The 144,179-nt window shown below is 35.7% G+C and overlaps 1 protein-coding gene across 1 annotated transcript; it reads right to left on the bottom strand.

The window, feature by feature from the left end:
• Nucleotides 1-34,108: 34,108 nt before the first annotated feature.
• On the bottom strand, nucleotides 34,109-130,627 carry Spred1 (sprouty related EVH1 domain containing 1). The gene is made up of 7 exons (XM_076850536.1): nucleotides 130,012-130,627; nucleotides 90,547-90,721; nucleotides 66,162-66,330; nucleotides 64,890-64,936; nucleotides 52,454-52,612; nucleotides 42,178-42,279; nucleotides 34,109-39,181 (listed from the first exon to the last, which is right to left on the bottom strand). The coding sequence occupies exons 1-7, from the start codon at nucleotides 130,041-130,043 to the stop codon at nucleotides 38,528-38,530; spliced, it is 1,338 nt and encodes a 445-aa protein (XP_076706651.1). The 5' UTR covers nucleotides 130,044-130,627; the 3' UTR covers nucleotides 34,109-38,527.
• Nucleotides 130,628-144,179: the final 13,552 nt, after the last annotated feature.

Below are 144,179 nucleotides of genomic sequence, written 5' to 3'. Positions count from 1 at the left end.
CAAAAGGCCTTTATAAGATCATCGAGGAAATATAAATATTGACTACAAATTGATATTAGAAAATTGTTATAACTTATTTAGTTGTAACAATAATGTTGCAACCTTGGATTAAGCAACTGTTTCTTAAATATGATACCAAAAACACCACAAAAGAAAAAATAAATTAGACTTCATCAACATTAAAACTTTTGTGCATCAAAACACCATTATGAAAGTGAAAAGAAAATCCACAGAATGGGAGAAAATACTCTTCAAGTCATATATCTGACAGGGTTGAGGATCAAAAATATATAGAGAACTCTTAAATGTGACAACAAAAAGACAAACAACTAAATTAAAAATTGGTAACAAACTTGAAAAGACATTTCTCAAAAAATACCTATATACACGGCCAATAAACACACGAAAAGATGCTCAATATCATTAGTTATTAGGGAAATGCAAATTAAAACCACAAAAACATGTCAGCTCATACCATCTAGAATGGTTATAATAAAAAAGGATGGATAAATAACAAGTGTTAGCAAGAATGTGGAGAAATCAAAACCACATATGTTGCTGGTGGGAATGTTAAATGACGCAGCCACTTTGGAAAGCAATTTGGTAATTCCTCAGAAAGCTAAATGCAGAATTACCATATGATCCAGTAATTCCACTCCTAGGTATAATCTTGTGTTAGTCAGGATTTTGTTTCTGTGACCCAGATACCTGACAAGAACAATTTACAGGAGGAAAAGCTTATTTGGGGCTTATGGGTTCAGAGGTTTAGTCCATGGTCAGCTGATTACATTGCTCTAGGCCCAAATGGGGCAGAACAACATGGCAGAAGGATGTGGCAGAGGACTGCTGCTCAGTTCATGGCATCCAGGAAGCAGAGAGGAAGCAAGAAAGAGAAGGGGCACACAGAGAACAGGAGGCAAAATAAAATCCTTGAAGACACATCTCCACTGAGCCACCTACTCTAGCCACATGCCACCTGCTTACAGTTACCACCCAATAATTCATTCAAATTATTAATCTATCAAATTGATTAATCTGCTGACTAGGTTACAGCTCACATAATCTAATCATTCTATCTCTGAAAATTCCTGCATTGACATATGAGCTTCTAGGGGACATCTTTTATCCAAACTATAATGATACCCAACAGAAAGGAAAACTTATGCCTTCATAAAAAAATATACACAAATCCTCATTGCATCATTAACCACAATAGCCAAGAAGTGGAGATAACAACCCAACTGCACATCAACTGATGAATGATGAATCAAATGTGATATATGCATACAATAGCATGGTATTCAGCTGTAAGAAGGAATAAAGTACTGATAACTTGATTCAAAATTGATGAATTTTGAAAATAGTATGCTAAGTGTAAGAAGCCAAAAGAGCCTCTCATAGTGTGATTCTATTGATATGCAATATCCAGAAAATCAGAAAGTAGATAAGTGGTTGGGAGGATGAAGGGAGAAGGGAATGGAAGTGACTACTATTGGGTAAGGGATTTCTTTTGGGGGGTGACTAAAGTGTACTGAAATTTCCAGTTTCCCATGCTCACTGTGGTGAAGGGTGGATTTGCCAGTGGTGAAGAACAACATTGTAAACATGCATAAAACCACTGAACTGTGTATTTTAAAATGGTGAATTTTATGTTACATGAATTTTATCTTGATAAAAAATGTTTAAAATAGTATAGTGACATTTTAAAAAGAGCCTTTATTGCCTGTAGATGTATACTTTATTTATGGATGACATGATGATGTCTAGGATTTGCTTCTATAAAATCTAATGGGATGGAGGTAGGTAATATGGGAAGGGATAGATGAAATGAGAATGGCCATGAGCTTATACTCATTAAAGTCGGGTGATGAGTCCCTGAGGATTTGTTATACTATTCTCTCTACTTTCAAATGTGTTTGAAATTCCTCTTAAGTAAAAGTTTATGATCAACCGGTGGTGCTGTCAGGTCACACATGGGGCTTTAACAATAGTGACAGAACCATAGCATATTGGGCACTAACAGGACCTTATAGATCATTTAATTGAGCTATTTGTTTTTATATAAAGGCGAAAACTAACATACCCACATGGGGTGGGGAAAACTATTTTCCCAAAGAGGTAGGTCTAGAATAAGGACCCATAACATAAAATTGCTTTCCTCTGCTCTCCTATATTCTTTGATTGAGCTATGAATTAAATGATGAATAGGAAAAACTCATATTTAGTTATATATGTATGCATGGGAGTCCCACAAAATATACAAGAAGGGTCAGATGGCTGAAGCTCCTTTAGCACCCTGAGCTATAGAAAGGCACAGGGCTTTGGGCTTCTGGGGGTGGTGAGTTATGAGAAGGTGAAGAGAAAAAAAGGTGTAGTGGTTAAAGGTGTCTTGTTATGCAGAAAAATCTCTCTGGTAATTGAGTTTCTTGGAATAGTCCTCATAAGTATAGGTGATTGGACGTGGTCTCTCCTTTCTGATGAGTTTTCTGTGGAGGAGATTCATGACTGATTCCTTTCAGAGGATCTGTCTTTAGGCAGATCAAGGTGGCCCAGGGAAATCTTCTTTCCCATTTCCCCAAGGACCCTCAGTTTGAAGTAACCATCACACCAAGTGATATATTTTGGGGTGTTATTTCCTAAAGTCTTTCAGCAGTTTTAGGTTAACAGTAAAATTGAGAGGAATATACAGAGCTACCCCATATGCCCCTTCCCCTATACATATAGAACCTCCCCCATTATCAATATCTCCCACCAGAGTGGTATATTTGTTCAACTGATGAACTTACATTGACACATCTCTTATCACCCAAAGTCCAAATTTACATTAGGGATTGTATATTCTAGTGTGGACAAGTGCATAATGACATGTACCTACTGTTACAGTACCCAACAGGGTATTTTTACTGTCCTAAAAACCCCATGCACCCTATAGGATGTGCATGTATGACAGTAGAGGGTATATGAAATATCTCTTTACATCCCTCTCAATTTTTCTGGGAACAAACTTAGACTGCTCTAAAAATTTAAACTTAAAAAAAAAATGTCCTCTGTGCATTTTTTGCTCTTTTCTTCCCCCAATCTCTGGGAACCTGTTTTGTTGTTGTTGTTTTGTTTTGTTTCTACTATCTCCATAGTTTTGCATTATCCATTATATCATATACTTGGAATCATAAGGTATGTGGCCTTTTCAGTCTTTTTTCATTTAGTAATATGTAATTAAATTCTCTGTGTCTTTTCATGATTAATTTTTGATAATTTGATTAATTGATTTTGTCACTAGGGATTGGACCCAGGGGCATTTTACTACTAAGTTATATCTCCAGCATTTGTTTACTTTGAGATAGAGTCTGTATGAGTTCCTGAAGCTGACCTTGAACTTGTGATCTTCCTGCCCCAGCCTCATGGAGTAACTAGGATTACAGGTGTGCACCACCATGCCCAGTTTATTTCATCTATGTTCAGCTCTAAATAATCTTCCATGGTTTGAAGGTACCACAGTTAATTTACCCATTTCACCAATAAGGGCTATCTTGGTTGCTTCCAAGTTTGGGCAATTATGAACAGAGCTGCTATTAACATTTGTTTGCACATTTTTACCTCTGGATTACTGTTTTGTATAGTAAGAATGATTTTCATTTAATTTTGTTAGAAACTAACAAACTGCCTTTCGAAGTATCTGTACTATTCTGCATTCCCGCTAACAAGAAATGAGAGTTCCTATTGTTCCACATCCTCACTAGCATTTGGTGTTGCCAGGGTTCTGGATTTTAACTGTTCTGAATATGTGTGTAGTAGTATCTCATTGTCATTTTAATTCGTATTTCTCTGATGACAAATGACTTAGGGCAAATGTCCTTATTTGCCAATTAACTATCTTCGTTGGTGAGATAACTGTAAGGTCTTTGGCCTATTTTAAAAATTGTGTTGTTTTCTTACTGTTGAGTTTTAAGAATTCTTTGTATATTTTGCAAACATTTTTCTCCCAGATTGTGGCTTATCTTTTCTTTCTCTTGACAGTGTTTTCCACAGAGCAGAATTTTAAAAATTTCAATGCAGTCTAGCTTATCAATTCCTTCTTTCACAGATCAGACCTCTGGTATTGCATCAAAAGAAGTCATCACCAAAACTCAAGGCCATCTGCATTTCCTCTCTGTTACCTTCTTGGAGTTTATAATTTTGCATTTTATGTTTGGTTTTGTGATCTATTTGCAGCGATTTTTTTTTCATAAGGAGTATAACATCTGTATCTAGGTTCAACTTTTTGTTTTGCATTTGGGTATCCAGTTATTTTATTGTTTGGCTTTGCTCCTTTGTCAAAAAGTCAGTTGGTGATATTTTTGTGGGTCTGTTTCTGGGCAATCTGGCCTGCTCTGTGGTGTTTGTTCTTTCACCCACACCACACTAGCTTTCCTTGTCTTGAGGTTGGGTCATGCCAGTCCTTCTTCAGTTTTGTGCAACTCATCTCTTCTAGCGTCATATTGGCTATGCTGGGTTTTTTGCTTCTCCATATAAACATTAGAATCAGTTTGTTGTTATACACAAAATGACATGCTAGGCTTTTGCACTGAATCTGTAAATCAAGTTGGGAGGAATTGACATCTTGACAATATTGAGTCTTCCTCATCGTGAACATGGAATCTCTCTCCATTTATCTTGTGCTTTGATTTCTTTCATCATAGTTTTGTAGCTTTCTTCATGTAGATATTGGACTTTTTTTTACATTTTTATACCTACATAATTTCATTGTGGGGGATACTACTATTAAGTGGCAACTTTTAAATTTCAAATTCCATTTTTTTATTTCTGGAATATTGGAAAGTGATTTTTTTAGACATTAACTTTGTATTCTCCAACAATGCTATCACTTGTTAGGAACAGGAGGTTTTCTGTTGTTTTGGATTTTCAACACAAACATTTTCTGTAAAGAATTTTCTTTAAAGGATTTTCTGTAAAGAATCATGTAGTGGTAAATATTTTAGGGTTAGCAGTCTAGCTTCTCTTACATAACTCTACATATATATAATATGTAAAGAAATGAGTATGCCTGTGTTCCCAAAAATACTTCATTTACTAATTACAATATTTATTACATTGTTACTTTATATATGCCTGTGTGTATTTCCAGGTGCTGGGTGGACTGAGTTGTCTGGTTCATGAATTGTAGTTTGCCAACCCCTGGTCTAGAAGAACCAAATTCTTCAGACTCTACTTCGTATTCTCTTTTCACTGGTCTGAATTATGAAGAAAACAAAAACTCTGGTAATCTTCATACTAATTGCTTTGAGCTTATAAATGAGGACTCAGAAAAAAAGAAAAACAGCATCCCTGAACCAGAGCTTCCCTGTCCCATCCATTCCTAACATCCCAATTTGATCTACAAATGATAGGGCTCTGGTGCACCTTGAAATTAGTTTTTCTCGTAGCATAAATACTATTTGAAAATAGAATATCCTAACTTTAATTAACCTGAGCTCTAAATCACGTTGAAAGTAAGGAGGGGAGGAGAAATGTTTCAGGGAAATCTTTTCCAGAGATGGCAATATCAAACACAGTCCTGGGCATAATTGTTTATAAGAAGAAATATGATGTTAATAAATTCATCTGGTAATGGAAGATAATAGTATCTAATATTTAATGATTTTGCAGTTTGTATTAGGCATTCTGACACATGGTATCAATATCACCTTGTGTCTTTGCAAAAACTCAGGGAGTTTCCCAGTAAATGCAACTATAAATCCTGGACTGAGTGTATAAAGCAAGTATCTGATGACTCTGGAAGTTAAATGGAAGAGGGAAGAATTAAGAACACCAGAATTCAAAGTGGTGATGCTTATCAATATTTTCCTTGCAGGCATCCCTCAGCCTGAACGTAATGCAGTCTTTAACAACTGGAGTGTGGGCATTAAAGTGACTAGATAGAAGAGAAACCCTCTAGTTTTGGCTTTAGTGGAGAAGATAATGCTAAGTGAAGTCTGCCAATCCCCAAACTGAGAGGATGCAGAAATCTCCCTCCCTTTCCTCCTCCTTTCCATTTTCTATATACCCTGCAACTCTATGGAAACAGAGAGAGAGGTTATAATTCAACTGAAGCCAAAACTGTGGGAGAAAGGATTCTTCCTCCTCAGTGCAAGGAGCTGTGACCCTGCTCCTACTCTCCTCTGTCCTCTGTCCTCTATCCTCTCACCTCGGTCCTCTGTCCTCCACACCCCGCTTCAGTGTTATACCAGCTGGTTCCATGGATGGTTGAATGGGGTGACTAAAACCTCTGCATTCTGTCAGAGGATGAAAAAGGAGACTCTGAGAACTAAAAAGTTGTAGACAGAAATGAACTCTGAAAAGGGACCCCAGAAAGTTGTTTATGAACTACTAGGCTCACTCCCTAGTTGAACATTCATGATCTGATCCTAATTTTGAGAACTGAACAAACAATAGATCTGTACCCTGGATTCAGTCTGACTATTGTTTGGTGCACATGAGGGTAAGTCGGCAGGAGGCAGTTTGCCAGATAAGAACCTGTTCTGTATCCTGATGGTGGTGGTGCATGAATGCACATAGGTGAATTTGGCTGCACGTCAACAACAACAACAAAAAGTATTTGCACTATTTCTGTATGGTCATTTTTAAAATAAAATGAACAACAGTTAAATCACAGGAAGATAGCATGTCTGTCAAGATCCTTGGAGACAAGCATCGGGAGTGATTCCAGTTAATTAGTTAATTTAGTCAGAAAAGAGTTTATTTGAATACTCTTCGTTGACTCACAGAACTGACAAGGACAAAGAATTAGGACTGGGAAGGTGATATTCCAGTAATGCCCTGGCTAGGATCCTTCACTTTCCTTGTTAATACCGAGCAATCAGTTCCACCATGGCCACTGGTGCTGTGTGTGTCAAGGTGCAGAAAAGATTGCATGCTTTGGCTTCCACAGAGATTCCCAAAGTGGCCAGGAGTACAAATATAGACTGGAGGGTTCCTAGCTGGCAGAAATAAATAAGCAAAATGTGGCTACTATTAGCCCATCCTACAGATGAGAAAACCGGGTGTGTGAGACGTATATAACTCTTGAATAGAAGTGGTGAAAAAGGGTATCCCTGTCTTGTTCCAGTTTTTAAAGGGAATGCCTTCAATTTTTCTCCGTTTAGAATGATATTGGCCTAACGCTTAGCATAGAGAGCCTTTACGATGTTGACATATGTTCCTGTTATCCCTAGTTTTTCTAGTGTTTTGAACATAAAGGGGTGCTGTATTTTGTCAAATGCTTTTTCTGTGTCTATTGAGATGATCATATGATTTTTATCTTTAAGTCTATTGATTTGATGAATTACATCTATTGATTTCCATATTTTGAACCAAACTTGCATCCCTTGGATGAATCCCACTTGATCATGGTGCACAATCTTTTTGATATGTTTTTGTATTCGATTTGCCAGAATTTTATTGAGAATTTTTGCATCTATGTTCATTAGAGATATTGGTCTGAAGTTTTCTTTCTTTGATGTGTCTTTGCCTGATTTTGGGATCAGGGAGATATTGGCCTCATAGAATCAGTTTGGGATTACTGCCTCTTTTTCTATTTCCTGAAACAAATTGAAGAATATTAGTATTAGTTCTTCTTTAAAGGTCTTGTAGAACTTGGCTGTGTATCCATCCAGTCCTGGGCTTTTCTTGGTTGGTAAGCTTCTGATGGCATCTTCTATTTCCTCACTTGATATTGGTCGGTTTAAATTGTGTATATCTTCCTGACTCAATCTGGGCAAATCATATGACTTAAGAAATTTGTCGATGCCTTCAATATCTTCTTTTTTATTGTAGTGGAGAAGATAATGCTAAGTGAAGTCTGCCAATCCCCAAAAAACAAATGCCGAATGTTTTCTCTGATATAAGGAGGCTGACTCATAGTGGGGTAGGGAGTGGGGAGCATGGGAGGATTAGATGAATTCTAGATATCGAGGTGGTGGAAGGGAAAGGGAGGGGCAGGGGATTAGCAAGGATGGTGGAATGTGATGGACATTATTTTCCAAAGTACAGTATGAAGACTCGAATTGGGTGTCAACATACTTTATATATAAACAGAGATATTAAAAAAAAATGTGGTCTATGTGTAATCAGAATTGTAATGCAAAAAAAAAAACCTAAAAAGTACATGTATAAAGGCATGAATTGGTGTGAACATACTCTAAATACAAAGATATAAAAAATTATACTTTATATGTGTAATAAGAATTGTAATATATTCCATTGTCGTGTATTTAAAAAAATAAAATCAATAATAATAATAAAAAAGAAATGTATATAACTCTCCTGAGTTCACACAACTTCACCAGAACTCAAAACTATTGCTTCTAGCTACCATGGGATGGCTAAGTCTCTAGCCTCCAGAGAGCTTTTTGGAAACCCTGTGCCATGTCTAAAAACAAAGAAAAGTAATTTGAAGCAGAAACTCAACTTCCGCCTGGCTCTGCAACTCAAAGGAATGCTAACCCAGTTATTTTTTGTCTTTGTTGTTTTTGTTGTTGTTTTAAGCAGTTTGAATGTTTTGTCTTTGAAATACAAACATTGGGGTTCTTTTCTTTCTTTCTTTCTTTTTAAATTTTTTTTTTATACGCTGACTCTTGATATAGTCCCTAGAAAAGTAGCATTCACATTCTTGGATCACATACTCATCATCAAATATTTCTAAGCATTACTCCTTATATATGTAAGTTTGTTTGTAAATGATATGTATATTATAATACTTATACATTGCATGCTAATTAACATCTAAAAAGTAAAGAATGATAAAATATTTTTAAAATAACGTGTTAAAATAGTACAAAATCAATTTCATTAAAGAATTGTTAATGTAAGTTAACTGAATATGCTTAAAGTGTCTGGTTCTAAATTTAGCTTATTTTTATACTTGATGTTAAATGGCTACTATAATTAGAAAAAAATTCACAAAGATATGTAAACCCAAATGAAAGAAGTTCATCACTGGCTATGTTTATTAAACAACAGTTCTTATTATTTTTAATCCCAACTATCAGTTATGCAAAGGATTTTAGGAGAGGGGACCATAGAAGGCAGAATTTAGAATTTAATAAATTTCCATTTTTGTTGCTGTTAGACAAATAATTAGATGATGTTACATTTTTGTACTTTTAGCAAATGACTTCAAGACTCACTGAATTTTTTTTCTGTTAGAAAAATGTAAATAGGTTAGCAAATTATGATTCTTACTTTTCAACTGTTATGTAGATGGGAGAATTTAAAAGGGCTGAACTATCATCATTTTCAACAATGACATGTTAAATGATGGAAATGTTTTAAAAATGCTTCTTTGCAAATTTCTCTCTAGCACATTTATTTTTTCAAGTGGTTCCTGCCTGGGTGTGGTGTTGCACACCTGTAATCCCCACTATTCAAGAGACCAAGATGGGAAGACTGCTAGTTCAAGGCCAGCCTGAACAGCATGATAAGTCCCCTTCCCAAAACAACAACAACAACAAAACAAAACAAACAACAAACAAAAAAAACCCTATACTCTTAAAAAGCGCTATCTGTCTTACTTAACTGTGAAGTCAGGCTTGGTACTACATACCTGTAACCCCAGGGACTCAGGAGGCTGAGGAAGGAGGATCATAAGCTCAAGGCCACCCTAGGCAACTTAGTGAGACTCTGTCTCAAAATTTAAAAATAAAATTAAAAAGGCCTGGGATGTATTTTAGTGGTAAAAGACCCCTGGGTTCAATTCCCACTATTAAAAACAAGAAGAAAGAGGACAAGGAAGAGAAAGCATAGATCAAGAAAGTTTATTTAAAAATAAACTACAAGGGTGTATACTATCAATAACTACATGGCATCAGAGGAAACAGTAAATTTGGTATATTTGATCCTTTGTAAAATGAAAGCTCATACCTCTTTCCCTTTCAAGGAATTTTGCTTCCAGCTTTGGTGGGCTACGTTGTTTCAGAAGTATTTTCTTATTTAAGACTTCTGTAAAAATTTAACAACAACAACAAAAAAATCTTTTTAAATCTGAAGGTATTAGAGAGCTGTAAACGTGGTGAGGAATTGTAAGGGTCCGGTGAACGTCAGAGGAAGAGACCACCAAGTGACCAACTCATGCAATAGCAAAAGGGGTTTATTGAGGATCCAATCCAGCGCGCAGGGGCTCCGTGCTCACTCAAGAAGGGAGAGCAGCCCAGAGCCCCGGGCAGGGCTTGAGCAGTGTTTAAGTACACTTTTTGGGGAGGGCGGGGGCTTTGCATACAGCACAGTCTCCTTTAACAAATCATCATACACCACAGGAAAATCAAACAACAATTCTTAGACATGATTAGTACATTCATTGGCGGGAACAGGTTGGGCGGGGGTGATTGGTCACTCCTAAGCGGGGTACACATTCAAACTGATTGGTTTTGGGCCCTGAATGCCTACGTGCCAGGCTACACAGGGTCCTAGGTTATTAAACAACCAGAGAGTCAGGGGGAATATTTACTGGGCAGTTCTGGGTATTGTCCTAACAGCTACAGGAATTTTAGGTTTGGGGGGTAGCAGAGGAACTTAACAATACCTGGTCCTTTACTTTTTAACTCAGGCCTTCAGCTTAAAAACTTTACAATGCCCAGTCTTTTACACTTTAATTTCAATTTCTTTTACTCTTACAGAATCTCCTGGAGAGCAGGGAAGCCCAGGGAGGTAAGCGTGGCAGTTAGAGCTGCTTGTCCCGTCCAGGCAATTGATAGTCTTCATAGGGCTGAAAGCCTACAGCAGCTTTCAACAGTCACTGGACTGGGTAATGAGAATCAGAGAAGGGCCTTGGTGAATACTGCAGGGACTAAACCCTTAGGGTAAGGTGTGTTAGAAATTAATCATCCTTCTCAAGGACTAAAGCCCAGCTGCACATCATTTCAGTCCCTACTTCAATTAAGATGATCTGTAATTGATATTACTCCTTACTTACACATCTGCTTTAGAAAACAGGTAATTTCTTATTGAGGAGGATAACATAATCTAGAGCTTTACAATATTTCTTTGATGTCAAGATCTCAATTTAAAAAATTATCAGGTAAAGAGAAGCATAATTGAAAATCAAGAGAAAGAAAACACACAGGATAGACAACAAATAACCAAGGGATCTGGGCAATGAAGCTATTAGGTATGAACTTAAAATATATATGATTAATACGTTTAATTAAAAGACAAGTCTTAAGAATGTTGGCAGGGAATTGGGAGGTATAAAAAATAATCAAATAAAACTAAAAAACAAATTGGACTTCCATGGATGGATTTAAAAGCAAATTAGGCACACATTTAAAATTTTTGTAAGTAGATCAGAAGAAAATATTTAGACTGAAGCACAGAGAGATTTTATACACACACACACACACACACACACACACATACACACTATATATTATGTGTGGTAAAAATGGGGGTAGGGATCTATAATTAGAGTAACAGAAAGAAAGCATAGAGAAAATTGGGGCTAAAGAAACATTTGAAGAGATAATGACTGAGAATTTTCCATACTTGCTGATAGACTGGAAAGTACAGTCAGGTACTTTTGTACAGGTAGGTGACAAAAATTTTTGAGGCACAAATAATCACAAATAGTTTTGTTTATATATTTACCTTATTGATCACATCTGGTAGCTCTCTGTAAATTCCTAGCCTCACCCATTTTTGAAGCAATAGGTTGCCTATGAATCATGTGGAGAATGAGTTTTCTATGGTGCTATATTTGTAACTCCAGACTCCTTTATTTATTTGGGTCAAAGCAGCCACTCCTTTCAGTGGTTCCATGGACACAAACCTCCAATGCACATTGGTGTTTGTCAACTTAATTACTACTGAAATTATATAGTTTCTAACACACTTTTACATAGAGATGCATGCAAAAAGACTTTTGCATATTTCATCATTAAAACATTTCAGGAAATAAAATATAGGGCCATTTTCTTTTCATCTTACTCTGCAGACATTTCTATAAAAGGCTAGATAGTAAATATTTGAGCCTTGCAGTCCACTTGTGCCCTGTGTCATAATTACTGATTTTGCCACCGTAGGACGGGAAGTAACCACAGACAGCACGTGAGCAAGTGAGTGTGGCTGTGTTCCAGCGACACTGTATTTACAGAAATCAGTGACAGCCCAGTTTCACAAAATGGGCCACAGTTCACCCATCCTTGATCTGACTGGCTGGCAAACGTTCGCTCTACATAAGTTTTTCTTATTTTTATATCTGCATTTTATCAGCAATGATTTCTGTGTCTTCCAACAGAATCTTCTAACATCAGAGTGCAGTTTACATCATGGCCAGGTCAGTTCCTATGCATCATTTCAGTCATTTTAACCCAGAAAATGTTTCCCAATGATAATTTAAAAAACTCTTTATTTAATAGCATAGAAAAGAATCTTCTAAACTCCTATGATTGAGTTTAGAAAAGGCATATATGGTACTGGACTGAGTATTACAGTACATAAATTTAAACACTCCTGGGGAAAATATAGAGGTTTGACTTCACATTTGGATCATCGGTTTCTTTCTTTCTTTCTTTCTTCTTTCTTTCTTTCTTTCTTTTTTTTAAAATTTATTGAATGCTTGCTGGCTAATGTTTTAAATAACAATAAGAGTCAGTATTGAGGGTAGGGGATAGAAATTCACACAAGAAAGGGCGTTTTTGACATCCTTTGATTCTCTGGTCGGACTTTAAGGCGTCATTGTTTGAGTCTCATGTTGCTGTCACAGAGCTTCTACTGTACCAAGGTTTGCTGTGTGTAAGCATGTGCTTATACTAACAGTGTTATCTGAAATCCCAAGTTTCTTTGCAATAATCTGCAAAAAATCTTTTTCCTCTATTTCAACATGGTTTCTTTGTTTGAAACGAAAGAATATCATCTCTTCGTTCCTTTAACTAGTTATATAAAAACAGCAGCTCATTGCCAACAGGACAGCCCTCTGAAATGGTGAGTTTCTAGGCTTGTCTCACTTCACCTTGGTTAGCATCTGTGTAGCATGATGGACTAACATAAAGATTTCGGTGCATAGTATTTGTACAACTTAATTTCTTTCAAATTTTTGAATTAAAAATAAATATGTGAAGAAGTTTTATCATTTTTTTTCCATATCACATCAAATCATTACCTACTACCTTACTACAGCCAAACTGTGTGATTTTCTACTGACCAAAGATAGGACAATTTGAACATTAATAAAGATTTTTTTCTGTAATGTATTGAAACACATCAAAGCTCCTCAAATCTCTTTGGCTGCTTTTGAAGGACTGTAGAGAACCTCACTACATGGTTACTACTTTAACCATGGCTCGAAAAATTAAAGAACATCTGAAACTATAATACCCTACTTTTTAAAAATTCAGATGGCTTGATATAAGATTTTTCTTCTTGATTTCCCATGGTGTGATATAAGATTTTTTAATTTTACGTTGTTGTGAAATCAAAATGTGTTCCATAGAAACAGTACTTTGAGTCCTCAAAAAACCATTCTGTGCTTCACTTTCAATACAAAATTCAGTAAATTACAAGAGCTATTTTCAATGCTTTATTTTAAAGTAGGCTTTGTGAAGATGAATTTGCCTAGGTGTAGGCTAATAAGTGTCCTGAGCACATTTAAGGTAGGCTGAGCCAGGTAGGTTCAGTAGATAGAAGTTGCATTAACAATTTGAGATATTTTCCACTTACAATGAATTTATCCCTATCACAAGTTGGGAAGCATCTGTACTTTCCTCATCTGAGAACTCTGAAACACTTAACTATGTTGCCACAAGCTATGTAAGTGAGAGCTCTTGGCCATTTTCATGGATTCTTTGGAGAGTTTGATTATTTCTATAGAATCCTTCTTGAAAAAAAAAAAAAAAAGAAGAACACTAATCCTTCCTTCATTCCTTCATTTCTGTATTTGCCTAATCTTTCCTCCCTCCATCACATCACCTTTTCTCCCTCTCTTCCTTTCTAGTTCAGTTCAAAAATTTTTGAAGGCCAGGGAGTTGAATAAAATGTGTCTGGTATTCCTGAGGTTGCTGGACACTCATGCAAGGAAGTTAAGACAGTGACAGTAGCATCTCAGTGGCGGGTACAGGGCCCACACAGGAATATGTGCTATGTAGGGTGGAGAAAGAATGAACAAATAAGGACATATGGAGGATAACAAGTTTCTCATTCTTGAAGAATACACTTACAAACATGAGAAGGGAGAAGACTAGGATGAACCCTGTGGTATTGGATTGGAAGAAGAGACATCAGAGATGGACAGAGATGTAAATGTGCGAATGCCACCACACGTGACTAAATCAGTTGGGGTCACTCCAGGTGAATTGGGCTGGCACTAAATAATCACACAGACACAGAAAGTACCATTTTCTTAGGGTTCAGTGACAGCTCTTCTGCCCCAGCTCCCACAAGAGAGGTAAAAGAGGCAGACAAAAGAGAGAGAGAAGCATGCCTGAGACTATTATATTTATTGTGAAAGTTCAACCCAAATAAGGCAAGGGGTTGGATTTCAGGGGGTTGCTTGGTGATGTCTTGCATTCAACAGATTGACTGACATCTTGGAAAGCCACAGCTACTCAGGTGCTATGTGGGATCAAAGGCAGAGCGAGAGAAAAGGACACATATTTGCCCAGCCCAGTTAGAGCAGCAATGTCAGCCAAGTCCCCTTATGTGCTCAAATGCGCATAACACACACACAGCCCATGGCTGCCTCGCGACATGGGCATATGTATTATGTATACATTTATTCCTGGATCTGTCCATTGAGAAGTTCTGGCAGAAGTAACACCTCACAACAGCCAAGCACCTAGTGCCTAGATCTTGATTCCTGAATGCTTTCCTTCACTAGAGCTCACTGGAGAAATGGCTGGTCTCAGGACTGGGACAGGAATGTCCAAAATGAGACCGGAACATCTGTGATTCCAGAAAGTAAGAAGACCCTCAAAGAACAATGGGCAGACGAGAGAAGCCATTGGAAGGGAATCACACAGGCCAAATATTATTTTATTATTATTACTATTATTTATTTATCAAATAAATAATAGTAATAATAATAATAATAATAGTAATAATAATAATATGCTCTAACCTTTTGAGAATATGAGTCCACACTTATAAAATAAAATAAATAATAAATGTTTTAAAAGGAAAGCTTTGCTTTATAGTAGAATAACAACAATATATGTAGAAATATATGTTAAAATGAACAGGAGAAGGTTTGAAGACTGATGAACGAATAAATAAATGAAAGTAGAGCAGCAGCAGTAGTAATAACACAGGGACAATCCTGGGGAAGCCAAACCATATGAGTTTCTACTGATCAAAGATAGGACAATTTGAACATTAATAAAGGTAATATCTGTAAGATATTGAAACACATCAAACCCCTCAAATCTCCCTGGCTGCTTTTGAAGGACTGTAGGGAACCACCTCACTATTTTGAAAACTGGCATCTGAAGGGAAAGAATGGAAGGCTTATCCTGACTTTCTTGTATTTCTTAAACTTCAGGGCAACTTAACAGCTTTTGAGAGCTTTCTCTTTATGGAAGCATCTCAGTTCATTCCACCTACTCTGTATAGATTTGAATTTTTTTCCACAATAGAACATTAAAAAAAAAATGAGCATCTGATCTCACACAAGGCTACCACATATGGTGTTCACAGGGCATCCACCAAGTTGAGGGGATATGAAGGGGCAGAAGCCCAGCCCTGACTTCTCTTGCCAAGCCATTTGCCTTGTTGGGCAGTGGTGTCAGCAGGAAGAAGGGACATGTTTTTTTTTTTTTTTTCTCCCAAATGGTCCATTCGGAGCAGTCATCTATTTCCTATTTCTGAGAAATAGCCTTTACAATTTTTGCCTAAGATGACGCAGGGGCTCTAAACAGCAGTGGCATTCAAAAACCAGTCTCATTAAGAAAACCTCTTCTCTAATTCAGAAAACTGCCAAAGAACTGTGTCAGTGGTGGAGACATCATCAGCAGAAGTGAGGGGAGAGCCCGGGAGGGAGAACAAAACAAGCCTAGTTCTTCAAGGAGCAGCAGAACAACAGCACAGAGAGGAAGGGACCAGGACAGAGCAAAGTTATGGCCACCAGGAGGTGCATTAGACTCACGGTGGCCTCCGTGACAGGTGGGATGAAAAGGCATTCTGATTTTAAGAAGTGCTTTGAACAGTGCTCAAAGAGTCTATCTGGCAATTTTGTGCCAGCTCTTGTCCCTAAGGTGGGAGTAGCTTTAGGAAACAGGCTATGTAACACATGCCCACATACCATCCTGCTCCAAAGCATTCATATATCCTCAGTACCCTCAGGATGCTGGTGAATATTCTGCAAGTGGCCATTCATGGATTCTAGCTAGTTGTGAACCTGGGTATTCCCAGTGCAAGTCCAGGTTATTAGGCAAATGTACATCAGGAGCCTGGTTTTCACCTAATGCATTTCCAAATGGTGATTGACTTTGCCTCAGGTTACTATTATTTCAGAATATTAAAATGTATTTAAATTACTGTCACTATTATTTCAAAATGGCTAAAAAATATATTTGAATTGTTGCTAAGACTCTGGCTTCTGGCAGGCAGGCAGCTGATTGGAAGTGGATCTTGCCACACAGCCCACACTTGAAGCCCGGACTTACACTCAAGGGCAGATGCACAGCCTCCCACACATTCCCACGATGTGTGTGCACTGACTGAGAAGGAAATGCCTGTTCTCAGACTTGCTGCACGGGGAGCCTGGCTTCTCCGTTTCCTCCCTGGTGACTTCCCCACTTGGCTTCTGTAGGAAGCAGATCTGCTTTTCTCCCAAAGGAGGCCAAATGTCATAATAGAGAAAAAGGCTGCTAAGCAGCAAGGGGAGAGCAGGAGAGAGAGAGCAGTAGAAAAGCTGGACCTAAGATCCTGAACAGATCATTTTACTGGATTGGAGAGAGAGAAATGAAGGTCTTTCTAAAACTGATTCAACCAACCAGAACATTTATGCCTTCCTGCATGAGGCTCCTGCATGTCTCCCTGGATTCTGTCCCCACCCTGTACAGCCCCTCATTGCTAGTTCTGGAAGTCAGTGAGTGATAGGTTAGCATGGTGCTCATCCCATGGTGTCACCTAGCAACGCGATGTTCATAAATAGCCACAATCATCTCTTCTCCAAAAATGGTTAAAACTTCTTTTAAAGACATCAGGAAAAATGCTTAGCTCCTTCAGAGCTAATGTGAAATATTCCCTTTTCTCAGTCCTCCCATTCCCAGCCTTCCTCTTCCTCTTCTCAATTTGACCTCCCAGCATGTTTATTATTTATACTTTGCCCCCTCTTTTTTTTTCTTCAATGCACATTTCCTTCTACCGGGTCACATAACAGATGTGCATGTAAAAGTCTCCCAGTAGTTTTGCAAACTTCATTCAGTTGAAAAACATCTCAAAAGCCAAAAAGATTCCTACTTAATCTTCATGTCCTGCACTTTAGAAGAAATCAAACTAAGAGTCATAGAATATTAAGACTAACAAAGAATTATCTCCATGCAAGTTAAGATCATACAAAATGTATAGCATATCAGATAAAAGATTTATCCTTTATTAAAAGTTCAAATGCATGAGAACAAAAAGGGTTCCAATAACTAGAACATTACCTAACAAATCTTAACTCATAAACCCAACATACACTTTGGGGGCTTCTACTGTATTTCAAATTCTGAGCTACATAATGATACAAAGATGAATAAGGTTATGCTATTGAGAATTCAAAGTGTGGTAAGAAATGCTAGGAAATCCTTTTTGCACATGGACAAAACAGCATTCAGAACAAGTCCCAATCTTCTAATTATACATTGTTATTGGTACAAATGGAGAGTCACAGATAAATAGATCTGTCTAAAAATGCTGAGAACCCAGAAAAATTATATTTTATAATAAAATTGAGTCTTAATTTTTTAGCTGGAACAAGAGATACACGCTGGTGCTTATTGTGATAATGAGGACTGGATGCTGTAGGAAGGAGATAGGTTTTATTTGGCCATATTGAATTTGAGGGATCTTGTAGGTCAGGATAAAGCAAGAACCGGATGTATTCTCAAACTAGAAAATCAACAAGAGTTAAATAAAGGAACTGATACAAGAAATATGGACAAAGAAATCAACAAGGGGGTGGTGAAGTGCTCTGGCACAAGTCATAGCACATAATGATTACTACCTCTAGCTTTTAGGGACAATGGGAGAAAAGGTTGGACTGACCAGAAACCAGTAAGTAGCTGTTGCTGCTGAGGGTTGACTTCAGTAGAGGAAAATACCTAACCCATGGTGAGTAGGCAACAGGGAAGACAAGGAGATGCATACCCTCCCCTCACTCTTCTCCTGCCTTCTCTGGGATAGCTAGCACCTCCCGTGGGGCAAACTCAACTGGCAGCAACAGGTCCAGAGAGCCTGGTTGCAGCACACAGGCTAGCCTCCCAGGGCACAGGATAGGAAGGAGATGGCCGGAGATTTAATCTGGAGGGTAAATGGAAACATCCACTACCACACTAATGCAGATGGTAAAAAGGGTTTTTGGGTTATACAAGCCTGAGAGTCAGGGAAGAGGCATAAGTGAAGATTTTGGGAGCTATTCCGTTAATAAGTGGTACTTAAAGCCATGTTTCAGGATGAAAACACTCAGATTATAGAGTGTTTAATTAACCAGATTAAAGAATTGAGGAATAGCTAGCTGCTTGTTGGAGGAGGAGGAGCTAGCAAAGGTATCAAATGATCTCATTGGCTTCTTGATGGTTATTGCCACTGAAGAAAACAGACCTTGGGTTTGGGCTGGGGCTCAGCAGTAGAGCACGCGCCTAGCACATGTGAGGCCCTGGGTTCAATCCTCAGCACCACATAAAAATAAATAAGTAAGTAAATAAATAAATAAATAAAGGTAATGTGTCCCACTACAACTCAAAAATAAATATTAAAAAAAAGAAAATAGACCTGATAACTGGGGACTTCTCACTCTAGGGTAATTGTGCCTTAAGAGAAGTTGAGGGAAAGAGGAAAATGCCTAACACTATTCATTCCTTCAAAAATGTTGAGCTCCTAGACTGCTGGGTGCTGATGAATGAACAAAAAAAAAAAAAAAGAAGAAAGAAAGAAACATGACACCTGGTCTCATGGGAATTGCAGTTTATTGCATGTAAGACAGTCACACAAATAAATGTCAAGTGTGGTCATGGAAGTGTGAGAAAGGCATAACTGTTTGGGATTCCAGAAGTACTTTCCTGATGAAATGATGCTAGGGCTGCTTGAAAGGTTCAGAGGTTGGTTAGAAGAGGAGTATGGTGGGAGCTGCCAGGGTGAAGCTTGCGAAAGTGAAGGCCCTGTGGTTGGAGGGAGAATGGACTGAAAGACTGAAAGAAGGACAAGGGGGCTGTGGAGTTCATACAGCAGTAATAAGGCCAAACGGAAACTGGAAGGGATCCCAGCCTATTTGAAGTATAGGGAAGGGGAGTTGAAGGAGGTGGGTGGAGTACCTATGGATGTAGGTGAAACAGACTAATGCAAAAGTCTGATGGCAGCTTGGACTAGGGGGCTGGTGCTGAGCAGTGGCCAAGGCACAGGAATGCAGGAGAGGGTGGGTCCAGAAGGACTCTGGGTTTCTAGTTTGTAGACTGGTCAGATGGTGATGGACAGTGACGAAAACCACCCATTCACAGAGCAAAGGGGCAGAAGGAGCCTCTGTCTCTTAAAAGAACTTGTTTTCAGCTCTTTTCTCTTCTTTGGACTCCCATTAGTACAAAATAACCACCCTCATATTGGAGGGTGAAACTATGGAATGTGGTACTTGACTCTTCAGTATGGGTGGGACCTTGCATAAAATACATAAACATTTTCAAAGCATGTTCACATCCAGCCTTTTACTTTAGCCTCACCAAAATTTCATCACTTCTCCTACCCGTCCTTATTGAAAGATCAGTGCATTCACAATCTTGGTCCAATTATGATGTGTATTTCTGGGCACATCATCAAAAACCTGCAGCTGCTAAATCCATTATGAAATCTTAGACTCTCTGAGGTTTAAGGGAACATTAGCTCTCAGTTACTACCAAACCACTTATTTTTCTGAGGCCCAAAGAGATAGCCAGAGGAAGAACCAGGATTGTAGTCAAATAAAACAAGTACACATCCAATTAACACTCACAATCTCTGATAGTTGATATATTATTTTCATGTAGGGTTTTTAAAGAAATGAATGTGCTAAAAGAACAACCCAGATCTGTTGACAAGCAGTCCCATCAATCAGCAAATGGCCTGTGGCTCCATGCAGTGATGTTGTTGGCACTGGTAAATGGAAAAGCCTTACTCATCTCTGCCCCTCCTAGGAAGGGACTGATCCACACCAGACATTTTCTTCAATGGCCTTCTCTCCAAAGCTGCACTCAGCAACTCCCAAAGGGTTTAAGTGAGCAGGTGATTCATAAATGTCTCCTCTGGCAGGAAGCTAGGGCAATTCTTTGAAGGTGTACTACAATATTGCAAATTGGCTGCCTGAAATTTAATGGTTGTGGAATTTGGTTGTGGAAATGGTGAGGACAAGAAGACTCTTAAATAGGCTGGGAGTGTAGCTCAGTGGAGAGTGAGTGCTTATCTAGCTTATCCCTGGGTTGGATCCCCAGCAATGGAAAAAAAAAAAAAGATTGTTAAAAGGAGAGGAGTAGATGACAGAATGAATAATTGTGCTTAAACAAACAGAGCAAGCTTTATATACAAAAAAATCAACCTAGAACTCCTAAGACCAAAATGATGTTTGAGACAAAATTTTTTGTGACTCCTTTATCATTAAAGCTTGTGCTTGAAATTTACTTCAATTTGATTTGTTCTGTAGGAGATAAGAAATGTTGGAGATAAGAAATGTTCTAAACAGGATTTAGCCCAAACTTAAATCCTATCTCTCACCACTAGGACTCCTTCTATTTGGACCATTTGTTCAAATAACGTTCCTTGAGAAGTTTTCAGTGCCAGGCCTTGTGCTAGGACTGGGGCACGTGATGCAAACATGCAAAGACACTCTATCTGCAAAGGAGTCTAGCAGGGAGTCTAGCAGGGCACTTGGACTGGTGAGCAAATATCACTAATAAAGACAGGTGTTCATTGGCATGTAAACAAATGCTGGAGAAGGTACTAGGAGTCTGTTAGGGGCCACTGGAGGAGACTTCAAAAAGGAGATGATACTTCAGTGAAGTTTTGAAGAATACATATAATTTGGTAGGCAGTCAAGAACATTCTAGGAAGAGGGAGTAGTGTGTTCAAAGGGCATACGAACATGGAACTGCTGGGAAGAGATGGTCAGGTTATGGCAGGAGATGAGAGATCAGATCAGTAGTGAGTAGTGTGCTCTATTTCTGCCCAGGGTTTTGGCACAGTATAAGCTGATTTTGCACAGTACAAGCACCATTGTGCTGAGGAACAAATGACTTCAAAATCTCAGCATTTGCAAAAACAAATGTTATTTATCATTCATGTCACATGTCATCAATAGATCTGGTCAGGTTCAGCAGCTCTGTGATTCTGAGGTTCTGCTCTAGGTGGCAAGTGGATTGCGTGCCAGCCCTGCGTGGATGCTCATTCTAGGGCCTCAGGTTAAGGAGCAGCCCTTCTCTGAGGTGCTCCCTTCTCACGCAGAAGGCAAGAAGGGAACTTCCCATAATGCATCTGCTTGGAAGTCACTCACATGTCCATTGGGCTAAGCAAGCTACATGGCTACACCAAGGGGAACAGAACATACATCCAAGGGATGGCAAGGATGAATACGTAAAATGCTCTTTCAGAGGTGGGAACAGATGATTGGAAATGACAACACAATATAGTACAGATGGCTTTAGGAGGAATGAGCAAAAAGCTGTCGTCATGGCCCAGAAAAAAGTATGGCAGCATTCTTGTTGCCTGTTGTGGCATAACAAATCACTCCCAAAGTGATTCAAAACAACAGCAATTTTATTGTTGCTAATGGTTTCTGTGGGCCTAGAGTGCAGGGAGGGCTCAGCTGAGCAGCTCTGGCTTGGGAGTCCACACTGAACTTGCGATGTGATCGGGGGATCTGGGCAGGGGACAGGAGCAGCTCTCTCTTGGATAGTCTCAGGGACTCTGCAGGTCAGCTGTGGATCATTCTTACAATACGGTGAGCCCAGGGCGTCAGGCTATTTCTGTGGAGACTGAAGGCTTCAAAGTTGAGCATTCCAGTTGGCAAGGCAGGAATTCCGTCACCTTTTATGGTCTAGTCTTGGAAATCACAAAGCATCACTCCAGTTGTACTCTAGAGTGGGGCAATATTTTTTTTTTTTCCTGTAAAAATCCAGCTAGTGCATGTCCTAGACTTTGTAGGCTATAAGGACTCTGTCACAACTACTCAATTCCACCACTATTTAGTCAGCTTTTTCACTGCTGTGACCAAAGACCTGACAAGAACAATTTTAGAGGAGGGAGAGTTTTTTGGGGGGGCTCATGGTTTCAGAGGTCTCAGTGGCCAAAGGTCAGTTTCATTCCTTGGGGCTAAAGATGAGACAGAACATCATGGTGGAAAAGTGTGACAGAGGAAAGTGGCTCAGGACATGATCGTAAAGGAGAGAGAGAGAGAGAGAGAGAGAGAGAGAGAGAGAGAGAGAGAGAGAGAAAGAGAGACTGACTCCACTTACCAGATACAAAAATAAATACCCCAAAAGACAGGCCAGCAATAATAGGCCTCTTCCAGCCATACCCTACCTGCCTTAAATTACCACCCAGTTAATTCCTATCAGGGGATTAATTCACTGATTGGGTTAAGACTCTCATAACCCAATTATTTTACCTCAGGCTTTCTTGCATTGTCTCACATATGAGCTTTTGGAAGACATCTCACATCCAAACATAACAACCACTAAAACACAAAAGCAGCCCCAGTCAATACAGAGTAGTAAGGCTGTGTGTGTGTGTGTGTGTGTGTGTGTGTGTGTGTGTTTTGTTGTTATTTGTCTGTTTTTAGTACTGGGGCTTGAACTCAGGGGCACTTTACCACTGAGCTACATCTTCAGCCCTTTTTAAATTTGGAGACAGGGTCTCACTGAATTGCTGAGGCTGGCCTCTAACTTGCAGACCTCCTGCCTCAGCCTCCTGAGTGTCACCTTTTTTTCAAACACTTAAAGGTGTAAAACCCATTCTTAGATTATTACAGGTGGCAGGCCCAGCTTAGTCCCCAGGCTATAGTTTTCCAAGTCCTGCTCTACTGCAAAGTTAATTGGAACTTTAGTTTTACACAGTTGAGAAATATCTGAGCTAACATCGTAGAGGCAGGTGTCACTGGCATTTGGTTGGTGTTTGAATCCCCTAAAGCCAGTGGAATTTCCCCAGCAGTAGGCATTGATTGGAAGCAAAGGATCCTGGAATGGAATCTTAGGTGCTCCAGCAGCTAGAGATGAGGAGCTAGTGAAGAGAGGTTAGAGGAACCACAATCCAGCCCTCCTCCACCAGCCTTCCCCACTTGAAACCTCAACCTCTTGTCCCTACTTTCATTCCTGCCAACTTTCCACATCCCAGGTACTATTTCCAAAGTTACAGGTAGAGGTAAAGGCATGCAACTCTGAAATGTGGAACTCTTCACACTCCTTTCTGTCCAATTCTTTCATACAAAAACTATGATAACTTTGTCAAATCTCATGTTAATTAAATACCAGGTGGCATTATTGCATATAAAGAGTTTCTTAAGGAGTGCTGGCATAATTAATATTAATAAGACATGATAATTTAGCAAAGGGAGAAAGAGACTAATAAATCAAACTCTATGAATTAGTATTTGCAAACATCATTATTTGTACTTTCCTGGGAAGGAAAATAAACTTTTCTAGAGATGGCATTAATAGAAGTCTTTTAGAAAGAGACTGAGAGTTGTGTTAACTCTATTTCCTCTAACTCTTAAGTTTTCAAAAGACTCTTAACACTGGATACAGAATGTAGAGAATAAATGCAGTTTATTTAGTGTTGGGAGTGGAAAATGATTGCTCTTTTGGTCCATAAAAGGTCATTGCAAAACAAGCTGATGACCAAGCTAATTAGAAGTGTGTACAGGTGATCTTGTGACTTGAGGCCAGGATAATCATGGCAAAAGCACAGAAGTAGTGCAGTGTCATGATGCAGTTCAAAAGGATGGCAAGAACAGTCCCATCACTGACACATTCTCAGCACATAGACACTGAAGTGCAGGGACCTCCCATCTCTAAAATCCCCTCCCATCTCTAGGATTCATTTCTTCTCCTTCCTCATGGGCTTGCATAGCCTGTAGCCAGTCATTCCTTTATTCTGCAAATATTTGGTGAACTTCTAAGAAAAGGAACAAATCAAAATGAAGAGCACCCTATAGTACTGAAAGATTAAAAAAAAAAAAAAAAGACATTTAAATAACATTTGGTCCCTGCCCAAGGGAAAATTGTATTTTTTTTTAAACAGAAGATTTGATATGTACATAAAAAGGCATCTGTTGTGTGGACTGGAAATTTTTCTATTGCACTCCTTCCTTTTATCAAAACTTGTGTAGATAGAAGCCCTGCCTAAGAAAACTTATCATTTCAAAGTCTGGTTTGCTTATATTGATGATAGCCAATGATCAGGAGTGAGACTAGCATCTCTGTTTCAGAAAACACCTTAATGAGTGGTGTGTGTGTGTGTGTGCGCGCGTGTGCGTGTGTACGTGTGCGGGTGTGTATTTATGTGTAATACAAAATTAGGTCTTGAGATCCACGAGGAGAGCCAAGTCTTCCCATTCTAATAATGTCAGAGGCTCTCTCCGGTAGACAGAGGAAATCTTTGCATAGCTCTGTTTTGCTATTGTGGTGATTCCTTCAGAGTTTCTAGTATAAACATTTAACAATCTATCTTCAAGTGATGGCATAATGTTTCACATCTAGACAGAGCTCAATGATGCCGCTTCTCCCCTCCTAGCCTTTGTGCAATTGTCAAATGTTTTCTACATTAAAGATCATTCTATATTGGTTTTATTTGTGGTTAAATAGCCAATATTCTCCTTAAAAGAAGTAAATATGAATGAAGTCTTTATGTGATCAGGAGGCTCCTCCCTCTGGCACTCTCACTGTGAAGGTCTAGATTTCATCTGGTGTCGCCTCACTCTGGCTGAAAGGCCTCCTTTTACACTTTGTGCACATGGGTCTGGTGGTGAGGGATCCATCCAGCTTTTGTATATCTGAACAAGTCTTTCTTTCACCTTTGTTTCTGAAATATATTTTGGTGGATATAAAATCCTGATCTTGTTTATTTGTCCCTTGGTTATTTGACCAATCTTGCCAGAGGTTTATCACCTTTATCAGTCTTTTCAAAAACCACCTTTTGGCTCTGTTGATCTGTACTCTATGCTTATTTTCTAGTTTATTAAGTTCTAATCTTATATATTTCCTGCCTTCCATTACTTTCTTGGACCTTATTGAGCTCCTCCTTTTCCGACTTCTTAAACTCTTTAGTAACTCATTAAGACGTCCTTCTTTTTTAAAAATTAAAATTTAATTTATATCTATAAATTTCTCTCTAAGTACTGCTTTGGCCACAGCTTACATGTTTTGATATTTGATACTGGTTTCTATTGTTCTGGTTTAAATTATATTAAATTCTTATCATAGATCCCTCTTTGAACTAAGAATTTTTTTCTCAGTATTTTTCTAATGTTCCAGATTTGCAACCAAAGATTATTCTCTTCCACTGGGCATAGTGGAACAACTTGGAAGTCTGAGGCAGGAGGATGGTGACTTCAAAGCCAGCCTCAGAAACTTAGTGAGGCCCTAAGCAACTTAGCAAGACCCTGTCTCAAAATAAAACACAGAAAGGACTGGGGATATGGCTCAGTTGGGTAAGCACACAAAACAAAAAGCAAAAAGCTTCTTTCATTGATTCCCTCCTCCTACCCCATTTAATCCATTAGGAAATCTTGTTGGTGCTATCATTAAAACATATGTAGTATCTGCCTATTTCTTTTCAACTTTACAACTGCTACCCTGGTCCAAACAAAAATAACTCTCATTCAGACCACTATAATAGCTTCTAATTGGTCTTCTTGCATTCTCTTTTCCTCCTTCTTCCTCAATCAGTTCTCCATAGAGTTCTCAGAATAGTCCATTATAATGATAAAGTGCCACTTTCCATGTAAAACCCTTCAATTATTTCCTCATACTTGGAATAAAATCAAAACTTCTTACCTTGGTTTAGGAAGCCTATAGAATCTGACTTCTCTCTCTCCCTTGCTCACTCAGTTCCTGTTCTGTTCTCTCTCTTGTAACCCATAAAGCTCACTCTCACCTCAGGGCCTGTATTACAATAGGTTAGGTCAAACTAGCAGACTCCAGTGAAGTTCAGGCTGCTTTCCTCCACTTTGTAGCTACAGCAAAGGACACATAACCTCCAAGATCACTGTAGCTAAGCAAAAGAGACAAAAGCACAAAGTTCTTAACTGCCCTGCCCTGCATGTGACTCATGTCACACGTCCCTTAATTTAAATTAGGTTAGCCTCAACCTATCTCTCTTATAAACTTGAAGAGATAGAAAAGCAAATGGAAAAACACTAACTCTGTCTTAATCAGGCCATCAGTTATTCCTCTGACCCTTTCTATGCACTGAGAAAGATTCTCCGAATGACTGGAGTGTAGCTTGTGAGCCCACTGCTTGACCAGGTTCCAAATTTGGGCTCTCTCCTCAGCTCACTAAGTAAAATTCTAGCAAGAATCCTGCTGGGTCAGTTTAGTGACAGTCCCCACCCCTATTCTTTATATTGGATCCAAGTCCTCACCCACCCCTCTTGATATCACTCTAGCTTGCCTTCAGAAAGGATATTGTTAAGTTCATTTAGGAAAAATCCCCCTTAACCTATCCTATTTCCTCTTAGTAATTTACATCAACTGGTACCTACTCTTCTCCTTAACTATTAATCCTCACTTGTCCTTATTGTATTCAATTGAGAACAATCTTTCTTCCTGACTGCAAAACCTCCAATTGCTGTAGTCCCCACATCTATCACAATAGTCCTGAATAAAGTCTGCCCTTTTGTTCTTCTGTTTTAATGATCAACTGGATGATTATCTTTAAATCCAAAGAACACACTCAATCCTTTCTTGCGGTTGATGATGTAAAGTTCCGTCTTCTTGTTGCATCTAGCTGTCCTGGATCTCCAGGTGATCTGTGCATTCTCTTTTTTATGGTTCTTCTCCATAGGTTTATGAACCAGGAATCAAAGTAGTTGCTTATTTCTCCAACACATGCAGTATATAAGAAGCAAGAACAGGATAATTGCAATAAACATTCTCATTTGAAAAGAATGGGAATATTAAATATAAATCAATAGCCCATAGCAACTCTAAGATCTCACTCAGGAGGATCTAGAATGGTCTCCTGCCTTAAAAATAAATTCCTTTTGAGTCCCTGATTCTTCTGATAAAAACAAAACAAAACAAAACAAAGAAAAACAAAAAACACTATTCTCTGTGATCTGATGCTTTTGGAAAGTGTATTAGTTTTCCATGACTGTTATAAGAAATCACATTTTTAAGTTACTACAATTCCAGATGCCATTGTTTTGAAATTAAAATTGCTGGACTGAAATAAAGCTAGTCATCTGGAGGCTCTAGGTAGGGGAGAATCTGTTCTCTGTTTATTTCAACTTTGGTTGGCCACCAGCATTTCTTACCTTGTGGCTACATCTACACAAGTGCAATCTTCACATAGCTCTGCTCTCTTTACTTCACCTTCTGAATATGTTGTTCCCTTCTCTACCTCTTTCTTATAAGGACACATTTAGCATACACCCGGATAATCTGGAAAATCTCCCCATCTCAAGATTCTTCATCACAATGTGAAGACAATTTTCCAATATAATATCTGCAGATTCTAAGGAATTAGGACCTGCTGTCTTTCAGTGTCATTATGCAGTACCTAATAGGAAGTAATTCTTTGTTTATTATCCTCTATGACTATATTTGAATAGGCCTTTTGAGGTTGTGAATTTCTCACCTGTTTCTGGCTGATAGAATTTTAGTGAAGCAAGAGTGGTCTTATGCCTTAACACCATTTTTCCAGGGTTCTTATTCTTTATTCCATTTTCTTTGATGATTTTCTGAGCCAAACAATTTCTTGAGAGACATAGAGGAGAGCAAAAATTAGATAAACCTACTGCTAATGATTTTATTTCATATTAAAAACATTATCATGTATCATTAGGTGTTATGGTTTGGATTTGAGAAATCCCCCAAAGGCTCATGTGTGAGACAATGGATTCAGAGGGGAAATGATTGCACTGTGAGAGCCTTAACGGAATCATTGAATTATACCCCGATGGGATTAATTGAGTAGTAACTGGAGGCAGGTGGGGTGTGGCTGGAGGAGGTGGTCATTGGGGGCGTGGCTTTGAGGTATATATTTTGTATCTGGTGAGTGGAGTCCCTAGCTGCCTGATAATCATATGAGCTGCTTCCCTTTGCCGCACTCTTTCTCCATGATGTCCTACCTCACTTTAAGCCCCAAGGAATGGAGCCAGCGTATGGACTTATGGACTGAGACCTCTGAAACCCGTGAGCACCTAAATAAACCTTTTTCTCCTCTACAGTTGTCCTGATTGGGTCTTTCAATCATAGCAGTGAAAAAGCTGAATATAACAGGTTCACTTTTACTAAAAATTAAGTGGAGAAAATGGAAAGCCTAAGGAAAGTATCATTCATATAGAAGAAAAAGATTTTTAAATGCAGAAGAGTAGATATTCTCTATTAAGATATACCCTGATCAAACCTGTGTCATCAGAAGTTGAGATGTCTGGGGTGGGGATGTGACTCAGTGGCAGGTAGAAAGCACACACTTGGCATGTATGAGGCTCTGAGTTCCATTCCCAGTGACAAAGGAAAAAAAAAAAAGGAAAGTGATTAATCAATTGTAGATCAAAATACAGGAAGTAATGGATAGGTGCCCACATTTGCTGAAGTACAATGGACTTAATGCTGCACCATTACCAGAGAGCAAATAAAGACCTCTTTGTTAGAATCTAGGCATTGCAGAAGCATGCTATAGAGGCTCACCCTGACCTTCTAATGAGTCATTTTCTTTCTAAAATTTCAAAGCATAGACTTAACATCTTTTCATGGCTTCACTATTCATGGGAATCGTGAAGTTAATCCCAGATTGTCTTTTGAAATTTCAGTATTACCTGACTCTCAACTGTGGGTAAGACAGGCCAGTGAGTGTGAAAGAAAATGCAGAATGAGAGAACACTGAGGCAAGAATTTGAAGGGGGAGAAAAGGAGATAATGCAGATGGAGCATTGAAATAAAATCAGGGGAGAGGTTGGAGACTTAAAGAAGGGGACAAAGGAGACGCACCCCACAGAGGCAAAATGTAAGCCAAGAAAATGTGGGAGTCAGGAACAGAAAGGTTTGGATTTCAGTTCCCCCACTTAATTAAGAATCTAGTTTAGTTTTTAAATTTCTCTATGCCCAGTTTCCTTAGCTCTGAAGTGGAAGTAATTATGCTGACTTCACAAAGTTATTGAGTATGTTCAACACAGTGCCTGGTCCCTAACAGGCAGCCAATAAACACTAAGTTATTTTTCCTCATTACAGGTGCAGGCAGAAGGAAAGGAATAGGATAAAGGGAATAACTGTCAAATCCAGAGAAAAGATAGTAATAATCCTGAAATTAATATGTAATGAACACGAGGTGATGAATCATTCTAAAAATAAAAGCACCCCCACCCCCACCCCGGGGAGAAAGAATAGAAGCAGGAAGCTGTTACAGAAATTGTAGGCTGGAGATAACTGAACCTTGTACTGAGATGGTAGTGGTGCACATGGTGAGAATTATTCAGATTTGAAATCTATTTTAAGTTGAGTCTCTTGCAGATGGTCTGGACTGGAAACATGACGCAAAAAGACTAACTCTTTAGCAACTGAGTAAATGATCGTTTTTTTAAAATGAGGCAAACTATAGGTGGAGCAGGTTTGGAGCAGAGAACCAACAAGAGTTCTATTTTGGCCTTATAAAATTGAAATGCCTGTGAGACGTCCAAGTGGAGATATCAAGAAGATCTAAAAGTGGATAACCTTAGCCTGTGTTATTTAACTATGAGAATGGATGCAATTCCACAAGAGGGGAGCATCTATTACTGTACCTGAGAAATTCCACCTTGTAGTGAGTGGAAAGAGGAGCCAGCAGAAAGGAAGAACCAATCAAAAAGGAGGAAATTTGGACAGTTTATTCTCAAGGAAGCCTAGTGAAGAATATGTCAAGAGCTGCTCAGTGAGGTGAAGGTTAAAAAACATCCACCAAGTTCAGAAATGTGGAGGTAGTAGTAGAACTTGTTGACAGCATTTCAGTTGAATAGCTAAGATAATGCCTGAGGTAATGCAATACCAGTCCAACAAGATCTGAGACCAAAAATGGGATTTATGGTTTAAAAAAAAAAAAGCTACATAGCCATAAAATTTCTCTGTTGAAAACCTTTCAGTAGATTTCTTCTACACTCAGAATAAAATCTGAACTTACCATGCCCTACAAATTCCTACAATATCTGGCACTTGCTGTGTCTGTCCTTAGCTTCTTCCCCAAGCTGTCTCATTCAGTCCCTTTAGCCATACTAGTCTTCTTGTTCCTCCTTCAATAAGCCAAGACCTTTCCTACTCAAAGTCTTTGTGTTTGCTTTTCTTTAACCAGAATGGTTCCTTTTCTCACTTATGAGTATGGCCTTCTCCTGTACCTTCACAACATTATTTAAGTAATTAGCCTTTCCTAGAGGTGTGACCTACAAAAGGGGAGGAAAGCTGCACCAGGCAAGGTGTTTTTGACCTTGCTTCAGCAAAAAATGAGTTGTAAAAAAAAAAAGCAAAGGTAAACTTCTAAAATAGGTTCACCTGGTTATGCAGCTATTGATTTACTTATAATGCTATCAACAATAAGATTCAAAAACTTTTAGTAACGGCCTCTTTCACCCAAGTTCTCAGAAAACAATAATAGATAACAAGCTTAAAATCACTTAGAAAAACTGGATTTGATATTTGTAATGTTTTGAATAACCAATAAAAAAAAAGAAAAAGAAAAACTGGATTTGAGAACAGGGACATAAATTACAGTTCATCATTTCTGTAAGTTTGCATTCTATAGTTTGGTTTGCTCTCAATTACCTCCAGGATGCTGAACTGCTCTTACAAGTCATAATGATTCAACTTAAAAACTTTTTTTGGGTACAGATAGTGAACCTTGTGGCACTTAACCACCAAGCCACATTCCTAGTTGTTTAGGGCCTTACTGTGTTGCTGAGGCTGGCTTTGAACTTGCAGTCCTCCTGCCTCAGCCTCCTGAGTCACTGGGATTATAGGTGTGTGCCGCTGTGCCAGCTCATCATAAACCATTTAAATTTTTTTTTCTTAATCTGGGAATATCTCAATTGGAAGATCATAACTTTATATCACTATTTTGTTGTATAAAATACTTTCATATTCCAATTATTTTTAAAATACAAACCATCCCTTGTTAATAAAGACACCCAGGTGATTTATTGGTTGTTTAATTTGCAGTGACAGTAGTATGATCTGACTTCTACTAGGATAGTGATACTAGGGATAGAGGAAGGTGGGACAGATTTGAGGGACATTTAGAAAATAGAACCATAGGAAATTGAGAATCAATGGTGAAAAGCAAGAAGAAAATGAGAAATTAAGTATGATGACCAGGTTTATGTCTAGAGCAATTAGCTGGGCAGTGGTGTCAATGCCATCTATCATGGCAGAGGAGAAAAAAAGAATGAACAGAGGAAATCATGAAATCTGTTTCAGCATACTGAATGTGAGGTGCTTGCAAGAGATGCACTTGGACAGCTGGGTATACAGTTTTAGTGCAGGTTGTTCTCGTGTAAGTGAAAGAGTTTGCACTAACACCTACACCTTTTGAATTTCAGTTACTACATTTATAAGGAGCATGCTATTCTAGATAATCTCTTTGGTACTTCCCAGCCTAAAACTTCAGAGAATCTGACAACTTTAGTCATTAAGTAATTTGGTTTGGTTTGGATTTCCAGTCTTATCTTAAAACTCTGGAGTACCATGCTGTCTATGAGCATTTTACTTTGATACTTGAACAAAAACTATTAACTAGCTGGGAGCTCAAGTATTCATACAACTTTGTTTTAAATTTTAAGACTGAAAGTCAAAAAGACTGACTTCCCCTACTTATTAAAGACACAAATTAAGCCTCCTGGCCTTTCTTGTGAAGAATACAGCATAGAATCAATCAATCAATTTATTGATAGAACATACACATAAATATATATTGATCTATACAAATACACACACGTATATACACAAATTCTTTTCCATGAATTCTTGCCCTCATAGACTTGGATGTTCAAAGGACATTATTTCTATAAGAGGGCAAAAGAAGAGCAGAAAATATGAAGGGCATGAAAAAGGGGTTGGATAAGCAAAATCTGTAAGGTTTCCTGTATATACTTTTAAAAAGAAAATAAACATTTAAATTGGCATCTTGCAGTGTGGCAACATAAAATTAAGAAATACCAAGTCTCCTGTCCAGACATAATTATCTCAATCATTTCAACACTGAATAGTCTGGATTCTCCTGTCTTCCTTCCTTCTGATTTAAAAATAACTTCAAATTAAATCATTTCCACATTAGCAGAATCAATAATTTTAAGTTCAAGGGAAGAGAAATGTCTTCAATCTAACATATTTAAATAGCCTGGACAATAAACACAACCCTGGTTCCAAGGACAGGATTTTTTCTGTGAAATAACTGACATGTGAATAGCTTAAAATAATCATTAGAATTTCACTTGAACAATATGATTGGTCTATGAAGTATATCCGCATCCCTATAATATAAAGGCAAAACTGCACTGGGACTTAAAAGCATGGGCTTTGAAGTCAGAATTTGGTTCAGACCCTCGTGGTCTGTCAAGTAGTCTCAAAGTCGAAATCTTCTCTTCGGTAAAATAAGGAAGATAATACCATATTACAAATTTTTCTAAGGATTAAAAGTGATTAAGGGGCTGGGATTGTGGCTCAGTGGTGGAGTGCTTGCTTGCCTAGCTTGTGTGAGGCCCTGGGTTCGATTATCAGCACTCTATATAAATAAATAAAATAAAGATCCATTGACAACAACAACAAAAAATATTTTTAAAAAAAGATGTTATGAAACAAAAATAAACATTGTTTCAATTATAATTGTTAGACTTTTATTACAAAAGGTACTTTTGGAGCCATCACTTCAAGGATCTAAAACTTCAAATCTTAAAGCAGTTAATTTAAAAATAATCGACTCCAACTTTCATTACTATTGATTTTTTTCCCCTTCAAGGAATACTGTGCATGACACTGTATTGAGAACCAAGCAGGAATCCTAGTTCCAATTCTTATATAAAAACTATTCAACTTACTTGTGCATGATATCTTGATATGAAGAATATAGAGCAAGTTCTAATGAGACTACATTTTATAATTCACAGAAGGGCGCAGTTAACTCTTGACTTTTCAGTTGACTACAACTGTAACTTAGTAAAACAAAGTTATTCTGATGTTGAGATACACTGACTTTTGAGTAGTACTGACAATAATAACTTTTCATTTTTGTTTACGAGTACAACTGTTGTGTACATCTGCCACTATCATCTAATGTTTTTAAAGTTTTTAAACCAAACTTAACTACATTATGTTTCCAGACAACTTTTTCCCCTATAATGTGGGGGAAATTGAACTTGGGGCCTTGCACATGCTAAGCAAGCACTTGATTACTGAGCTACATCCCCAACCCTTAAATTTTGAGACAGGATCTTGCCAAGTTGACGAGGCTGGCCTTGAATTTGCAATCTTTCTGCCTCTGCCTCCCAATTAGCTGGTGTTACTGGTGTGTGTAACACACCAGCACTGCAACGTATTTCCAAACCAATACACATAATGTAGTACCAGACTGGAAAAAACAAACATAACAACTGGATGCATAAACAGATGATTAACTATATGTGAACTTTCAGTTAAAAAAAGAATGAAACAATAAAATTCTGATCGAAAGTTTCCATTTACATTGTCCTCCAGTAATTGTTATCTCTTATGTGATAATTTGATAGCTCTAAAAGAGTAAGAAAAAGTCCTTTAATATTTCATGATAGGTTTAATTATGTAATTCCAAGAGGGAGGGAACCATTAAAACAAATTCTTATGATATCATCTTGTATGTCCAATTACATGAGTATCGTAACAAAAAGTTCCAAACGTATATATGCGTATTTACATTGTATACTTGAAACTATCAATCTAGTCAACTATATCTGAGAAGATAACATTATGACATGAGTTAAACAATTTTTCATTGCTCATTAGAAAAAATGCAGTCAAGCTTTTAATGGAAATAATGTACAAGTGAGGCACTTTTGAGGTCAAGAGAATAGAAAGCAAATGATACTACACACTGGAAATGTTCACAAAAATCTATGTGTATCTTTAATACAAAGGCTTTTCAACTAGATTATTCTTGAAAAATTTCAAAACAATTATGCAATTTAAGCTTTCAGTAACAATGGCTATCATTTATCAGTGTACCAAAGCATATGAAAGTTTTATAACCACCTGGCTGCTAGGCAAATAGCACTTTAAAGCCCTTTTTCTCCCTCTCTCTCCCTCTCATTTTAATATAAATCACCTCTGGTCGTGTTTCTTTTTTTAAAAAAATATTTTTCTATGTTTGACTTACTGCAAAACACCTTATGGTGCTATTAGGATTTATAGACATTTTTAAGTGCAACAATAATGCAAGTTTCTAGCACTTTCCCTTAGAAATGTGATCATGGAGGTCAAATGAAGAATGAGAATTGTATCATTGAGAAATTTGTTTTTTAGGTAACACTAAAGTTCTCTAACTTTTCTGTAGAAAAATGTGTATTTTCTTAATGCACCTTTGGGCTACAATTAAAAACCTAATCTTAAACCCAAGTTACATATTCCAAGTATAATCACAAAATCTAGAGTCAGTTTCAGTAATAACAACAGAAAAATCCTTAAAATATCTTTATACTGAATGTATGAAGTAGTATGTTTCCTGTACTCTGGATACTTACATGGATATTAGGAAATATCTTTGAGCCATTCAATTAAGGGGAAAGGAGAGAGGAAAAAGTAAAAGCATGACTTACCAAAGATATTAGATGGCACTATACACATGAATTCAAAGTGCATTTGTATAACTTCAAAAACTCATTTTAGGCACTATTGAATAACCAATGAAAATAGGTAGTTTCAAGTCTTTCCCTTTAAATTTTAATCCCTGCCCCATCTTTGTCTCAGAAACATACACACACTTTCTTTAAAGTTGTCATGATAAAATACAGGTGGTTATGTTTATCTATTTATATATAAAAAAATTCTCCCTGACTGACAGTGGGAGGGAAAAATACCATTTTGGTAATGGCTTCCAAGTTAAAGGAACTGGTTCTATAAATGCCTCAGCATATCCATTAAGTTTGATTGCCAGCTCCAAATAGCAATAAATATTTTAAAACAGGATATGTAAGAAAAAAGTGCTTAAAATCTTTTAGTGACCAACAAAATTAGAGAAAAGAATCATTTTACAGTTCCTTTGAGATATTTCTTACTCCTGGTTTCCCTGTAGGAGGTGGCCACCACTTGACTAGCCCTTTACTGGTGGTAGTGAATGAACCCTGCGGATGCCTATTGCCATCTTTTTCTCTGGTCTGGATATTATCCAGTAGGTGGTGCTGAAGTTCCACACATGGAAACAAATGATCCAGATTATCATTTGAAAACTATCAGTTCCAAACAAAACAAACTCATCAGGCCAAATTCTTTCTTATCATGCCACTTAGATGATCTCATTTTTAGTGTTTACTTTAACAGTTTTGTTGAGCCATTTGCTTATACAATCAGATAAAAAAGTTTTAGAAGAAATGCCAAATGGCAGTGCCAAATCTGTATAGAGAATGGAAACAGTTTCTGAATGTACCTATACACATTTGAGAATCAGAGACTTAAACTATCCATTTGTTTGCACATAGGAATTCTCAACTACTCCAAAGAGAAAATTTCCACATAGGGATACAGATACACTACATTATCAGTTTTTGTTTCCTAGATTGATTTGGAAACTGAGTATGTTAGTTATAAAGATCCAAGGTGAAATAAGAACCAATTTCATCACCATAGTTTTTAATGAAGAAACTTGTTTAAAACTGTAAAGGAAAAAACGGGGATGGGACGGCAAAATCTTAGCAGCAAAGTGGTTAAACAAATTGAAAATATTAATGCACAAACATTAAAATATTAAAGCATATATGTTGCATATAAAATACAGTACAGAACCAGGAGTTGCACTATACTGATTAGTGCTTAACAGAAGAAATGATTAAATTTGTTCTTCCCAGAAGTATATACACAGTTCATTTCCACAGCATTTTCCTATATAGCCAGCAAGTTATTTTCTTCAGTCATTCACACCTCGCTCAAACCTGAATTAAAAACTCAGTACTTACAAATATGAAAATTCATTCAAAAAGAGAACCATTATTTCCATTTCATCCATAAAAAGGAATTTTGAAAGTTAACAGTCTATTCTAGGAAACCAAGTTTAGCTGAAAACTTCAGGGATGAAGATCACCAGGTGTAGCAGCATTCAAATATATAAACAGTAAAAATAAGACTTAAAACTGCTGCTACAATGTCATGTTTTGGATTTAGTTCATCCAATTGATTTTTAGTACAAAACTAGAAATAACCTCTTCTTCATAACATCTACAGTTAACAATATAATTTTCTTCTTTTCAATGTGAAATAATACTTCAAGATGATCTATGTACACAATGTTGTCAGTTCAAGCTGTCATATAAATATAAATGCTTTCTTTTTATTAAAAAAAAGTATTTTACAGACAAGATAGTGTTATATACATTGTTCAGTTTGATAGGGGGCAAAAGAAGAATGCTAACACAAGCTTAAGTTTGATATGTAAAACAAATGAGATATAAATGACATTTAAAACCTGCATAGAAAATGAGTTTCAAATGGTAGTGTGATTTTAATTTCTATCACCTCTAGTACTTCGAGCCATTAATTTAAAAAAAAAAAAAAAAGGCACACGTCTCAACTTTATTCCTGTAAGGGAATGTTCTTAAAGAATTCCTCATTTGGTTAGTTTTGATGTTTAAAAAAAAAAAAAAGACCCCATAGTATTTTAAAATGGTATGTTGGAACACATATCCTACTACTTTGTAAATTAAACAGCAATAATACAATGTTCTGTAAAAGAAATAAAATTTATATCTACAAGATATTTCATTCACAATGATGTTGGATTAAATACTTTCCTGGGATACATTAGCATACATTTTAACAAAATAATTTTGTTTTCGGCCAGTTTAAATAAAAAAAAATATAGCTGAGAAAGATCAGTGTTATATGAATAGTAAGTACTGAGGAATAAGCTAAAACATTAGTAATGCAGCTGAACATATTTCGGTGTAGCAGAACAATAAATGGAGATTTCAAGAGGAAACTGTTTTACACCAACTATGCATTTACACTTTTTGCCTTGTAAAACGTTTGTTTTTGCAATATTATTTTTTGAAGGAGGAAACTCTGAAAGAAAACAACTTGCTGGTTGAATATCACAAAAAACAAAACAAAACAACCAAAACCCTTAAATTTTCTGTTTACTCAGTCTCTTTTTATATAAAAATAAGGGTTAAGTTCCCATCAGAACATTAGACAATTACATCTGTGCTTTAAAAAAATGTTGGTCACACAAGGCTATTAGAATATCTTAAAGGTTTTTAGATTACCAGAATGTACAGATATAACTCAATATAAATTGTAGCCAAAGATAAACAAGGATGAAAATATCAAATCATTCACATGGAATAAAAATGTTATTAACTAGATGAGTTAAATATTTAAAATATATGGAATGTGACAGTAGATAAATGTGTATCTACTTCAGAATTAGGAAGGGCAAGAAAGGTTTAATATGTAATAATTCGTACCTTACATTTAGTTAAATATAAACATTTTGTTATTTATACATAAAACTGCTTTCAGAAAAACAACTAATAAATGATTTAGTTGCACTTATTTTACTTCTTATAATTCCCAAGTGTTAACTTTTCTTAGATTGAAATCAACTGTCCCCTAGTGCATTTTTATTTTTAGTTCATGAATTCAAACCTTTAAATTCCCATCACCTAATGCATAAATATACAAAAATGCCAAAAATTAATCCCTTTTTGTTGGATCATATTTATGCTGACTTTTTATAGTCAATAGCCAAAAATGATTTCCTTCTGCAAATACTCTACAACCTGTAATGAAACATGCCATGCACTCAAGGAAAAAAATGCATGGCTAGCATCTGTGAAATGCCAAGAACTGACGAGTTCTGCTTCTTCCACGTGTGGCCCCAGTGATACCAGGCAAGATTCCATATTGCTTGCCAAAAGCTTCCACAAAACCAAGTTAGCTAATTCCTGGAAACAAAGATTTTAAGCTCCTTTTGGCACTGGATCATTTCATCCAGCAGCTTTATGTTTCCCACCACAGCACCCACACGCCTCACCACAGCGATGGCACATTCTCAAAGGGACGTAGCAGCACATACATGGTACAATGAAAGACAAAGCTACCAGGGCTAACCATCGTAAGCAGAACTTGTCATCACTAGTGTCACATGAACAGGGATCAGAAAAATCTCCCTCTGAGTCTGACATACAATGATACAACATGCTCTCTGCACAGAGCATACAACTAACTTGATATATGCATCTTTTAATAGGATCTGGAGCATCCTGACATTTTCCCCTGCCATTTTCTTCATGATTAAACCTTTCCTGGCAGTATACGCAGCGAGAACGTTCACCATCCTCTTTTCTTCGTTTTGACTTCTTAATTTTTAATGAGGAAGAAGGCTGTGTCTTAAATACCACAGAGTCTTTGAGTGAACTTAACTTAGTCTCATCCCCACAAGAGTAGAGATAGTCTGACTTTTTACTGTCTGGTTTAGGAAAGTGAATATTGGAGTCAGTATCATCTCTCTCCAAGTCATTTTTCCACATGTCAGGATGTCTGTAGTCTGCATACCGACGTATTAAGATATCTCGAGGGTTTATTCTGACAATCTCATCCTCATCTTGAAAGCTGACATGTCTGATTGATTTCAAAGGGACCTAAAAAATGAAAAATACAGTAAGGACTACAGCAGTTAATTTTAGGTGTCAATTTGATGGAGTGACACTGCCCAGGTATTTGTTCAAATATTGTTCTAGGTGTTTCAGTGATTTTTTGGGGGGTAAGAACAATATTTTCATTGATGGACTGTGAGCTAAGCACAGTACCCTCTATGATGTGGGTGGACCTCATCTACTCAGCTGAAGGCTTTAATAGAACAAACATTCCTTTCCCCAGACAAGAAAAACTCTGCCAGCAGGCTGCCTTTGGACTCAGATTGCAACTCTTCCTTGGGTCTTCAGCCTGACATAGTTTACCCTGAAAATTTGAGATCTGTATTTCCATGGTGGCATGAACCAATTCATTAAAACTAAATCCTACTCAATCTGTTTCTCTGGAGAACCTTATTACAGACTTTCATGCCAGGAAATGACATGCCACTATAATAAATATCTTGAAAACGTGGAAATGGTTTTGGAACTGAATAATGGGTAGAAGCTGACAAAAAATTTTTTTCTTTTTTTTTAAATTTTTTTTTCTTAAAGAGAGAGAAGGAGAGAGTCTGAGAGAGAGAGAGAGAGAGAGAGAGAGAGAGAGAGAGAGAGAGAGAGAGAATTTTAATATTTATTTTTTAGTTTTTCGGCGGACACAACATCTTTGTTTGTATGTGATGCTGAGGATTGAACCCGGGCCGCATGCATGTCAGGCAAGCGTGCTACCGCTTGAGCCACATCCCCAGCCCCAGAAGCTGACAAAATTTTAAGATGGACGTTAGAAAGAGCCTTGAAGAGACAATTGGTAGAAACATGGACTTAAAGGTCCATCTGGTAGGGTTTAAGATGGAACTGAACACATTACTGGACATTGGAAGAAAGGCAATCCTTGGTATAAAATAACAAAGAAGCTGGATGAATTGTGTTTTAGTATTTTTTGGAAGGTAGGAGAGATATACATGAACATTCAGCAGAGGAACTTTCTAAGCAAGGTGTGTTCTAAAGAGAATACTAAGGGTGTGACTGGATGATCATAGGATAAAGCAAGACGTTGCCAATTTGGATGTAAAGGGACAGAAGCAAGATGAAACAAAGAATGGCTGTATGACTTGTGGGATTCTACAGAATGTGCCAAGAGTTATGTGGCTGTGAACAAGTGTCATGTTCATGACATGTCACGTCTCAGAAGGAGGATCCTGAAGTAGGACTGTCCCCTCTGAGTTCCAGAGGGTGAAGCTAACTTCTGAGTTTTAGTGGACAGGCAGTAACAGTGCAAGGCCGTGGAGGGGAAGTTTATACCCAGGGCTGGGTGTAGGATCATCATCCCAGTGGGCCTAGAGGACAGAGAATAAAACTAAGGAGAATTAATCTCAAGTCTTAAAACCTAATGAAATTTCCCATCAGGTTTAGACTTGCTTAGGACTCATATGACAATTTTCTTCATTTCAGTTTCTCTCATTTTTTTTCTTTTTTTTTTTTTTTAAAGAGAGAGTGAGAGAGGAGAGGGAGAGAGGGGGAGGGAGGGAGAGGGAGAGAGAGAGAGAGAGAGAGAGAATTTTTTTTTTAATATTTATTTTTTAGTTATCGGCGGACACAACATCTTTGTTTTTACGTGGTGCTGAGAATCGAACCCGGGCCGCACGCATGCCGGGCGAGCGCGCTACCACTTGAGCCACATCCCCAGCCCAGTTTCTCTCATTTTGAACGGGAATGTCTACCCTATGCCTTTCCTACCACACTATACTTTAGAAGCAATAACTTGTCTAGTGTCACAGGCTGACAGGTGGCAGGGAAATCTGTCTCAAAATGAATCATACCTCAACACACCCACAACTGGCAGAGATACTATTTAGAAGAAATTTGGCAATTAGAGTAGATACTGGAATCTGTTAAGACTGTGGGGCCACAGAAATAAAGGCATGTGTATTTTGTATGTGAGAAGGCATGAACTTTGGAGCCTGTGGGAAGAATATTATGGGCTGAATCATATCCTTCCCCAATTCATATGTTGAGGCCTTAATATCAGAATATGATATTTGGAGATACGGCTTTTAAAGAGGTGACTTAAAAAAGAAAGAGAGAGAGAGAGGAGAGAGAGAGAGAGAGAGAGAGAGAGAGAGAGAGAGAGAGAGAGAGAGATATTGAGATTGAGATTCCTTAAAATAAGGAATCAGGGTAGACCTTAACCAGTCTTACTGGTGGCCTTGTAAGAGGAAATCTGGACACACAGAGAGATATAGTAGGGAAGCATGTGTAGAAGAAAAACCACATGAGATGGTAGCCATCAAAAAGTCAAAGAAAAAGGGCTTAGAAGAAACTAAACATACCAACCCCTTGACCTTGAAATTCAGCCTCAAAAACTGTGAGAAAATTAAACTACTATTTTAGCCACTTTGTCTGTGGTATTTCACCCTGGCAGCCCCCTCAAACTAATATAAGAATATACATGTTTATAGCTCAGCTATACAGAAAAATCCCTAAAAAATGACTTACACACCAACCCCATCTCTCTTTCTTTCATTTGTCTTCTCTTTGTATCTAACTCGTGGGTAGATGACTTTTGGGGGTTGGGGAACAAAACTGTCTTTTGACCCTACCCACCACCCACAAAGGAGATGGTTTTCTAGTAGTCAAATCTGTATTACCTAGTTCTAGTTCCAGGATACAAGGACTAGTGTACAAACAAGTGTCTACTCCAGTTTGGGGCAATCTTTTATTCTACAGATATTTGAAACTGGGATTAAATTCCAAGTCTGGGCTAAGGGTGGGCTGATGGGTGAAGTCCACTAAATTAACAGTATATTATTATTATTGGTCCTATCTGATATACATACAAATTCAAAAGAAAAATTTTGGATGGAATTTAAATAACAGGGTTTGTAAGTAAATATGAAGCAAATTTATACATTGAGATTATTTCAACTATATAGAGAATTCAAATGACTAGAAAACTTCACCTATATGCTAATTGCCTATATTTCATTGCAGAAGATATTACTTACCCTGTTTTGGGACTTTAAGCTTCCACATTCCTTGGGTATTTGCCGCTGTACATATTCCACACTTCTGTTCTGAATGTCTAGGCCTGGCTGTCCAAATGTTATCTAAAATACAAACAGTGTCTTATGTAAGTGATGACAGAATGAATTTCTTGCTCTTAATGAAACCATACACAGTGCACATTTTCAAAATGGTTTTATAAAAGGTATTGTAATTCCCCTCACCTTAATTTTTTTTTAAAAAAAATCCATTTTCCTATACATTTTAAAATGTATACATTACATTCACCAATTAACAAGTACTCAAAAAAGTAGAAATCACTCAAATATATCTATCAACTGATGAATGTATAAACAAAATGTGGAAATCCATATAGTGGAATATTCCTCAGCTAAAAAAGGAATAAAATATTGATATTATGTTATAATAGTGATTGATAAGGACTGAAGGAAAAGATGGAGTGGCAATGACTGCTAATTGGTACGAAATTTTGGAGGGGGATGAAAATTTCCTGGAATTCAATAGTGGTGATGGTGGCACAGTCTTATGAATTTACTAAAACCCAACAAATTGTATATTTAAAAGGATGACTTAATGATATATGAATAATATATATATAAGTGACAGGGACATTTCTTAGTTGTTTGAATTGCAAAGCCCATTTTGGAGATAGATTTTTTTTTTAATATGACAGTGGAATGCATTACAATTTTTATTACACATATAAAGCACAATTTTTCATATCTCTGGTTGTATACAAAGTATATTCACACCAATTCGTGTCTTCATACATGTACTTTGGATAATAATGATCATCACATTCTACCATCATTTCTAACCCCATGCCCCCTCCCTTCCCCTCTAACCCCTCTGTCCTATCTAGAGTTTGTCTATTCCTCCCTTGCTCCCTTATCCCACTGTGAATCAGCCTCCTTATATCAAAGAAAACATTCAGCATTTAGGTTTTTGGGATTGGAGCCAGATTTATAGCTGAAAGTTACCAAAGCTTAATTTTTAGAATTTTATAATGAAAAATTATTATAAATGAATTTCCACATCTACCATCTAGCTTCAATAATTATCAATACTGCAATAATCTTATTTTCTTATTGATTATTTTCCTGGATTATTTTGATCCAAATCCTACTATTAATAAGACTATAACCTTGAAAATAAAAAATAATACATGTAACATGGCAAATTTTTCAAACAGTATTGAAGTACATACAATAAAAATCTTCTATATTAGATGTTTGGTCCCCATTCTAGAAGTTTACTTATAAAAAACAATTTTTAGTGAATTCTTCCAGAAATTTACACACACAAACATGTACATCTTTAAAAGTCTTAAATACAAATGATTTCTTGATTTTTGATTTCTTGATTTCTTGATTTTTCTTACAGTTAGTGATACAATGCAGATACTTTTGTATACTTATAGGTAAAACATATAAGAATTCAGGAATTAATGGAAAAAAATTCACCATGGATTAAAGAGTGTAGAAAGGCTTCATGAAGGAAACTGGGCTTGAAGTAAACACAGAATGAGTTAAGTATTTGGTCAAGTACAACCACCACCACCACCACCAAAAAGAAACAATTTTTTTTCCTGATAAAAGCTAATGACTTCAACTTATATATTAAATACACATTCCTATACTTTAAGAAGCAAGGATGTCTACTTTTTCACTTATCACCTAAATTTTACTGTCTCAGAAAAAAGTCACATGTACTACTTAAACAGATTTAACTGTGAAATCTACCTGAGTCAACAGTTTATAATTATTAGGCCTCCCACATGATCCGTAAGTGAAAAGACAAATGGATGTTGTCTATACACTTATTAAACACAGATGTTGTAAGATACACCCAACTAACTATTACTTTTTAAAGCACTGAGAACCAAAACTATTTTATAGTCTTCAGAAGAATTTATCAGCTGAGATATACACAGGAGGTGCTTCTTCAAAGTTGGTCACAAAAAAAAAAAATTTAAAGGATTCCATTAAAAATGACAACAAAATGATATGAAGGAAGAAAATATTATAAAAGATAACAGATTTTTTAAAATAGGAAAATCCTCATAAAGAAAATGCAAAGTTTTATTAAGAGAGAACTAGGGTTGGGTTTGTGGCTCAGTGGTATAGTGCTTTCCTGGCATTTGTGAGGCCCTGAGTTCAATCCTCAGCACCGCAAATAAACAAATAAATGATCCATTGACAATTAAAAAAATTTTTTTTAAAAAGAGAGAGAACTAAATAGAGGGATGTATCATACTCATGGATAAAACTATAGCTTCCCTTAAGCTAATACACAAATTCAGTGTAATTTGAACATAAACCACAAAAATATTTTTCATCAAACCTGACAAACTGATTCTAAATTTTATGAAAGATCAAGCAGTCAAATAAAGACCTCAAAGAAAAAACAAAGTAAGAGCATTTGCTGTACATATATATTAAGACTTATTATAGAACTACAGCAATTGCATAGTAAAGACTAATGCAATGACAAACAGGAGGCCAACCAATCAGTTTAGAGAGACAAGAAACAGCACCAAACCTACATGGAGACTTGATACATGACAAATATGACATCGTTAATCAACAAGTAGTTACAGAGGGGACTGGATCCCTAGCATGAAAAAAATCAGTTCAAATTAGATTAAAAGACAAAGCTTAAACTAGAATGTCTGCTCACTAAAATACTGAACATAAGAGTAAAATTAACAATCACTAACTAGGAGATGCTACCCACAAATAAAACTTAAGAAGGATTTGTACTCAAAATACACAAGAAGTTGATAATGAAAATTTTATTACTTGGCAATCAGGTTAGAGTAGGTATTTAAAGTCACTTCGTAAGAAACAACCACTGTTTCCACTATCCCCTGTATACATGGCACAAATCAACTGAATAGTTAATTTATTTCCATTTTTTAAAAAATAATACATCATCAAAAGCTCACTTCCATACATCCTGAAGAAATTTCATGCACATAGACAAGAAGTTTGTACCTGCACTATGCCTAATAACAACAAAAACCTAGAAAGAGCAGGTTTATCCTCTGACAGAAGAAAACTATGTAAGTGGTGGAAATCATGAGAAAACTCAGGATTATCTTTTCAGGGATATGCATATAGTGAGACCGTTGGAATATAGTGTTCTTTCTCCCTATGAAGACAGTCTTGTTCAGTGATTAAAAAAAAAAAAAAAAAAAAAAAAGATAAATCAGGCAGTCAGGCAGTCTTATTGCCCATTAGAAATAAAATTCAAGGTAATGGTTACCTTCAGAATGAAGGAAAAGGAATAAATTGGAGATCTTCCTTTACAAGTTTTTTGATGATTTCTTAGGTATTAAATGTGTTATAAATCTTTCATTATGAGCTTACTCAAACACACTCTTATTTGTGTATAATGAAATGATCCTCAAAAACTTGAAAGTAAGAAAAATAATGGCTTTCAGCCCTATACGTTACAACTAAAACCTGCCTGTGTTACCATTTATTTTATTTTATTTTTTTCATCTTTCATACATTTGATTCAAGTGAGTTATGCACTTCCATTTTTACCCCAAATACAAATTGCAGAATCACATCAGTTACACATTCACAATGTTTACATAATGCCATATTAGTGACTGTTGTATTCTGCTGCCTTTCCTATCCCCTACTATCCCCCCTCCCCTCCCCTCCCATCTTCCCTCTCTACCTCATCTGTTGTTGTTCAGTTCTCTCCCTTCCCCGCCCCTTTCCCCTCACAACCTCATATATGTGATTTCGTATAACGATGAGGGTTTCCTTCTGTTTCCATGCAATTTTGAATCAATTTATTTATCCAAAGGATTTAAACAGTCCACAATGTATACAAAATAATCGAAGACAAAATATTGACAATGTTATTGTTTTACTAACATTACTAGAAGGAAAAACCTAAGCTAGCATTAGGTAACAATTCACCACAGGTTTCATTTCTGTAAATCTACTTACTGCACATAGGAATTGTCTGCCTTTGTTTTAGTTTATCTTTTCAAGGACATGCATATAGTGAAACCTTTGGAAGACAGTATTCCCCTATGAAGACAGGCTTGTTCAGTGATCAAAAAAACAGACAGTATCTCCTTCCACAAGGTAAATCAGGCAGTCTTATTGCCTATTAGAAAAGACTTGACTGTGTAAACATCTTCCTGAGCATCACTCTCATAGATATTGGTGGTGGTGGTGGGAAGGGTGGGGGGACCAACACAAAAATGAAGCTCATGCTATTATAGATTGTGCTATAAGTAATAAAATCCTTTGTCTCTGACCAAGGTAAAATGTTAAGACTCTTTACAGTTCAGCAAAGCCATAGTCTAGTTCTTTTGACAAGGCTGTTTCTCTTTTTTAGAAAAGGACTCATCAAACTATCCCCAAAGTACAACTAAATATTCAAGGCATATTAATTAACTCTGATGAGCATTCATACCCACCAAACTAGCTTTCAGAGATGATCTGGTACTTCATGAATATCTATTTTATGTAGAGAATGTACACACTTGTGTTCACTAGTACCTACAGTACTAGTGGTTTAAATTTTACATTCTGAGTTTTGCATATCATTTTCTTAAACTCAATTATTTAAATCTTTGAAAGATGACTTTAGTCTTGAAAAAAATGAAGCTTCTGACCAGCAAGCTGAGGGCCAGATTCTGTACAATGGAAATTCATTTTTCATGTCTTTTGGGTCACATGCAAATGGATGACTGGTATAAAATCCCAACAGTATTTGCTGAATATAAGTGTGCTTTAGTCCTGTTAAGAAATTTCTACACTATTTATTTACTTATATGTATAACTTTAAAAGAGAAAAACCATTCCATTCTAAGTCCTATTAAATTGAGATATGTGTGAACACTTAGTTTATATAATTTCACTGCTATGATTTGAATGAATACATACTACAAAGTTCATGTGTTAGAAATTAATCCCCAACACAAGCACTGAAAGATGGTACCTTTAAAAGATGAGTAGGTCACAAGGGCACTAATCTTAGAAGTGGATGAATGCCTTAATTGCAGGAGTAGGTTCCTGATTAAAAGATGAATTTGGGGGCTGGGGATGTGGCTCAAGCGGTAGCGTGCTCGCCTGGCATGCGTGCAGCCCAGGTTCGATCCTCAGCACCACATACAAACAAAGATGTTGTGTCCGCCAAAAACTAAAAAAAAATAAATATTAAAAAAAAAATTCTCTCTCTCTCTCTAAAAAAAAAGATGAATTTGGTCTCCTTCCCCTTATTCTCTCTTACCCTCTCACCTTCTTGCCTTCTGCCATGGGATGACACAGCAAGAAGGCTTTCACATGACATTGGCACCTTGATATTTAAAATTCTTTGGAACTATGAGAAATAAATTTCCTTTCTTTATAAACTACTTAGTTGGTGGTATTCTGTTATAGCAACACAAAAGGGACCAAGACAAAAACCCTTGTTTCTCTATGTCACATTAATCTGGGAGATAAGGAAAAGTATCAATTATAAGTGACTAGGAATAGTACTATTTTATTTAACAAAACACTTTTTGCTAAGTGCTTTATAAACCCATTTAATCATTGTACTTTCATAATAACTTCAGCAGATAGATACTAATATCATCACAATGTATAGGTAAAGATACAAAGATACAAAGAGATTGTGATACATACGTTCAACAAAGAACTTAGCTCTAATAATTACAAACAATGCCTATGAATCAATAATAAAAAGTCAAAAATTCAATTTAAGATGTGCTTAAAGACCCAAAAAGGTACTTTATGAGAAAGTTTCTAAGTGGTAAATAAGTATATTAACTGATTCATAATTATGAAAATATAAATATTATTATTTCATAATTTTAAATTATGAAAACATAAATAAAAATCACAATAAAATATAACTTTGCTTCTACCCAAAATAATAAAGAAGATCAAATCAGAGATGCGTGTGATATACTGGTATGTGTGTGGGGGGTGCCATACCATTTGTTTAGGGAAACCCCTACCACTTGTAGGAATGTAAACTGGAAGACTAATTTGAATTTTTGTTTTTGAGTAAAACCAACAGTCCATAAAATGTTCTTGTTTAGCCTGTGGTTTCCTGTATCTTCTTGCACATGACTGTAGACCAGGTTTGTAAAACAACCTAAATAAAGCCTAAGGTGTTTTGCACAACATAAACATCTAATTATTGGGTCCTTGTCCTTTCTGTTTTTTTTTTTTTTTTTTTTTTTTTTTTTCCTTTTTAATGCTCCATGTTGTCTTTCCACCAGATCATTCACATCTTTGATTCCCTGTTACAGACAGAAAGGGTCTCCCTAAAGTTCAGATATTAAACTTCTAATCCCCAAGGTCATGGTTGTTTGGTGACACAACTTTGAGAGAGAGATAATGAGGGCAGGGCCCTGGTCTGATGGGATCAGTGTCCTTGTAAGAAGAGCCACCAGCAGACTTGGGTTCTCTTATCCTGACAAGTAAGGACATGGCAAAAAAGCCTCACCAGAACAGAGCCATGGTAGCAACTCTGACCTTAGCCTTCTAGTTGCTAAAACTGAAAGGAAAAAAATTTTTTTTTGTTTGAGTCACCTAGTTTGTATCTTTGCAGTCCAAGCTAAAACACCCATTTATAACACTCATCCTCCACTCTTCTTGTGTCCTTTCCCATAATTTTCATTGCTAGCCCAACCCTTCAATTAGCTAATGATATATCTTATCCTTAAAAAGTTCAAGCATATCTAGAAAAGTCATCTTCTAGCATGAGTTTAATGCACTCATTCTGTACTTCCATAGCTTTATGAGCTTTCACATATTATCAGAATCTCCTTTAGATTATGGCTCATTTATCTTTGTATCCCTCAACTCTAAGCTCAGGGTCTGACAGATGCTATATACATACTGTATAACATATTTAATGGCAATAATACGTTGAACTGAATGCTTTATCATGTTGTTCATTTGATCTGTCTCATTATCTATGTAGATGCAAATTTCTTCCTTAACGAACTGCATGTCTGAATTCCTCAGATCAAAATGAAAATTATTAAGAGAGAATCAGGGAGGCTTTTAGTTGAGCAGCTCTGCCACTGGACACTAATACAGTTGACCTTTGAACAACATGGGTTTGAACTATATGGGTCCACTTTTACATAGATTTTTTTTTCTTTTTTTGAGATGTGACAATTTGAAAGAGCTTATAGATAAACTACATAGCTTTAGAAATATCAAAAAGTTAGGAAAAGTTAGGTATGTCATTATTATATAAAGTATGAAGAAGATAGTCTATTTTATCATTTACTACCATTAAGTATACACAAATCTATTACAAAAAGTCAAAATTTATAAAAACTTATATACTTACGGACTGTGCATAGCACCATTCCCAGTCAAGATAAATGTAAACAAGTTCATAGACACATCAATATTAAATCATTACTATATAAAATGACTGTAATAATACTGTACTACTGTAACAACTTCGTGGCTAACTCTTACTGCTACTGCCTTGAGAGCAAGTGTTTCAAGTATCTGCTTAACTCTCTGATACCAATCATTTCCATATAAGCAGCTCTTATCTCCAGTAAATTCTATATTTTAGTAAATAGTGGCCTCTTTGTGATTCTTACATGTTTTTCACCATATATAATACATGTAACATACAAAATGTATAAATGGCTATTCATGTTATAGGTAAGGCTTCCAGTCAAGACCATGCTATTAGCAGCTGAATTTGGGGGAAATCAAAAGTTATATCAAGAATTCTGCCAGTTGCAGGAGTGGACAGAAGACCCCAGAGAATCTGACGTAGCCTGCCACTGCTGGCACTGGCCTAGTTACATCATACCCCAGGAGGCATTGCTGCACAGTGGCGATATCAATGGCCTTAGTCATCAGCACTGCAACCATGAGCAGTAAGGCCAAGACCAAGCAGCCAGCAGGCACCACCCTCAGTGCTGGCCAAGTCCAAGTCCATCACCACGAACAGTGATGGCCCAGCTGGTTTGCTCCCAGTGCAAGAAAGTCATAGAAAGGTTTGGGGAACAGTAAGAAACAAATATGGTTTCATTAACAGAACTGATACTAAGCAAGATATAGTTATACAATCAGTCTGCCATGAAGAATACCCCAGGAACTTTCTTCATAGTTCAGGAGATATTGAGTCCGTGGAGTCTGACTTTGTCATAGAAGAAAAGGGAGTAGAGACAGCAAATGTTACAAGATCTGGTGGAGTTCCAGGTGAAGGCAGTAAACATGCAGCAGACTATAATCACTATAGTCACTATCCATGTAGTTGGAGTCTTCCATACAATTACCAGTTGAATTACCAGAAGAGTAAGAGTGGGCAATAAGAGAGACTAGAAAATGCTCTTGAGTTAGGCCTGACAATACCAGCCACACCAAACACAAAGGTTTTCATCATACTACACACAGAGACTCTATGGGTCTCCTTGTGCAGGGAGAGGTAAAGGATGACAACAACAACCAGTGAGACAATATGTATTGAGGTTATAAACTATGATTCCATAGTGCCTTTCTGCACCAATGAAAAGGATGACAATGAAGAGGGTAAGGAAAATCAAGGTGAGACCCCAGGTCAGCAGCCACCTCCATGATGGTATCACTGCAACTTCAATTACCAATGCAAACACCCAGAAAAATCTTAAATCACAAGTGGCAGAGACAAAAGCAACTGATCCCAGCCTTGGGATTAGAATTCATTTATTCCTGGGACTAAGTAGGGCAGGACATAGTAAATGTCAGTTTACCACTGTTACCATCATCTGGTGATCCAACAAGAAGAAATGAATATGAAATTCCAGAAAATGGAAGAACAAAAACCCTGAAGTTCAAGACCTTAAGCACTTCATTTTTGCCAACCGACCATATAACTAGAACTATCTGCATTTACTAAAGATCTCTCTTTTTGGTAATGGAAAACATGTTTCAAAAAGCCCAGAGAGGTGTATTGAGTTGAGACAGTAGGATCACTGGAGCCCAGAAGTTCAAGACTGGCCTAGGCAACATGACAAGAACTTGTCTCCAAACAAAAAAAAGGTATACATGGAGTTCTTTGTGTTTGTTTTTATTTTTTGGCACCAGGGATTGAACCAGGGACACTTGAACACTGAGCCACATCCCTGACCCAACCCTTTTTGTGTTTTATTTTGAGACAGGGTTTTGCTAAGTTGCTGAGGCTAGCTTTGAACTCGCAATCCTCCTACCTTAGATTCCCAAACAGCTGGGATTATAGGCATGTGACACTGTGCCAAAATATGGAGTTTTGACTGTGTAGGGGCCACTGCCTCACCCTTTGTTATTCACAGGGTCGATTGTACATCTTTTCAATATCATTATCAAGAAGAACAGATATTTTAAAATATTTTTAAAAGCACATGTAGGGGCTGGGGCTGTAGCTCAGTGGCAGAGCTTGCCTTGGATATGGGAGGCACTGGGTTCGATCCTCAGCACCACATGAAAAAAATACAAAAATAAAATAAAGGCATGCTGTTCATCTACAACTACAAAAAAATTAAAACAACAAAAACAACACATGTGACCTTTGATTTTGTACACAGATATCAGGTATAACTTAAAACCCATGAGTTCACGTAAGGTAACAGTTTCAAATGCTTATTTAACAATAACAACAATATTTGTTTATCTCACTAAGAGAATTGAAGATATTCTGATAGATTTGATATCACCTGTGAATAGCAAAAAATAGGATTATGTTCCATAACTGAGGCTTCACTTTTAGATCTAATGGTTGACTAAAATCGGATTGTATATGTAATGCCCAGTGGAAATGCTTTCATTGAACTGATTTAGAAATACATTAGCAGTTTTTGAGGTAAGCTACAAGAAGTAACCTTATGAAATGTGTCAGTGTATTTGCCACATGTATGTTTACCAATGACATTTTTTTTCAAAATAGTATGTCTGATAAGTTTCTTATAGAGAAACTTGCTTCTCAAAAGACTAGGATGCTTTTTCCTTCTGGATAATGAAAATTTCTCTGAACACTTTTCCCATTTTTACCTTTGCCACCCAAACATTTAAAACTTATGGCTTCATTTACTACATACTGACATAGGATTATATGATCTACGTTTGCTGTCACATTCTGGATTTGATTCACTGTAAATCATATTCCTGGTTTTCTTGCCTTTTTGTTTATATTAACTGGTAAAGAAAGATGGTCTTAAGATCCTTCTCTAAAACATACCATTTCTACACATATGTTATACATGCTGAAAAATATTTATTTTCTCACCTGATTGGCTTGGCTTTGCAGGTAGACTCTTCTGGCATTCAAATCTTCAAAGGGAGATGGTCTTATATTTGAGCCCCTGTAAGGGTCACTGGTAACAACTGTCTCTTGCTGGAAAAGGTGATCTTTCACTAGAGAACTGGAAGTATCCTCTTCAGTTGCCTAATGGGAACAACCCTCAACTCATTAGTTGTCAGGGGAAAAAAGATCTAACAAAAGAAGATCCTTTAAAAGATACTTTGCAAATTATTAAGTATATACCACCCTCACTGCTATAAATGGCAATTCCAAAAGTTCCTAGGTACATGATTAGGGAACCATGTTAAAATAAATAAGAAATAGGAAAAAAAAAAAAACAATAAATCAACTTTCTGAGCAAAATAAGCTTTCTTATTGAAAACAACTTAGGAAGAATTGAAGGTAACCATGTAGAAGAGCCATCTAATTAGAAGAAAGCCTTTAATTATAGTAATAATGATCTGAATCTAAAAAACCAAAGAAATTATTAGAAAATACTATTCAATTAGAGTCTTATTTTGCAAGTTAAAAATAAAAAGTATGCAGTTAGGTAGCAAGAACTGGAGAAAAAGAAGGAAGATGGTAGTAGTCCATATCTTTTTGAATCAATCCATTAGTCTGAATTTGCTGCTTACTTAGAAGGGTTGAAATCAGCACAAGAGATTTAGGTAGAGGAATATGGTTAGACAAGACAAGCACTAAAAACATGCTTTCAAATGGTTATGAACAATACTGTCTATGAAATAAACACATGTTAAATGGGAAATTTAAAACACTACAAACCAGAAAGTCCTAGAAGGGTTTTATTTTAATTCATTTAGTACTTTAAAGAAAGCGGGGTGAGGGGGGGTGGGTGGGTAACAGCTATAATTTTCTCCACTGTTGTATAATTATTTGAGAGAAAACAGCAATAGACAAGTAAAAAAGGCTGAAATATATTTACAGACTCATTCTAAAATAATTCAGAATATATGGCTAACAAATTTAAAGGTTCATACCTTTATAAACTTTTCTTTTTATAATTAAGAAAGGGTTTAAAATTTTTTTGTTGGTGTTACTTCTAAAATTAACCAATAAAATTCATAAAATGACTGGGATATTTTATTTTTTATTTAATTACCACCTTTTGTGGTGTGAGATTCGAATTCAGGGCCTCAAAATGCTAGGCAAGTGCTCTACCACTGAGCTATGCTCCAAGCCCCCAGGAGATTTTAAACTTATAAATACAAGTTCTTGCTCTAGAACAAACAGCTTTGTGCCATTTAATTTCTTTGGCACACAATTTTCTCAATAACAAAATATTTATAATTCCTATACTAATTCATGGTATTGTGCTGTCATAAGACCTAGTGAGATAATAAAAGTGAAAATACTCTTAAAAGCTGTTACTGTATCAGGAAATAAGCAACTAAATTTCAAACAATATATTAAAGAATTTACTCTCACTTAAAACTAAATATGTTAAAACCAGTTAATCACTATTTTTACCTTATTTTCATATCAGATGCCCCAATATGTTGAGACAGTTAATGCTAAATTATTGAAAAGGAATTGGCTAAACACTTGTATCCGTTCTTTCAAAATGTATAATCAATTTGGGGAAAAGAAAATAATTCAAGAAATATACTTTCTATTCTAGAGATTTCTGAAAATACATGTCAATTGTCAGAAATCATGAACAAAATGAATAGAAGAAAACACTGAAAAAACACAAAGTCTAAGAGAAAGGGTCAAAAAATTTTGCCTCATCCAATTAAGATACAGAACTTAAACAGCTAACTTCTCTGAATCACAATTTCTTTTCATTATAAATTTGGTATCTATATCAGGGTAACAGGAACACTTGAGATTAGGGAACCACAAACAAGTATGAATTATGACAGTAGCATCAATGATAATCATGAAGTAAGCCTGCCTAAAAGGGTGACAGTTTTCATTAGGGTGTCTTTTATTGAATTATAGCCTAAGAAGTCATTTAAGAATTGTATAATAAAATAAACAGAACAAACATAAAAAGGTCAAATAATCATCCTATTTTACTGTAATAACTCAGTCTATTCTAGTTATATATATACAGATTTCATTTAAATATATTCATTTATTTTAAAAGGGAACTATTCAAAGTTTTCATTGAATTGAGAGAATCAAATTAACATTTTAGAGAATTCTAAATTAGCGAAATGGATTTTCTTGTTATTAATTATATCTTTTTTTTCACCAAACTAAAAATTTAGATTAAATTGACAATGCTAAAAATAGTGATAAGGAAAATGGGCATGAGAATTGTTAATTCTATACACACAGAAGTCAAATCTGTAACAACTATTTCTAAAAAGCAATTTTAAATAAATGTATCAACTTTTAAAACATTTATATCATTTTAGCCATTTAAGAAATTAAAAAGCATAGACATTTCAGAACTCATTTTATATTTTATAGTACTTATGAATTCCTATTAAGGTATTTTTATTTGGATTTTCTCAATATACTACAAATACATTCCAAAACAAAATTCCTGTGCTCAAATATTAGACTATGCCTATTTATGAACAGAGTTTCAAACAACCAAAATCACAAATGCTTACTATTTCTTAAAACTAAAAAATAAAAATATCTTGTATTAAAAATGAAAAGCTTTTAGGTATAAAGCATTTTCTCTAAGGATTATTTAAATCAATCTACATGAAAAAAAACAAGCTACTTGTGCTATAATTAGGGAATGGTTAAGAAAATTATGGTATACCCACTATAATGATATAATGAAATGAATGTGTATATTTGCAGCTCAACTTTAAAAAGTAAATATAATCAACACAACTAAATAACACTCTTGAATTTCTCCATGTATACCTTCTCGCTTTCTATCACTTAGAGCTTCAGTAGTTAAAACTACCTTGAAGTCATTATTTTCATTTTCTTAGTCTTCTTTACAGTTTTACTACCTAAGTATTATCTAAACAACAGATTGCTCCAGATGCTTTTGAGTTTTATTTGAGTAATACACCAACATGGGTCATTCTGAGACTTAACTTTTGCCGCAATTTTGGGGGGGTAAATTTTATATTGATGTGTACCAACTGTGTAGCAATGACAAATAACACATACTGAATATTTTCTATGTATCAGACATCGTCCCAAGTACTTTATGTTAACTGATTAAATCCACAACAGTCCTCTAAAATAGATATCCTTCCTACTTCAAAAAAAAAAAAAAAAAAACAAAAACTAAAATTCAAGGGAATTAAGTAATTTGCCTAAAATAAAAGTTAATATGTAGCAGAGTCTCAATAAGAACTCTATAATGCACCTACTCAATCTCTGTCTCTGGATATTTGGGTTGTTTTAATTTTTTGCTATTTCAAAAATGTTGCTATGAACAATCTTGTATAGGCCTCACAGTACACATGCGCAACAGTTTCTCTGGTACATATCTAGGGATAGAAATGCTAGGTTACAGGATATATACATGTTCCAGTTTTCATGATAAAAATTATTTTCAAGATGGTTTTAAATTCACATACCCCCAGAGCAGCGGTCCCTATCCTTACCAAGACTAGGCATTATCACATTGTTCACTCATATAATGTAATATGCTATTTAATTTCTACAATGGATCAGTCTTACTCAAAATTACAATGTCTTCCCTTAGGTGAAAAAGTAACTTAGAAAATGTGGGGCTGGGGTTGTGGCTCAATGGTAGAGTGTTTGCCTCACATGTATGAGGCACTGGGTTCAATTCTCAGCACATATATAAATAAATGAATAAAAAATAAAGGTCCATCAACACTAAAAAATATTAAAAGAAAAAAAAAGAAAGAAAGAAAATGAACAAAAGAAGAATGCACAGGTTTTTTTCTTTAAAAAAAAAAAAAAGTCAAGATACTTCCTTACCAGGGCTCATTGTGTTTTTACTCTCATCTATTTCTGTTTAAGAACACTTACATAGTTTTTCACTCAATTACAACCTGACATTTCATACTTCTAAGTTTTTTTGTACATCTTTCTTTTCCTACAATGGCTACCTTCAAATTTTTCATTAGAAAACCCTTTATACATAACTTTAACCATAGACTCTTCAGTGGAGATCTACTTGAGTTAATCATACCCTTCTTTGAATTTCCATAAAAATACATATATCTACAACCCGATACTCTTAAATGTTCTCGTATATACGTTTTTCTTATGATCCAGAGCTATGTGGTTTGCATGATTGTCCCCCTAGATCCAGAGCTATGTGGTCTGTATGATTGTCCCCCTAAAGTCTACATGTGGAATATCAGTCACCAAAACAGTGATATTTGAATGTAGGGCCATTCAGAGGCGATTAGATGTGATTAGACCCAGAAAGACGTCTAGTATTTTCTACCATGTAAGGACACAACAAAAGGTGCCATGTAGGAACTTGGAAAGTGGGCCCTCATCAAACATTTAATCTGCCCATGCTTCTGATATTCCCAGCTTCAAAAATTGTGAGAAATAAATTTCTGTAATTTATAAGCTATCAGTCTATGGTACTATGTTAAAACAGCTAGGAAAACACACACACACACACACACACACACACACACACGGACAGTCTAAACAAGAAGAAATTCTGACCATATTTTATCCCTTTAGCTTAGAAATAACTAAGCCTGGCACACAGTAAAAATACTATAAATAAACTGTGCCATGCAAATATCTACAAATCAGATCACATTATATTACAGACCTCAGGAGTAAATGTTGTGACTTTAAAAAAATGCAGAAACAACAATAAATTAAACAACAATAAATTTTCACACAAAACATCTCTTAGTAATTGCTACATATACAAATTATGCACAAATAAAAAATCCTTCCTATAATCCAAATCCCATGGAATAATCTGTATAATTATGGGCATATAGATTGCTATATAAATTTTTATAAATCTATTTTTTGGATAATAAGCAACAGCTACTCAGTTCTTGCTAACTATATAAATCTTTACACTACAAATTTTTGACATATACACTCCAATGAAACTCCTATAGACACATCTTAGCACATCTGTAATAATATTTCCTTGTGATTAATTCCCATAAATGGAATTGTTGAGTAAAGCACGTGCATATATTCAATTATATTACCAAGCTACTTCCAGCAAGCATATGTATCAACTGAAAACCCCTCAATAATATATGAGGGACGGTTTCCTTACATCTCTACCTGCGTTAGGCCTTATCACTTTACCAATGTTTGTCCATCTACCAAGAAAAATATCTTATTATTTTCCAAAAATATTATCTGTATCATTTCTATAACTAAAATTAATAATAATCAAACATCTTTCATTTTTGTGGGGGGGTATCGGGGATTGAACTCACCAGCAATTGGCCACTGAACACATCCCCAGCCCCATTTTGTATTTTACTTAAAGACAGGGTCTCACTGAATTGCGTAGCACCTCACTTTTGCTGAAGCTGGCTTTGAACTTGAAATCCTCCTGCCTCCACCTCCCAAGCTGCTGGGATTACAGGTGTGCAACACCACACCCAGATCAAACATCTTTCTTAATTTGGGGATATAATTGAGTAAAAAGTGTTCAAGCTTTAAGAAATTTCTGTTTTTGCTCGACTGTAATCCCTGAAAAGTAATAGCTACAAGGGAAACCTGGATATAACAAATGGCTAGGGATGTACCTCCGTAGCCTACAATGCACAAGATCCTGGGTTTACTAACCAGCACTGCAATAAATAAAATAAAATGAACATAAATTAGGTGAGAAATGCCAAAATTCTTCCATAAGAGCAAAAAGTTTAGTATATGATATCACAAAGACTTAATTCACTCACTTAGTCTCCAGCTTTTAAAAAAATCATGTATGGCAGTTATATACACCCAAATCCAATGCATTTAATATTGTGTACTGGCATAAGCTCATCTGTATTATACATAAAGTAACCCAGGCCAATGTTTAATGCACAAGGGAAATATGTTTTACTCTTAGCTGGTATAATAATTAGTCTCCTATGCTTGCTAAGAGGTTGTTTCATTTTTTATTTTTCCCAAGACTACTACAGTAATTTTGCGTGTTAAAAAAAAGGGTACAGCAATAAAATAATAGCAGATCTCTTAAATCATAATAGAAGACCTGCATAGAAAATAAAGACTCTGCTTCTCTCCTTCTTTTGTCCCTTCTTCCAGTGTTAATTCTGAGACAGAGGAAAGTAATAAATGATTTCCAATAAATAAGTGTTGAAAAATATCATAGTCTACATTTGCTTAGAACTTCATTCTTACAGTTCTATATCACAAGTCACAAGATTAAAAAATGTGTGACTACATCATATCCAACAAGAAGTTTTAATAATTATGCTGTTGGTATTTTAGTAATTATACAATTGATATTTAAAATTATATGCTGAAATTAAACCAGTTATATGTATGTGCTTAAAGGCACAGAGCAGAAGAAACTCCTCATAATTCTACAAGCCCAACTAAATCATTATTAACATTTTGGTGTAGTATTTCCAGTATCAATTCATTTTCATTTTGGCCACAACCAACACCTATTCTGTTCACTAGATTTCTTTAGTAATTTTTAACGATAATAAACAAATCCCTTAGTTTTTAATTTTGTATTTGTCTATAAACTTTGTCTAGAAACATTAATAGTATATGGTATTTTCTTTAAACACCCTGAACACAACAGTAATCTGTGATGAATTAAATGGAAAGAACATTAAAAAATGTGTTAAGACACAATGTCTGGCAATAATAGTGAAGAAAAACAAGTCTGCTGTCCTGGCTTATATAAGAACTAAACCTTTCTATTGAAATGTTAGTTTACTCTAAACATGATAATAAGTTTGTAGAAATTGTTTACCATCTGAATCTATTTTTTGGATAATAAGCAACAGCTACTCAGTTTTTGCTAACTATATAAATCTTTATACTACCCTTTCTTTAGCTGGTAAATACATTTCTAGGATTGTACCCCAAGGTCACACTTGAATATGTAAACAAAAATTTACATAAATTTGAGGTAATAAATAAAATTTAATCTAAAAATATCAAGCTTTTAGAAATTAACTGTATGATAGTAAGACTAAAGAATGGTGATAGGTTTTGACTATGGTATCAAACCTATGTAACTAAGTTGCTAAGAATGCTTCTGAACTTGGGATCCTCCTGCTTCAGCCTCTGGAACCACTGGGATTACAGGCATGCACCACCGTGCCCAGAAAAACAATCCTAATTTTTAAGACTTTTCTTCAAAAAGACTTTCTTGAGTACCAACTATGTACTGGATCAGTCCTGTCCTAAACACAAGGAATAAAAGATGAGCAAGATAGGATTTTAATTCCAAACAATGAGCCAGCTATGGTGGCGCAAACCTGTAATCCCAGCAACTCAGGAACCTGAGGATGACCACCAAGTTTGAGGCCAGCCTTAGCAATTTAATGAGACCCTCAGCAACTTAGTGAGACCCTACCTCAAAATAAAAATAAAAGGGCCTGGGGATGCAGCTCAGTGGTAGAGCATGCCTGGATTCAATCCCCAATATCTATCCCCACACCCCCCCAAAAAATCCAAATGATAACCTGTTATGAAACCCTTCACAGAAAAACATGAAATGGGAAGGTAAGCTTCTTTCTGTTGACTTCATGTTTATAATCTGAATGAACACAATTATTACTCTGGGTTAAAAAAATTAAATAATGAGTCATTCTTTTAAACCATTTTAGTTGTCTTTACAAGTCAATCTGATATAAACACTACCTTAAATCAGTCAACTCATATTAGAAATAACTGTTTACCTATTTAAGATAAATTATGAAACTTAAGATGATATATTCTATTCCTAGTAAAGTGGTTAAATAAATTAGAATACACCATATTCTCTAATATATTTCAAAAGAAGAGTTGTTCTGTTAAAACTTCAGCACATCATGAAATAAACAGTACAGCACAAAGGTAAATTTAAGCGTTTTCTTTTGCAGTTTTAATTCTGGGCATTGACTCCTAAAACATTTGCTGTGGTTTTAATCATCTTAAGGAAAAGTTAAACTTCCTTTCTGTTCATGCATTAGTTTCAATTGCTACATTAAAAAATTAGCACAAAATTTAGCAGTTCCAAAATATATCATCTCAGCTTCCATGAGTCAGAAAGTTGGGAGCAATATAACTAGGTGATTCTGGTTCAGTATTTCTCATTAGGACATCATTAGGACACGGTCAAGATATCTTAAGTAGGGCTGGGATTGCAGTTCATCGGTGGAGCATGTAGCTAGCTTATATGAGGCACTGGGTTCAATCCTCAGCACCACATATAAATTAATAAAGGTACTGTGTATATCTACAGCAAAAAAAAAATTAAAAAAAATATAACAACAATAAGTGTTGGCGAGAATGTGGGGAAAAAGGCACACTCATACACTGCTGGTGGGACTACAAATTGGTGTAGCCAATATGGAAAGCAGTATGGAGATTCTTTGGAAAACTTGGAATGGAACCACCATTTGATCCAGCTATGACCCAATCCTCAGTTTATACCCAAAGGACTTAAAAACAACATCCTACAGGGACACAGCCATATCAATATTTATTGCAGCATAATTCACAGTAATTAAATTGTGGAACCAAGCCAGGTGCCCTTCAGTAGATAAATGGATAGGGAAACTTTGGTATATATACACAATGGAACATTACTCAGCATTAAGAGAATAAAATCATGGCAAAAAAAAAATTTGCAGGTAAATGGATGGAGTTGGAGAATATAACACTAAGTGAAGCAAGCCAATTCCAAAAAACCAAAGACCCAATGTTTTCTTTGATATAAGGATGCTGGCTCATAATGGCGGTGGGGGCGGGGCATGGGAGGAATGGAGGAACTTTAGATAGGGCAAAGGGGAGGGAGGTGAGGGGAGGGAGGGGAGGGAAGAGGGCAAGGTGATGATGGTGGAATAAGTTAGATATCATTACCCTAAGTACATGTATGAAGACACGAATGATGTGAAAATACTTTGTGTACAATCAGTGACTTGAAAAATTGTGCCCTATATGTGTAATATGAAATGAATTGCATTCTGCCATCATGTATAACAAATTAGAATAAATAAATAATTTAATTTAAAAAAATTATCTTAACTAGATGATTCTAGCTCAGGATTCCTTGAATTCCAAAAGAAAACTCTGGGTCTTGTAAATCTTATTTTGACTCACTCCATTAGATAAAAAGCATAATCATAAATTATTCTGAGCTGGGTGTGGTGGCAAATGTCTATAATCCCAGCAACTCAAGAAGCTGAGGCAGGAGGATCTCAAGTTCAGGGCCTGCTCAGCAACTTAGTGAGGTCCTGAGCAACTCAGAGAGACCTCATCTCAAAATAAAAAATAAAAAGGGCCAAGGATGTGGCTTAATGGTAAAGCACCCCTGGGTTCAATCCCTGGTGCAAAAAATAAATTATTCTGAAACCTATGTTAAACTTCTGCTAAGGGACACATTCTTATACTTTTTCTAAACCCTATTATCCTAACTGAAAGGTTCTCTGAGGCAGCACCTTAGAATTTTCTGAGGTCTTAACAAAGGAACTTTGGATATTTTTGGTATTCAAGAAACACCTTGCCCCTGTACTCCCAGAGGCTTGGGAGGCTGAGGCAGGAGCATCTAGAGTTCAAAGCCAGCCTCAGCAATGGCGAGGTACTAATCAACTCAGTGAGACCCTGTCTCTAAATAATATACAAAATAGGGCTGGGGATATGGCTCAGAGGTTAAGTGCCCCTGAGTTCAATCCCTGCCCCCCCACAAAAAAATTCTTAACTAGATGGTTCTGGCTTAGGATTCCTCACCAGGTTTGAGTCAGGACACCAGGCAAGTTATTGTCATTGAAGATCTTGTCTGGAGATGAACAACCAGCTCCCAAGATGACTGACAAATGTAAATGTGGCCACTGTCCCAAGGCTTCAGTTCCTCACCCCATGGACATCTACACAGAGTAGCTTGAATGTCTCCATAACATAGCAAGTGGGCATTCCCAGAAATAGTGGTGTATGAGAAAGACAGAAGCAGCAATAACCTACCCCTGGAGTCATACGCTGTCATTTCTACAACATTATCTTTGTTAACAACACAACTCGCTAATAGTACACACTCAAGGGGTGGGAGGATTATATTCCACTAAAAAGAATAATATTAAAAATCTGTGATTCTCCTTTAACACCACCACAGTATTTTAAAAAACAAATTAAAACTTGATACAAAATTGGTTCTTGCTGAAATGACATTTAAATGAAAGGCTAGTATCTCTAGGGATAATGCCTATCTTCTATTTTATTATGAAAAAGAAAACTAAGCAAGTACTTTAGTGTCTAAGATACAGAGACTCCTTTAGTGGTCTGTATGTAAATTGTTGGACTGAGGGCACTAGAGATACTAGCGTACTATGAAGCAGGGATCCTATGGAGATAAACAGAATAATTATTCTTACTGCTTTTGCTACACTATAACCCTCTTTATCAGCTTCCCTTTCCTGATTCTAATTTTTTTTATTACTTTGCATGTCTCTATAATAACCTTCTCCTGGTTCATATCTTTTGCTTTTCTTACTCTGTGGCAAAATCTTGACACACATAATACTATCAGGGAACATGATTTTGAAAATAAATATTTTTTACAAAATTAATTGCTACTTGCATAAAGTCTGACAAACAATTATGTTACAGCATTTATTTCCCCACACAATGTTAATTAAATATAGAAATTATGTGAGACCAAATCAGAAGGATATTAAAATTAAAAAAAAAACAGTCAGGTGTCATGGCACACACTTATAATCCCAGTGACTTAGGAAGCTGAGGCAGGAAGATCACACTCTCAAGGTCAACCAGGGCCACTTAAGGATGGTAGCACATTTATAACTTTCTTTTTTTCTTGACAGGTTCTTGCTATATTGCCCAGGCTGGCCTTAAACTCATGATTATCCTGCTTTAGCCTCCCAAATAGCTGGGACATACCACCATTCTGGCTTTTATTTTTTTCCTTCCTCTTTAAGTGGTGCTATATGTCTCAAATTTTCTAAAACAAACATTCATATTTCAGATTTTAAAAGTATTAAAATGATCAACTGTGTACATAAAACATTTTGCCATGTCTTTATGTCGAAACTATTTTATACAAATAATGAGCAGTAATACATCAATATGACATATATGTATGAATTTGGGTATTTTAACTTATAAAAATTTAATACTTCTAGCAGCAAATACGAAAAACACAGAAGAGCATTAAAAAGAAAGCTAAATTGCTTAGAATTCCACCTTAAAGGTAAACAACAAAAGCATTTTAACATTTTGGCTAAGTAATGAGGAAAACTTATACAAAATTTTAATAGTTGCATGACAAATATACCTTATTCAACCATTCCCACCATCCTATTATTTAGATAGTGCCTTAACTTTTTTAATCATCAAATATTTAAATACATATACACACAATATTAAATCCATGTATAAAAATTTTTGTGTATATTTTCTTCATATACATTACTACAAACTGACTCCCTAGATAAAGAGACACAAATGTTTCTTTTTTTAAGTTACTCTTCAATTGACACCAGTAACTTATGAGATTTCAAAAGAAATAGATTCTGTAGGTTTAAAAAATTAGAAATGTCAACATGTGAAGAAGTAGAGATTTTTAAACACATACTGACAAACTGCTTTCTAGAAAAAAATTTACCAATCTGCATTCTCTTCAGTGGGGCATCATGGGGCAGTATCATTTTTTAAAAAACTTCAGTCATTTGGCAACTAAAACTGTTAATTTGCTTTAATTTATATTATCTTTTAATTACAAGTTAGTCCAAACACAATGGTATCCATATGCTCATGAGTAATCTGCAATTCCTCTTCTGTGCATTTTTGTATGTAAGAACCTTGCCCATTTTTTTTTTGGGGATGGGGTGTCTATAATATGTGTTAGTTTGGCCAGGCTATGCTCAGTGCCCATATTTTAGTCTAGATGTTGCTATGAAGGTATTTTTTAGATGCGACTAACATTTACATCAGTAGACATGAAGTCAAGGAGATTTCCCTTAGCGCTGATAGCCTCATTCAAACAGCTAAAAAGGACTGAGATCTGCCTGGAAATCCAAATGAAGACACACCATGCCAATTTCCAGCATGCATGCTTGCCTGCCTGCCTGCCCTGTGGATTTCAAACTTTTGAACCACCACACTCCTGTGTACCAACTCCTTAAAGAAGTAAAAATAAAAAACAACTCTCCCTCTACACATACTGGTTCTATTTCTCTGAAAAAAAAAAAAAAAAAAAAAAACAGACAAATATAGCATCTTTAAATATTTTTAAATAATTTATAGGTTAGTTAATACTACGTCTAGTGATTTCCTCTAGATCTTTTATGTTTAGAAATTCTTTTCAAGCCAAAGTACTTACTTGTAAGTCATCAGCTCCTTCAGCTTCATTTTTCAATGCTGGGCATCCTAAGAACACAGGTAAAAGTTAATTAAGCATAGCATTTCTGTCTTAAATTTTAGTATTCATTAGCTGGTGTCATTAAATCCCTTCAAAAGACTGATCAGAAATTATTCTGGGCTTCCTGGCAACCCAGTTAGATATTGGTTACTGGTTCTTATCCTGTTGTTAAAAGGTGTTCCTTCATCTACAGATAAATTTCCAGTTACTTACTAAAGAGGTGTTTCCTCTTCAGAATTTATAAGGTCTTGTAATAGAGAGAAAATGACTAATGTTTCACAGTAATTTTCCTGAAGTAGAAATTAGATTGTTTTTCAAATTCTAATCTTTTTAAAGTGGCATTATGAAAACAATATCTATACTAAGCATTTACATGATCCTGTCTGTTGTTTTTCTCATAAATTAGTTCATTCCTTCAAATTTCCCTGTAACATGCCCTCTTAAAAATATATAACTCACAATGTGGTCTTACATGTTTTGATTCAGTTATTTTATATAGAAAGTTATCTCTATTAATAAATATATTTTCTTTCCTAATTAGAAAAAATGTATATCTCAGTTATTTCTCCCTTTATGTAAAAGTTTTAATGTGATTTCTTTTTGTTTAAATAAGCATTAAGCCAGTTTTACATGAAAATAAATACTTCCTTAAAAATCCACATTTTAGGAGCTAGGACTGTAGCTCAGTGTTAGCACCACTTGCCTAGCACACGTGAGGCACTGGGTTTGATCCTCAGCACCACATAAAAATAAATAAATAAAAAATAAAGGGCTGGGGCTGTGGCACTTACCCTTGAGGTAGCGCACTTGCCTGGCATGTGTGAGGTGCTGGGTTTGATTTTCAGCACAGCATATAAATAAATAAAATAAAGGTCTATCAACAATTAAAAAATATATTTAAAAAAATCCACACGCTTTAGAAATTAATCACCTTGACAGACCACACATACAGCAGAATATCTCCCTAGGATTTTGATAGATCTTACTGGTTCCCTCTTCTTCAAACTCTTTATTTTAAAACATTAGTCTTAGCTACTGATATGTGCCAAATAACAAATGCAATTGGTAGAGATTATAATTTGACAAATATAAAATTGGCTAAGGAGTCCATTATTTCATCTTTACCTATTGTGAGATTTCCAGGCCTGGTCACACAATGTAAAAGCTGGTAAGAAAGATGACCTCTACTCTGTATATTTAACACATAACTGATAAATAATCAAGGAAACCTACCTTGAGAAATATCCTCGATGGCTCTTCGAATGCCTCTATCAAAAGCCCTAGCATCAGCAGGACTTTGAAAGGTAAGGCCAAATTTCTTGTCATCAATCTTCCAGTGGTGAAATGTTGGAGTGACCTTATTATAAATAAGGTCTTTTTTAAGCATACATTCCAAAACCACCTGTCAAAAGTCATATACCAACATTAACATATGTATTTCAAATGTATCTAAGGTAGCTCTTAGTTACAAAATAAGGCGAGAAAAATTACCTTATTAAATAAATAATAGATAATAAATATTCTTTTTTTAATTTCAATTTAGGATTTTATTTTTTTATTGATTTTTTTTAAAAATAAATGACAGCAGAATGCATTACAATTCTTGTTACACATATACAGCACAATTTTTCATATCTCTGGTTGTATATGAAGTATTTTTGCACCAATTCATGTCTTCATACATGTACTTTGGATAATAATGTCTATCACATTCCACCATCCTTGCTGACCCCCTGCTCACTCCTTTTCCCTCCCACCACTATGCCCTAACTAGAGTTCATCTTTTTTTTCCATGCTCCCTCCCTACCCTACTATAAATCAGCCTCCTTATATCAGAGAAAACATTCGGTATTTGTTTTTTGGGGATTGGCTAACTTCACTTAGCATTATCTTCTCCAGTTACATATATTTTCCTGCAAATGCCATGAATTTATTCTCTTTTATTGCTGAGTAAAATTCTATTCTGTATATATTACATTTTTTTTATCCATTCATCTACTGAAGGGTATCTAGGTTGGCTCCATAGTTTAGCTATTGTGAATTGTGCTGCTATAAACATTGATGTGGCTATGTCCCTGTAGTATACTGATTTTAAGTCCTTTGGGTATAGACAGAGGAGAGGGACAGCTGGGTCAAATGGTGATTCCATTCCCAGATTTCCAAGGAATCTCCATAAAAGTAATAAGCTCTTGATCTCAATTTACATCACAAAATCATTCAATAAAAAAGCTCAAGAAGGTGGGGCTGGGGATATAGCTCAGTCGGTAGAGTGCTGCCTTTCACGCACAAGGCCTTGGGTTCAATCTCTGGCACCAAAAAAAAAAAAAAAAAAAAAACCAACTCAAGATGGGAATCAAAAAGACCATGCAATTTGTAAACAGGATGTTTATTATACTCTCATTTTAAAGAAAATACATACTCCCATATTTAAAAAAAAAAACAGGAATAATTTTTGGGAAAGAGGCAGGGGTGGTGATGGTAGTGGTGATAACAGGAACTTTAAAAGCACCTCCCTAAATTCTTTAAAAATCCATTAATATTTTGTTTGAGAATTTAATGGACATAGCAGCAGATCAAATTCCTGTTTTGCCACTTTCTCAGAATACATATTAAGTAGGTTACTTAACCTTTTAAAGCCATAATTCCTTCATCTTGAAAATAAGAATTACAATATTAAATACCTCATATTATGGAATTACGTAATAAGCATTCACATAAAAAGCTCCAGGAACTGTGTGGAACAATATGACTTTCTTTGATTCCCCCCCCAACACTTTTATTTTGAAATGATATAAAATTTACAGAAAAGTAACAAGAATAACATAGAAATTCATGTCTGCCCTTTACCCAAATTTATCACATTTACTTTTAGCATTCCATCTCTCTTTCTCTCTGAATATCTCTATATATAAACATGCATTTATTTTATTCCGAACTATTTCAAAAAGCTTACATATATAATGTCCATTGCTCTTTAATACTTGAGTGTATTTCCTAAAAGCAATGCTGTTCTTTTATGTAATCATTGTATACTGATCATATTCAGAAAATTTAAAACTGAGACAACACTTTTATCTAATTTATAGTCTATACTCTAATTCTGTCCAGTGTGCTAATTATAACTTTTATAGCATTTTTAAAAACTTCTAGTGCGGGATCCATTGTAGGATGACAGATTACATTTACTTGTAATGTGTCTTCAGGCTTTCTCAATCTGGAACACTTTTCTTAGCCTTTTATATCCATGACATTCATAGTATAATAAACATTAGATATCATAATTACTATACAAAAGTAAATTTGTAGTAATCCTTGCAATTAGCCTAATTAGTCAAAAACGAAAACTACACATCTTAATTATTTTAGGGAACATCCTATAAAAAAGCAGGAGGAATTAAAAACCATCCAAATAAATCCTAGATCCCATATCCTATTTTATTTTTTATAGTACTCATAATGATCAGATAGTTTTATTAATATGCAGGCAGAATACTTTTATAACAAGTATAAACCTTATCAGACAATTCTCCCTTGCTTCAATGTCTTCAGTCTTCTCAATGCTTTTAAGATTGAAGCCAAAATTCTTATCATGAACTACTAGGGCCTGGGTGAGTAAAGCTCCATTCTCATTCCCATACTCTTCCTAAATCTATGTTCACTCATCACTTACATCCACCATTCATACCCTTTGGTGCCCACTCAGTACTAGTCCCTCTCTGGAACTCTTCCTTCATCTTAACCTTATAAAAACATTCTACTCAAGATACTAACTCTTGAGTATGAATACAGTGGTGCACATCTGTATCCCCAGGGACTCAAGAGGCTGAGACAGGAGGATCTCAACTTTGGGGCCACAGCAACTTATAGATATGCTGTCTCAAAGTAAAATAAAATAAAATGGGCTGGAGATGTAGCTTAGTAGAAGAGTGCCCCTGGATTCAATCTCCAGTATCAAAAACAAAAATTAAAACTCAAATAAACAACTCACATTTAACCTCCCAGGCAATGTCTTTTTTGATCCCTAGATTGGATATGGTCTGATAAGGTCTCTGGTGTACTTTCCTATATGTATTTATAATTTTGTTTTTTGTGTGTGGTGCTGGGGATTGAACCCAGGGCAAGCACTTTACCAATTGAGCTATATCCCCATCCTGTATTTATAATTTTTTAAAACAAGTGACTAATCAATGCCATTAATCTAAAAGCTGAGTAAGGGCAGAGACTGCCACATTTGATCATCACTATATTCTGTCTTTATAATACAGTAGCAACCATACATTACATACTCAACAAATATTCCTCCTCAGAAAAATGCACACTGTTTTTCTAGAAATTATCAGGTTTTATGTACTCCCCTTGAAACTCACCTTAATTAAGAACCTCTGATACTTTAGGAATGATTTAGGTTCAACACAACCACTGGTATGCTAGAGCCTACTAATACTGGCTTCTGAGAGCCAAATGTTAATTTTCTTAGAAACTTTGCTGGTCATTATTAAAAACTAAATTATATATCCTTACAATTAAATAAGTTACACCAAAACCAGAGTAATAAATACTTAAAATTCATATTTTCCTAATTATTTACTGCATTTTACAATTACATAAGTTCTTGAAACAGTAGTTTATCTCTCTCCTATCTACATGGTGAAAAAATTACATAAGCTGTACTACTGCTAATATCTTTCCAATGCTGAATTCAATGATGTATTTAGTGAGGTTATACTGATAGAAATCAACCAATGTGCAATTATGCAAATGCTAGAAATCACTGCCTTTGTTCCATCTTCAAAGCTGTTAAGTCTTTTTTTTTTTTTATTTTTCTGTAGTTGTAAATGTGCTGAGAGCCATTAGCCAAGTAGGTATGACAATTTCCTTGCCAGCGTACCCCATGTTGCTTAGAGGAAGGACTCGTGGAAATGGACTTGCCTTGGACATTTTACAGTGACATTGCATGTAAGGTGACCTTGCTAAAGGACCAGGGCGGATCCGGGTTTAGGGCTCTCCTTGGGTTTAGGGAGGTTCCAGGTTTAAGGTGTACCCTGCTGGGAATAGGGCGTATCCTGCTGCCTCAGGCATGCCCCCTCCTGTAGTTCCCGTTGAGTTCTCTGGGATTCAGAGAGTATTTGGGATTTTCCCCCAGAACGTGGATTTCCCCAGAACGTGTTTGTAGAGGGCCGGTGTGAGATCGGGAATAAAGAATTGCTGTTTGAATCTACAAAGCTGTGAGTGGCTCATGATTTTGTGCCCAGCCAGACTGCGGCATTTGGTGGTCCGTGCGGGGAACATCTGAAGCTTAGAGGTAAGTGAAATTGTTCGCCCCTGAGGAAGAGCGAAAGAATGGGTGACCATTTCAAAAAACAGTGCGTTCTTGTTTTGATTTATTTTGTTTTTGTTTCAAGCTGCCTATCCCTAGAGATTTCTCAGGCAAACTGGGAAAAATGATTGGCTAAAGGTTTGAAGTTTGTCAGCCCCGAGGAAGAGAAAATTGATACAACGATTTTTTATTCCGTTTTTGTTTCATTCAGTTTCGGTTTTGTTTTGTGTTATCTTATTGGGTTGCTTTATCTTTATAGTAGATTAGAAATAAGTAAAAAACAAACCGAAAAGGTGTTAAGTAAATTGTTAGAGGTTCAGACCATGGAGAAAGACATTTTAGATCAAGCAAAAGAGAAGGTCTCTTGAGCTAGTCAGACAGAGGAAGAAAATTTAAAGGAAAAGGGGTTATTAGGAAAAAGGCCACAATAGGAGGCTGTTACTAACTCTGTTTTATCACCAGAGGGCGTAATTCAACCAACAGCCCCACCGATGCAGACAGCTGAGTGGCCCTCAAACCCCGTAGTTGATAAATGGGATCCTGAGACAGGACCTCAAAGATTAGCATGCCCTGTACTTGAACAGGTAGGAGGGCAGTGAATTCATCGTGCTTTAGATTTTAAAACAGTGAAGCAGTTAAAGGAGGCTGTAACAACCTATGGTCCCCAAGCTCCCTTCACAGTAAGCATGGTCGAGTCCATTACTGACTTGGACATGTCGCCAGCAAATTGGGCTAGCATGTGTAAATCTGTGCTAAATGGAGGACAATATTTGTTATGGAAGGTTGCCAATGAGGAATTTTGCACGGAGACAGCTAGGCGAAATGCAACAGCCGGTTACCCTCAAAGAAATCTAGATATGTTGTTAGGAAAAGGACCTTATGAGGGTCAACGGCAACAAATTGAATATGATCCTGCTATAAATGCACAAATTGCTGCAGACGCAGTTAGGGCATGGAAGACTTTACAAGGACATGGAGATTTACAAGGTCAGCTCTCTAAGGTAATACAGAGAACTAATGAACCTTACAGTGAATTTGTAGATAGGCTTATTCAAACAGCTTCCAGAATTTTTGGGGATACAGAACAGGCATTGCCATTAATAAAACAACTGGCTTATGACCAAGCAAACCGTTGCTGCAGAGAGGTCATTAGACCATGGAGACATGAAGATTTAAACACATATATTAAATTATGTAGAGACATTAACGAACAAGGGCAAGTCTTGGCAGCTGCAGTACAACAGGCTTTAGATGCCAGGCCAAAAACATGCTATAATTGTGAACAAACAGGACATTTTAAAAGGAGTTGCCCCATAGGAGGAGGGTTTAACAAAACTAGGTATCAAAGAAATAGAATACCGGGTATTTGCCCACGATGCCGTAGAGGGAGACATTGGGCTAATGAATGCCATTCTCAAACCACCATAGAGGGTACTCCCTTATCAAAAAACGAACAAGGACCAGGTATTTACCCACGATATCGTGGAGAAAGGCATCAGGCTCCATTGCCAAAAAACGGACAGCCGGGCCCAATGCTCCGGGGCCCACAACCACAAATATACGGGGCAGTGAAGGAACCCAGCAACACCATCAGGGTAGTGCCCAGGACACACTGTCCATTAAATCCCTCATCAGACAAACCCGAGGGAGCGCAGGATTGGACATCTGCGCCTCTGCCAGAGCAGTACTAACGCCAGAGATGGGAGTTCAAATCATTCCCACAGGAGTAAAAGGACCTCTTCCCCAAGGAACAGTAGGCTAATTATTGGGACGTAGTTCATCTACATTAAAAGGTCTTATGATAAATCCTGGGGTAATTGATCCCAATTATGTAGGTGAAATAAAAATTATAGCTAGTTCTCCAAGAGGTATATCAGTAATTTCACCTGGAGATCGAATAGCACAGTTGTTAATAATACCCAGCCTACATAATAAATTCGCTAGTCGTAGTGTAGAAAGAGGTTCCAGGGGATTAGACTCCACAGGTGTAGATTGGGCTATGCTGTCTTTAAATTTAGATTCTCACCCAATGCTAAAACTGAATATTCAAGGACATGAGTTTAATGGGCTACTGGATACAGGTGCTGACCTTAGCATCATATCTCATCAAGAATGGCCAAAACATTGGCCATTACAACAAGCCACTCAAACGCTTCGAGGCCTAGGAGTGGCGACTAATCCCCATAGAAGTGCAATGATATTAGATTGGAAGGATCCTGAAGGATGTGAAGGAACTACACAGCCATATGTATTGGATCATCTTCCTATAAATTTATGGGGAAGAGATGTCCTAGATCAATTAATTTGACGTTAACAAGTAACATCAATCCTAATGCACCCACTACTAGGGCTAGACAAGGTTTTAGGAAAGAAAAAAGATTAGGAGAACAAGAACAAGGTACAGCAGCACCAATACAAACAGATCAAGGAACAGACAGACATGGGTTGGATTTTCAGAAAGGGCCACTGAGACAATCAAAATTACTTGGAAATCAGAAAGACCAGTGTGGGTTCCTCAGTGGCCCCTGACTAAAGAAAAGATACAAGTAGCCCATGATCTGGTCAAACAACAATTAGCGGAAGGACATATACAACCTTCTGTATCTCCCCATAATACTCCCATTTTTGTCATCAAAAAGAAATCTGGTAAATGGAGATTATTGCAAGATTTAGGAGCCATTAATAATGAGATGGTTATTATGGGACCTGCTCAATCAGGGATTCCTCAATTGTCTGCTTTGCCAAAAACCTGGCATGTTTTAGCTATAGATATTAAAGATTGTTTTTTTTCAATTCCAATTCATCCCGAGGATAGTCCACGTTTTGCATTTACTATCCCTGCATTAAATCATGAAGGTCCTGATCAGAGATATGAATGGAAAGTACTCCCTCAAGGGATGGCTAACAGTCCAACTATGTGTCAAATATATGTTAACAAAGCAATCCAGCCACTTAGAAATCAAAATCCTGAACTACAAATATTTCACTGTATGGATGATGTATTATTGGCACATAAAGATAAAAACGTATTGCTGAAATGTTATGCCACACTTACAAACTTATTAAAAAATTATAATCTAGAGATAGCAATAGATAAAGTACAATTAAATTTTCCAATTAATTATTTAGGAGTTCTATTATCCTCAACCACGGTCCGTCCACCAAAAATTCAAATACGAGTAGATCAACTCAAATCACTTAATGACTTTCAAAAGTTATTAGGAGACATAAATTGGATACGGCCTTATCTAGGCATACCAACAGGAGAGTTGGGACCTTTATTTGATATTCTAAAAGGTCCATCAGATCCAAATTCACCCTGCATGTTAACTCCTAAAGCAAGAAAGGCATTAAAAATTATTGAAACATATATGGAAAATATACATTTGAATAGAATTGATATAAGTTTGCCTTTATTATTTATTGTACTACCAACAAAAAATATTCTTACAGGAGTATTTTGGCAAGAAGGTCAATAATTGTGGATACATTTATCTTATTCTCCTAACACTATTCTTACTAGGTATCCTGAGGCTGTAGGACAATTAATACTCAAAGGAATAATAGCAGCAAAGGGAGTGTTTGGAATTTCTCCCAATAAAATTATTACTCCATATACTATGGATCAAATTGATGAGTTAGCTAATGAGTTAAATACTTGGGCAATAATCATGTGTAAATCTAATGTTACATTTGATAATCACCATCTAATCCTTTGTTGTCTTTTTGGTCTAAGCATCCTGTAGTTTTTCCAAGAAAAACCCCTATCATGAATGTTCCAAATATATTCACTGATGGGTCAAATAATGGTACAACAGCAGTAGTTACCCCTGATCAAACTTTTACATTTTTAGTACCGAAACAATCAGCTCAAAAGGTAGAGCTTAATGCAGTTTTATAAGCTTTTTTGATGTTTAAAGATTCTATATTTAATTTATTTTCTGATACTCAGTATGTAGTTAATGCTATAGTATCCCTTGAAGATGCTGGTAGGATTTCCCCTTCTTCTACTGTTTTCTCTTTGTTTTCCACTATACAAAGTCTAATCTGGGACAGAAAAGATCCATTCTTTATAGGACATATTAGGGCACATACAGGATTGCCTGGAGCCCTTAGTTTGGGCAATGATTTAGCAGATAAAATTACACATGACATACATATTTTCTCTACACTAGAAGAAGCTACAAATTTTCATAAAAGATTCCATGTTAATGCTAATACTTTACAAAAGCGTTTTAAAATAACTAAGGAACAAGCCAGACATATAATAAAACAATGTCAAAATTGTGTGACCTTTTTACCACAAGTTAATCTTGGAGTCAATCCTAGAGGACTGATACCTAACCATATTTGGCAGATGGACATCACACACTTGCCAGAATTTGGAAAATTAAAATATTTACATGTTACAGTTGATACTTCTTCCAGATTTTTGATGGGCTCCCTTCATGCCGGAGAAAAAACTAAAGATGTTATAGCTCATTGCTTACAAAATGTTGCCACTGTGGGCGTTCCTAAACAGTTAAAAAGAGATAATGGTCCTGGCTATACCTGTAACTCTTTTACACAATTTTGCTCATCATTTGGTATTACTCATATAACAGGAATCCCATACAATCCACAGGGACAAGGCATAGTTGAAAGAGCTCATCAAACTATTAAAACGTACTTATTAAAGCAAAAAGAGGGAATTGGAAAAGGGTATATATCCCCCAAAGATAAACTTAAAATAACGCTTTTTACTCTAAACTTTTTAAATTTGGATTCATCAGGACTTAGTGCTGCGGAAAGGCATATGTATCCAAAAAATGTACATAAGCCTAAAGTACTTTGGAAATATATTCTAACAGGACAATGGAAAGGTCCTGACCCAGTGATTGTCTCGAGTTGGGGTTCTGTTTGTGTTTTTTCACAGGGAGAACAGCAGCTGATTTGGATTCCAGAGAGATTAACTAAAGCAATTTCTATAGAACAAAAAGAAGATGATTTGACTCAAATCCATAACAGTTGATATCCAGGGCTCCAGCTTGGCTATTCTTACATCTGCGACAGTGATTAACCAGGGTGCTTTTTTCAATATCTATTTTATTATTGCATTTTTCCCACATCATAAAGTTCTATTTTATTTTTTGAGCTCATACAAACCTAGGTTAATGTTTTTCTGATCAGTTTTATTTTTTGACTATGGAGTTTTTAAACATTGCAATGGAGATTTCACTTAGGTAAAGCTACAAGGCCTTTACTATTGTCTTATGTGTTGTACATTTGTGTGCACATTTGTGTTTTGTGTTGTATGTCTGTGTGTGCGTATGTCCATATATCATATATGAGGAGCGCTCATGAAAAAATGGATCCAAATTATTTTTTTTTATTCACGTGATTTAAATGGCTTAATTTAAATTAGGTAAACAGCTGTTAAGGATTGTTTTTAAAGGAAGTTAACAGATCTGTTTGTTTACTTTCACCTTTCCTTTTCATTATATTTAATAATTCTTTTCAGGATAATGTCTCTTTAGCATCATTGCCAGAATTCCTATCTTCATCCCAGTGTCGGTGAAGACAAAGATAAAACCAAACTACAGCTTCTATGATAGCTATCACAGTAAACTATATAAACTGATGCATCAATGAATATAACTCAACAAGTAATGCTCAATCAAGGAGTCAACTTACTTTGGGAGGAAACGAACTTTGGGAGGAAATGGATATATTGATAGATTCCTCCGCTTTGAACTGCTTGCAGAACTTGCCTGGACTGTGTAACTATTGTTTGGTGCAGCGAATTGTGGTAGTGCTGGCATATCTTTGCTGATGGTGTCACCAGTGATGCAATTTTTCCAAAGGAGCCATCAATTGGCTTGGTGTCGTGGCATTTCTGTATCCTCCTCCCTTCTGCTAGTGATGGTCTAAAATTTGGGGGCCAACAGAGGTGAGGCAAAGAACCTCACCCCCTCACTGGCACCAAAGCCAAATTTGGGGGCCAACAGAGGTGAGGCAAGAACCTCACCCCCCACTGGTACACATACCTATCCACAAGTATGGCTGTATGCTGGACTGGTAGTCAGTGACGGGTATGATCCAATTGCAGTGGTATCAACCTAAGACAGGAGGCTGACGCCTAGAGGTCAGTTTTTCCCATGACGGGTAAGAACCATATGTTGAACTGGACAATCTACCAGGCACGGTCCTTAAGCCACATTGCTTGTTGTTTAATTAATCAGAAGGGGGGAGATGCTGAGAGCCATTACCCAAGTAGGTATGACAATTTCCTTGCCAGCGTACCCCATGTTGCTTAGAGGAAGGACTCGTGGAAATGGACTTGCCTTGGACATTTTGCAGTGACATTGCATGTAAGGTGACCATGCTCAAGGACCAGGGCGGATCCGGGTTTAGGGCTCTCCTTGGGTTTAGGGCGGTTCCAGGTTTAAGGTGTACCCTGCTGGGAATAGGGCATATCCTGCTGCCTCAGGTGCCCCCTCCTGTAGTTCCTGTTGAGTTCTCTGGGATTCAGAGAGTATTTGGGATTTTCCCCCAGAACGTGTTTGTAGAGGGCCGGTGTGAGATCGGGAATAAAGAATTGCTGTTTGAATCTACAAAGCTGTGAGTGGTTCGTGATTTTGAACCCAGCCAGACTGCGGCATAAATGAACAGAATGCCTTTATTTGTTTATTTTTATGTGGTGCTGAGGATTGAATCCAGTGCCTCATATATGCTAGGCAAGCACTTTGCCACTGAGGTACAGTTCCAACCATAACTGTTAAATCTTTATCAGGATGTCACTAACTATAATGATTCTTTTTTTTTTTTTAATTTCAATATTTATTTTTTACTTCTTGGAGGACACAACATCTTGTTTGTATGTGGTACTGAGGATCGAACCCGGGCCGCATGCATGCCAGGCGAGCACGCTATCGCTTGAGCCACATCCCCAGCCTCTATAATGATTCTTGATAGTAAGTTTTATTAATTCCAGAATAAATAACCAATAAAGTGACTGTTTATAAGCAATGTAATGAAACTTCCTCGACAGTTCTGCTACCTTTACTTTGATGACTCTACATGTATTAGAAAAGAATAGACATATATCCATGGCTTTTATGAATTAGTTTTTTGCTAAGGCATTTTAACACAGATTTATTGCACAAACATTTTGCTGGGCATGGTACATGCCTGTAATTCCAATGACTTGGGAGGCCAAGCAGAAGGATGAGTTCAAAGCCAGCTTAGCAACTTAGCAAGACCCTGTCTCAAAATAAAAAGGGATAGGGATGTTGCTCAGTGGTAAAGCACTTTGGGGTTAAATCCCCAGTATCCAAACAAACATTTTGAAACAATAATAATGATACAATTGATAATTAAATCAGTTATGGAATTCAAGAAATACACTATTACATCAGGGATTGCTGCAACGTTTTACTATATTCATTCATAAATAGTAGGAGTAGTAGTATTTCAGAAATTATGTTAAATTGAAATTGTGGCATATATTGTAATCCTAGCTAAAGGTTAAATATATGCTAACTATGAAAAATATAGATAAATAAGTAAACTCTGGAATTCAAGACAAAAATGAAAACTACTCAGCAAAAATGTATTAAAATCTAATTTGTTAAAGGGACAGGAAAAAAAGGCTTCCTCCTATACTACCAGGTTAAGAGAGAGGGACAAAAAAGATGGTTAATGAGAATGGATCTATGAGTAAAAAGTGTCCAAAATAAAATGATTCAGCTATGAAAAGTAGAAGGGACAGGATTCCAAGGATGGAGAATTGGTATAGTTGAGAGGAGTTTGCTATAGTTGTTAGTTAAGTTTGTGGGTTCAATAGCTAAAACCAATTGGGTCAGCTAGTCTCCACCAATTACTAACCAGCTCACTTCTGAGAACTAATTAATGTAATACGTGAATTATTCAAAATAATACCTTTCATAGTCAACTATCAATAAATACTAGTAGTGATGATGATGTTGGTCAACAGGTAATACCACTTGTCGATGATAAGTTAGTAGATATGAGAGGCTCGGAGTCGTGATTTGTAGGGGAGATATTTTTTGAGTACAGTATAGGAAAGTTTCTGAATGGTAAGTACAGATACTCCATACTTCAAAGAGCTTATGTGAATAGATTCTGAAGAGATTATGTTAATCAATTCTAAAAGCAATGAAAATACTTTAATGTGCAAAGTTTTCCCTTCATTTGAAAGAAATTCCAGGGTAAGAATTTATAAAAGGAAAAAAGGGGGATAAGGGGGGTGGGGGACTGTGGTCATTAAACTAAATCTTCTAAAGATGTGTTCTATTTTGGGAAATATAGAGCAAAACTCCCATCATAAAATTACTGTACTGTTTGCCAGAAGTTTTCAAAATAGACCAACCCAAAAATGGATACAAGTGCATTTTTGTTTCACTAATAACAACATAATAATTTGGAAGAGGAAAGTAAAATTAAATACATATTTTTAAAGTAATATGTACTTTATTATAGTTACTACCTACAATTAATTACATGTTTACAAATAATATTATCCAAGAAGCAGTGTAGTTGGTAACAAAACAATTTTACTGTAGCTTTCTGAAGTATCTTTGAATCAAATGAAAAATCATTTTGTTTTTTGAAATAAAAATTCCAAATTCAAATTAAATTTATTCAATAACCCAAACTGATTTAATGTCTCAGACTTGCCTCATATTACGAACTTCAGTTTTCTAGATGATATAAAAAGTACTACCTTTTAGGAAAGATACTATGATTTTTATTAAATATGAAATTATATTCTAAAAAGTACTTTTTTTTACTAATTATTAGTAAAAAAAATTGTGTTTAGTGCTGTGTTCTGAGTAGGATTTTAAAAATTAAAAAAAATAACAGAAGCAACAATGGCAGTGATTCTCACATAATAATAGTTTAGCTAACACAAAAGAGAAGAAGGAAAATAGTATTACTTTTTTATAATTATGGCACATATTTTAACACATATTATTTTTGTGGGGACTAAACCATATAAAAGATGAAATACGCAACAATCAAACCCATACACACTCACACAATTTTACTTCCATTCAAAAAAGACAGTAAATGAAACACTACTAATATTTAGTTTCCAAACTACAATAAGCACTCACTTGGACCTAGTTCTCATTAAAATAAACAACTAAACACATAAGAGGCAAGAGCATATGCATATTATACAAACAATAAAAAGCAAAATACAGGGCTGGGGACATGCTCAGTGCTAGAGCACTTGCCTACCATGTATGAGGCACTGGGTTCAATTCTCAACACCACATATAAGTAAATAAAAAATAAAGGTCCATCAACAACCAAAAAAATATTTCAAAAAAATCAGAATACACTGCAAATTGAAGAATAAAACTGAACTGCATGTGCACACCCATGGCTACAGGGTTCTAAAAAATTGTACACCTGGAAACTAATTTGACATCACTAATATCAAGTAAAAGTAAAAAATGTTGAATGATAATCAAACAAAATGGACTCTTAAATTAAAAAGTACAATGAAACGTAAAGTTCAGTTTACTTAATAGATAAATGCTTCCACAGATTTTCCATAAGACCCATAATAAACTGACAAATATATAATCACTGTAAGATATTTAAATATCTGTCTCAATAACTGGTAGATGAAATATACACAAAATTAGGAAAGATAAAGAATATTTAAACATCAGCATTAAAAATTTGATCTGGTGACACATAGAAACCTGCATAAAATAAATGTCTAAAAAATATTCATCAAAAATACACGAAATATTTAAATAAATTAGTCATATCCTCACAACATATGTCTTGAAAGAAGAATTGTTATCACACAGTCTATATTCTCTGAATAGCACACAGATCAAAACTAGTCTAAAATAATCTGTTTTTTTTGAAAACATTTCTACCAAATTCTAAAGAAAAAAAATCAAGGAAATCAGCTTGAAAATAAGAAAACTCTTATCAACAGATAATGCAATAACCACATATAAACATATGGAGGTGAGGTTGTAGCTCAGTGAGTAGCTTAGCATGTGTGAGGCCTTAAGTTTTATCCCCAGAACCACAAATACAAAATGAAAAGATAAATTAAAAAGAAAAGAAATGTACATAACTAAGCCAGAATTTTAAAGGAAATCTATAAAGTAAAAATTTAAGAACAGAAAAAAAGAAAATCTGAAAACAAAAGAACTCAATGTCAAATGTAAAATGTTAAATATAACAAATCAAAAGAAACAAAGATAAGAAATATAAATTACAAAAACAATAACAATCCCTGCCCCCCCCCCCCAAAAAGACCCATTATACAAAAAGGAAGAATGAAGAATTCCTTCTACCTCATTTGTTTTCCTGTTCAGCTATGGATACAAATCACACAGATTCCTATTTTAGTCCATGTATGACAATCATTTACAAAGAGAACTTTCTCATACTAATTCTTTTGTCTTTTAAACATGATTCTTTTGTTTGCTCCTTTACTTAGTGGCACAAGATAGAGGACATTCTGGGCAAGGATGCTTTAATGTGAATGAAGCTAATTGTGGGGAAACATTAGGCAAGTCCAAACTTTCTACAAAACAACTGTCCAGTATTCTTACATATGTCTATGTCATGAAAGACTGAGAAATTATTCAGCTGATGCTATAAGATCTTGCATTGAAAAAACAAAAATGTTGAAAGAACATTAGGACAGTTACTTGCTCATACATGTTGGTGGCAATGTATTATGGCAAGCCACTCTGAACAGAAGTTTGGCATTTTCTTATAAAACTAAATGTGCAACTACCATACAGCCTAGCAACTAAACTCTTCATTACTTATAGTAGCCTTATCTGTAAAATAGCCCCTCAATGAAAACAGCCTAGATGTCTTTCAATGGCTAAACAAACTGTGGTATATACATATGACAGAATACAACTCAACAAAAAAATGGAAAAACTCTTGACATTCAACCTACATGAAACCTCAGTGAATTATGCTGAAAGAAAAAAGCCAATCCTGAAAGACTGCATACTTATGATTTCACTTTTATAATATCTTTGAAATGACAAATTATAGAAATAATCAGGAAAACAGATTAGGGGTTGCCAGTCTAAGAGCGAAATGGACATGGTTAGAACAGTAATAAGGGAGGAGTTCTTACAGTCACTAGACTGTTTTTATCTTGTCTGTGAGAGTTGACAAATGATAAAACTGTATAATATACTAAAAAAAAATAGTAAAATGAAAAATCTAAATATGGTAGATGGTATAAACATGAATATCCTGGTTGAAATGTTATAATAGTTACAAAAATTATTACCATTCAAAAAACTGGTTAGAGGGTACACAGGATCTCTTTATATTATTCTTTCACAAGACATTTATAATCTACAATTTCCTCAATAAAAATATCAATTTTAAAAGTCTGTGGAACATTTATAAAACCAGATTTCATGAAAATCTGTATGAAATTCTGGTGGGGACTATAAGGACATTTCCATTCATGATAAAAGATATCTCAAAATAACCAACATCAGAGTTCTTCACATAATACTATAAATTCCTTTAGATTCACAAAGATAGAAGTCCTCAATCATCAATATTATCTAACATTATTCTGAAAATTCTAGTGAGTACCATAAATAAAGATACAGGAAGAGCTTTTAAAGATATCAGATACCAGAAAAGATGACAGAGAGATCATTTATAATAGCTCCCCAATTTCTTATGTAGCTATGAAAAATTTAAATGAATGTACCCATGGGGGACCAAAAAATTTTAAAAAACTGTTTATAGCATTCTGAAAGAATAAGCAAACAAATACAGCATCTCAAAAGAGCTAAAGACAATTAGTGAAGGAGTAACTAATTTAGCAGATACTAAACTCTATATAAAAGTTATAATAATTGGGCCCCTGAAATGTTGTATGTTGACACTGGACACCCATTGCCACACACCCCACCCCACTTGTGGCTTTATCTGGAGTTAAGACTTGTGAAAAGGTGATAAATCAGATCACAGAGGTGGGCGCATAATCATATAAGATTGGTGACCTTGTAATAAAAGAAATATCAGAGCAATTCACTTTAGGCCATGTGAGGACACAATAAGGAGACAGTGTGCAATCTAGGCAGAGCCCTCACCAGAAACAGAATTGGTCAATAACTTTATCTTTGACTTGCCAGCCTACAGATCTGTAAGATTAAGTTTCTGTTTAAGCTATCCAATCTATGTTTTGTTACGGCAGCCTGGACAGACTATACAGTCTATACAGGAAGCCCAGCACATAGAAGTTTCTCCAACAGCAGCTGATTTTTTAATAAGGAATAATATTGAATGAGCAACTAAAAGACTTGTACATTCAAATTGTAATTTAGATTCTAATACAACAAAAGTAGTGAAAGGGAAGGCTAACATGTAATGTAATAAATTGAGGTCAAAGTCTGGAATTTAACTATTAAGGAGATTGTAACAGTTTAACTAATTAGAATGTAACAGAAATATATCACAAACAGGTATGAGAGAAAGATGAAGCCAAGATAATACTGATGAACTTGACAGAACAATCAGTAAACATCAATACAAACCAATATATGTTAATAACTAAAGAATGGAATTATATTAATTAAAAACAAATAACTGAACAGTAAAGATGAAATGTGAAAAACAGCTGGGGATGTGGCTCAAGCAGTAGTGTGCTCGCCTGGCATGCATGCGGCCCGGGTTCGATCCTCAGCATCACATACAAACAAAGATGTTGTGTCCACCGAAAAACTAAAAAATAAATATTAAAATTTTCTCTCTCTCTCTCTCTTTAAAAAAAAAAAGAAGAAATGTGAAAAACAGTAAACAGTAGCTTGAAGGAAAGTGAAAGAATTAAGCTGAGGTTGTCTGAGAAAATAAAAGCAACCAGGAAGATAAACTGGCAAATATTCTAAATCTTTATTTTTGAAAACCAGTTATCACAAATATACAAGAGGGGGTGGATGGTTTTCCCCTCTTCAAGAAATACTGGTAAAGTTAAAGAATAAATGGTTGTAGAAGAACTGCTGGGAGAAAATTAAAAAAAAAAATTCATGATTATAGAAAAATATATTAATAGCACAATTCATTATCTTTTCAATTTGGATTGACCCTGAATTGAACAGGTAATTTTGGATTGGTAGAAAATTATGATTAACAATTCTCCCAATTCAATTATTTACAACAAAACTGGTTTGCCCAAATACTTTCTCTTCCCAATTTTCCTATTTTTTCATTTTTTTCCATAAAAAAGAAAATTGTTTGCTGTCACTGTTGTTTACTGAGAACTAGTGAGCTATCTAGGAACATTATCTACTCTACAAAAATTCCTCATAATATACTATCTTTATAGTTCCATATTTATTAATGGAAAAGAAGAAAGGACATTTTTTCTTAAGTTCAATGCATGGTACTTTTGATGACCCATGAATAAATCAGTAAGGCAATACCAAAAATTTTTCCTTGAGAAAAAGGCAGTTGAAGACAAATGATGTAAGGATAAGCTCATAAACCTATTTTTTGTGTTGAGATAAGAAAATGGGCTTGTCTCTAGGAAATTATTAGGAAATACTAAAGAAATATTAGACCCAAACTTTAAAAAGTTCCTTATGGTAAATGACCAAGAGGCTAGAAGGAGCAATGAAAACTGGGAGGCTTAATTGCAGCAGCACAAGTAGGCTATGAGAGAGGGAGAGAATAAAGAATAAAGACCTGCTTGAACAAATGGAGAATCACTGGTAATTCCTAGATTTACCACTATTGCTCTTGAACAATTTCATGCCACATGTTAAAAGAATGAAGAGGGAAGCTACTGGCTGGGGAAAAAAAAGAACTTTTGCAAGCCACATATTTCCACAAAGGACTAGTATCTAGAATATATAATGAACTCTCAAAATTCAATAGTAAAAAAGCAAATAATCCACTGAGGGAAAAAAGGCTAAGATTTTATATAGTGTGGCATAAAAACTTTAGAGTATAAATTCATTTTACTTTTAAGAATGGTCAAGATTTGGAAACCTGGACATACAAACTAAAACAGAAGGTGTTATTCATAATGTAAATCATCTTCAAACAAATGTTATCTACTTTCTCAGGAAGGCCCTCCTTGGATGCTGTACCTAAATATTAATCAATCCTCCTCCCCCAAAAAACTCCCTATATTCCCTTCCCCCCAGCACTATCTAGCATATTATTTATTTTACTGATTTATTTAACCCTCATAGAATATATACTCTACTTAAGAATAGTGATTTCTGCCTGTATTCATTTGCATATTCCCAATGCCTATAAGAGTATCTGACACACAGTAGCTGTTCAACGTTTGTTCCATGAATGATTGACTCACCTTTAAAAAGGGAGTAGTAAAAGGGAATATGAAATTTCTTTAGCATAAAGGTAAAAACTTGGCAACAAATCATCTATTAAGATATGAATAAGAGTAGTTTACGAGATTGCAGAAAAAATTAAGAGAATTGTAATGAAAATAAATAATAATAATAATAATAATAATAAAAGATACCGAAGTCTAATAATAATAATAATAATAATAATAATAAAAGATACCGAAGTCAGAGGGAATCTAGTGTTAACAGGAGAAAATAGGAGACAAAGTAATAGAAAAAGGCATGAAATTGAAGAGAAGAATAAAAAGAAAATGACAGGAAATTACAAAATTACTCAAATGGAACAGTTGTCAGTAACCACCAGATCTAGGAAAGTAGCCTCCTGAAATAAAGATCAGAAGGTCAAGAGACTGCAAAGAATAGTAGCAAAGACTGATGATGAGGTGCAGGTATAAAAAGTTACTTATGAGAAACAATTACTAATGTCAGTAGACGAGAATGAAAGCCAGAGGATGGTGATTGGAATGGTACCGAGTAACAATAAAGAGATTTATGTATGCAGGTGACAGTAGTAGCCGGAAAGAGCAATGAGGAATAATGACAATTCGGTACCACCTCTACCCACCCTTTACCTAACTGTGGTATTCTAGATATCAGAACATATCTTTCAGGAGGAAAAAAAAAAACTGCTAGGAAGGTTGAATCCTAAGAAATGCTAGGGATAAAAAATTGTGCAGGACTGAAGTTTCACAGTGGAATAATTCACACAGGCATAGTGGAAAAGCTTAGCAGGAAATTCCTGTTTTGAACTTGTGTAGGTTCAACCCAAGGCAAAAAGATGTTCCCCTGGTCTTCTGAGACTTTCTTGTGATAGAAAGGGGATGAGTTTTATTTTTAATAGAGCTACTGCTATATTATAATGCTTTATTTTTCTTCCTAGAAAACAATCATTCCAATTTTATTTTAGTCTCTAGTAACCGGCAAGAAACTCCATTTTGGAAAAAAGTGTTCTTTCTATTCATTTAGGTACTTGGGATTGAATCCAAGGGCAATTTACCACCAAGATACATCCCCATTCCTTGTATTTTTTTGGAGACAAGGTCTTACTAAGTATCTTAGAAGCTTGCTAAATTGCTGAACCTTGAACTTGGGACCCTCCTGCTTTGGCTTCATGAGTTGATGGAATTACAGGTGTGCACCCCAGTGAAAGCTGTGGTTGTTTTTTTTTTTTTTAACAAGAGGAAACTTTGAGTTTTATAAACAACTTTTTATTCACAACCTAATAATTTACTAATCCTAAAAATAATTCCTTACTCTCAGTGGCAACTTCCTAAACTAGAAATGTCTTGTTTTCCCTTTTTTTTGTTTCAAAATTAGCTTTGTCACACTAGGTTTAACCCTGTTTATTCTTGCTTTCACAAAGCATCTTAAGTAATTCAGTTTTTTTAAGATCATCCTACTGATTTATTTATTCTCTCCTGTCTTCTGTCATCTCTTAGCAGATATGCTTTTAAAAGCATTACTTTAATAATATGAGTAAATTTACAGTATTTGTCTAATATGTAAACTTAAGAATAGCTATTTTAGATTCCGATGGTAATGAAACACTGTTTGGCAGTAAATAAATATTTTAGCAAATTTAATAGGCTACTATTGACAGTTAATTTAGGTAACTATAAAGAATCTAAAGGTACATTATAATTTAGTATTTTATATTTCCATACTATATACAATTAGCTAAAAATGGCCAAATAACAACCTGTATAAGTGGGAAATATTTTAACAAAATATCTATAAGAGTGTTGTACTTAAAGAACAAGCTGTACCTAATGAAAATTAAATGTAAGAAAATTTCTATCATGAGAATGTACAGCTCCTTTTAAGTTACATGTTGAGTCAAAGTTCAGTTTGCATCTTACAAAATGTTGTCCAAAATAACAATAACTTTTATTAAATAAAGAAATCAAGGTTGAACAAATTTAGAAGGAAATGGAGAATGCAACTCATACTCAAAAAAGAGATTCTGCAAATCTTTCCTACAAAGAGAACCATTCTATCCCAGAGTATCTACAAGAAAGACAGTACATTTACTTTCTTATGCTATAACAACCAAGCCTGATGTTTCTTTCAAAGTCTTTGTCAATCAAAACTAAAGCATGAAAGACAATTTTTCAGTGCTTTCCAATACTTTTCTCCTCAAGCACACACTGGAAATAAAACCAAAAAACTGTAAGGCAATCAGTCTGGATGTTCTGATTACTTTAATCCAGTAAAGGTGAAATGCATTAGCAAACTCTAATTTAGAGAAGGATCATAAGGACAACCTAGAAAATAACCTCTTCCTCTACAGGCATCATAAAAGAGAGTAAGTTATATGTAAATATCATAGGAAATAATTTTTGATTACTTCTAGTAAGAAAATGCATGAGTGAGAGAGTAATGACTCAACATAGAATGATGCCTTCTTAGAAAAAATTCCTGGGCAGCCTGCTTTTTATTTGTACTGGCTCTGTTATTTAAAAAAAAAAAAAAAAAAAAAGAGTACAGCTGTCCCTCAGTATTTAAGGAGGTTGGTTTCAGAACCCCCACCCAGGCCCCAGCAGATACCAAAAGGTGAGGATGCCCAAGGCCCTTACATAAAAAGGTGTAGTATTTGCCCACAATCTACACACATCCTCTCATACAGTTTAAATTATCTCTAGATTACTTATGATACTTAGTACAATTGCAAATACTATGAAAGTAGTTTTATACTCTGTTGTATAGGGAATAATGAGTAGGAAAAAAGTATATGTTTTCAGTATTTAAAAAAATTTTTTTTATTCCTCAGTTGGTTGAATCTGCAAATGCAGAAACTGATTCCGAGGACCAATTGTATAATATAAGCCTCTAGGAAATAATAATAAGAATTATTTTTAGTACATACAATTGTAAATCAAAGGTTGGAAAAGTCTTCTGCAATAGCACTGTTTCTCTCATCATTGAGAAAAGTTCTTTCCTCTTCACTATGGTTGCTAGTATTCTAACTTACAAACATCCTTTAAAATATTATCTAGTATGTCTTTTTAGCCAACAAATAACTATGTGCACTTTCCTTTATTGTTTATCTATTATTTCTTAAAGGTTACAAATTTATTCATGGAGCACTGGGGCAAGAAGTTCACATGTAATTATATAACCAAGAAGCAAATGGGTACAGAATCATTTTTGTCAGTTTTTATATAATGAACTATTACGTAGGAAAAACTATGAAAATGAACTGTTTTATTACTGAGAAAGCTTTTAAAAGAAAGCTATCATTAATTTGGGAAGAACCTGGTAGTTACAGTGTACTTCTTTTAAAAAAAAAGAAAAAAGAAAGTAAGAAAAAAAGCAAAATCCAGAAAGAGAGACTAGAAGAACACTAATCAATAAAAATACCAATGGAAACGAACATTAATGATTGTGAAAGTATGTATACTTCTAATTCATCATTGGGTTCTTCAGAAATAGTGCTGGAAGTCTATCACTAAGCAGAGGAGGCCAATTATCTGCTTACTTCAATGCTACCATCTCATTTCTCGTACGACTCTGCAACACTGCTGTTTTCAATTGATCGCCATGTTACTATCTTTGCCTTTGATCAAGTAAGTCCCCACAACCTAGAATGCTTTACTATAGCTAATTCCTGTAAGAAATATGGCAACCCTCCACTTTTTCCTTTATGTCGACTCTGAGATGTTTATTATCTGTTTTACAAATAACAGGGTTCCTCAAGGAGAATTAACTAGGTGAAACAACAGGTGTTCTGATTTCTGGTCAGTACTTTTAGCAGAAGAACCTATTTTCTTGCTAACATATCATGATTCCATACTCTAGGAGAAGATTAAGTGTGTTTCTTCCTCCCTCTTAAGCCCTATTCACAGGGAATAGATTTATGTTCTTTCTGAATCCCATGTTTATTTTTATTAGCTTTATGTAAAAGCCACATTCTGAACCATCACTGAATCCATTAATCTGAGTTATCTTTGACCAGCCTCACTCTAAGTTAATATAGATTTGGTCCTTTAATTATTCTAAAATAATCTGTTCATCTCTGTTAATATACCCAAAATTCTGTTTTACTAATTTATTTTCTATTTTACATCTAAGTCATCTTTTCCTTGTTCTTATGATTTTCCTAGCAAGTTTTCTCCCAACTCTTACTCCATTTTTGACTTTTTAAAATTTCTATTATTTTAATGTTTCATTAAAAAAAAACACCTTAGATCTTATTTTGCTCAATTTCTAAAATCTACAACTTATTTTTCAGCAACATTTCCAGTTATCTTTGCTCATACCAGAAACATTATACTCTAGACAAGTCACTATAAGCCTTTTCTTAGATATCTTCAAGCTTTAAAAAGTATTATCATGTGTCACGTATCATTTCATCTAAGGCTAAAAGCACCTTTAAATATTTAAACTTTTTAAAAGATAACACGTTAAATTTATTATATTCACTTCTGACTTCAACTGGATTTTCTACAACACCAAATGCCACTCTTGTTAATTGAGATACACTGTGTGTGTAACAGAAGTAAATTATAAAATTGCAAAACCTTGGAGTTAAAACACTTTCAAGATGATTTTTTTTTTAATAGAGAGAGAATTTTTTAATATTTATTTTTTAGTTCTCAGCGGACACAACATCTTTGTTTGTATGTGGTGCTGAGGATCGAACCCAGGTCCGCACGCATGCCAGGCACGCGCGCTACCGCTTGAGCCACATCCCCAGCCCTCAAGATGATTTAAGGTAATTCTCCCTTTAACTCTCCATGTGAGGGGGCCACAGATAAGTTAAACAACTCAAGAAACCAAAACCCCCAAATAAAAGAAGGTTGTATTCAAAATGTTCATGTATGAAAGAATTATTTGGATAAAGAATTGTTTATTAAAACACACTTCCACAAATACAACACATAAGTTAAACAGCCTCATAAACTGGTTCACAAATGTATATTTAAAGGGAATTCTAGTTACTTTCAAGGGTCTTAAAAATTTCAAGCACTTTTCATTTTGGTTGTTTATGCTCTCCTTTTCCTTTATGCATAAATGATACTACATCACTCAGCTTTTTATATATGATTGGTTTTGGCTCTCAAACAAATTATGAAGAGCTTTTCACACTAACTGAAAAAGCAAATAACTTACATTATCAAACATTACAAAAACACATAAATGTAAAACATTTATTTGAGTGGAAGATCATAGCATTAAAAATTAGGCTGGCCACCTTATAATTTTATGATCCTAAAATAAGTACATTAATATGGGGAATGAAGAGAGAACCTGAGAACATAAGAGCCTAGGGCAGGAATCAGCAATATTTTCCAGCAAGGGAGGTCAGATATGCATGGTCTCTGTTTCAATTACTCAACTCTGACTTTATAAAGTAAAAAAAGTCACAAATAAACATAAATGAACAATTTCAGTCATAGTTAATAAACTTTCATTTATGGACAAGGAAACCTGAATTTCACATAACTTTTATGTGTCACAAAATTATGATTCTTCTTTGATTTTTATGAACCATTTAAAAATATAAAACCACTGTTAGCTAATAGTTCATATTTTAAAAATGTGGTAGGCCTGAACTACCATTTGTTAATGTCTGGTACAGGAAATAGTGGAGAGAAGGGAAGCACCATGTAAATGGTTTAATAACGGGGGGGGGGGGGGGGGGGGGTGTGCTATTCATTAATGTTCTTGCACTAACCTTAAACAGAAAAGCAGCACACACATCCAATGTGTATGTCAGATCCAGTTCTGAAAACTGTCATATTTCACTGTCTTTAACAGAAAAATAGCTCCAGGAACACAATCAGAGTCACAAGAAAAAATAATTCTTGTAAGTAATATACTAATCATAAATTTAAATAGATAATCCATTTTGTAGAACATATCCTAAACTTATAGTGATAGATACATTATTCATTACCATTTTGTCCCTGAGTCGCTCTCCACGGATAAAAAAGTCAGCACAGCCATTCTCTTCCTGATGAGGGACTTTGAAGACAGTGACGCTGCTTAGTCCACTCCCTCCAAGGGGTAACCATCCACCACTTGAGTCATCTCGGGTCATCACCACAGCTCGCACTCGTGCATAACTATTACTAAAATAGAAGCAGAGATTGGGAATTAGCTTTTCCATAAACAAAAATCAGCCGGGCTGTCAGTCTTAAGAATCCAAAGATCACAAATAGTTAACATGTACAGACTGACAGGTTTACTATTTCTATGACAGTCCACAGGAAAAAAAAGTCTTGAAAAAAAAATCACAAAATAACTACACTTAAAGGTTATTCTTTACTTTGAATATTAACCTTATAATAAAAGGCTACAACATTCATATTTTAATTTATCATTTTAGTAGTCCAAGTATATTTGATCCTCACAAAGGGGGTCGTGAAGTAGGCCCACAGACAAATATTGTTAAACTACACTGGCTATCATCTAACTTCTCTATATATGTCCATTTGTTGCAGCATTAGAGCCAGGACAAATTACTGCAATATTTCAGCACATTTAACTGAAGCATCTCTAAGTTCTTAATCATTCTGGAATACATCATACATGAAATGTTAAAACAAACACGCGTAGGCTTACATGCCACATTTTTTTCCTAACAAATGGAAATCTAAATAATTTACACAAATTATATGCAGAATAATGTTCTGTTTAATATAGTTATTAAGCAAACTGGTGTGTAGAAAGCTTTCATGATTTCTTCCCGGCAGACTATCATAAGAGACTGCAGTCTAGTTCCATCTCAGAATCATTTCCCAATGTTAACAAAGATCTTTACATAAAATCTAGAAAATGTGTTTAACATACTAAATGATCTACAAAACCGACATCTAAGACTTTTAGTTCTGAAACTTTTAATATAATACATAGTAATAGAATCCTAAGAGCAGTACACCTAGCTGACTTCTTAGAAAATTATATTAAATGTTTATGCTGACTTCTTAGAAAATTATATTGAATGTAACTTAAACATGTCTTGATTATTATGAATATGAATTGAGGGCCTATGTAACGGTTCTGTGCTTTTTAGTGTGTCACTGCACTAAGTTGTCTGTTGTCACTGTTTGTCTGAAAGCTTCCCCTTGCTTTAAAAAAAAACAAAAACTTTATATATTTATTTGAGGTATACTTTACATACAATAACATGCATCAATTTAAATACAGAATTTAGAGTTATTGAATGCTAGCAAATGTATATACGTATATGTGTGTGTACATATACATACACACACACACAGATAGTCCTATCTGAATCTCAGCTATAGTCCACAAATTTGTATGGTGAAATTCCTAACCCTTAAAGTAATGGTATCAGAGGTGGTGGGGGATGGGGGCAGGTGATTAGATCACGAAGGTAATGCCCTCATCATTAGGTTATAATCATTATAAAAGAAACCCCCCAAAGCTACCTCTTTCTTTCCACCATGTAGTAATGGCTAGAAGGTACGATTCAAGAATCAAAAGTAGGTCTTCACTGGACACCAAACCTGTTTATACCTTCATCTTGAACTTCCTATCCTCTATAACTGAGAAATTTCTATTGTGTATAAGCTATAAGTAGTTTATACATGTGGTATTTTGTTATGGTAGCCCAGACAGACTAAGACATGTAAAACAACCTAATAATCAAGATATAAGGAAGGCATTTTTATCACTTTAGAAAATTCCTTTATGTCTCCTTTCTGCCAAGTAAGTAACCATTGTTTTGACTTCTTGTATACCAATTAGTTCAACCTATTCTGAGCTGTTATTAAATGGAATCAAACATAATTATCACTTCTATACCCTGTTAGGGTTTGGATGTGAGGTGTTCACCCAAAAAAGCTCATGTTAGACAATGCAGGAATTTTCAGGGGTAAAATGTGAGAGCTGTGGATTAAACCATTTGATGGGTTTAATAATCAAAATAGATTATTGGGTGATAACTACAAGCAGGTGAGGTGTACTGGAGGAATTACGTCACTGGGTGTGTACCCTCGGGATTATGTTGTTTTCCCTGACTCCTAGAGCTCCCATCTCGGCTTCCTGGCTGCCCTGAACTGAGCTGCTTTCCTCCATTATGCCCTTCTATCATGATGCTCTGCCAGAACAATAGAGTGGGCTGGCCATGGACTGAATCTCTGAAACTATGAACCCCAAATAAACTTTTCTTTCTCCAAATTGTTCTGTGTCTTTTGGTCACAGCAACAAAAAACTGACCAACATACATTCTTTTTATATGACATCTTTTTCTCATGTTGTTTTGTGTATCAGAAGTTCATTTTTCTTTTTACCAAGTCATTCTCAGTTGAATAAATATATCACAATTTTTTCTTTATTCTTTCTTACATAGATGAGCTTATGGACTTTTCCTTGTTGCTGGCTTTGTGAATAAAGCTTTTGTACAAGTCTTTTTGTGGAGATGTTTTCATTTTTCTTAGATAATTACCTAGAAATTGAATTAATGGATCATAAGATAGATATAAGTTTATACAGAAAACCAAAAGTTTTCCTATGTGGTTGTACTGTTATATATTCCATTAATAATGTATGGTGGTTTCATGTGTTCTGTGTCCATGCCAATATTTAGGTTTTTCAGTTTTTAAGATTTTACTCATCGTGATGTATCCTATTGTGGTTTAAATTTTTCATTTCCCTGATAATGCATAATGTTGAGCATCTTTTCATATATTTTTTCATATAATTTTTCATTTCCCTGATAATGCATAATGTTGAGCATCTTTTCATATATTTAATATAAGATTAACTATTATTATCATCATCATTATTATGTCTACAAAACATTTAAAATAGAAGAAGTTGCCATGTGGTAACTCAAGCCAGGCAAGAGTAAGGAAACAATAAAATTTACATGGAAAACCATAATTCTCCATTGCTCTCATCAGATTCTTATTTGGGCCCAATTACTGAAAACCTTTAACACAGAGAACTGGTGAGAAGAGGCATGGATGCATAAGGGCTAACTTGGTGTAGATATCAAACTATACTCTTTCTTCTAGGGTAGGATGGAACAAGTACTTCTACTACAAATAAACATGGTATGTATCTTGAGACTGTGGAAGCATTACTACATAAATAATCACTTTGGGGAGATAGCTTCAATTCTAAGGCAAATGAAGAAGCTCTTAAAAGATGCTTAGTTTCTTCTAATTTAAAATCTAAATTGTACCTAAACTTCTAATCTCTGGTTTTATTTAAACAATTATTCTAAATATATCCTTTCACATGTAGTAGAGGAATCAAACTACTGTTTTAATCTATAATAAAACACCAGACTGAGTAATTTACAAAGAACAGAAATATCACACAGTTCTGGAGGGATCAAGTCACCAGCAGGTTCACTGGTTAAAGGTAGTTCTCTGCTTCCAAGATGGTGCAACTTCTGGAGGACAGGAATGCTGGATTTTCCCACTGCAGAGTTTTAACTGGCTAAATACTGTATCTTTGGTCTAAAGTGACCTTCTTTTTCAGTTTCTTTTCTCCCTTGCAAATCCTTCTTGCTTTGTGATTACTCAGCCTATTCTATGACCCCTCCCAACTGCTGGAAAAGTAGAAGAAAATGTTTGAAAAGACCAAGTTTAAAACAGAATGTTGAATAATTAAATTCCTTAGAAAATATACAGACTCTAATAACATATTGGGACATGTCTTGGTACACAGAATACTTGAACAGTTTTAATACTGATTCTTATTCTTCTCATTTTCTGATGACTACCAAAAGTTCCCACCTTTTCATTTTCTCCCACTTGCTCACCATAGAGAAATCAGAATATATTCAAAGCCAGATAACATAGCTACTATACTGTACTGCAGACTTGTATATGTGGTAGCATAATGCACTGAATACTTTCATGAACTTATATTAATTAATTAACCATAAGTTTGATTTTGTTACTTTGAGGTAAAAAAAATAATTGCCCATGGTGTTTATAAATTAAGGTTCTATCACCTATCAGTTCATTCAACTAAGTAACTGGAAAAAGTTATCAATCACCATAGTACAAAATTGACTTGTACAGAATTGTAATTGATCATATATTGGTTTCATTTTTGAACCATTTAAAATATATATTTGTTCTTTACAAAGTGTAATAATTTTATGACTTGAGAGAATGCTATGACTCCACTTAACTCACACTCAAGTTAACTAACTTGCAAGGAAATGTTATCTTGATAAAGCCATAAATCAAAGGACCTAGAAAGCCCATTATAGAGCAATCTTACTTTTCAAGACTCAAGTCAATCTCACATTTGTTCATCTCTTGGAAGGGACTGTGAATCCCCAAAATTGTATTCAAATGTGAGTTCTTAGACATATATGTATTTTCCTAGAGAAGTCAGTACGTAATTTTCATCACAATTTCAATAGCATAAATGATTACCCTAGCACACCAATTTTAAGAACTACTACTACAAAAAACAAACAAAATGACTTGTACTGCTCTGGTTCTTGCTCAGATCTGTTTCCTAAGTTCAGATACATTTTAGTTTCCTGCTGATAGTTTATAACACAATGGATGACTGTTCTTAAGTTTAACATTTCTAAAACAAGTTATTTCACTACTTTTGTCTCTCCTCTCCACAATATACCTTATTAACACCTTGATTTTAGACCAATAGGATCCATTTGAATTTCTGGCCTCCAAACTACAATCTGATCAATTTCTATTGTTTCAAGCCCCTGAAGTTTGTGTTAATTTATTTCAGCAGCAACAGAAAACTAATATAAAACATAAGGGAAAACCTTCTTGAGGATATGAAAGCAATCTATGCAAGGAGATAAACATAACTATTTTTAATTTCTAACTACAACAGTACTAAAACAACCCTCTCACATACCATAATTGAGAAGAATCCTGGTCAGCACAAAAATTTATGCTATTTTTTCCATATAATGTCAAAATATCCTTTGCTTTCTATAGTATATTTTAAGCAAATACCATCCATATAGTAAACATTATCACAGAGACTGAGTTTAGGAGATAAGTATTTAATAGAAGTAATTTAAGATGATATAACACTTTACAATATAAGTACTTGCTTTGCAAACTATAAAGACTGCAGATATTCAGAAGATAACCATGTTTAATAAACTCATTTGTTTATTCAGTTAACTAATAGGCACTTATTTATATGCTACATACATAAACAAAATGGAAAAGTCAAGGTCCCTTTCCTGTAGAGACTCTTCATCTCATGGGCAAAGATAAAATAAATAATGAGAATATAGGAGTATTCACATTTGATTTGTATTTATTTTGAGTATCAGTTTATAAAACAGGACACTTCATGGAGTGTGACACAAGTATGTCATGCTAAGGACCAAAACTAAATTTAAAAGGTAATCATGAACATAAGCAAGAAAAGGAAAGTGAGACAGCAGTTAGTTTACTGAATTAGGCCTTGCATATTACACTCAGGTTAGTCATCTATTTTACTACAATAAAGAAAACAAGGAATGGCAATAAACATAGGAGTACAATTTGTGTTTTGAAAGATCTTTCATAGAAGAACTAAAAGAACTTTGCTGAATCAACTCTAAATGAAAAAGGCATTTTCCTATCTTACAGATAAGAAAATTAGGGAATGAATTGGTTAGAAACAAAAAGTCTAAATTACACCTTTAGCATTAGTAACTTTAAAAACTGGAGCAAATATTTCCTGTGTAGTAACTACCCTAAATAGCACATTTGGATTACACAAGCTGTGTGTCTCCCATTGCCAGTTCTATAAAATAAGATTAGCTATTACAGTGTTATAAGGAAGTTAATGACGATATGCATGTAAAATGGTTAGCATTATGCCTGGCTCATAGATGCCAAATAATGTTCCAATGACTTAATTTGTTAAGCCAACTTTTTGTTGGTATAGTACTTGTATTCTGACACTGTCTAAATTTGTGTCATTTTATATGGTTGTCCATAACAAACCCAGGAGGCAGTCCCTTTCTCAGGACTTTTTAGTTTAAAGAAGAATCACTAACCATGGTTAAGAATTAAATAATCCACTTTCTAGGTCTTCCAAAACTGCTTACAGGATGGAAGCACTTACATCTGGCAAGTTTTCCAGAAAGGGAAATAAAAGGGGGAATAAAAACTAAAACATGAAGGTTAAATAAAAAGATATTCAACAAACTATCCCTTTAGAATCAGCCATTCTAGGTACTGACTGTCAGTATTATCCATTGTTAAAATGTAGTTCAACACTCTAATGACTTTGTATGTCCCCTGCCTTCTAGTACCACTACTATTATTCCTTGGTTATCAGCAATGATACTATGATTTCATATTGAAGTTCTCCATGTCTGGGTCAGAAAAACCATTAGTAGAATTCACTGTCAACAAGAAATCAGAACAGAGAAAAGAAGAGCTTAAAACCATTAGAATATAAAAATCAGAAAATTTAAAAATAATTTTACAGAAAGAAAACCAACATAAATACAAAATAGACAAATAGAGAGTTTCAGAATGCATTAAAATATAAGAAAATTCAACTATATTAAACTCATTTCTATGCAGAAATTTCCATAAATTATGATTAAACAACAAGGGGCTGGGGACATAGCTCAGTTGGTAGAGTGCTTACCTCACATGCAAAGCCCTGGTTTCAATCCCCAGAACCCCAAAAAAAGAAGAAGAAGAAGAAAAAAAAAAAACTAGCAAACTGAGATAAAATAAGCATACCGCACATATATTAGTTTTCTATTGCCACTATAAATTCCGCCACTAAGTTAGTACCTTAAAACACTACCAATTTATACAACTCTGTGAATTGGAAGTCCAGACAGTTTCACTGAGGTAAAATCAAGGCATTTGTAACACTGCATCCTTTTCAAGAGGTTCTATAAGCAAAACAGCTCCTACAGGCCATCCACATTCTTTGGCCCTTGGCTTCCCTCTTGCTTCCAAGCCAGGTACACTGCTTCTCTATGAGCCTTCTGTAATAACTTCTCTTTCTGTCCATAGTCCCACAGTCACAAAAGGTTCTCTACTTTTTAAACACTTGTGATTAGACTATAGACATGCAGATAATCCAGGTTAATCTTCCCTATATCAAAACTCATAACTGCAACTATACCTGCGAAGTCCTAGAGTATTTACAAGCTCTGGGGATTAGGGCAAGGCCATCTTTGGGGAGGGGAGGAATAGAGGGCCCATTATTCTACCATAAACGTAACAGAAAAAACTGATATTCTCTTAAAAATAACTCTCAAAACAGGAGGAAAGAAAAAAGGAAGGAACAGAGGGAAAACAGGCAGAGCTCATAAATAAAATCCACAAAAGAAAAATGTATATGTCATCAAATATATAAAGAAAACAAACTACTTACAAGAAAAACACAAATTAAAGAGATGAGCAACTATCAAGACATTTGTTAATAAAGGAGTTGATTCAGGTGTATAGAAGAATAAATTAGTCTGACCAATTTTAAAGGTCATTTGAGAATATCCATCAAAATTTAAGATGCACATATTCTCTGACGTAACAAATTCAACTTCTATTCCATGTATAAATTATACCACTATGAGCAGAGTTTAAAGAGAATTACGAAACATCTATCTAATGGGATACTAAGCAACCATGACAAAAATGAGGAAGCTCCTTCTATGGTCAAGGGAGCTAATCTCCATTTATTCAGTTTTCACCCGCCCCCAAAAGGTAGATAAATATGTTTAAAAGTCACCATTTGGAGCAGGAGGGAATCCATTGTCTTATATATGAATAGGAGAAAATGGGACAGAAGGACAAAGGCAACTTTCTTTTCATTAAATACTCTTTTCTATTTTTTGAATTTTATACCATGTGTAGGCATTATCCATTCAAAAATCTGTTTTTCAAACTTCACTTCTAAACATGTACACACACACACACAGTATATAGACCCTGAAGGGCTATGAATTAAAAACAGTACTTGTCTCTATAATAGGGATTAGCAAATTTTGTATACTTTCCCTTTAAAATACAACTGAGAATTTTCAATGGTATACAGATAGATTTGATTTTAACAGCATTAACCCCCTCCCTGATATCAAAACCTAGTGTACCTTACACAATGCACCCTTTCCAAAAACTTCTGAAAACTAACAATAACTCTTTTCCCACCTACTTAACATTTATAGTTCTCCCCAATACACCCTAACTTGCTCAAATACAGTCTTGGCAACCCAGTTTCTTCTTCTACAAAGTAGCCAACAATTCACATCATATGCATTTAATTCTTCTAGAGATGCTGGAATCATATCATTAAAGTAATTGTTCCATAGGAATTGTAGGGTAATCAGCAAATAAGATCTCATCTGAAGAAAGGCTGGATGTTCTCATATTACATATACAAAAAATAAACAAGTCCTAAGAAAGAAGATGTGAATTCACAAGGTAGGCAAGCAGGGGAAGTATTTTAGTCTTATTATGCTTGGATCTAGATTTCAAGAAAGAAAGATACACTTGAGAGGAGTTCTTGAATGTCAGAAGAAATAAGATTCTTACCTTTCTAAAGGAAGCATAGGTCTAAGTGAGGTATGTCTACATATTCCAAGGTGAACATGGATGATCTTGAACTTGTAAATCATTATCTAATTATAGATGTTACTCTTCAGGAAGTCTACCCTGATGCTAGTAATGGGTTATTATCTTTTGTAAATGTTTCCTTCATGTAAGGTGAGAGTGGAAGACTTATATAATTGATAGTTACCTTATAATTGGTTACCATGTCTTTGATGGTTCATTGTAGCCAATGATTCTTACTTAAAATAAAAGTTGGACACCATTCCATTTTTCTGGCTTAGATTAAGTATGTGATACTTTATATCTACCACTATATAGTCATATGAGAAGTTCCTTTTTAACAGCTAGAAATAAAGCATAGGTGTTTATTATTCTTGTTTCTAATGTTTTTAGTAAAATTATATTTGGGTCATATTTGTGCTACCAGAGATTATAATGACAATTGTGGGTTTATGCATGGGATAAAGTATTATTCTTTAGGGGAGTGGCAAGAGCATTCAGTGAGAGATCTTTTTCTCTCCATTCAGGGAGATTCAGGTGACCTTCCAGTGAAGGTAATTTCTTCATTGTCAACATCTGAAGATGGGTTTTACTAAAGAAGCCAGCAGAATCCATTACACTGAATACCCAAAACTTCTGAATACATTGCCAACTCCTTTTGAAAGGTTCTGTGCATGTAACTTCATTAAGGAGTGGTGAAAAACACTATTTTTCCAAATGCACCTAAAGGCACATATTTAGAGTGTGGCTTTATCCATGTTAAGAACGCACCTAAGGGGAGATCCAAGCTGGCAGGGCCAGAGGAAGGCAGCATTCTGTGTTGCTCTGTGACCTGGAACTCAAGTAGTGAGAATACAGCATCTCTGCCAGTGATGTTCCTGCTCCCGCACAGGAATCAGAGCCATGTGCCCAAAGAGGGCTCAAGGCCTCAGTGTCAGAGTAGGTCTCCCAACTACTCCCACACACAGGACTACCAGGTGCCCGAGCAGGACCACTGGCATCAGCACCCGCACAGAACTTTCGGCCACCCACCCAAGCAGAAATCCCAGATGCGGCTCCCATGAAGGACACCCTGCAGCTTCCCACATGCAGGAACTCCGGCTGCCCACCCCTCCCCTCCCTTGTGGGTGGGGCTCCACCGTGGGGCTCCCTCGGTGGCTTCCATCTTGGGACTCTGTAGCAACAGAGATATTCCCCTATGCACAGTAGCCTGCCTGCACCAAAGAATTTCACACAGGCTCTGAAGTCAGCCGACAAGCCACACACTACATGCCTCAGAGCTCGTCTCTGAACTCATAATCCAATGCCACTGCCTGGCTCCCTCCACCCGACCCCCATAGCTGAAGGCAACCACCTTCAGTCACCTTCGTGGGGGCAACTCCCAGTTTGGAACTTTGGCTGGCCAGGTTCCCAGTTTCTAACTCCCTCTTCTCCCCAGCAGCAGCTAACCCAGCACAGTGGCTCCCAACACAAAACAGTTCTCAGTGGGGCAGGTGCGCAGCATGCAGAAAGCACCAAGCTCAAGAGCCCCAGAGAGAAAGGTCCCTTATTAGGAAGTAGTAAGGGAGAGGGTGAGTGTGATACAGTTTAGAGACTAACACAGAGATGAGGAACTGAGAGGTCTTCAGGCGAAATATGGAAATAAGATCAGGCTTTCACATCACATGAGTGGGCCCAAAAAGAGATCCTTGAGGTGCAGTCTCCCTTCATGATCAGCAGGTACCACACCCCACTTCCAGGTGCCCTCCAATCAGGACCAACCCTCCCACCCTGGTTACCTTCACCATCCTGAGGGCAGAGATACCAGCTAACAACAAACAACCCTGCATATTAGATGAGAAGGGAAGCAGGAAAGATACTGATCATGCACCAAAACAATCCCCATTTCTTCCTTAGGGATTTTTTTTTCTTCTTCCTCTCTATTCTCCTGTCCTCACATTCCCAACATATGTGAAACCAAGTACTTTGCATGAATTAGGATTTTGAGGACTGGGACGTCTGAATAGTGTATTACAGTTGTGCTGTATATTCTTTTTTTCTCTCTTTTTTTTCCCACCAATTTCAACTATTTTAACATTTTGTATTTTTCTTAACATATATGTGTGTTTGTTTTATGTACTCTACTGTCTTCCCATTTACTTGTCTACTCTAAATTACTTCCTCTCTCTTCTCCTGCTACTTATCTTCCTCTTTAGATTTCTCTTTCATACTTCCTAAGACATAACAACTCTATATCCTCACATCCTACCTCCTCAGCATATCATCCTTCTCCTCACCCGGCTTCTTTGTCCACCATCAGAAACTATATACCCTTTTACAAACCTACTGAGTATACTGTAGATAATAATTGAATTCACCATTTCTGTACATTGTGACCAAACTGTAAACGTTTTAATAGCAAACATTTGTTTTCAGTGTGTATACTTTTTACATTGGGATCTGATAACATTGTCCTTCACCTCATAGGAGACCCTTTGGATCCCTATAGGGGCACTATAAGCCTACAGGGTAAAAACAGTAGCACTGAGGATCCACAGTGCTAGAAGGGAAGACACAAGCAATATGAAAAGACAAGGGAAGAAAGTGCCCCAAACAAATCAAGACACCACATTATTAGAATTCATGGCCAGCACAGCAGAAGAAAATACAGAGAAGAAGTTCATGATGTACATGATTAAAATGTTCTGCAAATTAAAGGATGATATAAGAGAGCAAATACAGGCAGCAAAAGATCATTTTGACAAAGAGCTACATAAACAAATACAGGAAGCAAAAGATTACTTCAATAGGGAGATAGAAGTCCTAAATAAACCAAATTAAAAGTTTAACTGAAAGCATCACAAACAGATTAGACCACTTGGAAGACAGGACCTCAGACAATGAAGACAAAATAGATAATCTTGAAAAGAATGTAGACCACACAGTGAAAATGGTAAGAAACCATGAGCAGAACATTCAAGAAATATGGGATAGCATAAAAAGACCAAATTTAAGAATACACACAAAATCTTGGCATTTAATGTCAAAGAAGTAAGGAATAACAAGGATTAGCCACCAACCTTGAATGTCTAGGATGATAATTCTTTAGGGATCATACACAACCAAATTGGAAATACAAAAAAAATATATGGAGATAGTAGCAGGGACCTAGATTTATCAACAGAATAATCTCCTAAGGAAAATAAGTTTTTTGTTTGGTTTGGTTTGGTTTGGTCCGATACTAGGAATCAAACCCAAGGGCACTCTACCACTGAGCTACATCTCCAGCCCATTTTATTTTTTATTTTGAGACAGGGTCTTGCTAAATTGCCAAGGTTGGCCTCAAACTTGGATTCTCCTGACTCAGCTTCCTGAGATGCTGGAATTACAGGTATATATCATTACACTTGATTTAAAATGGAAGTATTTCTACAAAACATGACTAAAACCCACTAACATCTGATTGTTCTGGATATGATTGACAATTAGAAGTCCTAAAAGTATCGCTACAAAATAAGCATTCAATACATACTTGAATAGTTGAATCCAGGCAGGGGTAAAGGGTAAAATATTACAGTTGGTACCAACAATATAATCACAAAAGGTCTAGGAGGAAAAGTCGGGGAAAGTCCTTCAGGGGTTAGGACAATCAAAACTGACCTCACATTCTAAGGGATTTAGAAAGCTGATCTCTAGGCTTAGTGTAAGCACAAAGTAAAAGATGTAAGACAGAATTGTAGATGGCATGGCTACATTTTGCAATAGTGCTGCCATATAGCATAATCTTCAAAGACTGGGTTTTTCTTTCTTTTTTAAACTTCTGGTACTTAAGGAAATCTCTGTCAAATCATAATATGACCATGTGGTAAATAAATAGAGACTTCAGGACTCACACTTCTGAACTGTGAAACGTACTACAAAGTTACAGTAATCAAAACACTGTGGTACTGGCATAAAAATAGACATATGAAAGACTAAGCATTCAGTCTATTGATTTATGTGAAAGGTGGCAAATTAAAGAAGCCATACATAAAAGGTCACATTTTAAATTATTTTAAATAGGTAAACCCCAAAACACAAAGCTATTTGGCGGTTGCCAAGGGATAGGGAAGAGGGGTAATAGAATGTATATGGAATTTTCTTTAAGGATGATAAAAATGTTTTGAAACTAGACAGGGGTGATGTTGTACAACATTGTGATTACACTAAGTGCCACTAAATTTTTTACTTGAAAATGGTTAAATTCATGTTATGCAATTTCACTCAATGCTTAATACAGGCAAAATGTTAATTATTTTAATCTGTAAATCCAAAATGACACTCAATTAAAAAATAAAAGATTTTCACATTTAAGTTTTTGAAATTTGATGTGCATTTTACGCATGTCGTAGTATATGTCAATTCTGACTAGCTCTCAACAATTATAATACTGGACAGCTAATGAGAAGATTATAAAAATAGGTAACACTACACAAAAAGACATCTTAAAAATCTAGAAGCCATTTATTTGTGCATGTATGTATGTATTTATTTATTACTAGGGATTAAACCCAGGGGCTCTTTATCACTGAGCAACAACATCCCTAGCACTTTTTATTTTGAGACAGGGACTCATTAAGTTGTCCAGATTAGCCTTGAACTTGTGATCCTCCTGTCTCATTCCCCCAAATTACTGAGATTACAGGTGTTTGCCACCATATCTGGCAAGTTTTGTTTTTAAAATAAAATGAAGTTCATTTTTAAACTTAACTGTTAAGGATTCCTCACTGATCTTTTCTTATTAGCTCCAAATTCATAAAAATCCTTATAGTCCCAACAGAGTGCCTCTTTTCAGAGTTCAAAATTCCTAGAACTGAGGCTCACTGTCTGATTTGTCTGCCTTAGGTTATTTGCTAATCTCTGAACCAATCACACACCTGGAAAAGGCCTGAAAGTGAAGAACGAATGAGTCCCCCAGGAAAAGTAGATTAAAAAGATTAAAAGCCAAGGTATGCAATGTCTTTGAAGACAGAGGTAGAATATAGAATCCTGGACCTATTCTTTGAGGGAGGAGTTAAAAAAAAAAAAACTCAGAACAACAGTTTATTTAAGAAATGTGGTATTAATGTTTGGATCTTAAATGTCCTCTAGAGGCCATGTACTAAAATAAAAGGCTTGGTGGCCAGCCTGTGGTGCTACTGAGAGGTTGTGAAACCTCCAGGAGGTGGGGATTAGTAGGCAGAAGTTAGGTTATCAGGAGGCATGCCCTTCAAGGAGATATTAGAACCTCAACCCATTTTTCCCTCTCTGCTTCCAGGCCACCAAGAGGGGAGGAACTCTGCTTCATTATTCACTCCCTGACATGATGTGCTGCCTCAACACATTACAGGCCCAAGCAACATAGTCAAGCAACCACTGACTGAAACTTCTGAAGCTGTGAACTGAAATAAAACTTTCCTCTTTATACATATGTTCCAGTATTTTGTCACAGCAATGGAAAGCCAACACACACAGTAAAAAGATTCAAAGAAAGTAACTAAAAAAACATGGAAATCTTATGTACTAGTTACCTAGCACATATAGATATTTGATTTAAAAATAAATTGTATACATGCATGCTATGGTTTGGATATGAGTTGTCTCCCCAAAGCTCCTATATTAATGAAGGAATATTTAAAGATGAAATGATTAAATTACAAAAGTTATGTTTAATAAATGGATTGGTTCATTTGATAAATTAATAATTTGAATGGACTAACTAGGTGGTAAATGTAGGCAGGTAAGGCATGGAGGAGATGGATCACTAGGGTATTAAATTTTGTCACCCTGATGATCCCCGAGCACCCCCACCCTTTCTGGCCATGATAAGCTAAGCAGCTTTCCTCCACCATGCTCTCCCACCATGATGGTTTCCTACCTTAGGCCCAGAGAAATGGAGCCAGCCAACAATGGACTGAACCTCTGAAACCATGAGCCCAAATAAACTTTTCCTCCTCTAAGTTGTTGTGAAGTATTTTGGTCATGGCAACATAAAATCTAAAACAATGAATGAATTTATTGGATCTCTTTTATAAGCCAAACAATATATTAAGCAGAACATAACCAAAGATGAATAAACATAGGTCCCTTTTCTCAAAGTATTCACAAAACAACTATCTTCAATATAATACGGGCAATAATTTTTAGACATTACCTGAAGTTCAGAGGAAAAAGTGATTTTTTCCTGGTAATGGAAGCTCTGAAGTAAATCAAAAGCCTATGTAAAAGGAAACTAGAAATACTCCTTTTAAAGAAGAGAGATCATTGATAGGGGTTAGAATACTTAAGACAGGTGGAAAACTTGCAAAATAAAGTGTGATGAAAGTCTAAATAATGTTTTTTTCTTAAAATGCAAAAGTACTAATAGATTGGTACAATTAATGTAGAACACTGATTCCTCCACTTAAAATAATTAATAAAGTCATAAATTCAGCTTCTGATATCTTTAGTTAAGCCAAATCATTTTAAGTAAGACAGTCTGTCTTTTAGAACGAAGTTAGCAGCTCAAATATTTGAATTTACTCTTACTTCACATTAGATTCAGAGTGACCTACCCTGTTGCTTGTAATAGTATCACAGGTCTCAAAGCAGACACAAATGAGCAAAGTAAGTGGCTCTGAGTGCTTATAAGCTTGTAGTGGGGGAGGCTATAGCTATCTAAAGGGATACTTCAAACTCCACCCAAGTTCATTATTATGAGAATGGTTTGATGTTTTTAAAAATGCTGGAAATTGTGCCTACTGAAATCTCATAATTTCTTATGCATTGACTCATATAAGAAATTTTCATCTTCTGTCTTAAATGACTTTTTAATCAAAGAGAAATATAAATTGTTTTTATCCATTTTACCACTGCATTTATCTGTTTTAAAACTAAACAACTATATAATAAAAACTATACAAATAAACAGAGCATGCTTTGGGATCTACCAAATAATTCATTAGCAACAAGAAACAATTAGTATTTTATTTACTTACTTACACTATCACTTTAATGCATTTTTCACTTCAAAGTGTTAAATATATTTAGGTTCTAAACATAAAATCCCAAACTTGCAAGACCTCAGTCAATGCATTAACAGAAGCTACTTGCCTTTATGATCCCTTCTATTGCTCAAACACTAATCTGCAACTACAAACGCATCTCTCTACTCCTTAAGTAGTTCTCTTCTACCCCAGGCCTCTATACTTGCTTTTTCCTTTACTGGGATTCTCCCCTGAGATATTCTATTGGCTTACTCCTTCTTCAGTATCAGCTAATGTGAATCATCCTCAAATGAGTAGGACCAGGCTACTCTCTCTTTATTTTCCTGAAATTATTTTATTTACTTATCAATTTAAACAATTATTGTTTCTTTTTTAAAAAAATAATTGTTTTTTTACACAAATGGAGTACAACTTCTCATTTCTCTGATTGTACATATGTAGGTCTCACCATTTGTGCCATCATACCCATACATAGGGGTAACACTGTCCATCTTACACACACACTCACACACACTCCTCTCCCCTCTTTATCTCACTCTAGTCAGAATGGCAATTGTCAAAAAATCAAGCAACGATAAGTGCTGATGAAGGTGTAGGGAAAAAGGTACACTGATTCATTGTTAGGATTGTAAAATGGTACAACCACTTTGGAAAGCAGTAGAAATACCTTAGAAAACTCAGAATGGAACTACCATTTGACCCTGCTATCCCACTCCTAGGTCTATACCTAAAGGACTTAAAGCAGCATGCTACAGTGATGCAGCCACCTCAATGTTTATAGCAGCTCAATTCACAATGCTAACCTTTGGAAACAGCCTAGATGCCCTTCAATAGATAAACGAATAAAGAAACTTCGGTATATATACAAAATGGAATACTACTCACCCTTAAAGAAGAATGGAATTATGGCATTTATGGGTAAATGGACAGAGTTAGAGAATATCATGCTAATTGATGTAAGCCAATCCCCAAAAACCAAAGGCCAAATGTTTTCTCGGGTAAGTAAATGCTGATCCACAATGGGTGGGGGACAAGGGAAGAATAGGGGAACTTTGGATCTGTTTCTTATTAATAAGATTTCTGTTTCATGTGTGCAGAATCTTTGCTTTCCTTGCTCACTACTGTATCTAACAGAACATTATCTGGGATATAGTGGATGCTGAGTAAATGAATGGAAAGGCATACAAATTCCCAACCTTCCTTACAATATTAACATGCCATTTCTATGATCCTCTATAAAGACAAAATATTTTTTGAAATTTTAACAAGATGATGTAGGAAACTTTCAAATCCCAGCCTCCTCTACCATAATCTTTTGAGTTCTTTTTCTCTAGAAGTCACCATTCACCCTGTGCTCTTTAGGTCAGGTAAATATAAAACATTTCATAACAACTCTAATATATAGAGAGGTAGAAATAGGTACATTCTTACAATCCAGAAAAAAAACCATAAAATACAGAATTTTTCACAATTACATGTCATTTTCATAGAAGATAAGACTATTTCAGATCTCAGAGTGATTTCAAGTCCTTCCAGGAACCAGATATACTCTGTATCCTAAGAGAGTTGAAGGAAGAATAGAGGTAAATTAGAAGAGGAAAAGGAAAAAAAGAGTTTTCCTGATAGAAAACTATTTTATGTAAAAGTCACAAAGGAAGAAGCAGCAATAGAGAAAATGATAAACTAAAAGATTCAGACAGACTTTTTTATTAAAGACAAGAAAGGGAGCACTAATAGGACATATAGACCGGCTCACACAGAATCATATTAAGGATTCTACTTTTAATGTTAAGAAAAACTAGTTTGTATTTTCTAAAGAGAGAGAGAGAGAGAGAGAGAGAGAGAGAGAGAGGAGAGAGAGAGGGGGAGAGGAGAGAGAGAATTTTTTTTTTAATATTTATTTTTTAGTTTTTCGGCAGACACAACATCTTTGTTTGTATGTGGTGCTGAGGATCGAACCCTGGCCGCATGCATGCCAGGCGAGCGCGCTTCCACTTGAGCCACATTCCCAGCCCAAGAAAAACTAGATTTTTAAAAGGAAAATAATATAAAATCTACACTTAAAAAGGAAAATCACACTGCCTTAAAAATTAAAGGAAAAGATGATAGAAGAAAAGGGAGTGAAGAGTGAACACAAACAGTAGTTTACTAATCCAGGTGAGAAATAAAGACTAAGATGAGATAACTGGAAAAATGGACCAGAAAATTTAATGGACTAAAGACATACTTTGGAGGTAAAATTGTATGCAGAGTGCTTCCAAAACTCTGATCTCTCTGATATATTTCTGTGCCTTTTCAATTTTTTCCATGTCTGAAATAAAGATGTTTTTACGTATTTTAAACAAAGAATTAATGGGATAATCACCATTACCTATTAACCATCCCATATATCCTGTACTACCACAACACTACAGCTTATTTGCTATATTTCACTGTTATTTTCTGTGATACTTCCCACCTGTCCCCTACTTACTGCAAAGCTCAAAGATCTTTGTTTTGTTCTCTAAATAATCTCTAATCTAGAAGAGTACCTGGCAGTGAGTCAGCACTAAATAAAATATCCACTGAATAAATAACATTTCAATTAGGGAGAGGAGAATTTCATAGTAATTATCACAGAATATGGTAAATATATAGTATTTGAAAGAGTGAGTCGACAGGAGGTTCTTTCAACCAGGCAGCAGGGGTAGTGGAGAACAAAAAATTAAGATAAAGTATTTAAAATAGTGTAGTGTGGATGAAATGGAGCAAGGTTTCTCAGTTTACAGTTCATAAAATTCATGCATCACAATAATCTACTGTATTTATTATAAAACTGACTCCTAAATCCCGAAGTTTTGAATCAAGATTTCCTGAAGGTAAGGCCCATGGAGATGCTTTATTAAAAAAAAAAAATGAATGGATACTTATACAGAATATGTATGAATGCCACAGGAATGGAGTCCAGACTCAAAATTATTTAATATGTAATAACAATAAGGTATATCAAATCTATGGACAATAGACAGATTATTCAAAGAATAGTGTCAAAGTAAAAGGCAAGCCTTCTGACAACAAATTAGAACTTGAATCTCTACATTAAACTATAATTCACCTGTAGCTCAAGAGTTAAAAATCAAGAATCTACAAATGGGACTTACTCAAACTAAAGAGTTTTTTCTCAGCAAGAGAAACAATAAGAGAGGTAAATAGGGAGCCTACATCCTGGGAACAAATTTTTACCTCTCACACCTCAGTTAGAGCCCTAATCTCCAGAGTATACAAAGAACTCAAAAAATTGAACAATAAGAAAACAAACAACCCAATCAACAAATGGGCCAAGGATTTGAACAGACACTTCTCGGAGGAGGATATACAATCAATCAGCAAATACATGAAAAAATGCTCACCATCACTAGCAATCAAAGAAATGCAAATTAAAACCACCCTAAGGTACCATCTCACTCCAGTAAAAAAGGCAGCAATTATGAAGTCAAACAACAAGAAGTGCTGGTGAGGATGTGGGGAAAAGGGTACACTGGTGCACTGCTGGTGGGACTGCAAGCTGGTTCGACCAATTTGGAAATCAGTATGGAGATTCCTCGGAAAGTTGGGAATGGAACCACCATTCGACCCAGTTATTCCCCTTCCCGAACTATTCCCAAAAGACCTAAAAAGAGCATACTACAGAGATACAGCGTCATCAATGTTCATAGCAGCACAATTCACAATAGCTAGACTGTGGAACCAACCTAGATGCCCTTCAACAGATGAATGGATTAAAAAAATGTGGCACATTGGGGCTGGGGATGTGGCTCAAGCGGTAGCTCGCTTGCCTGGCATGCGTGCAGCCCGGGTTCGATCCTCAGCACCACAGACAAACAAAGATGTTGTGTCCGCTGATAACTAAAAAATAAATATTAAAAAAATTCTCTCTCTCTCTCTCACTCTCTCTTTAAAAAAAGTAAATTAATTAATAAATAAAAATTTAAAAATGTGGCATATATACAAATGGAATATTACTCAGCAATAAAAAAAACAACAAAATCATGGCATTTGCAGGGAAATGGATGGCATTTGAGCAGATTATGCTAAGTGAAGTCAGCCAATCCCTTAAAAACAAATGCGGAATGTCTTCTTTGATATAAGGGGGGCGACTCAAAACAGAGCAGGGAGGAAGAGCATGAGAAGATTATCATCAAACAGGGACAAGAGGTGGGAGGGAATGGGAGAGAGAGGGGCAATTGCATGGAAGAGGGAAGGAGACTCGCATTGTTATACAAATATACATATAAGAGGATGTGAGGTGAAGGGGAGGAAAATAAATAAATAAATAAATTAGAGAGAGTGAGAGAAATGAGTTATGGTAGATGGGGTAGAGGGAGGGGAGGGGAGGGGTGGGGGGATAGAAAGGGGATAGGAAGGGCAACAGAATACAACTGACACTTGTTTGGCAGTATGTATAAACGTGGCTGTATAATCAACGTGATTCTGCAATCTGTACACAGGGGAATAATAAGAACTCATACCCCATTTGAAACAAATGTATGATATATGATGTCAAGACCAATGTAATGTTTTGAGCAACCAATAAATTTCTGATGCTTAAAAATAAATAAATAAATAAATAAAATAAACTACAATTAAAAGTGTGCATTTAGAAATATTCTTGTAATATACAATATATATACCTTTAAACCCATAAATTTTATATCTAGAAATTTATTGTAAGGAAACAGGGAAGTGCATTTGGGAATGTATGCATAAAACTATGCATCACAGCATTGTTTATTACAATTTTAAAAAACCTATAAATTGGCTAAGGATTAGTAAAATACCAAAAATAATTTTCAGCCATTAGGTATTAGGATGTGTATTTTGTATAGGCTGACAGTAAAAATACAGACTGCAAAGCAATATGAAATAGTGTGATCTGTTTTGGAGAAATAACTTTAAAAGTATATAATTTGCTTTAAAAAAAAACTATGCTGGAAAAACAGTATAAGTCATCATGATTATCTCTCAACAGTAGAGATTATCTTAATTTCTTCTTTTATGATCACACACACACAAAAAGTAAAACTACCAAAAATGAAATAGCAATCTGAGCTTTAATATTTAATAGTAAACACCTAATTGCAAACATTTACCTAGCTTAATATATTCTGGGTCAAATGTCTAGATGAAAAGTCTAAATGTGAGATCAGAGCGTCTACCAGGAAAAACAAAACAGGATTCCACAATCATGTTCCTGTCCTACTGCCATAAAGAAACAAGTCTCAAATTTGTAATCCTATTTCACAGACCTGCCCACCTTTTCTACAAATTCTTTCTTATTTGCCCAACACTCCTCTTATTCCCTAAAATGTTCAACAATCCAGATCATCATGAAAATACACTAGAAATTAAAAGGGTTTTTTTTTCTGTTTTGAGTCATGGTCTTGCAAAATTGTCCAGTCTGAGGTTGGACTCACCATCCTCCTGCCTCAGCCTCTCAAGTAGCTAGGCTCCAGTCATGTTCCACTACACTCAGCTTTACAAGAAACTTTTTAACAATAAGCCATACTGAATTCAAATCGGCATTCAAACTAGCAATAGAAATGTGAGGCATTTACAAAAAAAACCATACTTCTAACCATACTTAGAAGAAAAAAAACACATAATGACAAAATAAAAATAACCATTAGAAAAAAGTTATAAACTTTTCATTTCTAAAATTATAATGACCAAAAGATTACTATAAAGACATGCAGAATATATTTTTACTGATACTGGGAAATGGGCATAGATAACAAATTTCAAGTACTTGCAAGATCCCCAAACTAAAACCACTCTAATATCACTTATACATTATAATGGGCAATCTGAACTGCCAACTTGATTAGATTAAGATATGTGGAAGATAAAGAGATTTCTGGGTGTGTCTAGAGATGACCGAATGTAGAATAATGAATTGAACTGGAGACCCTCCCTAAGTATGGGCAGCACCATCCAATAAGTTGGAGGCTTGGATGGAATAAAAGTTGGAAGAAAAGGAAGCAGCAGCAGATGCAAGCTTGATTCTTCCTGAATGGGCACTTTATTGTTGCTGCAATTGCCTGAGGACACCAGATTCTCCCTCCTTCACTCTTCCCAAGTGGACTCTACCAGTGATGCTCCAGGGACTTTCCAAAAGCCTTTGGTCTTGGACTGGAGTAGTGCAGGAAGCCATGAACTGAGCCACACTGGAGCCATTAGGCAGGGAAGACAGGTCTTGGGAATTCCAAGGTGGAAAGCCCTTTGCAAGAATGCAAGAATTGCAAGAATTGCAAGAATGCCCAATTCACATAGGAGTCCTGATCTAGCTCAGAGCTCAAGTTCAAACACAGCTCCCAAGATAGGAGAAACCCACTGGAGCCAAACAGACTCCCAGAGATGGGCATAGCTTGCTAAACACCAATCAATATGTTTACCTGAAGACCCCTGCCACACTAAGAAGCAAGCACCCAAACAAGATTCCTCCCACTGAAATCTTATTCTTTGATGTACTCCCCCTTAAATAAAGAATTGGGGCCTTTTCAGTGTTCAGTTCCAGTTCCTATCAGGTCTAGAAGACTCATCAGGCACCCTGCTTTTAAAATCTAATCTTTGGCTTTGTCTAATTTCTTACTGATTATTTAAGACTTTTTATTTTCCTAGGCAGCTCACACCTCATGAGCAGGAAGATGCTCTGTTGGGGTACTGTCTACCCCGTCACAGAGTAAGCATCACTGACCCCTCTTAACTTTAGCATCTTGGACTGCATAGCTACTGGTTCCTCCAGCTCTCCAGCCTACAGATGGTCATTATGGACTATCCAGATTCTGATTGTGTAAACCAATCTAATAAATCCCCTTTTTACAGTCATACCTCCTGCTGATTCTGTTCCTCTAGAGAATCCTGAATAATACCATCAATTCAGTAGCTTTTTTTTTTTAATCAAACAAAGCTGGAGTGAATCAAACATACTACCCACGGTTTCTACAGCATAACAAGGAATATATCCCAAAAAGATGTATTTATGGACTATGTATGGAAAATTATTCACTACGTATGAACTCAGTAATGCTGGTGTCCAACAGATTATCAAAATTCTCAGGCTCTCCCCATCTATTCCTGAGCTATACTCCCATCTGATACTTTCTTTAGTAATTTCCCTGTAAAAGCTCATATTGAACTGGTTGTGTAAAATCAATCTAATAATCAATTTAATAATTAGAATTTTCAGGAAGTTTTATAACTTAGCATAAACTGTGTGCTTTTCTTTGTAAGAAAGGATTAAGGGAGGTTGACAATAATTTGTCCTTTTTTTTTTTTTTTTTTTTGGGTACTAGGGATTGAACTCAGAGATACTCAACCACTGAGCCACATCCCTAACCCTATTTTGTATTTTATTTAGGACAGGATTTCATTGAGTTACTTAGTACCTCACTTTTTGCTGAGGCTGGCTTTGAACTCACAATCCTCCTGCCTCAGCCTCCAAAGCTGCTGGGATTATGGCGCCTGGCTGAAAATTTGTTCCTCATCCTTAAATTTCAAACGGTACAGCACTTCTTTAAAGCTATGCATTTTGTTTTATTTTTATGCAAAAATGCATTTTCAGAGGGTGAAAAACCTAAAAAATAGCATGTATAAAAATTAAAAGCATGGAACTTAAGCAGACATAAGGAACCTTAAAGATCTAGGCTAACATAATACACGACATGACACTCTTGAAAAGATCTACATGGATGATCAATCTTCTATAGTTGGAGAGTAAGAAGCTCCTAACTTTCCAACACAATCCATTCCACTATCAAACAAATCACATCATTAGCAAGTCCTCTTTCATAGAACAAAAATCAGCTCTCTGCTTGGTTAATTCCCATTCACTTATTCTAATTTTTTCTCTCAGAGTCTAAGTTTATTCCTACTATACAAAAACATCTAGATTTTGTATCTGGCTATAGAAATAGTTTTCATTTATCAACTCTAATCAAAATGAAGGTCAACAGATCTTGATAGCTACAAGTGCTCTCCTTACTTGCTGCAAGTAATAATAAACCTATACTTTTTTTATTTTCCAGTCGAGCTGATAGGCTCTGCAGTCACCAAGAGTCAAACCCACTGCACTGGGTTATATGCTTACAACCTAAGTAGTTCTTTTACCTGTAAGAGATAATAATATGCATGTTCACATACAGACTCATTAACTTCATGAGTATGTTACTTATCCTAAAATGCCCCAAACTGAAAAATCATATCATTTTTCATGACATATATTTTTTAAGCAAGATTAAATTGATAGCCTAATTCAATCTGTAATTACGCCCACAAAAACAATAAAATATATTTTTTTTTAAAAATCTGGGACAAAAGTAAAAGTGGCTAATTGTGCCTAACAAGGATACAGAATATCTGTTTTCTTTGTACATTCGTACTTTTTAAATTTCTTAAAAATAAAAAAGCAACTTACCCATAAGCTAAATAATAAACTTATTTCTTGGCAAGACCCAGTTGGTTACCATGAGAATCTGAACAGTCCTTTTAGAAAAGTTTTTTTTTTTTCATTGCCTTATGGCAGGGATTAATAAAAAAATTCTGATTAAAAGCATTTTTATACCCTCATATCCCTCTAAGGAGGCAAATTAGATTCTCTTTTAATTTACATACATATATATATATATATATATTTTTTTAAATCAGTGATTATTGGTATCAAGAATCCCTAAAAATAAAGAAGGTAAGTTCTCCAAACAAATTATTTCCCCCACAGAGATGAGGTCATAGACATATTGTAGGAAAAATCAATAGGTGAAATTTTCAGTTAAAAAAACACTGAAGATATACTTTCTATTAAAAGGACACAATGCAACTGTTATATTTTGGGGAAGTTATTTTATAATTCCAGGTCTCATCTATAGGAATAAGGAAGATCTTATTTAATAAAAATCCTTTCCAATTCCAAATTTCTTTGATTCTGTGAAACACCCAAGACTTGGTTTTATGCTAGATAGTTCCCATAAATGCTTGGCATGCATTATTCAACACTTATCCAACAGCAGATACTTTTAACATTTCTTTGCAACAAATTTCTGCTTCTATTACTTCCACCAGTAACGTCAGTAGATAGCTAACACTTTAGTACTTGCTATGTATAGAAATAGTTCAATGCTTTATATGGATTATATTTAATCCTTATAATCACCTTCCAGACAGGTATGGTTATTATCCTCGTTTTGGAGATGAGAAAACTAAGGATTGTGGAAGTCTAAGACCACATAACTGGTAAATGGCAAATGGCATAGTGGAGCCTTGAACCTGGTCATTAGAAGGAACTCAAATTTCTTGTAGAAGTGTATTTTAAAGGTTGTGATTAAAATAAGATAGCACAAAATCACACACATCCTCTTTTGGTCACAAGGCCGACTTACAACTTAATAAGATAACACTAAGAAAATAAGAAACAAAATTCTGCACCTAATCTTAAAACTAAATCTTACTAAACTTAACCTGAACTGCAAAACCACAGCCAACATAAACAATGGCCTTAGCCTTCCACTGAGAAATTGCTTTATACGGATAAATCAACTCTTATTTAAAATATAATTTTAAAAACTGGTAGAATTCTTGTTCACTCACCAACTTTCAAAGAACTATACTAAGACAATAAAAAACAAATTCACTGAGTACACATATGTGCTAAGTAAACATAAAGAATCATTTCTAAGGGTTCTAATAAAAAAGATGAATTTTTGTCTTGAGATCCATTTTCATTACTACTAGTGAAAACAGCACATACATAGTTCTACCATACACTCCTTCATACAGGTTTTCATCTTTCAATCTGCTTTGAAATAGCTAAGACATAATCCCATATTACTTGCCACTGATATTACCTTAACACCATCATAATAATAATAATTATGGTGTTAAGGTCATTGTTGTTGTGTTGTTGTTGTTATTATTATTATTATTATTCTACATTCTATTCTATTCTAAGGAGGCAAATTAGCATCCAGGGGTGCTCTACCAGAACTATTTCTGCATCCCTTTTTATTTTTTATTTTGCAGCAGGGTCACCCAGTCTGGCCGTGAACCTGCAACCTCATTGCCTCAGCCTCCCAAGGTGTTGACCATGCCACATGCTTGGTCAGAAATTTTAAATTCACTTTTTTCCTTTAACACAGAAGCACAAATATAAGATTTAAGAATATTATTCTTTTTGACAAAGATGAACTACAAACTATCACACAAACCTATGAAAAAAATGTTTACCAAACAAGCATCAGCCTAAAATTTGGAACTACACAAAATACATCCCTTTTTGTACATATATATGTCAGTCTCTAGTCCAGCAAAATTTAATACACCATAAGAACGTCCCATAAAAACTAATAAAGTGACTCTAAGATAAGATTATTAAGGATAAACTACACTGTTTTATGAATCAAGTATAAACTGAGAATGAACAGGATCAACATGTGCAAGCCAAAATAATTTTTAAACAGAAAAGGCTTACTTACTCACCAGATTCTCAATCTTAAAATTAAAGGACAGTGTGAAAGCCTGAACAAAATATATCAAAGAACAGAAACAGTTCTTCACATAGACTGTTTGTTTACTCACTTGGAAAATGGGAAAAGTAATTCCAACTCATGAAGATGTTCTGAAAATAAATGTAACCAACAAGATCCCTATAAATGTTAAACAGTTAGATATGATTTAGAGTATATTAAATTACTACAATTATTAAATGACAGTGTGATAAAAGGCACACATAAAAATAACTAAATCTAGTATTATATTTATGTATTATACGTTTATACCTTATATACAAATTCTAAGCCATTTGAATTCATGGATATTGAAATAATTTACAATCACCATATTATCTATCACTACTTAACTATATACCTAGGGAAAAGTCAAAATAAACAGAAACATTCTCAGTATAATATATACACACTCAAATATCACCAATGTCTAAAATACTGCCTTACTCCTAGCAAGCATGTAATAAATACTTTTGGAACTACAGTAACTATTTCTGTTTTGAAATAACCATACTTATTATTATCAAATACGTTTCTTAAATATATTTTAAGTAGGTTGTTCCCTCTTCCTTGCCAGGAAAGACAAATAGCAAAAATAATGGAAAAGAAAATATAAGAAAGCACTAATATGGGCAAGTAGAGATACAATCTTTGGACAAAAAAGGCCCAAGTTTACATTCCAACTCTTATGACTTTATCTGGGTGTTATGAATAAGACAACTTCAGTTTGTGTTTCTGCATATATAAAACTTCACCCCAAAGCAAATTAAGCACACCTAGCACCTAATTCTAACATATTCTCTAATAACAGGAACCAGAGCTCCTTGGAGAAAGTGGGATGATTCCAAAAAGCTAGGGCAAAGAAAGCATGCAATGAACCTGGAACATCTTGTGATACCAGAAAGGAAGTGCTCAAATACAGGGATGGTCAAAAGAACAGAAGCCAACTTGATGGGGCACCCCAATAGTCAAATCTGGGACTACTGAGCATTAAAAAAAAAAAAATTATAACAAAGGACTATAATCCACACTAATGGAAATACATAAATGTGAAAAGGAAAGTTTATAAAATTTCAATTAATAAAAGTAGAAGAAATGGTAGGACTAGGAAAAAAATCATCATTTGGCAAACATCACAATAATTACTGCAGGGAGGAATCATCAACAATGTTAAAATGGTAAACAAATGTATGATAGAAAATAGGATATGTACATGGTCTCAAAGTATTTTCCCAGAAGATGCTTATTACAAAGAGAACTTAATATGTGAGAAACCTACAAATATCATCTTTAACAAATGGTCAGTACAATAAACTTTAATCTCCTAATCAGATGCACCAGAAGACTTTCACTATACTACAAAACTGTTGATAAAAATAACTTGAACTTGGAACATTCTACAAAATACCTAGCCAGTACTCTTCAAAAGTGTCAAGATTATAAAAAAAAAGTCTGAAGAGCTGTTTTAGATTAAATAAAATTAAAGACACATGACAACTTAATGCAATATGTGATAATGGATTGTATCCTAACTAGAACAACTAGAAAACCTAAATTAAATCAATAGATAATAATATTGTTTAGATGTTAATTTTCTGACTTGATGTAAGATGTTAACATTTTGGACACTGCCTGAAGAGCATATGTATATTCTTTGTACACACTGTACATTCTTGGTATTCACTATGGACCTTAAAGTGTAAGAATTTTTTGAAGGAACACAGCAATACGAGGAGGTCTAGTTAATTAATAATTAATAATAATTACTTTACCTGCCACCTATCTTTGATAACTCTAGTATGTAACAGTTAAAAATTCTCAAGACTACCAAATTTGGCAAGCAGCAATGACAGTCAAGCATTGTTTATATAATCTCTTCACTATTTCTACTTTGACCTCTCACCCATACAATCTTCAGTTTTTTAGTATAAATAACTGAATGGAATGGGAGAGAGAAATTTAGTTCAGTAGGTTCATGACAAATTATTTGAGGAGTCTGGAATCACAACTGTGTTCTTCACTTAAAATACCCCTTCATTTCTCAATCAGAATTCTAGGCTATATGGACCATCTATATGTCATAGAATAACACATCTTAACCTCTTATATTAAATCCTAACCCAATTGGGCTAATTATCATAGAATTACAAATTATTCATTTCAAAATGCTTGTTAGTGAAGAAACTGATTTTTAAAAAGTATTAAAATCCCACCCAGCAAATAAAGTATAATGCATATACATATAAATAAAATTTTATTTATAAGACACAAAATGTGAATTTAGCAGTTATAGAAAGACTAAGGTCAAAATATTCTTTTGGTCCTTTTCTCTATGTTGTTAACAGACATTAAATCTTTAACCCTAAGATGAGTTAAGAAGGGGTTGGGGTGGTGGCTTAGCAGTAGAGTGCTCGCCTCGCATGTGCGAGACCCTGGGTTCATTCCATAGCACCACATAAAAATAAATAAGTGAAATAAAGGTACATAAAAAAAGAATATGTAAGGATTTTCTTTAAAAAAGATGAGTTAAGAAGACATAAAATCTAGCCTGCTATACAAACTTCAAGGTGAATTAAAGACAAATAAGACAAAAACGAGATGTACAGAATGAAGTCATTGTCTCAATGTCCTGCCCAACGCTAATCCTATCTACCTAATTTTGCACTGTCTGATGAGAACATGGAAGAAAACATTCACAGTACAGATTAGTAGCTACTTTTTTGTTTACTGGAACTTTTAGATTTTAAGTTTTTGTGAAGAGCTGTTTTCTAACATTTAAACTGAAATCAGTTTTTCAAACAGGCTATAATCCTTTAAAAAAAAAAAAAAAGTAACCCCACCTTCAGACTAAATGAAAATGAGCACTAATTATTTCATGAACACAGTACCACTCTTTTGAAGAACTAAAAGTTCTTTTTAATATTCTTTTATCTCCAATGGAAAAAAAATATTATTGGGGAGAAGAGTTTACATTTGTCTTAAAATCCCTATGAAGTAGGCACATATTATCCTAGTTTTACAGTTGGAGAATCAAACACAAGGACAGGTTATACAATTTGCCAAAGTTTTAATGCTAACATCAGCAGTTAACTCCAGGATCATGTTAATTGTGAACTACAGGTTAACTGTAGAAATTAAATTACTAAATTTTCTTTTGAAAGGGCTGCTCTAACCCCATTAAGAATGAAGTTCACAAAAACTACATACTTTCAACACCTCTTTCACCACCAACACCGTTCTCTTCAACTTCCGATTCCAAAATTCTTACTCCTGCCTCTTTAAATTGTAGAGACAGATGGCAACATTTATATTTCTACTCTAAGTCACTCAACCTACACTCACTCAAACATGCTGCCACTGGCTCAGAGTACCTCTCCTCCTCAATTTCTGATGCCACTCCAGCAACTTTAACACTTGTATAATTGACTTTTTAAAAAACACACTAGCAGATCCTGGCTTCTCTACTCCAATAACCTTCATCTCTCTTTCTACTTTTTAATCTTCCCTCAAGTCACTCTAGAGAACTTGTTCTCTGATCAAAAATTTCTTTATCTTTCAATTTCTCCCACTTGCAATACACATGCACTGTAACTTTACTAAACCTTCAATACAGTCATAAGTTCTACATGCCTATCTATCACTTCAAGCATATCTTAAAAATATAGCTTATTTGGGCTGGGGATGTGGCTCAAGCTGTAGCGCGCTTGCCCGGCATGTGTGCGGCCCGGGTTCGATCCTCAGCACCACATACAAACAAAGATGTTGTGTCCACTGAAAACTAAAAAATAAATATTAAAAAAAAAAATTCTCTCTCTCTTTAAAAAAAAAAAAAAAAAAAAAAAAAAAACATAGCTTATTAGGTGTGTGGAATACAGTATGATACAGATACAATGTGATTCTATTTTTTTTTTTTTTTTTTTTGGCATGGTACAAAACCCAAGGCCATTCTACCACTGACTGAACTACATCCCCAGATTATTTTGAGATAGAGTCTCACTAAATTGCCAAGGCTAGCCTTGAATCTGAGATCCTCCTACCTTAGTCTCCTGAGCTGCTGGGATTACAGGTGTGTGCCACATTGCCCTGCTCATACTATGCAATTCCAATATCAATTCTACAACTTACTCCTTTGTGTAACTGTAGAAAAGTTACTAAAGCTCTCATGAGTTTAAGTTATCTAATCTATTAACTATGAATAATACTTAATTCACAGTCCTTATAAAGATTAAATCAAACATTGTCCAAGTAGTAAGACAGTTTGAGACTCCTCTTTCCTGGGCCTTGCTCATTATTAGTCGTTTTAATTTTTTTTGCCCTCTTCCTCTCCACTGTTGACATCACCTCAGTCAACAAATAATCTCAACTCCTCCTCTGAATGAGTACTATCTACTCTTTGCCTTCACCAGTTGATCAATTCTCATTTTCTCTTCAATCTACAGCAATAACTGATTTTTGCTTCCACTACTACTCCCACAAAGTACGTCAGTGACATCCTAACATTAAATCCTTCTTTTGGGTATCACCAGTCTTTCTGCAATATCCAAACACTGGTGGCCTTCTTTGGATTCCTTTAACCCTTGGCTTCTAAAACACTTTCTATCTTTCGGTTCTTCTTCTTTCTTCTCCTTTCCCTTAAAATTGATGCTTCTCACTACTCATTTTCCCATACTTCATATTTTCCATGGACAATTTTGCATTGAATTCAACTATTACATCAGTCTAAGATATCACCTCTAACTCTGCTCTCTTAAAACTTCTCTTTGGAAACTAAACCTATAATTATAACACATTATGAGACATTCTCTACCTTGATACCTAGCGAGCATTCAGACTTTAAAGTTCAAAACTGGACTTTTTTTCCCTATTAAAAATCTATTCTGGGAGCTGGGGATGTGGTTCAAGTGGTAGCGTGCTTGCCTGGCATGCATGAGGCACTGGGTTCGATCCTCAGCACCACATAAAAATAAAACAAAGACACTGTGCCCACATATAACTAAAAAATAAATATTAAAAAAAACCTATTCTGCCAATATTTTCACCTTATTTAAGATGATTCCACATTTTTCCTATTCCTTTCTTTACATCCAATCAAGTAATCCTATGTATTAAACATCTGAATTGCCCCTCAAATTCATCTCAAATACTTCCAAATACTTTACTACTTCAGGCGTTGGTGAGTCTATTTATTTGTTTTGTTTGCTTTCCACACAAATTTGCTATTACTCTCTCACTTAAAATAATGACTCCCTGTTGCTGCCTACATTACTAAAACCTCTAGTGCTTCTCATTAAGTATCCTTACTGACTAAAGAGGGTTGTGGTGCTGGGAGAGTATTTTGAAGAAAAAATTTTCTTTGAACTCTTCAGTGCTTCATCTGAAAAATTAATGAAAATTCTGTTCAAAATGTATGACATTACAGACCAGTTAAATAAATTTGCTTTATGTTACAGGTTCAGTCACCTCTCTTTGCCCCAAGACTGCTGATATACAATTAAGCACAAATCTAAACTATTAACAATTTTGTCCCCCAATACTTACTCCCTCACAACTCCTCCAAACAAAAGTATCAAAAAAACTATTGCTTTTCTCCTTTTTCCTTTTCTCATTCTATGCTAGCCCCCCACCACTTCTTGGTTGGAATGCCCTTTCTGCTTTCCATGCCCTTATCCATCAATGACTCCTAAAATGCTACCTCTGGGCTGGGGATGTGGCTCAAGCGGTAGCGCGCTTGCCTGGCATGTGTGCGGCCCGGGTTCGATCCTCAGCACCACATACAAAATAAAGATGTTGTGTCCGCCGATAACTAAAAAATAAATATTAAAATTCTCTCTCTCTCGCTCTCTCTCTCTCTCTCTCTTAAAAAAAAATAGACAAAATATTCTTAAGGGCAATAACGAGATATAAGGATAAAGAGAGCAAAATTGAGATTCTTTAAAAAAAAAAAAAAGAAAATGCTACCTCTATCCTGAAGTCTTTCTTCACACATTCCCTCCAAGGCTATCTACCCCCAGACAGAATCGCCTCCCCGTGAGTCTTGAAGAACTTCATAAGCAGAATGCTCATCACATTTCTGAAGAATCTATCTTCCTTAGAGAATTGTGAAAGAGTTAAAAGTTTACTTATCTTTATATCTCCAGAGTTGAAAAAGTCAACTGCTGGGAAGTACTCAAATGTCATTAAATTGAAATCCTTAAAGAAAAAAAATCATTTTTGTCTGTTCAAATCTGTTTACCTTAATGCATAAGAAATACGTATACATACATGTATGATGTATGTTTGTATTCCAGTAACTAAAATGTTGTTACATATCAAGAAGAAAAACCCAGAACTGATTCCTAATCCAATCTCAGTTTCAAAAATAACACAATAAGCTAGTAAAAACAAACAAACAAACAAAAAAGTTATGGTGACTTTGTGTTGAAGTTAATGTAACATTCTAATGTGGTAAAAGTTAAGGTTAAAAAAAAAAAAAAAAAAGGTCCAGAAAAGTCATAACTCATTAAATTTCATCTAAATTTTTGGTATTACTACAATAATCCTAAAGAGAAGACATTAACAAATACTATGCATTTGCAAAAACATTTTATAATCATGTGTACTCTCCAAGCAAGACATCTAATCATATGTAATAGTATCACTAAATACTACCAGGAAAATAATTACATTCCACATTCTAAGTCATAATAGCATTCATTTACACTAAAGTAATATTTGAAAATAAAATTACTAAACTTATGGACAGAAATTTCCAATTATTCTTGAGTTTACTAAAGCTTATTCTTTGTTCCCTAACACTCTGCAAGATAATTTTAAAATTTCAGTTTCCAGTAGTCAATCCTACATTTATGAGTAACTGATATGATCTAGTAAAAAAGAATTTCAGAAGTATGAAAAAAATTGGGATTCTAGAACTAAAAGAAACCCTAAAATTGATCAAATCCAATACTCAAGTTAAATCAGAAAAATTAAAAATCTAGATTTCTAAAGAGCAGAAAAATATATCCATACTTATGAACATTTCCTATGGGGAGAAATTAGACAATATTACATTTCTGACATTTATTAAGATCATATTATCATTTCTCTCCTCTAATCTTCAGATGTGATAAACTGATTTTTTCATGTTTATCCAGCATTCTCAAAATAAACCCTGTGAGATTTTGTTTTATATTTAGTTCACTGAATTGGGTTTGATCTTTTTAGTTTTTGAAAATGCATAACCAATATCTCTAAATATTCACTCTCCTCATCTCTATTCTTAGGGAATTAGCTATATATTTATTGCATTGTTCATCATCTCCTACATATTTCTCAATCTTTATATTTTATATCTCCATCTTTAATTTCAACTTTTAGAGCCTCCATATAGTCTGTAAGATTTTAATCTTGTGTATAATGAACTTTCTGCAGTACAATGAAGCCTATGGTCCCGTTCTCAGATCAATGTTGAAGACCTAAGTATTTTTCATTTTTATATAGTAATAAGGTGGTTCCTTAACACATTTAACATAAGATATAGCAATGGTTTTAATAACTAGCATAATTTCAAGGTAGTGTGATGACTATAAATATTTGTCAGGATAGCTGTAACAACTGAACAGAAATTATGCTGTAAGAAAAAATCTGTAATTTCTGTGGGTATTATGGGATGAATTATGTCCCTCAAAAATGTACTGTTGAAGTCCCTAATCTCCAATACCTTAGAATATGACCTTACTTAGAAACAAGGTTGTTACAGATCTATTAATTAAGATGAAGTCATTCTGAAGTAAGGTTGGCTCCTAATCCAATGATTGGTATCCTTATAAGATCAGATGAAAATAGAGACACACTGGAAAAAGGACATATGATGATGTAGGCAGAGACTGAGGTTATGTAGCTGCAAGCCACTGAATGACAAGGATTCTCAGCAACCACCAAGAAGCAAGGAAGGAGTGGCATGTGGGGTGTGTGTGTGTGTGTGTGTGTGTGTGTGTGTGTGATTGCTGCACCCCCTCCCCCAACTCCCCTTTTCAGAGGGAACATGGGAACATAGTACAACCAACACTTGATTTTGGACTTTTACCCTCAAGAATTGTGAGGCAATAAATTTCTTTTGTTATTAAAAAAAAGTCTGTGGGGCTTTGTTAAGGAAGCCCTAGGAAACTAATATTTGCTATCATAAGTATCTCTACTACACTATGGCTTGTCAGCATTTTCTTCATTTATGAATATAAACAAATCTTGATATTAATTAAAATGTCACTTTTTCCCATTGAAGCCCACAAATACTCTGAATTTTAAGAACCTTTGTCTACAGTCATTTAACACCTTGGCTTAAGATCCATTATTAGTGTACTGTTTTGACAAAAACCCAGTTTTCCATTCCATGTTACAAAAACAAGATCTCACAGATTTGTAATGACTTTGTTTTTGGACTGAGATGCAGCTCCTGACACCACGTGTCACAGTGAAGAATTAAATCTAAATATTAAATAATAATAAAACTCATTATCTATGTTAACTTCTTAAACTAAATAAACATACGATTATTCCTTAGTGTTAGATCAATATAATTTGAATAAATGACCAAGTGAGAAGTATTATTTTTGGTACTTTGTGGTCATTGAAGAATGAAGACCGGTACGCTGTAATTCCTTATAAAACTATTCAAGTTGGCATTTAAGTTCAAGAGCCTTCTGCTCACTTATTCATCTCAACCATGGGTAGAAGTTATATATTTTTTTTTGAATAAGCAGTACAAAGTTCTCCATTTTTATGTAAAAACCAAGAGGTACACCATAAAACTAAGAAATCTGTATGTTTTATCCTTTCCAGTTCAATTTCTAATTCTTTATTCCTAGTCACTTTCTCATAATTGGCACCTTGGAGGAGCTGGGGGGAGAAGATCAGATTTAAAGAACTTAAAGTGATCCAAGCCAGAGATATATTCATATGTTAAAAAAGACAAACATCTACCACTCCTTGCTGATGACGTGGTTCTTCAGATATATCACAAAGCTCAGAGGCTAAGTACATTCAAATATTCCAACAGTACCTGGATAGGTTTAGGCCTGAACTAAGTTATTTCTCATATTTACTGAAATAAAAAATGAGGCAAATTCTGACTTAAAATAAAAAGAATAAGGATAATATATTGATTTACTTTTCTCATAATTTTCAACCTATTTTTCTAACACAGTTAATGCTCTCAAATGCATAAATTCACAAGAAACAAATACAAGGTAGTATGACTACATTAATTCAACCTATTTATTAAGCATCTATTACCAAGAATTGTGCTAGTCATACAAATGAAAGCAAGGGATTATGTAAAAGGGGACATAGAAATAAGCAAATGATTTCTTATTATGTGATTTGTAAAAAACCCTAATATAAATATGTATTAGGTACAAGACAATACATAAGGAGGGAATTTTGGAGGAGCAGTAAAGCATAAATGAGAAAATCTTTTGATTTGAGTTAACATCTCATACCAAAAGTTAAGAGAAAATTTCTTCAGGGGAGAGATTATTTTAGGTGTGCTGGCATGCTGTATTTAAAAAAATACAATTCAAGGTCATAAAGTTTTAGGTCAGAAAGCAGAAGGAAATAAAGCTGAAGCAATTAGGCAGTCATTTAGCTCATTTAACTCAAACATTCTAAGCAAATGTTTATATTATGTATACACTACATCTATATTTATAAACATTACTTGACAATATTATACAGCTCTCCAATGCTTCTGTTCATATCTAGAGAGCTTTCCAATTACACATGTATATATGCATGCACATATACACATAAAGATATATGTAGGTGAATATATCTTGAATATATATATATATATTTTCACATACATCCTCAGAATAATCCATCACAAGGTACATTTTTAATAAGGCATCAAATAATATAATCATAAAAATGTGTTTTATTTATGAAATAAAAAGGTTCTAACCCAGATTACACCAAGTTTATCACAAGTGACCTAATTCTAGTTAACCTAGTTTTAATATCTTATATAATCCCAATTTGCCATTACAAAACCTAGTACTGACATAGTAAGTATGTCTGGCTAATGAGAGCATACTAAATAAAATGTTTAATATTTCAGCTATTTCACTTTTCAAGACTTTGCCAAAATGGCAGAGGATATGCAGTATTATATTCACTCACCAGCAAAGGACAAAGACCCTTAGTATCACATAATTTGCCTCTAAATATTTACAATTCTACTTAAATTCTATTCAATCACACACATGGTTTTATGGAAGCATTTGTCTGGAATATTAATAATTTCTGTAAGACAAAAAGGTTACAGACAAAAAAATCATGTTTAGCTAATTCCTTCATTTATTTACAACAGAAAGCATTTTACCCTATTTTCAAAAGTTAAGAATTTTAAACCCAAATTTGAAAGATTGAGATACAAATGTTTTATGCTATTCAAATTCCTTTCTTCCTCATTTAGCTTGTTTACTGTTTAAGGCAAAATCTTAAACAGATTCTTCACTAATTCTTAAACACATATTCACAACCATCCTCTAAGAGTTATCTTTTTCTCTACACAGAACTCTAAAGTCAAATAATAAGACTTCACACTAAGACCTCTAGAGGCCTTACTGGATTTTAACACAAAAGCTATCTAGAAAAAGTTAATATCCCAAGAAATGGGTGATTTCCACTTCTTTTAAAGTGAATTGTGTCCCTCAAAAATATACTGTTGAAATCAGGTTTAAAAAAAAAAAATGACTAGGGTTAAGAACACTCTTTGATGTAATTAAATCCCTATGAACTGTGGCTTTAAAAAAGAATATGAGTAAAAAGCCCAAATAAAATCCTTATTGCAGTACAGTTTTAAACTATGCTAAGACATTAAGAGCTTGTGCTGTAATATCTCTTTTATTTCTTCATGTGATTATAAATAATAAATTTTCATGAAAACATTACTTCATATATTAAAGATGAGACATAAATTATCAGATTAAAAGCTACATTCCAAAGAAGTTCACTCTTTGTGGTTTAGCTAATGCACAAGCAAACAATGTCAGCTCAAGCATAATTTATTACCAGATGAACATCACTTTCTATTATAGTTTTCAAAAATGAAACCAAGATTTTTCCCCATAAAGAGTTAACATCTCATACCAAAATATTAATACCAAATAAATATTTAACAGTATTATATAGTTTGTAGAGAATAATTTACAATAAAGCAGGATACATTTGAGAAAACTGAATTTTGAGTCTAGATGAGTAAGGTAATTTCCAAGTGGTCCCATACTAAGCACATTTAGAATTAAAAAGAAAAAAGTAATCATACCAATGAAGTTCAGTATTTCAAAAAATCAACATCTTGATAATTATAAACCTCTTAAAATATTTTCTCATCTCTCATCTTATTGTAACTGGGGTATGTATCATCCAGTGCTTTACACAGACATTTGTACTCCGGGTTTATCTATAAGTATTTTTTTTAAAAAAAGGGCCCATTTAGAAACAATCTATTTTACACTTGTGTCAAATTCAAATTCCACCATTTGTTTTTCTATCAGCTGCAGCCACAAGGAGATATTCAACACTTTAAAACAAAAATTGACAGGAAGTCTTTTCCCATTTCTAAAATAGAAACTTAAGCATTTTGATCCCAGCTACTCAAAAAATACCAAAAGTTACCGTTATTCCGTACAGCTTTTCAGCAGTTTTTCTCCTAACTAAGCACTAAGACAGACTTCTTGATCTCCCTCAAAGTAGGTCTAATCTGCGGAAGGCAGTGAGACACTGTTCTGCACTGTGAATGGACAGCCAGGTATTTTATGAATGGAGGCAATCACGTGATCCCAGCACCTCCCAGAACTGATATTTCCCACATAACTGTGTCAACATTCTGAGAACTGGGGTAGTTGTTTGTGTGTGCGTTATGTTTCTAAATTTAATCTAAAACTTCAAGTTCTCCTTACTTCCTGAATTCAAAAATATACATACAGACAAAGAAGCTTCGAATTTTTTCTTGGGAAATTCTTTCAAGGTGTCCAAGGTGATGGATGTTTAATTATTTTTTTATGAATGAAGAGTGTGTTATGCAAATGAGGGCGATTCACAAAAAGAGAGAGAACATGGCGGCCACTTCTGCTTCCAGACTGCGCTGACACTGCAGCAATTACCTCCTTCTACACCCGCTCATCAGAAGGGTGGTTTTGTTTTTTTGTTTGTTTGTTTGTTTGCGTTTTTTTAGGAGGGGGAATACTGCTTGTCATTTCTGTAGTTATTTCATGTCAAACTGGCCTCGGCACCGGACTTTAAAAGTTCCTCAAAAGGTCTGACTTGAGGAATGCACTTTGTTTAAAGGAACGCATCCTAAGAACTAGTCCTAACTCACTTAACTCTTTCTAACCCTCCAAAGATAAACAAAAACTCAACTACAAGAAAACGGATACTAATATTCTGCACAGAATTAAATCCATTCTCCGTAGGAAACTACTACCACCACAGCATTATTCCCCCAGGCAGCTCCTATGATGAAACAAAATATTTAACAGGCAAACTATTTCGTTTGGAAAACATAAGGACAGCCCAAATAAGCAAAAACTTAAAACTGGAATACTCTAGAAGTTGATGAAGTCACCAACATGTTCAAGCATTATGAAATTCTGTTAAATCAACGTAATTGATGTGTCTTAACATAGCCGGAAAAGTAGAAACCAGCACTCAAAATTCTTAATTCTGAGTTCTTTACGAGAAGACACATCCAATATTTACAAAGGTAAACACGATAGGTCAACATCTCCCACACTCCAGGTGTCCTTAATCCTATTAAATTTCAAAAATGTTTCCCTAACCCTATTTTTTACAAGAATCTTACAGGTCATAAGTTTAAAAGGAGAGACGAAGGGGGAAGACAAAGGCTTAATCGGTATTTAAGAGTCACTGACTCATCGAATTAAGATTCAAAAGCAGTTTGCTGCAGGAGGTGCTCCCACACATTAGTTTCCAAGTGAAATAGCTATAAAGGAAGAAGGATGGATATCCAAGGTATGTTGCCTGGCATGACAGAGCAAAGAAGGACAAGGCTAGGGTCTTCGAGGCAGAGGGGCAATTTCTATTCCACTTCTATCCATCCACAGTTCTCCATCAACAATTGCCAACCCACTTCTTCACTTAATACCCTTCCCAGGCAGAGAGCAACTAAATCTAAGAGATGGAGGGGGTTGCTGCCATTAAATAAAATGGCCCCAAAAATAGGTTATCTCCAACACAAGATGCACCAACTCTCCAGGGCTGCCAGTTTTCCGGCACCCAAGTCTCCACCAAGTCTGGGGAAGTGCCGAGGGAGAACTGGGGGAGGGGAGTTAGCAATCAAGATCAATGAGGCGCTTACTCGTTGTCAGAAGTCGCCGTCTCCTCGCTCATCTTTCCCTCACCGTGATCCGATCCGGAGATGGAGGAGCAACAGCAGGCGGGGTAGTAGCAGCAGCACCGAGGGGCAGCAGGCAGCGGCGGCCGGGGGGGCGCGGGGGCAGCGGCTCAGGGGCCTCACCATGGTGGATGCCTCACCCAGAACGGTGCCCCCCCAGCCGGGAACCCCGGCCACCCCCGCAGGGGGGTGGCAGCAGGAATCTTTGCCGTGGCGACCCCAGCCTCTTCCCTCGCCTCAGCGCGCGGCCAGGGAGATCCTGAGAGGCCGGGTGGAAAAGGGAAAATGGAAGAGGGGCTGCAAAGGCTGGCTGGAGAGCTGCTCCTCCAGCCACTGGGGTGGAGCGCCGCGGGGTCGGTCCGGCCAGGAAGAAGCGGGCGGGCGGAGAAGCCGGGAGCAGAGGCGGCGCTTCCCTCAGGGATGCGGCGAGGAGGAAGCAGAGCTCCGCTCGGTGGGGGCCGGCGGGGGGGTGCCAAGCCCAGGCTCCGGGCGGCGGCGGCGCGGTCCTGCCGGAGCCCACCCCACCATCTCCCGCCCCGCCGCCGGCTGCCCGCTCAGCCACCGGCGGCGCTGGGGTCGGCCCTCAGGCACGAGCGGAACCGGACAAGGGGGCCCGCGGCGGCGGATTCCTCCAGACACGCTCCAGCCCGGACTCCTCCTGAAGGGGGAGGCAAGGGCGGCGAGGAGCGTGAGAGGCGAGGGGCAGACGAGCTGGTTGCTCACACCCGAGCCGGAGAAGAGCGGGCGAGCTCGTAGATACAGGGTCCCGAGAAGCCGCGGCAGAGGAGAGCGGCCGCAGGTCCCCACCTACCGCTCCGCGGGCCAGCTCCTCTCGCCCGCCAGAGGGGAGCTGCGAGGGGGGCCGCGGAAGCGCTCACGCCGCCCGCTCCTTCCGCCGCCGCCGCTGCCCGAACCGGGGGCGCCCGCGGGAGAAGGAGGAGAAGTAGTCCCTCGCGACTTCTCTCGGCCGCCTGCTTCCCCCGGGGGCCAGAGCGGACGCGGGGTGGGGCTGCCAAGCGGGGGGTGCCCCGGCCGTGGCGGGCTGTGGGTGGGAGGACTAAAAACTGCAGCCCCCGGACGAATCACTGCAACTCGAAGTCGTGTGCAGCATAGCAAGTTTCAGGAAAGTAGTTCCCTCCTCCCTTCATTTCCCAAATCGTTGTCGAGCCACTTGAGCGGGGAAAGGGGGAGGGAGGCGGAGGGATATGTCACTGCACCGCGCTTGGTGTGCGTGCGCGCGCTCCAAACTCTTGGCACGCTGCGAAAGGGGGCGGGGGTGTGAGCTGCTAGGGGAGCTGCTTGGGAGGTTGCATTGTTGCGGTGCGTTACCCCTCGTTACTCTGCTTGGAATATTTGGGTTGCTTGAACAAATTAGCTACAAAGACAGTGTGCTCAAGGAGCAAATCTGGATGGTGCTGTGTTCTGCTGTTTGTGTGTGTGTGTGTGTGTGTGTGTGTGTGTGTGTCTTGCAGAACGAAGAATGGAACTGGCTTGAGTTCATCGTTAGTTAGTGGGGGTTACGGGCTGGGACTGCAAAGACAGCTCCTCCTGCTGTCCCTAAGGTTGCATTGCTGCAGTCCCCTAGCTTCATGCACAAGAAGAGAGAGAACGTGAGGGGGGTGGGGAGAGGGAGGGTGTTTTAATAGCTCACTGCCTGATTCTTACTGCGCAAGAGATATGCCGTGCAGGGCATTCATCTCCGAAAGCCAGAGTGGTTGTTAATGGAGAATGACTTCCATTGAAACCCAGGGTAGGCGTGTTACATGAATCTGGCGCATCCAGAAGCACAGGAAATAACTCCCGCTGCGAGTGAGGTTGCATAACTGTAGCGCAGGAGATGCCTCTGTAGCACCAACTGCTCTGAAAGGAGGTGGAACGCTTATTGGATAGGCAGCTGTCACGTTTGCATTGTCAGAGGACAATGTATGCATTTATTTCAAAAGGTTTTTGCAAAGAAACCTACTGGGATTGTGAGCTGGAGCCTAGTGTCTGTCCTACTGAGGACTCACGCTCCTAATTCTGCAAATTCTATTATCTTTTCTCTACCTAGAAAGCCAGCCTATACATGCTGCAGCCTGGAGGACGGAAACCCAAACGCTCCTAAGTTCCTGACGCATCACTCCAGGCGTCAGCCTAGCTCTGTGCGCAATGCTTTTCACTTCATTCTCAGGTTTCTGTGGCCTGAGAATGAGACTTGCTGCTCCAGGCAGTTTGAGGAGTAGAATAATTCCTGAGGAAGAAAAAAGTGAGAGAACTTCCCAAACAAACCAACACTTCTCCTCTGTCTCTGGAAGCTTCAGGATTGTTCTCTGGATGAGTGTGCATACTAACCTATTAATAGTGTTTTGCATATGGTAGCACTTAGTAAATGTTTGAAGAATGAACGGAAGAACTGAAAGCAGTCAGTATGCCCCAAAATCATCCTATTGGTTTCTGAGAGTTTTTTATTTAACTGACTTCCTTCTTCATCAAGGAAGGACAATGTTAGTGATGGGGAAAGATGATAGGAAGACCCGCCTTTTATAATTTGTTCTTGCAAAGAACATGTAATTGGGAGTGTTGATAAGGGCCTCTTCTCCCAATACCCATTAAACACTTTGGGCACTCTGGTTTGAATCAATTCCTAACACTTATAATCACTGTTTTTAGGCAAGTTGCTTGAACTCTTTGCCTATGTATAATGGAGATAGTAGTACCTAACTCATAAAGCTAAGGTACTGATTTCTAATAAGATAGTAGAAACACACAAAACACTTAGAAAAGATTGAGTTCATAGAACTCAAGAAATCCTAGCTATTATGATTATTTTGTAAAGCAGAGATAATAAGCTCCATGGCAAAATGATGGCAATTGCTCTGAAAGTCCTGAATGTAAATAATTCACTATTGGTGTTCATTCAACAAATAATTCACTGTTTATCTTTTGTGTATTCCCCTTGCTAGACATATGACCTGGTCTTTAGAAGCTATTGATAAGATAACTATCACAGTAATGGATAAGTGTAAAGAAAGTTGGTCATTTGCAAAAGCAATTTTCACTTTTGAAGATGTACATCTGTTCTGGCACATCAGGGAAATCATCCATACCAGTTTTAGGAGATGATACGAAAACCATCTTTGTTGTCATGTGCCAGGCAGTGTAGGCCACTTTTAGACACATGACTTACTTAAAGAGTCAAAATGTGATTGACAGCTCAAATTGGCCCTTTTTAGATTGTACTGAACCCCTATGGCCAAGACACAATAACCAAACCATTCACTGCCTTTGGTGGTCTCCATGCCATTCTTGGGACACTTTTGTGCCCTTTTTAACAACATATTTGTCATTCCTCTTAGCCAATTGTTGACGATCTTACCAACTTTTTAAAAAATTTCCATGGTCTAGTAATTGTATAAGTCTTTGATCAATCAGAAAGATTCTACAATGAGGCTCAGAGCCTAGGGATCTTCTAGCTGATGTTCAGTCAGCAGCTGCCCTAAATTCAAGGTGTCTCACAACCGATCTGTCCCAGTGCCTGGCAATCAAAGGCAATATGTGAGACTTTATTTAGATTCTGATTTGAAAAAAATATTTTAAAATTTGATACAACTGGGGGACTTTGAACATTATCTGGAAATTTGATAGGATAAAATATTTTTCAAGTTTTGCTTCATGATTATGTTTTTTTAAGTCCTTATCTTTCAAAGATAAATATTCAAATATTCACAGATAAAATTGTATCTGATTTGCTTCAGAATCATTCAGTGTAGTGAAAAGGGAGAAATGTAGGTAGGGATATAAAGAAACAAGATTAACTATAGATTAATGAGAAACATATTCTCTTTATTATTTTTTATAATCAAAATTTTCTCATGATTAGCTTTTTTTTTTTTTTTTTTATTTAATACACTGTGAGCATTTCTTTAAAATGCAGATTTTCTAGGCTCCAGCCCACAGATTGAAATCTGTAGGTCTATACTGGGACCAACAAATCTTCTTTTTCAGAAATATGTCAGGTACTTGACCCTTTTTTAAGTCCTTCATAGTCTCCCCCCCCCTTTTTTTGCAACTATTTTTGTCATCCTGTCTCCCAACACATCCCTAATTAAAGCCTCCATTGTAGTCAAATACAAAAAGGGGGTAGTCCAGGGTATATCATAGGCTTATGTAGATACTATTTGAGGACAGAGAGATAGTTCTGCTAAGAAAGGTGGACCCAGCCAGACATGAATAAGTTTGTGAGAAGCTAAATATAGAACATAATTTCACCTTAAGTTCCAACTCCATTCAGTTGATACTTGTCAAGAGGGACTCTATGGTCATATCAGGCTTCAGCAAGGAAGGGAACACTTATATTTGCTTGATTGTAGTTTCTCAGGTGAACCCATGGGAGAAACCTCATCAACAGTAGCTGGTTCTCACAGTGGCTCTCTGTAGTATTGTACTCAGATATAAGAATTAGCCAAGCCCCTTGTTAGAGGTGCTGATCAATAGCAACCCATGGATCAAAGAGAAAGGAAGAAGATCTTGACTGTCAAGTAATTGCCAGGATATCAACAAAGTTAAGAAGGCCTACATGGACTCTAGATTCCAGATAGGTATCAGTCCAAGGATTCACAAGGATAGCAAAATGTACTGTCCTCACTGTGCTTACTGTGATACTGGTAGATGGTATGTGGCTCTGCAATGCAAGAATTTCTCTTCCCAGGCTGCTCACTCCATAGTTACCATCTTTCTTTTGAACTCAGAATCTATCATTCAGCATTAGGTATAGTGGTGTGTGCCTATGGTCCCAGCACTTGAGAGGCCAAGGCTGAGGCAGGAGGATCCCTTAAACCTAAGAGTTTGGACCAGCCTGGGAAATACGTGACCCCTGAGACCCCATCTCAAAAAAAAAAAAAAGAAAAAGAAAACCTCAGATTCTCTTATCTTTGTTGTTTACACTTTCACACATACTGCTAATTAACATTTTATTAGTTTATGCTCGTTTCCCCAGTTCAATTATAAGTGACTTGAAGACAGACTGCATTTCAGCAGTGGTTTTAGATAATAGAGCTTTTTGTATAATATTATGCCAAATCTTTTTCTATGTGTACAAGTGAAGCTGTTTGCCTGACACTCTGCTAGAACCAGGAGTTCCCTATGGCTTCCTCTTGCAACTAGAATACTATTAGAGTTCAGCATTTCATACACACTGTTCCTTGGACTATTAGCTGTCAGCAGATGTTTGTACACTTGGGACACTAAATAGGAGACAACCATGCCAATATTGAAGTTCTTAATAAAATACAAGTGAACATTTCTATTTCTAAAATTCCCCTTAGCATTATTCCTTAGCAGATGTTATTAAAATTTTGTATTTGAAAACTATTTATCAAAGGACTGTATTTTCATGCTATACTAATGTTCGTGTAATGAATTTTTCTTTTTTTAAGTGTAACCAGTCTCATGGCTAATGAGCTCTGCCTCTCAGTAGAATTACTAAATGGTAACCATGTTTCTAAATAGTTTCCTTGCCTCTGGCATGAGTCTGTTTCTCCATCACTAGAGTTTCCATGTTCTTCCAAACTAATACAAAGTATAAAGGATAAGTATGCTATTTTCTTTTTCTCCCTAAGGACTGCAGTTGTTGGTCTGCTAGTATCCGGTGAGTGTGAAATCAGTTTACTTTTAATGCTATAACTGCCTTTTACAGGAAGTTTCCACAAGATTACGAGGAGTACAAGGGAAATGAGCAGTCTGTGACTTCCTTTATGCTCCGTATAATCTTAGCAGGGAGGATGCTTACCAGACCCTCTGCTACTAAATAAAGCACTCCTCCCTTACCATCATTCTCCCAAATGGCTTTGGCATGTTCATTCTTCAAAAACTATATTCCATTACAACAAATAGGAAGGATTGAAATAGCCATCACAAAAGATTTCTAAGGCTATATACCCACAACACAAATTTAGGACAACAAAAATTCTTAGACAACAAAAGGCAGTTCTTGGATTTTGCTTTATGGCATTGACTTCCCTTTTTGTGAGTAATAATTAACCATTGTCTAGGAGTTACAATGCCCTTCAGGAGCTTACCTTCCTAACACCCTTGCCCAGTAGGTATTATTATCAACTCCTTTTATAGAGAGACTTGGGAACTGATGATCAGACAGGTTAGGTTATGTACCAGAGGTTACACAGAAATAAAGGTATGGGTGAAGCTGAAATCTTCAAGAGCCCAGAAGTGTGTGTGACTACATATCTAAGTGTCTTTGGTTTTTTTCAATATTTTATATAATATTTCAGATAAGGAATCCTAGATGGGATATTACTTTCTTTTCAATTCAATATTACTTTGGATGACTTGGCAGGAAAATCCAACTTTTAGTTTATCCAAAAAAGAAAATGAAATTCCTTGACAGTTATCAACTGCCTCCTATGGTTCTCATTATCTAAGATCCCTTATTCCATCAGTTGTCAGAGTAGGGTCTAGAGAACTCTGGGATCTCCTTGTAAATTAGTAGCTAAATCTAAGCCTTGATAGCAAGACTACTTCAGTCAGAAGGTAAATAACATCTGGTTGCCTCCAGTTGATGCTAGCAGCCATTAATTATCCTGGTAGTTCCCTAGTCATGTGTGACTATTTATTGGTTAGGTATACTGTCCATATTTCGAGTCCTCAATAGTCACATGTGGCTAGTGGTTACCATTTTGGACAGTCTTTGTTCTCTTGGCACTCAATGTGCAGATGTGTTGCAAGCAATGCAGGTAGTTATCTTGTTATTGATGCAGACATGTAACAATGATTATACTTTCAAATGTTATTGGCTTGAATTAGGGCACTGAATTCTCTCCTTTGATCTCAGATTATCTATTTGTTCATCCACTAAAGGTAAAAGAGAGGATATAATTTCATAATTAGAGTCTTTGAAAAACCCACAGAAGATATCTATCTGGAAGAAACAAATTCATTGATTATTTTATAAAGATACTTTAAGTGCTCCTGTCTAAATACTGTAAGTCAGCTACCCAAAGCTACAAACTTCACCTGGAAGCTTGTTAGAAATGTGGGCTCTCGGCCTCCACCCCAGCCTTACTGAATCAGAATCCATATTTTAACAATGTTGTGTGCATATTAAAAGTTTAAGAAGCTGTGCTTTTGTGGGTATAGGAAGGATAGTAAAATGAGTTGGACATTATTTCCCTATGTGCATATATGATTATATGACAGGTATAACTCTGCATCATGTACAACCAGACAAATGAGAGGTTATACTCCATCAGTGTATGATGTATCAAAATGCATTCTACTGTCATATATAACTAACTAGAACAAATTAAAAAATTGAAAAAAGAAGCTGTGCTTTAAATAATCTCTTTATAAGAATGTCCCTTCCTCACCTTGCCTGGTTATAATATGACCTGGGCTTGTCCAATCTTGAAGTATACAAAAATAAAATATTCCTGTCACCGTTTCCAGTCCTTTTTCTAGTCCCCTCAAACAGGTCTTTTGTTCTTGTTTCCTTTTAGCCTCTTTTTCCTGGCCTGTGATTTAGACCTCTCAGTCCTCTCATCTCAGAATTAAGCCCTCTACTCTGTTTTAGTTCTCTGTAGTCCTGGGATTATCAGGCAATTATGCCCTTAAGAACTGCTCTCCTTTTCCCTTTTGTCTCTCAGATCTCCCTACTTAAAAACAAAAAAAAAAAAAAAAAAACAAAAACTTTTTTTTTCAAATTGTTTCTGGCTTATCTGAAGTTTCCCTCTTCTTCCCACTGTGTAACCATCACATTTGAGTTGGATTTTTTCATATTTCATTAGGTGTATGTGAAGCCTGTTTAGGGTTTTTGTTTTGTTTCGTTTTATTTTGTGTGTGTGTGTGTGTGTGTGTGTGTGTATGTTGGGGATTGAACCCAGGGCCTTATACATGTGAGACAAGCACTCTACCAGCTGAGCTATATCCCCAGCCCCAGGTGTTCTTTTTTTTTTTTTTTTTTTAATATTTATTTTTTAGTTCTCGGCGGACACAACATCTTTGTTTGTATGTGGTGCTGAGGATCGAACCTGGACCGCACGCGTGCCAGGCGAGCGTGCTACCGTTTGAGCCACATCCCCAGCCCCCCAGGTGTTCTTAAAACTTTGAATTTTGTTGTAATTTCCATGTGGTCTACTATAATTTTAAAAGGCAAAACAAAACTTAAGAACCTATATTTACATATGACATTGTTTTATGTTAATACCTCCCCCCAATTGTGTATGTAACTGTGTGTAGTTTAATAATTATAATTCAGAGTCAGAATATGTAAGTTTAGGTGGTAGAGGCTGGAGGAAAGGTATAAAAGAAATATTAGTGTTTGAGGAAAAAATAACAGTTACTTTTATTTTCTGTTTTGTAGAATCTTATATAATCTAAATGTTTCCATTTGTTTTTCCATGTCTCCATAGCTGTATTATAAGATTTTGGAGACCAGTAAAAAGGCTGTTGTGAGAGTCTATACAAGGAAAATTAGGGCACTACTCATGGGGCTACAACAAAGAGGATAGTTAAAACTACATGTCAGTGGTAGAATTCGCAGGATCACTTTAGGTTCAAGGATGAAGCCTACTTTCTGGGAATTTTAGTCTAGCTTGGAAGAAGACATGGAAACCAAAGGGAGACATTCAGATAATATGAGATGCAGTATGACTAAAAACCTAGCAAGTAATGAAATTCAATGTTATTGTTTTCTTCTAATGACACTAATATTATTACCATATCTAAATGTGTCCGTTTTGGAATCTTATGATATTATACTGTTGTGTAATAAAACAAAAAATACACTATATTAAAGCTTCCATATTTAAAAATTATTAGATGATAAAAACTTTAGTTCCAGTGACATCTGCCCCCCAAAAGATATCTTTATTCTCTGTAAGATTTAAAATCCTGAGAAGACCCTGGCTTTCCTTCTCACTGGACAATGTCACTTTCAGAACTAAAGCTCTTTATCTAAAAGCTCTAAACACTTCACACCCTTATTGCCTCCTGGGTTTTAGCCAATCTTTGTTTATTTCAAGTTTCCTTCCTTTGCTGGGTGTCCCTGACTTCCTCCTGGGTCCTTTGCCAAGCAATGCCATGTACTTTGAACAGTCTTTTTTTTTTTTTTTTTTTTTTAACCTCTCTTATTGTTCTTGCCTATTTTAAGTCTATCTCCTGAGGTTTTCCATAAGGCTTTTGGGATTGATTTGGAAAAACAGCATTGCTTTCTAAAATCCTATATTATTTGGTCTAGTCTACATCTTAGAAATATAGCTGTTCTTGATATGTTCTATTGTACTATTCTTAACTATATTTGTTTAATGTCTATATTTAGTTATTTATCCTTTCCAAGTTTTTATAAAATCTTGATATTCATGTGTATCATATTATTTATAACAACTTGTAGGGTGAGATGTCATGCTATATATACAAAATGTTATTTTATAGCAGTAATTATAATTTGTTACTCCGGTAAGACAACTTTTAGTTTATATTTTGAATTTATCTCTGGAGCTCTTAGCCATTCGAATGTAAAAATGACATTAGACATTTTGACATGCTGTCATCTAATTTCATAAACTATATATTATCGCAGTTTTTTTTTACTTTTCATATATCTAAAATATTGAATTTCCTTGAAAAATCACTTGAAATGTGATTTGATTAATTTGATTTAATTAACTAATTCAATTCTAACACTGAACATTTCTCAGTTTAGTTTTTTAATTATTTTTCATGACTTATACTTCTGATGTTTATTCTATTTTATAAAACCAAATGTACTCAATAAAGGATATAGAGAACCTTCTAAAGACTAATAGAGCCATCTAGACTTCATTAGGGAGTACTGTTTTGGTTCAAGTTTCAAAGGATCCATCTTTGATAAGTTCACAAAAGCAATCTGTATCAGAAGAATTGATTTATTGAGATATTTATTTTACACACCATGCTTAGTACTAGAGATAAAATGAAAGCAGTCCTTGACCTCCAGAAGCTTATAGTCTACCGGAGGTGTATATTAATAAATTAATATTACCATGGTCAGTGTTATAAGGATTTTGAGTAAAGTCCCATGTGAACAACTGATTTTGCTTCACATGAAACAGAGAATTAATGGTAGATGAGTTACCATAAGGCATTATTGTGAAACATAACCAAAACAATGAAATGAAAAATCATCCTTGAAGTCGACATCACCCGTGTATTCAAGGAGAATGTGAATAGGAAAAAAAATGCTAAAGATTGTTGATTTGTGTAATTTCAACTTTGCAAGGGCCAATTTGGAGCTAAGAGAGATCAGACAAATGTGTGATTTTCTTTCTTATAGGCTTTTATACAACACGGCCAATGAGAATCCATTAACGATAAGACTCTCCAAACTTCAGAGTGTCCTCCCAGCGGAATGAAGATAGGTGTGGTAGAATATTTGTTTGATACAACTCAATGGATGTTGATAGAGCTGGCTTGTTTGTTTTCAATTGTATTTTCTGGCAGTTAGGTATTATATGGGTCCTCTTTGGCTTAGCTCAGCAATCCCCTAATTTAGAATCTAAATACTCTGAGAAAATAACCTTTTACATAATGTACTTTGTTTTGATTCCCAGCTCCAGAACTGACAGTAGTAGCCTTTTATATTAATTCTAAATGCCCAAGGCTACTTGTCTTGCCTCTCATTTTATCTATCCCAACGTAGTTTTCTCTGGGCCTTCTGTTTCTCTTGTCTCTTCTGAATGCTTGTAAAAATTCTACACTAGCCATATCTTTTTGTCTGTTTATTTTATTCCAAAAAATATTCTTAGGTTCCTAGTTATGTTCTGAATATCAAATCAAGAAATCAGAAGACGTACTTTCTTTTATCTTCCCCAAATGCCTAGTATTGAATCTTCAACCATGTTAATGGGTAGAAATGCCTTTGACCTAGTGATATCTGTTACCTCCCAGAAATCTGAAGAAAACTCATGTGAGTTTAATTCAAAACAATAATTCTAAAAAAGCACAAAATAGTATAAAGATTCATCTATTTATGCTTTTTTATTTTATTTAGTTATTCATTTTGTGGCACTGGGGATGGAACCTAGAACCTTGTACATTGGAGTCAATCATTCTGCTTGAGCTATACCCAAACATCTAAGAAAATATGAATGTATTAAGCACTACTATTATTAGGTCTTTATCTTTTCTAAGCAAAATAATAGATAAATAAAAATATGGTTTAGAAAGGCTTTTCAAAGTTTTCTTTCCCATATTTGATGTTCTATTTTTATGTTTGCAATTTTAAAATTTGTCTTTTTTCCAGTTGCATGGAAATATTATATGAATTTTATTTCCATACACATACTTAAAGGAAAAAGTTAATGAAACTGTGTATAAAATATACATTTGTCTATAGTGTTTCCCCAGCACAAATGTGTTAAACCAGCATTAATCCTCAAAGTGTCATTGAAACAGATACCTAACTTTCTCCTTTCCCAAATCAGTAATATAGAATAACTCCCTTGATAAATACAAACAGGTAAATGTTGCTGGACTCTTTTATATAGAAGTATTGGTACGTGTTCTTCCCTAGTAGAGGACTTGATGATAATCATAATAGCTCATGTTTATTGGATGTTTACCACAGGCCTTAGGCTCTGTCCCACCTCCTTTACATATGTTAATGTTAATCTTACTGCTAAGAGCTCCTTGATACTAGTAAGGAAATGAAAGTGACAGGCTTGAGTGGGTTTCACAATAAGAAAGTTGCAGAGCTCTGAGTCAGGCCATGGAGTTGGAGAGACCCACTCAGAAACTTGATGCTGAGCTTTCCTGACTAGTACTTGACTAAAATGTAACAAAGGGGAAAGGAACTATAAGAAAGATATGGACAAAGAGAGAAAAGAACATGAAGGATAAAGGGAGGGAAATAAAGGAAAATAAAGTTGAACAAAATGAAAAGAGAAAGGGGAAAATGATGGCTGGTGCTATGGTGCACACCTGTAATCACAGCAAGTCAGGAAGCTGAGACAGGAGGATCCCAAGTTCCAGGGCAACCTTAGAAATTTAGTGAGACCCTGTCTCAAAATAAAAAGGGCTAGGTATGTGGTTCAGTGGTTAAGGAACCCCAGGTTCAATCCTCTGTGCCACAAAGGGAAAGAAAAGGAAGAAATGGTGAAAATACTTACCCTCTGACCCTTCTCATGCCACCAACCCAATAGCCAACTCAACAATTTGCTCATATCAGCACTAGTACAATGCACTGGATTTTGGATTTGGTCTTCCTCATCCTTCCTAGCCCTTGGCTCAGCTGTCCCTTCATACCCACATGCAGACATATTTCTTCTAACTTGATTACATCATCCTGGCATCTCCCTGTACTGTACTTCCACGATTTACAAAAACTGTAAAAGATGTAAACTCTAAAAAAGAGAGATAGGGCCAACTCTAAAATCATTGTCAGATTTGTGCTTTAAGGTATATTATAAACAAGTTGCCAAATATTTCCAAAGTATGCCCTTAAAATTTTCAAGAAGACACATTGTGTAAAATTTGGATTTGGGTTTCAGGTTCTTCCTAATTCACTAGACTCACTTCATCTTGAGCAATATAGAAAACAAAATGGGCAATTATTTCATGAAAATGGTTCTCAACTAGGTCAAGTTTATCCCCTACGATGCCAGGGGACATTCAGAGATGTCTGGAAATATTTTTAGTTGTCATAGCTGGGGGTGCTACTGGGAGGGGATGTTTCTGGCATCTGGTGGATAGAGGCCAGGGATACTACTGAGAACAACAAATTATCTGAAAATGCCAGTAGTGCCAAGGTTGAGAACCCTGTTTCATGAGGCAGTGGTACCCAGGCTCAAGTGGAAGGTCCTCTCTAATGAGGTGGGGATTTGTTCCCTAACAAATATCCAAGGACAGGCAGAAGCTTTCTTTCTATTCACATTCTACTTTTTCCTTCCAACTCCTTCCTGTCTGGCCTATAGCCAGGGCATTCATTTAAACAACAACAAAAATTGTACAAAATAGAACTAGTATAAAAGTCCAAGCCAATATATTTAGGTGCAATTTCTTGTTTTTTGTCTCTGCAGGGACTATTTTACAGAAGAATTTTATGAATGATATTATTTGGATGTCTTTATAAAGTCATGGATTAAAATGAAACTGAGCAGATGTTGTTGGGATAAATAATAGAAGGAAAACTTTTATTCAACTGTAACTGCCTCAGGAATAATTATTACCCCAAAATTAGACTAGAATTTTTCTTAAGAAAAATTAATTAACATATTTGAATGTTGTTTCTTTTATATGTTGATTAATGATAACCTGGTATTTTTATGAATTCTAAGAAAATCAAAGTGTTTGATAGTAATAACTAAAATTTATGTACTATTTAAAATTGTATATCCCATATACTCTTTTTAATCCTATGTGCATTATTTCATCAAATCTCATGTATCTATTTATTTTGTTTTTTCAGTGCTGGGGTTCAAACCCAGGGTACACATGTGAGGCAAGTATACTCTACCATTGAGTTACATCCCCAGCCCTCAATATAACCATTTAGTAAATGTGGAAACTAAAGACCCAGAAAGGTGAAGTTATTTTCCCAAGATTATGTGAGCTAGTAAGAAGCACCCAAGGATTTGAATTTATGTCCTCTGACCCTGACCAAATTTATATTATGTATACAGTCTGATTCTGCCTATCTCATTATCCTCACTCACAAGATCATGCAAAGCATAGAATAAATCTCTTTTGACAATTTAAAAATGCTCTCCTAAATAAAGCCAAAGTACAAATATGATAAATATATTATTATAGGAAATACATTATGTTCATTATAAAATACTCCAAAATAAAATTTTAAAAATGAAGGCTGGGATTGTGGCTCAGCCTAGCACGGGCGCTACCTGGGTTCGATTCTCAGCACCACATAAAAATAAAGTATTGTGTTGTGTCCATCTACAAAAAAAGATTCTCTATCTCTCTCTCTCTCTCTCTCTCTCTCTCTCTCCCTCCCTCCCTCCCTCCCTCCCTCCCTCCCTCCAAAAAAAAGAAAATTAAAATTTTAATATTTCTTCCTATATCTTGTTGGATCAGCATTCTGTGTACCTCTTGGGATTCTTCTACCCACTTCCAAGACCAATTGGATAATGGAGTATTTTTTGCTGTAT

Source organism: Callospermophilus lateralis, chromosome 3 (genome assembly GCF_048772815.1).
Source record: "Callospermophilus lateralis isolate mCalLat2 chromosome 3, mCalLat2.hap1, whole genome shotgun sequence".
NCBI lineage: Eukaryota > Metazoa > Chordata > Mammalia > Rodentia > Sciuridae > Callospermophilus > Callospermophilus lateralis.
The sequence above is the reverse complement of the archived record's forward strand: the minus strand, read 5'-3'. Positions and strand labels throughout refer to the sequence as shown.

Coding starts and splice junctions, on each gene's coding strand:
- Spred1 (XM_076850536.1), bottom strand. CDS start 130,043: ATGAGCGAGGAGACGGCGACTTCTGACAACGA. Junction 66,331..90,546: donor AGCGACTCAGGGACAAAATG/GTAATGAATAAT, acceptor GACTTTTGACAG/GTGGTTTTGGAATGTATGCT. Junction 42,280..52,453: donor TGCAAAGCCAAGCCAATCAG/GTGAGAAAATAA, acceptor TTTGTATTTTAG/ATAACATTTGGACAGCCAGG.